The sequence below is a fragment of the Peromyscus eremicus genome, chromosome 23, assembly GCF_949786415.1.
Source record: "Peromyscus eremicus chromosome 23, PerEre_H2_v1, whole genome shotgun sequence".
NCBI lineage: Eukaryota > Metazoa > Chordata > Mammalia > Rodentia > Cricetidae > Peromyscus > Peromyscus eremicus.
Window position 1 is genome coordinate 32,674,527 of NC_081438.1, and position 144,179 is coordinate 32,818,705.

The following is a 144,179-nucleotide window of genomic DNA, read 5'->3' on the forward strand; positions in this document are numbered from 1 at the left end:
ACAGCAGTATCATGTTACAAACACCCTGAATTTCAGATCCACTTCCAACATCTAAGAGTAGTATTGGGATGATCTGATTGATCCCCACTACCACATCCCATACTTTCTGATCTGCCCTAGTAAACACACTACCTCTGCTCTTGTTCAGATCCACATCATGTATATGACTTTCCCCAGCAAAAGATAGCCTAGATGCAGCATACTCTCAAGGCACTATGAGCCTGCCTTACACAGCTTACTGTCCAGAATTCTGTAACCTTGGTGCACATTACTTTGACCTGTTTGTGTTTACATCTTGTTTGGCTTCCTAGTTGACAGAACATTTTAAAATATTGTCTTATTCTGCCATCATCTTAACCTGCAGCCTGTCCATGTGAGTATAGTTACAAAAGCCCAGACAACTAAAATTAGCTCTCTTGGGACTATTATGAATGCATGGTCTACCTTCAAGATTTTACTTAATCTGGATTACATAGCATGATAATTTTAGTTTTGGTGAGACCTGGGATTATATATATATAATATATTGTAACATATATTATATATATATATTTATATAAAATCTCATAGAAACAGGATATTCAAGGTAGAAAATCCAGTGCATTAAATTCATAGAAATGTTGCACATGAGTCCTCTTCATCAATAATTACAATTCCTCTCTGGTGGTCGAGGACAAGAAACTACCAGTTTTCTTTGTCTTTCATATTATCCACTAAGGATATAATTAGAATCCTAATATTTTAATCAACACATCCTTTGGATTTTATTTCTACTATGTCAAAACCAGTCAAAGGAATGTTTTTCAGGAAGCAACATATGTATATATTGTGAGACTGCTGAATCTCAACATATTCCTATTGGTGAAGGAGGAGGTTGTAAGGGAATAGGAAACCAGATTTCCTCTGGTGATACTTCCATTTTCTATATATGAAAGGGAGAGAGGTTGAGTCATTCTTCTTTCAAAGGGAAGTAGTCAGGCATGCCCTCATGTAACCTTATGTACTCTGCTTGGGACAGAGAAGAGAAAGAGCCTGGAGTTAACACAGGTATTTTTGAAACTCCGAGTTTCATCAGGAATTCATTGTAAAACTATTTAGAAGTGAGAGAGGACTTTAAACCAAGATAAACAGGTTATTGACCATAGTATTTCCCAACTTTTGATGCAGGAATAAGATTGTTCTGATGCCAATGTTATTCATCATATTTCCAATTAATTTTTCTTTCAGCTTATATTTGGGTCATTTGAACTATCCTGAATGACCATGTCCAGTTCTGTCATTTCTGTCAGACAGTCCCCATGGGTGCATTTGTCATTGGATATTGTCTCCTTGATGCTTACATCTATTTGCTCCTCATGGTGATGATGGTCTTCACACTTGACCAAAGAGGTCATTTCAGAGTCTATCCAAATTGAGAGGAGAGAGATGGACAGGAAAAAAGCGTGTATGGCTCTTGCAAATATGACTACAGTCACCCTGCTTTTCTCTGTAAACACTACCTTGAAAATTCACCTGTTGCAAGCATTACTATCAAATGTGATTATAATTTACAGTGACCCCAATTCTCTAAAGGGTTTAATAGTTACTTTATCATATGTTTTTTTGACATAGAAAGTCTGGGTCTTGAAGTCACGATGACATGCTCCTGTACATCTTGATTGGCTCAGGTATGTTCATTTCATTAGAGTTTCACACTGTCATGCAGTATGTGCATTTTGTGGCTCACAGTCTCCATGAGATGACTCTCCATCAAGTACAGATTCAGCTTCCCAGATGTAGGGAAGGAATGTCTCCCCATGGCAGCTAAATTCTCTGTCTCTCTTTTAACTCTAGCTGTGTGACATTCTGCTGTATTATGAAAGCATTCAAGACATTATTTTACATATTAGTATGTTTTACCAAACTGCATTGGAGAGAATTTTTGTAATTCTCTGCACAAAATTCAATGCAGAATCATGTGTCAGTGTCTCTTCTGAGTTGGGTGTCATTTGTTGGGTGTAGATTAAACATATCTACAGAGAGTAGATGTATTTAAGTAAATATCTAGTCTGATTACAAATATTTAAAAAAATTCCTCATAGTGATATCTTCAGTGAAATTTGAAAATCCCAGATTCCCAAAATATTTCTCATAGCAGATATAGGAGAACTAAACCCTCACATATCAACATGCTGGTGAACACGACTACAGTTGTTTTCAGTTTAGTTACCTTTTGGACACCAACACACAAGTTTTGTACACTAAACTCTGACTCTAATCCTTAAATAAATATGAGAAGATAGCTCTTCAAGGAAGCATAAATATGCCTTAGTCAACATTCATGGATTATTTGAGGTTGTTATTTTATGAATGCTATATGTCCGCATTGACTGACATTCTAGAAACAGGGATTATTTGAGGGTATTTTATCAATGCTATATTTCCACACTGACTGAGGTTCTAGACATATAAGGATAGTTCTATTCTCTGATGTAATCATTTGTTTACTATCATACCTATTTGGGTTTTAGTTTCATTTTAAAGACATTTAGGAATTTTTCTTAATTGTGCGTATCTGTTAGGTGTCACTCTGTCCTGAATATCATTGGAACTTGCATTATTATTTATCATTACCCTCTTTAAACATATATTCAGTTTAAAAATCATGCTGGTGACAGAGTGGGTTTTGATTGGAATTTGATCCAAATTATGATATTCTCTATCTCTCATTCTCTTTTATTTTTGTTTTTCAAGAAACGATTTTTCTGTGTAGTGTCACTTCCAGATTTTGAATAAAGTCTTAGACTAAAGACCTAAATGGAAAATTTTCTCCAAGTGCTCCATGGGGTAAACATGTAATTTTGTCTGAGCATAAGATAATATGACCCATAAGACCCTTATAGAAGTGGGTTCATTCTTATCTAAGAGCACTGAACTGCACATAAATGAAAATGTTTCTGAATGGAATGCCCTTTGGTGGCTTATTCAGAACCTTCCAAATAAACAATGGAACAGACTTTAAAGCATCTGAAGTTTTTTTATTGCAGGTCAATGTAACTGATTATTTTCCAATATGTTTCTTCATAGTGACTTATTTCATGTTAAAAATACAGTGTATGTTTAGAAAAATTTCTGTTGCTGTCAAAATGCTTGACAAGGCGATTAGTTCAACAACCAGCTTAGGAAATACTAGTGCATGACCACTTGACCTTTGATTTTAATTCTTTCAAAATCTTAACAGGAGGTGGGAATAGGGGGTGAGCTGGGGGGAAGGGGAGGGGGGCGGGAGGGGGGAGAACAAGGGAATCCGTGGCTGATATGTAGAACTGAATTGTATTGTAAAATAAAAGAAAAAAATCTTAACAATTTCAACTTAGAGAAGGTAGGAATTATTTTTCTCATGTTTCGAGATGCAGTTATCATGGAATGAATATGCAGGAGCCAGAGAAAGAAGAGTCACAGGCTTCTACAACCATGAAGCGTGGAGCAAGTATGATGTTGCTTACAACTATTTTTGTATCTTTTAATGTCAAGTGGATGTCTATGTGGAGATGTGTTCTCATGAGTTTAAGCACTCAAGAGTTCAGAAGAGAATTCTGGAACTCTTATAGGTTGTATTTTATGAGTCATTAGATGTGGGTAATGAGAAGAAAAAAAACTCAGGTCCTCTGTGTGAGCAGTAGATGCTCTTAACTGCTGTATCCTTCTCTTTACTTCTTCCCTGCCAGTTTCTTTTTCATTTGATGTGGGACAACAGCCAGTAAAATGATTCCACCTGCTATTGCAGTGTATCTTCCCACATCTAGTCCCCTAATATAGAAACTACCTCACAGAAATGCCTAAAGATTTGATTTTATTTTGATCATAAATCTTGTCAAGGTTACTCTAAGTTTAAGCATCACATGCTGATCACTTCAGTAAAAAGAAAGCACACAAGCAACAGCTATCTTGAGTCACAACATGACCTTCTACATGATTCAGTGAGCTAATTTGCTCCCACTTGGTTGTATCTCTTAATATTTCCACAACTGTTCAGTAGAGTCATTGTCCTAGGGACAGTCTTTCAACTCATGTACAACTATCTGGCATTACTTATTGATAAATAGCATGGAAACATAATATGTATTTTAGATATAAACACTTGTCCCTTGACTGTTCAATATTGTTGAATCCATAGTAATATGAGCATTTGTTAATATATATGTAATTCTCAGGTTCCTTGCCCGAAGTGCAGGGCTGTGGTCCAGGATTCAAAAATCCCCTGAAAATGGGAAGCTTGTTTGTTGCTTTGACTACACTCTTTGTCTAGACAATGAGATCTCCTATGTGCCAGTGTAGTGTAATTCCCACTGGAAACATTTCTATCATTTAAGACTTGGACCTTTGTTTCTGTAGTTTCCTGATTGTCAGTTGTTTTTTGATTCTCCCAAGGTGTCAGAAAGGTTGAGTTTGATGGCCAGTGTCTATGTTTTTGATGTCCTATAAGGAGCAACCAGCAGAAACCATATTTACAATTTTTTTTCTGAATTTACATTACCTTTTCAAAATTGAGCTCTTGCATTACACAATGATACTAGGGTCAAATAATGTTTATTCAACATAGTTCAATAACTCGTAACTACATAAAGAGAAAAGATATCACTAAATGCAGAGGCAGTGTGAGTAAAGACAGAGGAACAGAATAAGCTTGCCCCATTTATGTTCCAATAAAAAGAGTGGCTGTATCTATCAGCAATAAATAACAGTAGACCATTTGCAATTTTTCACTGTAGGTGCTGTATTCTTACAGTCTGAATCAATGAAGGGGCATTGAATTACACTCTAGAGAGGTTGGAAGTGGCTTGGAAAAACTACATCAAAGCATATTTGGGGTTCTGTTCCCACTGTGGCTCTCTACTGTCTTGGCCAACACTCTTACTGTAGTTCTGGCTTTCAAGATCACTTGTCCTGGGCTTATGAGGAGGTGACTCATGATAACAGGGGCCCTTAATTTCATTTTTGGCATCTGCACAGTTATCCAGCTTGTGCTCTGTGGAGTTTGGCTGAGCTCCTCTGCTCTCATTATTGACACAGATGTTCATGTTCTGACTATGACCACACCATCAGTGTATGCAACAAGGGCTCAGTTGTTACTTTCCACTGGGACCTGGAATACATTTGCTCCATGACACTTGGGAGCTAACGTACAACCTTCAAGTCCAGGAAACTGTCAAACACATTCAATGCAGCCAAGTTCCTGACATTCTACTCGCTGTTGTTCTTGAGTGTGGGATTCACCTTCCTCCTTTCCTACCACAGCACCAACAAGAAAGTCACAGTTGGGCTGAGTTCTGTCATGATTCATAGGAGAGCTGGCTCTGTCCTTTGCCTGAGGGGAGCAGTTTCAGTGGCCCGGACCTACCGGTTCAGATACCACACATACCTCACATGCTGGGCCTTAGGTTGGCTCTCCCTAATATCTACCCCATCTAGGACCTACTGTAGTGTGTAAAAGGACTGGTCCTGTGGAACAATAACTGTAGGATCTTCATGACGTGGGGCAACAGCATGATATCCTAGAGGAGTTTCTATGATGGTCCAATGATGATAGGCCTTGAACTAAACCAATGATTCACTGTAATGAATATTTGTAGTATTGGACTGATTAGATGAAAGGGTATATTACATGACATACTAAAGGTTCCAATGCCACTAGAATGAATGAAGGGGTGTTGGAAAGACAGAGGAATGAGTTATTTTTTAATTTTTTGTTTTGTTTTTACATATTTTTTTTGGTTCTTTTGGGGCAATATGCTGCACTGGTGAGGTGCTGATATGGGGAAACTGGGAGGTGATCAAGGTTGGGGTACATGATGTGAAATTACCAAAGTGTCAATAAAGAATTATGTAAAACAAAACAAAACCATAAAACCGAAAGAATTGGATTAAAGAAATAAGCTTATATTCTTTGTTAAAATTTACTAAAAACCCACCATGGAAAACATATTTGGATATATAATCTCCCTGGAAAGAAATTCCAGTCTCTGCATAAAATTTATGAAAAAAGCAATGTTTAAATTTATTTTGATAGTAAAAATAAATGCAATAATTTTGATAAGACATTAGTGGATATAATTTTGGCATATTTAGTCTCTTAGAGATTTTTGTGATTGAGGCTTGTTTTTCAAAATAATGGTGTTGAGGTATGGGGCATCATTAGCAACTAGTTTGAGTTCTCTACTGGTACTTTGTATCACTAATCATGCAAGTTTCACCCTTACCAAATGCTCTTTCAATCTCTCTCATTTCTATTTCTATCTCTATCTCTTTCTCTTTGTGTGTGTAGATGCCTATGTCTAATCATAGATGTTATTTTTATTTGAATTACTTTTTACAGGATTACATCTCCATAGTAAACTACAGTTATTTCAGAATCCAAAGTACAAAACTAAATATATGTTTTTATATATAACTTCACAAGTTAGGTATATCTTTATTCTAATAGAATCCAATATACATTAGCAGTAGACATATAAAGAAGGTTTGATTTGACCTATAATATAACAATTGTTATTGACTTGTATTAATTACTTGTCTGTTCACTGAGAAAAATTACCAGACACATACAAAACAAGATAAAGGAAGAAAGGAGTATTTTACCTTGTGTATCTCAGAAGAATAAGTACAATGTTGCCATGGAGACATGTTTGAAGCTTGGGATGAGTTACAGGGAGAGAGACATCAGCTACCCCTCACATGACAGAAGACAAGGACGTTGAGACTGAAGGCCAAAGACAATAGGTGGTACAACCTTCAATGTTCTGATGCAATGAAATATTGTCACCAGTCAGGATCAAATTCTTTTTTTTTTTTTTTTTTAATTTTTATTTTGCAATACAATTCAGTTCTACATATCAGCCACAGATTCCCTTGTTCTCCCCCCTCCGGCCACCCTCACCTTCCCCCCAGCCCGCCCCCCATTCCAATCTCCTCCAGGGCAAAGCCTTCCCCACAGACTGAGATCAACCTGGTGGACTCAGTCCAGGTAGGTCCAGTCCCCTCCTCCCAGGCCGAGCCAAGGGACCCTGCGTAGGCCCCAGGTTTCAAACAGCCGACTCATGTAATGAGCACAGGACCCAGTGCCACTGCCTGGATGCCTCCCAAACAGATCAGGCCAATCAACTGTCTCACCCACTCAGAGGGCCTGATCCAGTTGGTGACCCCTCAGCCATTGGTTCATAGTTCATGTGTTTCCGTTCGTTTGGCTATTTGTCTCTGTGCTTTATCCAACCTTGGTCTCAACAATTCTCGCTCATATAAACCCTCCTCATTCTCGCTAATTGGACTCTCAGAGATCCACCCGGGGCCTAGTCATGGATCTCTACATCCAGATCCCTCAGTAGTTGGATGAGGTTTCTAGCACGACAATTACGGTGTTTGGCCATCCCATCACCAGAGTAGGTCAGTTTGGACTGTCTCTTGACCATTGCCAGCAGTCTGTTGTGGGGGTATCTTTGTGGATTTCTGTGGGCCTCTCTAGCACTTTGCTTCTTCCTATTCTCATGTGGTCTTCATTTACCATGGTCTCCTATTCCTTGTTCTCCCTCTCTGTTGTTGATCCAGCTGGGATCTCCCGCTCACCCAAGCTCTCTTTCCCTCGACCCTCGCCCTTCACTAGCCCCACTCATGTCCAGGCTGTTCTTGTAGATCTCATTCCATTTCTCTGTCATTGGGCGATCCCTGTGTCTTTCTTGGGGTCCTGTTTTCCAGGTAGCCTCCCTGGTGATGTGAGTAGCAGTCCAGTCATCCTTGTTCCACATCTAGTATCCTGCTATGAGTGAGTACATACCATGTTTGTCTTTCTGAGTCTGGGATACCTCACTCAGGATGATTTTTTCTAGATCCATCCATTTGTCTGCAAACCTCATGATGTCATTGTTTTTCTCTGCTGAGTAGTATTCCATTGTGTATATGTACCACATTTTGTTTATCCATTCTTCAGTTGAAGGGCATCTAGGTTGTTTCCATGTTCTGGCTATTACAAACAATGCTGATATGAACATAGCTGAACAAGTGCTCTTGTGGTGTGGTTGAGCATTCCTTGGGTATATGCCCAAGAGTGGTATAGCTGGATCTTGGGGGAGATGGATTCCCAATTTTCTAAGAAAGCGCCATATTGATTTCCAAAGTGGTTGTACAAGCTTGCATTCCCACCAGCAGTGGAGGAGAGTTCCCCTAGCTCCACATCCTCTCCAGCATAAGGTGTCTTCAGTGTTTTTGATCTTAGCCATTCTGACAGGCATAAGGTGGTATCTCAGAGTTGTTTTGATTTGCATTTCCCTGATGATTAGGGATGTTGAGCAATTCCTTAAATGTCTTTCAGCCATTTGAGTTTCCTCTGTTGAGAATTCTCTGTTTAGCTCTATAGCCCATTTCTTAATTGGACTGTTGGGCATTTTGATGTCTAATTTCTTGAGTTCCTTATATATTCTGGATATCAGTCCTCTGTCAGATGTGGGGTTGGTGAAGATCTTTTCCCATTCTGTAGGCTGTCGCTTTGCCTTGTTGACCACATCCTTTGCCCTACAAAAGCTTCTCAGTTTCAAGAGGTCCCATTGATTGATTGTTTCTCTCAGTGTCTGTGCTACTGGTGTTCTACTTAGGAAGTGGTCTCCTATGCCAATGCGTTCAAGACTGCTTCCTACTTTCTCTTCTAGCAGGTTCAGAGTAGCTGGATTTATGTTGAGGTCCTTGATCCACTTGGACTTAAGTTTTGTGCACGGTGATAGATATGGATCTATTTGCAGCCTTCTACATGTTGATATCCAGTTTTGCCAGCACCATTTGTTGAAGATACTTTCTTTTTTCCATTGTGCACTTTTGGCTTCTTTGTCAAAAATTATTTGTTCATAGGTGTGCGGATTAATGTCAGGGTCTTCAATTCGATTCCATTGGTCCACATGTTGGTTTTTATGCCAGTACCAAGCTGTTTTTATTACTGTAGCTCTATAGTAGAGCTTGAAGTCAGGGATCATGATGCCTCCAGAGGTTGTGTTATTGTACAGGATTCTTTTGGCTATCCTGGGTTTTTTGTTTTTCCATATGAAGTTGAGTATTATTCTTTCCAGGTCTGTGAAGAATTGTGTTGGTATTTTGATGGGGATTGCATTGAATCTGTAGATTGCTTTTGGTAAGATTGCCATTTTTACTATGTTAGTCCTGCCTATCCAAGAGCATGGGAGATCTTTCCATTTTCTGACATCTTCTTCAATTTCTTTTTTCAGGGACTTAAAGTTCTTGTCATATAGGTCCTTCACTTGCTTGGTTAGTGTTACCCCAAGGTATTTTATGTCATTTGTGGCTATAGTAAAGGGTGATGTATCTCTGATTTCCTTCTCCGCTTCTTTGTCCATTGTATATAGGAGGGCTACTGATTTTTTTGAGTTGATCTTGTATCCTGCTATGTTGCTGAAGGTGTTTATAAGCCTTATCAGTTCCTTGGTGGAATCTTTGGGGTTGCTCAAGTATACTATCATGTCATCTGCAAATAGGGAAAGCTTGACTTCCTCCTTTCCAATTTGTATCCCCTTAATCTCCTTATGTTGTCTTATTGCTCTGGCTAGAACTTCAAGTACTGTATTGAATAAGTATGGGGAGAGCGGACAGCCTTGCCTCGTTCCTGATTTTAGTGGAATTGCTTTGAGTTTCTCTCCATTTAATTTGATGTTGGCTGTTGGCTTGCTGTAAATTGCCTTTATTATGTTTAGGTATGTTCCCTGTATTCCTGATCGCTCCAAGACCTTTATCATGAAGGGGTGTTGGATTTTGTCAAATGCCTTTTCAGCATCTAGTGAGATGATCATGTGGTTTTTTTCTTTGAGTTTGTTTATATGGTGTATCACATTGACAGACTTTCGTATGTTGAACCATCCTTGCATCCCTGGAATGGATCCTACTTGATCATGGTGGATAATTGTTTTGATGTGTTCTTGGAGTCTGTTTGCCAGTATTTTATTGAGTATTTTTGCATCAATGTTCATGAGGGAGATCGGTCTGTAGTTCTCTTTCTTTGTTGTATCCTTGTTTGGTTTAGGAATCAGGGTAATTGTAGCCTCATAGAAGGAGTTTGGTAATGTTCCTTCTGTTTCTATTGTGTGGAACAATTTAGAGAGTATTGGTATTAACTCTTCTTTGAAGATCTGGTAGAATTCTGCACTGAAACCATCTGGTCCTGGGCTTTTTTTGGTTGGGAGACTTTTAATGACTGTTTCTATTTCATTAGGGGTTATTGGACTATTTAAATAGTTTATCTGGTCTTGACTTAATTTAGGTATGTGGTACCTATCCAGAAAATTATCCATTTCTTTTAGGTTTTCCAGTTTTGTGGAATAGAGGTTTTTGAAGTATGGCCTGATGATTCTCTGGATTTCCTCAATGTCTGTTGTTATGTCCCCCTTTTCATTTCTGATTTTGTTGATTTGGATGCTCTCTCTCTGTCTTTTGGTTAGTTTGGATAAGGGCTTGTCTATCTTGTTGATTTTCTCAAAGAACCAACTCTTTGTTTCATTAATTTTTTGTATTGTTCTCTTTGTTTCTATTTTATTGATTTCAGCTCTCACTTTGATAATTTCCTGGCATCTATTTTTCCTGGGAGACTTTGCTTCTTCCTGTTCTAGAACTTTCAGGTGTGCTGTTAAGTCACTAGTGTGAGATTTCTCCAGCTTATTTATGTGGGCATTTAGTGCTATGAATTTCCCTCTTAGTACTGCTTTCATAGTGTCACATAGGTTTGGATATGTGGTGTCTTCATTTTCGTTGATCTCTAGGAAGTCTTTAATTTCTTTCTTTATTTCTTCCTTAACCCATTGGTGATTCAGTTGGGTATTATTCAGTTTCCATGAGATTGTAGGTTTTCTGTAGTTTTTGTTGTTGTTGAAATCCAACTTTAGACCATGGTGGTCTGATAGAACACAGGAGGTTATTCCAATTGTTTTGTATCTGTTTAGATTTGTTTTGTGGCCAAGTATGTGGTCGATTTTAGAGAAGGTTCCATGTGGTGCTGAGAAGAAGGTATATTCTTTTTTGTTAGGATGGAATGTTCTGTAGATGTCGATTAAGTCCATTTGAGTCATGACATCAATTAAGTCCTTTATTTCTCTGTTAAGCTTCGATTTGGGAGATCTGTCCAGTGATGAAAGTGGGGTGTTGAGGTCTCCCACTATTAATGTGTGGGGTTTTATATGTGATTTAAGCTTTAATAATGTTTCTTTTACATATGTGGGTGCCCTTGTGTTTGGGGCACAAATGTTCAGAATTGAGACTTCATTTTGGTGGATCTTTCCTGTGATGAGTATGTAATGCCCTTCTTGATCTCTTTCGATTGATTTTAGTTTGAAGTCTATTTTGCTGGATATCAGGATGGCTACACCCGCTTGTTTCTTAAGACCGTTTGATTGGAAAGTCTTTTCCCAGCCTTTTATTTTTAGGTAGTGTCTATCTTTGAATTTGAGATGTGTTTCTTGTATGCAGCAGAAAGATGGGTCCTGCTTTCGTATCCATTCTGTAAGCCTATGTCTTTTTATAGGTGAGTTAAGTCCATTGATATTGAGGGATATTAATGTCCAGTGATTGTTCATTCCTGTTATTTTTTGGTGGTGATGTGTGTGTACTTTTCTTTGTTGGGGTTTACTGCTGTGGCTTTATCTATTGCCTGTGTTTTCGAGGGTGTATCTGACTTCCTTAGGTTGGAATTTTCCTTCTAGTGCTTTCTGTAGGGCTGGGTTTGTGGATAAATATTGTTTAAATCTGGCTTTGTCATGGAATGTCTTGTTCACTCCATCTATGATGTTTGAAAGTTTTGCTGGGTATATTAGTCTAGGCTGACACCCATGGTCTCTTAGTGTCTGCATTACATCTGTCCAGGTCCTTCTGGCTTTCAAAGTCTCCATTGAGAAATCGGGTGTTATTCTGATAGGTTTGCCTTTATATGTCACTTGGCCTTTTTCCTTTGCTGCTCTTAATATTCTTTCTTTATTCTGTACATTTAATTGTTTAATTATTATGTGGCGAGGGGACTTTTTTTGGGGGTCTAGTCTGTTTGGTGTTCTATAGGCTTCTTGTATCTTCATAGGCATTTCCTTCTTTAAGTTGGGAAAGTTTTCTTCTATGATCTTGTTGAATATATTTTCTGCGCCCTTGAGTTGGTATTCTTCTCCTTCTTCTACCCCTATTATTCGTAGGTTTGGTCTTTTCATGGTGTCCCAAATTTCTTGGACATTTTGGTTCATGACTTTGTTGGCTTTAGTGTTTTCTTTGACTGATGAATCTATTTCTTCTATTGTATCTTCAATGCTAGAGATCCTCTCTTCCATCTCTTGCATTCTGTTGATTATACTTGCATCTGAAGTTCCCAATCGTTTTCTCAGATTTTCTATTTCCAGCATTCCCTCTGTTTGTGTCTTCTTCATTTTTTCTATTTCCCTTTTCACGTCTTGGACTGTTTCCTTCATTTGTTTCATTGATTTTTCTTGATTTTCTTTCAGTACTTTATTGTTCTCTTCCAGGACTTTATTGATTTCTTCTAATTTGTTTGCCCTTTCCTCTAGTAGTTTACAACGTTCTTCACATTTTTTTGTCTTTTCCTCTACACGAGCCTCTAGCTTCTTCATGATGACATTCATAAGGCTATTTTCTTCTGCTTCTTCCAATTTCTGATGTTCAGGTCTAGGTGTTGGAAGAGGGCTAGGGCCTGGTGATGGTGTATTGCTATTCATTTTGTTGTATGTGTTTCTGCCTTGACGTCTGCCCATCTCCTTGTGGCTCGTTCTTGGCCTTATCCACACACTTGGTTCAGACAGAGCTGACAGATTCAGGAAGTCTCTCTCTCTTGTCCAGATGGGAGCTCTCTTGTCCAAATTGGAAGTCTGGGGCAGGATGGGAGCTCTTGTCCAGAAGGGAAGTCCGGGGGAGGATGGGAGCTCTTCTCTCTCTCTCTCTCTCTCTCTCTCTCTCTCTCTCTCTCTCCTCCAGATGGGAAGTCCGGGGCAAGATGGGAGCTGGGGGCCGGCCTCTAAGTCTCAGGAAGAGGCTTGGGGCTCGGGCGGATGGACGTGGGGGCAGGGCGTGGAGACTGCAGGGTCTGCCAGGGGTCTTGGAGAAGGGGATCCTTCCTGGTGGGGCTAGAAGGGAACCTGCCCGGTGGCCAGAACCTGGGGCCAAGTTGGACAGGTCTTCCCCGGAGTTGCTGGTGCCCAGGGATGGGGTCGGGGGCAAGTTAGGCAGGATCAAATTCTTAAAAGTTCCACAGACTTTCAAATATCAACACAACCTGGGGATCATGAAAGGCTGATTTATAAGATGGTCATATGTTGTCTTAAGTGAGACTGTAGGGAGGAAAGCATTCTGATAGAGAGCTACCTGTCCCCTTTATATGTGCCTGAAAAACTGTGCATGCCTTTATGTTTTGACATTTAAGGTGGCTCATTCTTGCTAAGTCAGTTACCTTGGAGGCATCTTCAGAGAACACAACTTGTTCTGTTGGCTGCACATTTCCCAATAGTTGTGACAGTTTTTCCTGCCTAATTTATCATAAGCTGTATGAAATGGCATTTTTGCATTTTATACCATTTAATTGAGTTATTGGTATTCTTGATTACAATAATATTCTACTTTGTATTTTTTTTGCTTAATGTTTACTTTCACAGCCTTTGATATTCTTATGACATGCCTATGAACTACAGAAAACAATTTTGTAGTGGTGTGAACTCTGCTCCTTTTGTTATGACTGTGAAGTGTATTCAAACTTAGGTTCTTCTGAACTGAAATCACATAATTACATTATTTCCAACAATGACCTTTCCTTTGGTTCTTAGTTACACATCCTCAGATGTGAATCCACACACTGACATAAATAAGAAATCACAAAAATAAAGGACTCAGTACAGCATGTGGGAGGAAAAGAGAGAGTAAGAGGAGAACATTAGTTATCTGAAGGTGGAAATGGGAAAATGGGTTGGAGTGGTTCTAATTACAGATGGGGATAGAAGTAAATACAGAAGTGAGGGGAGGAAGAGTGAAATGACAGGATGTCTGAAAAGTTTATAGGGAACCATACTATTTATCATCTAAATATATAAAACACCTCTAATGCATGTAAGTCAAGGTATAAATATACATAGATAGTTCATTTGAAAATTTGCCCTCTGGACTGACAATGCTCTTCTGAATAAGCACAGGCCAACTAAGGAAACCTTAACACCTTCCAATAAAGCACTCTGTTGAGTGGTTGGTCAGGAATGTCCAAGAGACTCTGAAAACAGCCACATTTAAGTCCCCATTGCTAGAAACACCATGAAATTTGGAAATATGTCACAGAGTCCTATGAGTTTGAGCCAATCTGAAAATCTCATCCCTGAGGACTAGCTTTCAGAGTAAGAGAAGCCACCATGTAAGTTCTCAAGGGAGAAACTATGAATAAGGAATACTGGGAGCTGGAGAAATAGTCTCCCCTAGGGAAGAGTGTACCACTTTGAAGAAAGGACTAGAAATATGTGGTAGGAGGTTGGTATAATGGGCAGAATGGTATTCTGAGCCTATGTGGATGATAATTGATAGCATCTAAGCTTATTGGGATGTATTCTGAGGAAACCCATCATTAGGTAATTTAAAAAACCTAATGATAAGTCAGAGCCTGACTAACACAAGATCTTTGTTATGCATCACAATTTCTAAGATGTCTCTCACCTCCATGACCATTTTGTTTCGATTTTCACAGTGCTCTCCACATTATAAGGGAAATATAAGGGGTTTCAATTTTTGTTCTAACAATGACATAAAACTGTAAGCTAAACAAAAGTATGACAAAACACAGTATCAGATCTATATTCCTTAGTACAAACTCAAAGTATCAGACACACACACATACATACACACACACTCACTCATATACTCACACACACTCACACACACAAGACAAAATAAGAATAAAAAAGTGTGTCAGTCATACAGTAGGAATTGCATGGGTCTTTCTGAGTTACACAGGTAACTATTTCCAGAAAATGGTTGAACCAATCTACCTATCTATAGAAATAATTAAAATTTCTGGTAATTGCAATAAAGAGTAAAAAATGAGTGTTTAAAACATGATAATTCTATTCTTCCACAACTGTGGCACACAGAAATTCAAGCTTAAGTTTTCTCTGGCTTAATTATCCTCTGAGCTTCTGAAAAATAATAACTTTTGTTTTCTGAGAGCCAGGTAGTAGAAGTTTCAGCATCCCTTGTTTCCATGTTCAACATCTTGGCCGTGCCATAGGAGGTTCATTCTAACCATATCAGATGCATCCATAAAGACCTTATCCACACTGATCACCTTAGTGAACAACTCATTTCCAAACTGGACTCACAAGGTATCAGGTCTTAGAAGTTTAATAAAAGTTTTGGAAAGACCAAAGTCTACAGTCACTTATAAATTTCCTCAAGATAAAGGAAATGCAAGTAATTGTGATAATCAGTAAATGTCTCTATTTTATTCAGAAGGAAAACCTTTTCAGTCTATACATAAGAAATGTATATTGGACATGTGTGGCAGTGCAATGGTTAAGACCAACCTGATATATGTACCTATGCCACTTAGATTACATAATCAAGTAGAAGAGAGGCTTTCTTTACATCACAGAACCTGTGTGATTCTATGGCTGAGATGTTAGGCATACATATTCATGTGAAATCCTTCAAAATTTAAATTTACAGCCAAGGCACTTTACCTTCTTCAGGTTAACTTCATTAAAAATCTTGTAAACTAATACATGGTTGTTAGACTATATGAGCTCTAATGGCTTTTTGAGAATGGAAGGCTTTCTTTAAATACTTCATGTTCAAAGGAAAGCATTAATAGATGGTGAAGCTCTTTGTGTGTAGGGCAGGATCAGGATTTTATTTTATTTTATTTATTTATTTATTTATTTATTTATTTATTTATTTATTTATTTATTTATTTTTGGTTTTTCGAGACAGGGTTTCTCTGTGTAGTTTTGCGCCTTTCCTGGAACTCACTTTGGAGACCAGGCTGGCCTCGAACTCACAGAGATCCGCCTGCCTCTGCCTCCCGAGTGCTGGGATTAAAGGCGTGCACCACCACTGCCAGGCTCAGGATCAGGATTTTATATTGAATGAGTGATACACCATTGAGAAGAACACACAATAGCAGAGTAGTTCAGAGTTCAGAATATAAATGGGAAACCTAATCTAAGCATTATGTAGTTGGCATTGTCCTAAAATTTTCTTTGTGTCCCCATAAGAATACAGCGCCCTTTATCAGAAGGAAGAAGCATAGAAAACTATGCCCACATTCCCAAAAAGTGGATTATGGACGGATGTTTGTCTTTGTTTAGGTTGTTGGTTACAAATTGTTATTGTAATTGTAAAATTAGTCCATATTTTTCTAAAAGACAAAAAGGGGATATGATATGGAAATATAGGATATAGATATGACAGGATAAAAGGGTGGGTTGTTGAACCTACTTTTAAAGAGCAACTTGTTTAAAATGTTTTACATTGGTATAGATTTTAGTTTATTGATACAAATTTAAAGTATATTTTATTATTCTATATGTATATTTCTACTCTTGTTTAAGGTATTATATGTATACAACTCATTTAAAATTGTAATATATCATTAAGAAATATAGGTTAATCATTAATCATCTATGATAATCAAACTTATAGTCATGTTAGTTTAGTTTTCTAGGTATACATAGATATATTTCAAATAGATAGATAATCTTCAAACACTTCAAAGACCTACAGAATATGGCATTTAAAATGTTTTAAATACTTAGACTTTCTGGACAGTGAGACATGTCTGCTCCTGGTAGCACTGATTTACTTCAGAGAGAGAGATGGGCGTCAAAGACACTCCATATGAAGTTTATCTTCTTCTTGGCAAAAATAGCCATTTGGGCAAGAAGCTGTTCTTGCCTGGACTGCTTGGCAAAATGTTGTGTTGACTGGACATGCAGGACTCTTAGAAAGGTAACCACTGAACTTTGCAAGGTGAGGTGATCCTTCAGGTTCCTGCTTTGCAGAGGAGACTACCAGACATTCTAGAGGACACAGATAGAAGTGGCTGAGAGACTCTAGGCCTGTATGGTGCAGAATGGATGCCCCAATGTTGCAGAGGAACTTTGGATGACTTTCCAGGCAGACAGCTATCTATGTCATTTTTTGGAAGAGATTTTTGGAAGTTGCTCATAATGCTCTTTCTGTTTATATTATACACTTCTGAGGTCTTTGATGTAGTTGAAGACTAGATAGTTATAATTTTCCTTAGTTACGATAAAAGACAATTTAGATATGAAACCTTAGACTCACAACTGTAGGATAAATAGAATATTTTCTTTGAATTTGCCAAATATAAATAGACTCGATATTTTAACTGTAATTTTTGCTTGATAACTGTTCTGTTATATATAATTTTACTATGTTAAATTTAAAACTTTCCTTTTTAATGAAACAGAAAAGGGGAAATGTTGTGGGATAATGCTTTTGTACACTGGTTTAACAAAATGCTAATTGGCCAGTAGCCAGTCAGGAAGTATAGTAGGGATAAGCAGACAAGGAGAATTCTGGGAAGAGGAAGGCTGAGTCAGGAGATGCCAGTGTGCTGTCCAGGGAGCAGCATGTAATGGCATACAGGTAAAGTCATGGAACACATGGTGACATATAGATGAACAGAAATGGGCTGAGTTTAAGTGTAAGAGCTAGCCAGTGGTAGGCCTGAGCTAATGGCCAAGCAGTTTTAATTAATATAAGCCTCTGTGTGTTTACTTGGGTCTGAGTGGCTGTGGACTGGGTGGGACACAGGAAAACTTTCAGCTATAGCATTGTTATTAATTCACTGATTCGGGGTTGATGAATTATTCCTGTCATTTTCCCAGGAATGAGACAGAAAGTATTTTAGGTTGTAGAGAGACATTGATGGGATATTGGTTTGTAGACCTGAATGACTCATCTAGAAAGAGTTTTAAGAGTCCTCCAGTCTATTGATAATTTAGATTGGCATAGGAAATCATCGGTTTTAGAGAGCATGGTGTCCTACTGATTTCAATGGACCATTTCTGGCTTAACATTTTCTGGATGTTTTCCTTTTACCTCCTATGGTTTCCTCTTTTGGAAAACATTTGCATCATCCCAAGTCACTTTTGCATATAAACTATTATGGAAGATGATTTTGTGAAAGTGTACTCTAGAGGAGTCATCCCTGGAGTTTTGCTGACTGTTGTCATATGTATAATCATAAGGCCCGAGGATAAAGAAGATCTCCAAAGATATTTTGAAGCTTGTTTTTATCTTGAATACAGAGTGACATATAGGAGTAGTCAGTGAAGACCGTTCTGGAATTCTCCATAGAGCAGAAGAGGCCTGACAAAAAGATAAGTGATTAGAGTACTGACTTCACTCAGCAAGGATATTACAAAAGCTTATGCTCACAAACTCAGTAGCTGTGTATCCAGCTGATGGCTACTTTCAAATCCATGTCCCCATGCTTACAATGTGGCAGACACTTCTGTATGATAATGTTCTCTTGGATTTCTATCTTCTGGCTCTTGCAGACTCTTGTTCTGGAAGAAGAGTCCAGAACTTTAGAAGCTTCTCAGTGCTCTTTGAAAAAACAATGGAATCGATACAGTGATGGAAATGTGGTGATTGCTGCATTTGTTCCTCTTTTTAATTGCTTTTTCAAGAAAAAAATGATTGATTTTAACATTAAAAAAATATATAACACCACACAGTAAGTGCTTTTAAGAAATTCATTCGTTTTTAGAATTCAGTTTCCATTGTCCTCAAGGAAGTTTGGATGCTCATCAATGTGCCTTTTATTTCCCTTCCATGCTTACTACTCTTGCTGTCACATAATTCTTTTTCAGGTAGGTTTTCTGTTCACCCATTTCCTTCTTTCTAGGACAGAAGGAGACTTTGTATTTATTAATGTTCTTTAACATTTGATTCTCCAATTCTCTCTAACTTGCTCTGCTTTGCCTTTAGCTGTCAGGGGTGGAATATTGTCATGGATTTCTCTGCAGAAGGAACGTTAAATTCAAAGTTGACACATTGCTTTGGGTAATTTTCAAATGTCAATGACTGTAGTGACTCCAGAGTTCCTTATGTGATATACAATGACAGTAACTGTGTGTGCTGGCTGCTTCAGAATGGAGAGGAGGAATGTGAGATTTTGGAGTTGAGGTATAGATGACTGATAATATTTTTCTTTAGTTTTGATTAGAAATCTTTAAGATTCTGTTTATTTACCTTCATTTTCCTCATTTGACACTTGTTTCTAAGTATTTGCAAACTGATTCAGATATGTTCAGGAAAACGCATTGATGTTGATGGTGGCCACTGAGGTTTGTTTCCTAGTTAGTTTTATGCCTGTAGGATTAGAGGGCATTGGCAGATATTTGATAGTATTGTGTGGGCTCTGCTGGAGAAAAATGCCTCTGTCGGATTCATTGTGAAAAATTTAAGATTTATTCTAATCCATGCAGACATTTCTGTAGCTGTAGGATCTAAGTATTAAGATCTGAAATGATGAAAGATGGTGTGTGTTCAATTTAGAACACAACCCTGTAAAATAGAAATGCAGAAGCAAGTTCAAAGCGGAGAGATTAAGTGAGTGAAGATAACTTTGGGTCTTTGTGGTGTGAGTGGGTTTTTGCTAAAACCTGAGTGAAGTGCTAAGTCACCAGCTGAAGAAAGTAGAGCAGGGAAAATGATCAAGTGATCAGTTAGAAAACTTGGTAGAGTCTATGTATGCCTTCACAACTTAGGATGAAATGGGCACAGTCAATGTGTCCATAGAAATCCAATTATAGTTGCTTGCCTGTGTGATTACATTCAGGAAGTGGGTTTATTTTGTCTTTTTTCCTCTTCAGTTTATTTTCCTCTCATTTTGATAGGCATGTTCATTCAGATCAGCATAACAAAAGGTCATTAAATGTGTGTCCAGTGATAGATACTTTCCATTACAATCATTTTTGTGGCTTAATCTCTTATTAGGTCACCTTTCATGTAATAATTAAAAAGATGATAAGCAAACAATTTTTATTTTCTTTTAGTGCACATGAAAATTTATCAAGTGTTATCAAAATTGTTTTTGAGGCTTCTCAAACTATAAAGAAGGAATAAAATACTATATGATCAAGTTATTCCACTTCTGGCTCCATCCCTAACTTCACATCCTTCCATGGACATTTTTTCATGTTGTGAATAAAATCTCATCACGTAGATGTAATTTTAAAATATATTTAAAAATATACATTTATCTCTATTCACATAACTAGACACACTTTTATGCAAAATTTGAATTATTTCATTATGATGAGATCATTATATGCTCTCGTCTAGCTCTTCAGGTACCATGGTTAGGTTATTTTGTGTTGAAATTATTTATCATATGGATTAGCATAGATACTTTAGCTTCTTTCAGAGGTTATCGGAACATCTTATGTGTTTACACAGCTCTCTCGTAACTTTTTGAGCTGACCAAAGGAGTGATGTAGAAAGGGCAACAGTTAGGCTGCTTCAGAGTAGGGTCCTTCTAAGGGAGTCAAATAAAAGTAAACAGATGACAAAGACTGTGAACATAAGACAGACATTTACTGACAGCATTCATGCTAGGAGTGTGTTTTGTTAGTGTGGTCATATCTGCAACACACAAACTCAGACTGCTGGGACTACTATAATTCCTAGTGAGAGTGTAGTTAGAAATATAATTGGGGCAGTTTCCCCTTATTATAGAATGAGAATAGGCAAGAAAACCATCTAAAATACATGGCAGTGTTTGTCATGCATGGTAGAAGACTAAGGATTTTGGTTACTGTTGTAAGGACAGTAGTTTGGTGGAAACACTTGAGATATTTTGCGTTGACCTGTGTAAGTTCAGAATCAGCTACTGTCTCTCCTATGTTACAAAGTTGTGGGAAACACTAAGAGGTAAATTTTGAGCAAATATGTTTAGCATCATTGTTAACATGAGTTTTGCTTGGTAAGATGATATGTGAATCTCTGCCAGTCTAGATCAAGTTCCAGGGCCTTTCATGTACTATTGTCCCTCAGTGAGCATCATAAGTCAAGAGTTTTGCTTGCCCATGCTGTGATTTCTTTTGGAAGCACTGAAGGAATTGTCTCTGTGTTTTGACTCTTCTCACTGCAGACTTGACACAGTGAAAAATTCAACTTAAATTATATCCAGTTTTTTAAATAATTGTTAATCTTATTCCACTGAGATTTTATTATTACTTTTAAGTCTCATACTGTGTGCACCTTAACTCACTTACAATTTCATACCTTGTAAATGTTGTAGATTTTCCCAATTTTGGAAACATTCATATGTCATAATCTTCATATATAAATCCTTCTTTTAACAAAACAATTTCAAACTTTACATCATTCTAGCATTTTATTTTTATTAATACCATAAGACTTAATAGGCCTAACACATTAAATTACAATCTATATTGAGAATATTTATTCAAGAGTGTCTCCTCTTTTTAAGTTCTCAATGATACCACAATTCAAATTAATACATGTTAACACTAGAGAACCAATGAAATTATTCTGATTAATTACAAAAATTGGTAAGGTATTTTTTGAGCAGAGTGTGGATGACCCAGAAAAAGACACATTGAAAATTCTTTTCTAAGTATGTATGAAGATAATTTTGCATCACATAGATAAATAGACCTTCCCACCTTTAAAAAATATGAGATGGTCACTACTTTTTAAAAGATGTAATAACATTTAACTAGTCCTGTTGTAGTTACTTAATCCAACAGATTTGAAGGTATGAAGATGGCTATGCTTTAGCTTGAAATATATGTCAAAAACACTGTGTTATTTCTTTAAACAACCATTTGTTCATTTATTTGTTTTTAATGAGTCTGTAGTGGTCAGTAATATCCTTAAAAACAGCTAGTATCCCCTTATGAGTGAGTACATACCTTGTTTGTACTTCTGAGTCTGGGTTACCACACTCAGGATGATATTTTCTAGTTCTATACATTTGCTTGCCAATTTCATGATGTCATTGTTTTTCTCTGCTGAGTAGTACTCCATTATGTATATGTACCACATTTTCTTAATCCATTCTTCAGTTGAAGGGCATCTAGGTTGTTTCCAGGTTCTGGATATTATGAATAATGCTGCTATGAACATAGTTGAGCATGTGTCCTTGTGGTAAGATTGAGCATTCCTTTAGTATATGGCCAAGAGTGGAATAGCTGAGTCTTGAGGAAGACTGATTCCCATTTTTCTGAGAAACCACCATACTGATTTCCAAAGGGGCTGTATAAGTTTACACTTCCACCAACAATGGAGGAGTGTTCCCCTTGCTCCACATCCTCTCCAACATAAGCTGTCATCAATGTTTTTTTTTTCTTAGCCATTCTGACAGGTGTAAGTGGTATCTCAGAGTTGTTTTGATTTACATTTCTCTGATGACAGAAGATGTTGAACAGTTCCTGAAATGTCTTTTGACCATTTGAGATTTTTCTGTTAAGAGTTCTCTGTTTAGCTCTGTAGCCCATTTTTAATTGGATTACTTATTATTTTGATGTTTAGTTTCTTGATTTCTTTATATATTTTGGATATCAGCCCTCTGTCAGATGTAGGGTTGGTGAAGATCTTTTCTCATTCTGTAGGCTGTCCTTTTGTCTTATTTACTGTGTCTTTTGCCTTACAAGAGTTTCTCAGTTTTGTTTGGTCATATTTATTAATTATTGCTTTCAGTGTCTTTGCTACTGGTGTTGTATTTAGGAAGTAGACTTCTGAGCCAATGTGTTCAAGACTACTTCCTACTTTCTCTTCTGTCAGGTTCAGTGTAACGATTTATATTGAGATCTTTGATCCACTTGGAATTGAGTTTTGTGCATGGTGACATATATGAATCTATTTGCAATCTTCTACATGTTTGCATTCAGTTATTAATATGCTTTCTTTTTTCCGTTGTACAGTTTCAGGTGTTCATAGGTGTGTGGGTTAATGTCAGGGTTTTCAGTTTGTTTCCATTTGTCCATATGTCAGTTTTTATGCTAGTACCAAGATGTTTTTATTAGTATAACTCTATAGTAGAGCTTGATGTCAGGGATGGTGATGCCTCCAGAGTTGGCTTTATTTTATAGGATTGTTTTAGCTATCCTGTGTAGCATGAATCTTAAAAAGTTCTTATTAATAAAATCAAACCTGAGCCAGGTATTGGGGTGTACACTGGAAGATCAGAGAGACAGAACAAGCCACAGCTAACCTCACCTGGCCAACTTCTCAGCTGGTCTTGTTTCCTCAGACTGGAAACCTCTGTGTCCTCGTATCCGAATGGCTCTCAGCTGAACTGTGCTGCTAGAAGCCTGAAAGCTTAACCAGCCAAATGCTAACCAGCCAAATGCTTCTTGTTTCTGGTCTTCACGCCTTATATATCTTTCCTTTCTACCATCACTCCCTGGGATTAAAGGCTCGCTTTCTGGGATTAAAGGTGTGTGTCACCATGCCTGGCCATAACCAATGTGGCCTTGAACTCACAGAGATCCAGAGGGATTTCTACCTCTGGAGTGCTAGGATTAAAGGTGTGAGTGCCACCATTTTCTAGCCTTTGTATCTAGTGGCTGTCTCTTCTCTGACCCCAGATAAATTTATTAGGGTACACAATATTTTGGGGAATACAATACCACCACAATCCTGGTTTTTTTTTTTTTTTATATGAATTTGAGTATAGTTCTTTCCTGCTCTGTGAAGAATTGTGTTGGGATTTTTGATAGGGATTGCATTGAATCTGTGGATTGCTTTTGGTAAGATTGCCATTTTTACTATGTTAATCCTGCCTATCCATGAGCGTGGGAGATCTTTCCATTTTCTGATATCTTCTTTAATTTCTTTCTTCAGAGACTTAAAGTTCTTGTCATACATGACTTTCACTTGCTTAGTTAGATTTACCCCAATGTATTTTATATTATTTGTGCCTACTATAAAGGGTGATATTTCTCTGATTTCTTTCTCATCCCATTTATCATTTGTATATAGGAGGGCTACTGATTTTTTTGAGTTAATCTTGTATCTTGCCACATTACTGAAGATGTTTATAAGCTATAGGAGTTCCCTATATTTTTGGGGTCACTTATGTATACTATCATATCATCTGCAAATAGTGAAAGTTTTACTTCTTCCTTTCTAATTTTTATCCCCTTGATCTCCTTTTGTTGTCTTATTGCTCTAGCTAGAAATTCAAGTATTATATTGAGTATATATTGAGAGAGTGCACAGCCTTGTCTTGTTCCTGATTTTAGTGGATCACTTTGAATTTCTCTCCTTTTAATTTGATGTTGGCTGCTGACTTGCTATAAATTGCCTTCATTATGTTTAGGTATGTTTCTTGTATTCCTGATCTCTCCAAGACCTTTACCATGAGAGGGTATTGAATTTTTCAATGGCTTTTGCAGCATCTAATGAGATGATCATGTGTTTTTTTTCTTTCAGTTTGTGTATATGGTGTATTACATTGACAGATTTTCATATGTTGAACCATCCTTCATGTCTGGGATGAAGCCTACTTGGTCATGGTGGATAACTTTTGATGTATTCTTGGATTTGGTTTGCCCTCTGCATTGTGAGACAGTTGTGTAGCTTGATCTGCTTAGGAGGCCCCTGGCAATAGGATCAGAATCCATCCCTGTTGCATGAGCATGCTTTTTGGAGCCCACTATCTGTGATGGGACACCTTGCATAGCCTTTAGGCAGGGGGAGTGGCTTGAACCTGACTCTACTAAATGTACCTCCCCATGGGAGGCCTTACCTTCTTGTAGGAGGGAGTAGGGGTGTCTTGGGAGGGAGAGGTTGAGGGGCAGGAGGAGAGAAGAGGGGGATCTTTGAGTGGTATGTAAAATGAATTAAAAAATTTTCTTAATAAAAATGTTTGAAAAATCATTAAAAACAGTAACATGATTTATGTCTACATATACATTATTATATGCATATATTAGATTTAAAAGCACAGATACAAATTAATCTTTCTCTTAAAAAATAATTTTATAATATACAATACATCACAACTACAGCTTCCTTTAGCTCCACTCTTCTCACTCACTAGTAGAAAGAAATTTATCTCAGGAGGTAGAAACAGAGTCAGAGACACTTCACTCCCAGTGTTAAGATTCCAACAAAACTCCAAGATAACAACAACAGCATATATGTGGAGGGCCTAGCACAGACCCATGCAGGCTACCTGGTTTGCTCCTTCAGTCTCTCTAAGCCCCTATGAGTCCTGCTTTTTGATTGTCCTCTTGGGTCTGGCTCTTTGATTCCCTTAGTTCTCCTGCTGTCCTCAACACCTCTGGCTCCTACAGTCCTTCCTCCTCCTCTTCTGCTGGGTGCCCTGAGATTAGCCTAATGTTTGTGCATCTCTTTATCTGTTCCTATCAACTGCTAGAGGAAAGAAAGTTCAATATACAGTATGAGAAAAATCTTCTGGTTTAGGAGTAATGTTCTCTTATAGCTAATTCATAACCATAAGCTATGGGGACAATTTTGGAGAGCCAGAATAGGTTCTCAAAATGAAAGATTTCATTGGATGATAATTTCCCTAAAGTGTCAAAACACTAGTGGGTCTGCCATGTGGATCTCCTTATTCGAAGATATCACCAGTGCTATCTGTTCAACTCAGCTTTTCTCCCAGTGATTGTAGACCTACTCAAGACTTTTAGGTAAGGAAACTATTGCTTAATATGTGCTGCACATTCAAATTATAACCATTCCTGGGCTTACATAAAATTATTTGTTAGTATAAATATGACATTAAAATTATAAAAGCAGTTGCATCAAACTGGTAACGCAGTATGGAATGGGTCCACTTTAACAATATTTACAAAACTTCTATGCAGGTTCAAGTTGAAGAATTACCAGTGTTCTTTGGCCTTCATCTTTGCCATTGAAGAGATCAACAGGAACCCTCATCTTTTGCCCAACACATCTCTAGGATTTGATCTCTATTATGTTGATCAATATGAATGGGATTTTCTCAGGGAAGCTTTTCTTTGGCTCACAGGAATGGGAATCAAAATTCCTAATTACACATGTAGAAGGGAGAACAAAGCTGCTGCTCTACTTACAGGAACATCACAAGAAACAACTAGCCATATTGGGAGACTGCTAAATCTCTACAAATATCCACAGGTGAGGGATGTGGCCATGAGGGAGCAAGTAAACAGTACTGAAATGTAAATATTTTAGGTGTTATCTCATGTAAAGGAGAGAGGCTCATTGCTTGTCTAAGAGAAGTCAGGCATTTGGTTATGTAGTCTCATATACTTTGCCTTTAGATGGAGAAAGTGAAGAGGTTGGAGCCCACAGAGCCTATTTAGATAACTCTGTGTCTTGTCAGGAACTCTCAATATGTCTTGAGGAATGAGATAGGATTTTAAAATATCATGAAGACAAGTTAGTCCCTACTGAACCCAAGTGCTTCTTCAGGTGTAAGATTGTGTTCTATATCAATGTTTTCATTTTTGTTTCTGATTTTAAATTCCCTTCAGCTTAGTTTTGGGCCGTTTGACACCATCCTGAGTGACGGAGGCCAGTTTTCTTCTCTCTACCAGACAGCTTCAAAGGACACATCTCTGTCACTTGGCATTGTCTCTTTGATGCTTCATTTCAGCTGGACCTGGGTGGGGTTGTTCCTCATGGATAACCATAAAGGAATTCAGATTCTATCAGATTTTATGAAAGAGTTTCAAAGGAATAATATGTGTGTAGCTTTTGTGAAAATGATGTCAAAAAGTTTGATTTACTTTGAATATGCACACAAAGAAACTTCTCGGTTGCTCTTGATATCACCTGCAAATGTGGTTATCATTTATGATGATATGGAATTTGTGTATGGCATAATGCTATATGCAATATATTTCTTAAACACATGGAAAGTTTTGGTCATGAATTCACAATTGTATGTTGGTACCATTATAGAACCTCTGATTTATGGTTCATTTCATGGCACTCTTTTTTTTGGAAACCATCATGATGAGATTTCTCTTTTTAGAGAATTTATCCATACATATACTCCTTCCAAATACCCAGAAGACCATTGTCTTAATATTTTGTGGAATACTTTCTTTAATTGCTCTTTATCTTTACCTGACTGTAAAATATCAGGTCATTGTCTATTCAATGCTTCTTTGGAATTATTTCCTTCAAATCTGTGGAAAATGGACATGACTGAAGAGGCTTACAACATATATAATTCTGTGTATGCTGTGGCTCACAGTCTCCATGAGATGACTGTCAAACAAGTACAAATTCAGTCTTATAGGAATGAAGAGTGGAATGCCCACCCCTGGAAGGTAATTTCTCTTCCTGTGTATTTTAACAATAGCACTGTGACATACTGAGCCTTAGTAAAAACACTCAATACAATATTGTACTTTGTGGCAGATTTTACCAAAAAGGACATGAAAGAGTCAATGCAGGTTCTTGTCTAAATATCATTGCAGACAGATGTCATTGTCCACACTGAATGGATGGCAATAACACAGTTAAAATGTGTGTATGTCAATATCCACTTTGTGATAAAAATAACCTCAGAATCTTTTCTAGGTAACAGGATCATGTTAATTTGATACCCCATTATCCCTAAATACATTTCTGAACAGAAATATGAAAAGTAGATCCTAAATAGTCAAATGCTACTAGACCCTTAAGGTTAAAATACTGAAGCAATAGCTATGTTACCTAACTGACCTTTTTATTACACTTTGGAGATCAACATCAAATTTTGCAAACTGAGAATTGAACTTTTTCTTTAGTGGTTCACATTTATCAATTTTGGATATTTGACACAGTCAGCATTTTTGAGTAATCCTGGTGTTTTGTTTTTATTTGTTTATTTTTTTTGTGTGTGAGCATGTGTGTGTGTGTGTGTGTGTGTGTGTGTGTGTGTGTGTGTGTGCCTGCCTGTGTGTGTGACTGTATGTGCCAGTGCTTTCTTTTAACACTCACTGACAGTCTAGAAATATTATACTTGTGTCATTTTGGAAGCTTTCATCATTAAAATAATAATAGCTTGTTGTAACTTGCATTTCACCTCAGGGATTAAAGTCAATTAGAGATTCTGTTTTATTTGGTTTAGTAGAACTTTTAGGGGACTATATTCATCATAAATTTTTACATTTCTTTTAGCTTCTCCCTTTTCTCAAGCAAATCAATTTCATAAATAGTGTTGGACACCATGTGGTTTTGGATTCACAAATGAAATTAGAGGAAACGTATGATATTCTCAATGTCTGGAATTTTCCAACTGGTCTCAGACAAAGTATGAAAGTTGGAACATTTTCTCCAAAAGCTCCGCAGAGTCAACAACTGTTTCTGTCTGATCATATGATACAATGGGCCACAGGATTTACAGAGGTGGGTTGAATTTTATGTCATTGCATTGATCACTATGTAAATTGTTTCCCAATGTAATGATTTCTGGTTCTTTACATGGGACTCATCAATATATACAAAACAACTGTCAATAAGAGGAATTTCTGTTGCCTTAATCTTGGCGATGGGATTGTTTATTTTTCCATACATTTCTCTAATGGTAAACATTTCAAGTGATAAATTAATTTCCTTTTTATTAAGTTTCATCCCTGTGCTGAATCAACACTGAGGAGAGGATTAATTTAACTCAGAGTAAGAAAAATCACTGCATGATCATTTGCCCTTTTGCTTTCCAGACATAGGAAAGGCATTGGAGTATGGAGTATTGGTGGCCTTGGAGTTCAGCTCTGCAAGGCCACCACCTGGGTTCAGGTGAGAAGCAATAGTGAGGCCAAGGGAATTTAGGATATTTCTAATCTCAGCGGTAAAGAAAAAATTCACACAAATGATGTCCAGTCATGTCCCTTTTTTGTTCTGCCTCAAGTTTCAAATGTTTCCAGTTTATAAGCACATAAAACAGCAATTCTTTGGCAATAACAAGATTACAAGGCTTTTTTTTCTCAGGGCCATAAAGTCGAGAAGAGTCATACAAAGCATTACCTGTCAGCTTTTTTATGGCTGTTGGTGGGTACGGCTGTAAAAAATGTTCTGGCTACCTCTTAAAGGGGAAGAGGTCATAAAGAAAAAACTAAACCAAAAGAAATCAAAGAAGGGAAAAGGGAATTCATGTACTATTCTACATTTCTTTTTTCTTTTTTAATAAATATTTTTATTTTATAATTAATTTAATTTTACATATCAGCCATGGATTCCCTTGTCCTCCCTCCTCCCACCCCCTAGCCTTCCCCCTCTATTCACTCCTCATTCCCACCTCCTCCAAGGCAAGGTCTCCCCTGGGGATTCAGCCCAGCCTGGTAGATTCAGTTGAGGCATATCAAGTCCCCTCCTCTCTGCACCAAGGCTGAGCAAAGTATCTCAGCATAGGCCCTAGGTTCCAAAAAGCCAGCTCATGCACCAAGGTCAGGTCCTGGTCTCACTGCCTAGGGGCCTCCTAAACAGTTCAAGTTTATCAACTGTTTCACTTATCCAGAGGACCTGGTCCAGTTCCATGGGGGCTCCTCAGCTATTGGTTCACAGTTCATGTGTTTCTGCTGGTTTGGCTCTTTGTCCCTGTGCTTTTTCCAATCATGGTCTCCATAAGACAAAACAACAGCCTACAGAATGGGAAAAGATCTTCACCAACCCCACGTCTGACAGAGGGCTGATATTCAGAATATATAAAGAACTCAAGAAATTAGACATCAAATATCCAACAGTCCAATTAAAAAGTGGGCTATAGAGATAAACAGAGAATTCTCAACAGAAGTAGGTCAAATGGCTGAAAGACTTTTAAGGAATTTCTCAACATCCTTAATCATCAAGGAAATGCAAATGAAAACAATTCTGAGATAACATCTTACACCTGTCAGAATGGCTAAGGTCAAAAACACTAAAGACAGCTTATGTTAGAGAGGATGTAGAGCAAGGGGAACACTCCTACACTGTTGGTGGGAATGCAAACTGGTACAGTCACTTTGGAAATCAATATGGTGCTTTCTTAGAAAATTGGGAATCAAGCTCTCTCAAGACCCAGCTATACCACTCTTGGGCATATTCCCAAGGAAAGCACAATCATACAACAAGGATACATGCTCATCTATGTTCATAGCAGCATTATTTGTAATAGCCAGAACCTGGAAAAAAACCTAGATGCCCTTCAAGTGAAGAATGGATAAATAAGATGTGGTACATATACACAGTGGAGTAGTATTCAGCAGAGAAAAACAATGACATCATGAGGTTTGCAGGCAAATGAATGGAACTAGAAAATATCATCCTGAGTGAGGTAACCCAGACTCAGAAAGACAAACATGGTATGTACTCATAAGTGGATACTAGATGTAAAGCAAAGGTTAACCAGATTGCAACTCACAACTCCAGGGAGGCTACCTAGTAAAGAGGATCCTAAGAAAGACACAGGGATTGCTCAGCAACAGAGAAATGGATGAGATCTACATGTGCAAACTGGGGGTGAGGGGAGTAATGGAGGGCAAGGGTTGGGGGAAAGAGCTTAGGGGAGTGGGAGGTCCCAGCTGGATCAGGAACAGTGTAGGAGAACAAGGAAAGAGAGACCATGATAAATGAAGACCCCATGGGAAAAGGAAGAAGCAGAGTGCTAAAGAAGTCCCCAGAAATCCACAAGGATACCTCAACTATAGACTACTGGCAATGGTCGAGAGTGCCTGAACTGACCTACTCTGGTGATCGGATGGCCAAACACCCTAACTGTCATGATGGAACTCATGAACTTCCTGGTGGAAGCAGATGCAGAGATCCACGGTCAGGCCCCAGGTGTAGCTCCAGGAGTCCAACCAGTGAGAGAGATGAGGGATTATATGAGCAAGAGATATAGAGTACATTTCTTTTTTTTAATTAAGAAAATTGTTATTCATTTTACATACCAACCACAGATCCTCCTCTCTTTTCTCTTCCAAACCCTACCAGACTTTCCTCCCAACCCACCTCCCATTCCCTCCTGTGACAAGTTGAGACCTTCTGTGGGAGTCATTAGAGCCTGGTACATTCAGTTGAGGCAGGACTAAGCCCATCCCCCTGAGTGAAGGTTGTGTAAGATGTCTCACCACAGGTATCAGGCTCCAAAAAGCCAGCTCATGTACCTGGGATGGATCCTGATCCTACTGCCAGGGGGCCACTTAAGCAAATGTAGCTACACAACTATATTGCTTATGCAGAGGACCTAGTCCAGTCCCATGGAGGCTCCACAACTGTTGGTCTAAAGTTAATGAGTTCCCACTAGTTTGGTTTAATTGTCTCTGTAGGTTTCCCTATCATGATCTTGATGCCCCTTGCTCATAGAATCCCTCTTTCCTCTCTCTGACTGGACTCCCAGAGCTGGTGCTTGGCTGTGGATCTCTGTATCTGCTGCCATCAGTTACTGCAGAAAGGCTCTATGATGACAGTTAGGGTATTCACCAATCTGATTAACAGGGTAGTCCAGTTCAGACACCCTGCCTACTTTTGCTAATAGTCTAAGCTGGGGTCATCCTTGTGGATTTCTGGGAAATTCCCTAGCATCCAGTTTCTTCCTATCCCCATGATGTCTCCCTTTATCATGGTGCCTCTTTAATTGCTCTCCCACTATGTCCCTGTTCCAGCTCGAACCTCCTGTTCCCTTATGTCCTAATCCCCTATCCCCTACCCTCTACTATCCCCCTCACCCTCAGTTTACTTATGGAGATCTCGTCTATTTCCCTTTCCCAGGGCAATCCATAAATTCCTCTTAGGATTCTCCTTGTTAGCTAGCTTATCTTGAGCTGTGGGTTGTAGTCTGGTATCTTTGCTTTATATTTTGTAACCACTTATGAGTGAGTACATACCTTGTTTGTCTTTCAGAGTCTGGGTTACCTCACTCAGGATGATATTTTCTAGTTCCATTCATTTGCCTGCAAACCTCACAATGTCAGTTTTTTTCCTGCTGAGTAGTACTCCATTGTGTATATGTGCCACAGTTTCTTTATCCATGCTTTGGTTGAAGGGCATCTAGGTTTTTTCCAGGTTCTGGCTATTACAAATAATGCTGCTATGAACATAGATGAGCATGTGTCCTTATGGTGTGATTGAGCATTCCTTGGGAATATGCCCAAGAGTGGTATAGCTGGGTCTTGAGGAAGATTGATTCCTAAATTTCTGAGAAACCACCATATTGATTTCCAAAGTGGCTATACCAGTTTGCACTCCCACCAACAGTGTAGGAGTGTTCCCCTTGCTCCACATCCTCTCCAGCATAAGCTGTCATCAATGTTTTTGATCTTAGCCATTCTGACAGGTGTAAGTGGTATCTCAGAGCTGTTTTGATTTACATTTCTCTGATGACAGAAGATGTTGAGCACATCCTTCAATGTCTTTTGGACATTTGAGTTTTTTCTGTTAAGAGTTCTCTGTTTAGCTCTGTAGCCCATTTTAAAATTGGATTATTTGGTATTTTGATATATAGTTTCTTGAATTCTTTATGTATTTTTGAGATCATCACTATGTCAGATGTGGGGTTGGTGAAGATCTTTTCTCATTCTGTAGGCTGTTCTTTTGTCTTATTTACCATGTCCTTTGCCTTACACAAGCTTCTGAGTTTCAAGAGGTCCCATTTATTAATTGTTGTTCTCAGTGTCTGTGCTACTGGTGTTATATTTAGGAAGTAGTCTTCTGTGCCAATGCATTCAAGACTACTTTCTACTTTCTCTTCTATCAAGTTCAGTGTAACTGGATTTATGTTGAGGTCTTTGATCCACTTGGACTTGAGTTTTGTGCATGGTGACAGATATGGATCTATTTGCAGCCTTCTACACGTTGATACCCAGTTATGCCAGTACCATTTGTTGAAGATGCTTTCTTTTTTTCATTGTACAGTTTTGCCTTCTTTGTCAAAAATCAGGTGTTCATGAGTGTGTGGATTAATAATAGGGTCTTCAATTTGATTCCTTTCATATGCATTTCAGTTTTTATGTCAATACACAGCTGTTCTTATTACTGTAGCTCTATAGAAGAGCTTGTTGTCAGGGATGATGATGCCTCCAGAAGCTGCCTATTGTTCAAGATTGTTTTAGCTATCCTGGGATTTTGTTTTTCCATAAGAAGTTGAGTATTTTTCTTTCTATGTCTATGGAAAATTGTGTTGGGATTTTGATGGGTATTCCATTGAATTTGTAGACTTTTCTTTTGATAAGATTGAAATTTTTCTATGCTAGTTCTACCTATCCATGAGCATGGGAGATCTTTCCATTTTTTGATATCTTCTTCAATTTCCTTTTTCAAAGGCTTAAAATTCTTTTTCATACAGGTCTTTCACTTGTTAGAGTTACACTAAGGTACTTTTATTATTTGTGGCTGTTGTAAAGGGTGATGTTTCTCTGATTTCTTTCTCAGTCCTTTATCATTTATATACAGGAGAGATACCAATTTTTTTGAGTTAATCTTGTATCTTGCAACAATTCTGAAGGTGTATTTCAGTTGTAGGTGTTCCCTGGTAGAATATTTGGGGTGACTTATGTATATTATCATATTATCTGCAAATAGGAAAAGTCTGACTCCTTCCTTTCTAATTTGTATCCCCTTGATCTCCTTTTGTTGTCATATTGCTCTAGCTAGAACTTCAAGTACTATATTGAATAGATATGGGGAGAATGAACAGACTTGTCTTGTTCCTGATTTTAGTGGAATCGCTTTGTGTTTCTCTCCATTTACTTTGATGTTGGCTGTTGGCTTGCTGTAAATTGCCTTTATTATGTTTAGGTATATTCCTTGTATTCCTGATCTCTCCAAGACCTTTATCCTGAAGGGATGTTGATTTTGTTGAAGGCTCCTTTAAGCATCTAATAAGATGATCATGTGGTTTTTTTTTCCTTTCAGTTTGTTTATATTGTGGATTACATTGACAGATTTTCATATGTTGAACCATCCTTGCATCTCTGGGATGAAGTCTATTTGGTCATGGTGGAGATTTTTTTGATGTGTTCTTAGATTAGATTTGCCAGTATTTTTTTTAATTTAAATGTGTTTTTTTATTTTTTGATATTGTAAGATATTACTATATTAAATATGAAATCACTTTCCACAGCTATTAATTGTAGCCCACCCACACAAATATTCTTTATTCAACAATAGTACACATTAAAATTTTAATTTAGAACCCTCATACACACATTCACACAACACACACTTAATAGCAACTTAATAATAATTAGTATATGTTTAAAAAAGCCAAGAGACGAAGAAAGACTTGCATCATACAAGAAAGGTATGTTAGCTTTTGGATACATTGTCAGAGGACCTTTTGTGTCTGCCAATCTTTTCATGTATTTATACCTGTCTAAATACCGTATCCAAATTTGTATTTTACCAAACCAGAGGCAATATGTATATATTGTATATGCTATTTTCCTTTTGATATAGAATTATTTTTCTTCTCGAGTAGAGGTTGCTAATAGCACATGAGGGAGGGAGCTGACCTTGAGGTTCTTAGTGCAGAGTACTAACCAGAACTCCTAAGAGTGAAGAGTTGTTTTGACCCATTTTCCTCTTCACTGCAATATAAATTTTGGATATTAATCTATATCCATGTGAATTAGATATATTTATGAGTTCATGCACTGTTTTGTAAACTGCCACATAGACTTGGACAGGCACACATAGAAATTGTGTGTGTGTGTGTGTGTGTGTGTGTGTGTGTGTGTGTGTGTGTATGTGTATGTGTATGTCTGTGCATACCTATGTATGGGTATGCTTGTGTATAACTTATTTTCAAATACTTAGATTTTCTTGTGTAGTCTCCCATTATATAACTGCTCTCCTGTTTCCCTCTCTCTCTCTCTCTCTCTCTCTCTCTCTCTCTCTCTCTCTCTCTCTCTTTCTTCCTCTCTGTGTAACTTTTTTCTTTTTAATTTTTTTTGTTAATTAAATTTTGTCATTTATCTTACATACCAATTGCAGTTTCTCCTTCCTCCTTTCCTCCCACCCCCACCAAGCCTTCCTTCTACCCCACCCCCATTCCTTCATTCTCTCAGTTTGTGTCTTTTTCATTGTCTCTGTTTCATTCTTCAGATCTTGAACTGTTTTCTTCACCTGTTTAATTGCTTTTTCTTGGCTTTCTTTAAGGGCTTTATTGATTTCTTCCATTTTTTCATCTTTTCCTCAATTTCTTTAAGGGAATTTTTCATTGCCTCTTTAAAGGCCTCTATCATCTTCTTAAAATCAATTTTAAGGTCGATTTCTTCTGCTTCTTCTGCATGGGAATGTTCAGTTCTTGCTGATGTAGAACCACTAGGTTCTGGTGGTACCATATTGGTCTTTTTGTTGTTGACTGTATTTTTGCACCGGTGTCTATCTATCTCTTCCTCCACTTGGTGCAATTGGTGTCTGTGTCTGAGGGAGCCTCTCTTGGTCTGATGGATACACTTATTCCAATGGGAGCTCTTCGTCTAATCAGGGCTCTTGGTCCAATTGGTGCTGATGGACTCTGTGTCTCAGGGAGTAACTCTTAGTCCAATCAGTGCTGGTTGGGTTGGGTGGAGTTGGGGCTTGTGAGTTCCAGGATCTGGTGGTGGTGGTGGTGGTATTCTGACCTGTCTGGAGGAGACCTGTTCTGCTGGCCTGAAACTGGGACTGCAATGGGTGGTGGTGTGGGAGTAAAGGGTTGTGCCTCTCGTCCCAAAGCCTAGAGGATGGGGTATTTGGATGAGAACAAAGACTCACCTCTTAGTCCAATCAGCAGTGGCAGCCTCTGTCTCATTGAGCAGCTGCAGTCTTGGAGGGTTGATTTGTGTCTTCTTCATTGCATCTTTTTTTCTTTTTTCAGGTCTTGAACTTTTACCTTCACCTGTTTAATTGCTTTTTCTTGTTTTTCTTGGCTTTCTTTAAGGGATTTATTGATTTATTCCAAATCTTGTTTTTTCCTCATTTTCTTTAAGGAAATTTTTTATTTCCATTCAAAGGCCTCTATCATCTTCATAAAGTTATTTTTAAGATTCCTTGTTTCTGCTTCTTTTATGTTGTGATGTTCAGGTCTTGATGTTGTAGAATTGCTACTTCTGGGGGTACCATATTGTTCTTTATGTTGTTGCATGTATTTTTGCACTGGCATCTACCCATCTTCCTCCAACAGGTGCAAGAGGTTATTGTGTCTGTGGGAGCTTCCTTTGGTCTAATCTGTCCTTGCTGTGTTTGTGTCTCAGAGGGCCACTCTTGGTCCAATCAGAGCTCTTGGTCTAATTAGAGCTCTCGGTCCAGTCAGAGCTGGTGGATTCTGTGTCTCAGGGAGCCATTGTGGTCACAGGGGAATGGGTGAGTTTGTGGTAGGGAGTGGGTCTTGTAGATAGCAGGGTCCATTGTGGGGTGTTGGTGGGGAGACCTGCCCACAGGGTTCTTCCCTGCTGGCCTGCAACCGGGGCAGCAATGAGTGGGGGACACAGATTGTGCCCCATGGCCTAAGTAATAGAGGCAGGACACTCTGGGTGGGAGAAGAGTCATTCATCTCTTGGTCCAATCAGAGCTGGTGGAGTCTGTGTCTCAGGAAGCCACTGAGGGCTCAGGCAGGTGGGTGGGTTTGGGGTAGCTAGTGGGCTTTTTAGATTGCAGGGTCCAATGGGAGGTGATGTTAAGGAAGCCTGCCTGCAGAATTCTTCTTATTCTACATTTCCTAAGTGTGACTAAATATATATACTAAAAGTTTGTGATCAATAAAATGTTAAAAAAAAAGGCAAAATTCAGCAGAAGCCTTTCTTTTCTAGTGCACCTGGAATGACACTGTGTCAATGTATCTGTGGTAACACATGTAAACCATGGGGGAAGCATACAGCGTTTAATTTACACCAGCATATTAGCCACATGTTAACTGTTAATAATGAAACTTTCAATTCTAAAAAATAGATCTTTTACCCTAAATGGTTGGAACAAAGAGAGGACCTTTAACTATTTTGTACAAAATCTAGGGCCTGGCACCTCCAAGCCACTCTGGCCATCAGTGGTGTTCATTCCCAAGATGACAGTGTGAGAAAATTACTTCTCTGCAGAGCTGGTCAATCAATTAACAACATCTACCTGTTAATCATACAGATCCCAGGTCTAAAACATAAGCAATTAGCCTCCTAAGCTAAATCTTGCATCAATAAACCCAGCTGAAAGTGATAATAGCCTTCTGAGGTCAAAGCAGGGATAGCTGAATTGCACTTCCATTATTTGCAGGCAGGGTGCTTTCAGGGCACTCTGTTGTTTTTAATCTCAAAGGGACTTTGGTTCAACAAATGCTGAAATTCTGTCTTTGAGTCTATCTGTGAAAGTCCCATTTGTGATCTTTTTGCATAAACACCTCCTCTGGCCAAATTGTCCTGCTATAAAGTTAATTATAGAGAACAGACTTCTAGGTATTTATCAGACTGTTTAACAAAGATTTGATTGTGCAACTTATTTTTCTCACCAGTATTACACAGTGTGGGTAGAAGTCATCCTTCTATTAGTAAAAGGAATCATTGTTTCTGACAAAAGAGGAGAACACTGCTAAGGTTGTGGGACAAGTTCCAAAGCTGCTACAGAGAGTGAAAGGCATGGCATCACACAAGAGATTTACAGTAATAAGCAGCCATCTATTCAAAAGACAGTAATCCTCATTGCCTTACCTATGAATTTGTCCTCAATCAGATATGCATATTTCTGGTGGGTTGATCTTCTAAATATCAGCTGTAGATTACATAATCTTGATGGGACATAATGTTGATGGGACTCCATCAACAGAGGGCACATTTCCTTTGATTAATTAAATGTCTTGCTGCTGAAAAAGGAGTTAGTTCATCAAAAAAAAAAAATCAAAAACATACACCAAACAAAAGAAACCAAAGATCATAGACTTAATAAGGTCTCGTGTGGCAGGTGCAGGTGCATCAAGATTCAGTCAATCATGGCTGCAAGAACTTGAGAAAGTTATTCACAATGCTTCTTCAGTCAGGAAGTACATAGAGGTTAATACTTCTCTTCATATTTCTTCTTGTTTTTCACTCTGTCCGGGACAATAGTCAATGAAATGGTGCTACCTACTTTTACAGTATGTCTTACCCCTCTTCAAGTACCCTAATGTACATCATCTGTCACACAAAGGCCCAAAGACTTGTTTGCATTTTGATTCTGAATCCTTTTAGGCTTATATGCAAAGAGATATTACATATCATCATTATAAAAAATTGCTCCACCCAGCCATTAGAAAGCACACAGTAGGGAGACTTTATGACATTCTAGTTGCCCTTTCAGATGTGTTCAATGATTCGACTTCCTATTATTTTGCCCTGCCACTTAATACTCCGAAAACTGTTCAGAGATTTGTTGTCATTGGATCATTGTTTTAACACATTGAACTTCATTGGGTATATAATTTCAAAGTTTAAGCATCAAAACCATAATATGCTGTTATAAATATAAAAACTTTCCATCTCATTATTTATTATTGAAAAGTACTCTATTACCTTAACCCTCTCCCCTCCTAAATATTTTCTCTCATGTATTTAATTCCCAGCTTCCTCGCTCTGCGTGCAGTGAGAGCTGTGGTCCTGGATTCAGGAAATCCCCCCAGGAAGGCAAGGCTGCCTGCTGCTATGATTGCACTCCTTGTCCAGATAATGAGATTTCCAATGAGACAGGTAAGTGTCAGTCTAACTGGGGTATTTCCCACCTCTTCACAGTGTTCTGCAATGTCTAAGCAGACGGAAACTTTCTGTGAATGAACAGCAGAGATAAGCACTATTATTTCATTTAAAAGTCATAATGTTTCGGTTCATTGTATCATCATTTCAAAGTTTCAGTCTGGCCATTGAAATTCATAATCGATCAATGTTTGTTGTCTCTAGGCATTGGTCTCTGTAGAAAAACCACTTTATCTATCCCAGAGTAGTCTGCTCATTTTGTCATAGCATTTAACACACACGGTACAAATGTCAACTTTCCTTGTTTTTGAAAATGCGTTTATTCATAATTTACACAAATTTTATGGTTGTGTCCTTACCATCCTTACTTTCATAATTTCAGTCATGGCTCTGGATTTATCAAAGATGATCAAAAATGTATTTGAACTACTCTTTGTTATAGTTATAAATATTTTAAGTAAGGTTTTTCATGTTCTTTTCTCTCTGAATGTCTTGCCTGCATGCATGTATGTGAACCACAGGCTTGCTTGGAACACATGGAAGGTAGCATAGGGCATCAGATCACCTGTCCATGGAGTCACAGATGGCATTGTCTTACCATGTAGGTGCTTGTGACAGAATATGGGCCCTTCTGGAGAGCAACAGGTGCCCTGTACCAAACAACATTTTTTTTCAGTACTCTATCCTTGATATCTTGCATAAATAACTTTCAACATTCCCTTAATTATTATCATTTCTTCCTTGTTTACCTACATCTTCATATGCATACAGGAAACATCATGGTACAAAATATATAAGGAGAGTTTGATCAGCATATAACATAGGTTTTAAATTCCTAAAATAGTTGTGGAGCAGAAAATATATGTTAGTGTAGTATATCACAAAAATTATCATGAGAATGTTCCATTGAACAAAATATTTTTTAAATTAATAATTGTCTATGTAGTATGAAATTAAATCTAGATTTGTAACACTTCTTTTCATTTGATTAACTTAAGCCCTAAAGTACTGGTAATACTCATTTATTATTGCATACAAATGACTCTATCTTTATAATGTGTTAATAGAAGCATTACTGAACATAAAATAGGTAAATTATAGAATACTGACTTGTGACAACAGTTGAAATGGCATCATCACTCCCATTAATGGTAATGTTGAGATTAAGCCAGGCAGAGGTGCACACTCCTGTACTCAGAGCAACTCAGGACTGAATGAAGTGCAAGGATCTGTTTTTCACAGAAGATCTGGGCACAATAGCAGAATCCTATGTTGAAATACATCCAAGGAACAGAAAATAGGTATGAGGTGACTGAAAATAGTGAATGTGAGAAGCACACACAGACACAAGGTTGAATATGGAGAGAAAACCAGATAAGATTTCCAATCATTATGGTTTCAGTCTAATTAGATTCTTTATTTATTAATTTGAATATTTTGAATCTATAATCATTTCCCCAAACAATCAGGGATTTAAATATTATTTCATGAAAATGTAAATTTTCTAATTTTAGAGTGTTTTTGAAGTGCCTATTTTCAAAATGTGTATGTTAAGACTATACTATATAGACTGTCAAAGACTTATTGTGCATATAGATGCTTTGTGTGCATTGGTGGCATGGTAGGTTCAGGCACAGGGTCCATGTATACATTGGAGGAAGACTGAAACCTCAACCTCAAACCCTGAGTGGTTGCAGTTCAAGAAGACACTTCAAGACAGTTTGAGAAAGAAGACACTAAAACATAGCTGTTAAATGGTTCAGAATAGAGAATCTTACACTTCAAATCATGTAGAATAAACTGTACTTATCTTTGAAAATTACATATTTAGTCTCTGTGGAATACTTGGCATATTTTATATACCCTGTGCTCTTTACCAAATAAAACACAGGGTTATGGCAGTGATGGATTCATGCTGTTAGAAACCAATAGCCAGTAAATCCATGGGAAACTGAAGAGGAGTGCCTTGAGAGAGAGGGTTGTGTGAAGGCACACAATGAAAGATACCCTTGAGAGCTTGTGTGGAGGTTCTAGCAGGGGAGTGCAGCTACTTGTATACATATGACTGAGGATTTGTCCTTCATTCGGGGAAGGTCCTCCTCTTTGAACAAGTGTTCACCTTCAGGAAGGATGTACATGGAGTGGTGAGGAAGGAAGGGGACACCTTCCTAGCCAGTCACATCATATGAATCAAGCCTGGCCCTCAATGGGGTGACAGATGTTGCAGCCAAACCAGCCTCTAACCATCATTGCAAGGAGCCTGCTTGAGAACTCGGATGGTGTTAGTAGTCCCAAGTAGACACAGCACCCTAAGCAGGTATGGATGACATCTTGAGAAGTTTATCAGTTAGTGAATGTTCAATAAGGCCTGCCAGTGAAGTCCAATAGAAGTTTACTAACATTACAGTGAAGGCCAGCATTATCATTAGAGGATATAAAAATAAATAAATATAAAACTATACATGAGGTCTGTCATCTTTCAATACCGAAATTTTAATGTTTTCACCTTTTAAAAAAAATCAATTTGAAAATGGTCAAATATTATGTAGATTATGAGGCATATGGCTGAACCATTTTAGGATATAAAAGTATTCTTTCAGCTTAGTGCTCTATGAAGCTTATTTATTCATCCAAGCTTATGAAGCTTTGGATGGATAAATATGGTAATAATATTTTCTCAATAACCTCATATTCTGTTTGTATAGGGTTATCAATTACTTTTGCAGAAAAGGTAACTAAACATATAAAATTCACCTATGATTCAGTATATCTTAATATACAGTTATGTCTAATACAAAAAGTATGTGTTGGTCTTTACACTGGAATATCCCTAACATGTCTGTTTCAACAACAGCAGTATGTGTAGCTATGTAGAAGGTACACAACTCCTCTGCTTTGTGACAGAATAATACAGATGCAGACATGTTTATCAGTTAGTTTCTTTTTTTGATGCTCTGACCAATTACTTGACAAATTGGCTCCCAGTTTGAGAGTACTGTCCTCATATCAGCAAGAGTAGAAGCTGCTGGGCATATTGGTACTGTAGTCAAGAAGCAGGGAGAGAGATGAATACCCTGAGCTCCACTTATTTTTTTTGTTTTGGTTTTTTTGTTTTGTTTTTTTTCAGTCTGGGACTCTAGGCCATGGAATGGTGCCCATACTCTCTCAGTGGGTTTAACCCCTTCCACCAGAGTGAGACTCCTCAAACTGAAATGCCCTCACAGACTCAACTTAATATGTGTCTCCTCAGAAATTCTAAGTTCCATCAAAATTAACCATTGCAATCTGTCTCTCTTCCTTCAAAATAATTAACAAATCTACTCTATGAGAGTGTAAGTTCACTGAACAAGAAGGGACTTATTCTCATTTTGGGATATCATGAATATGAATATGTGTGTGTAATCAGATTATGGTGCCTATAGTAAATACTTGAAATAAAAAAAGATAATCTTGGTACCTGCAAAATCGTGAATTCAATAACATGTTTAAATAATTTCAATAAATATAAAATTGAATAAGTCAGTTTGGAAAACATTGAATTTTTCAACCAAATGAAATGATGATATAAATACATTGATACTTCTGTATTGTTAATTTTAGATGAAACTTACAAATTATCATTGGGAAATTATCAAAAAATTACTCCATCACACACTAAGACTAGTAAAAATGTTTATATTATCAGGCAGTGGGGGCACATATCTTAATCCAAGCATTGTAGAAGCTCTGGCAGACATATCTATGAATGAATTTGAGGCCAGCTTTTTCTACAGAGTGAGTTTCTGAACTGCCAGCACTACAGAGATACCCTGTGTAAAAAAAAAACAACAAAAAAAATCACTTTTATGCCTATCTGTTAAATAAATCTTTTCTCCATGCAAATGACTAAACACTAAACAGTTTCAGAAACGGAAGTTTTCATGCTATCAGGAATCTAATAATTCTCATTTCTGCATGAACCGTCAGAAAATGAACAAAGTGGAGAATCCAATAAACTCCATGAAAATAGATAAATTTGGGCCAATGACTGAGAAAAATATAATACAAAGAAATTAGAAAAAAAATCTTGATAGTGAACTCACATTACCAATTCCTACTTGATGGATTTCACAAGGAGGGAGTCTTATGAATAAGTTAGGTTTACATAATTTAAGTTAATAATTTATGACTATATAAAAAGGTGTAGATTGCCATGAAAAAACAAACATTTTTACATACAATGATGAAGTGAATAGAATTGTTCACTTCAAATCCCAATAAAGACAATGGGTAGAATCAATTTGAGGTTATTGATTTGAGATCATTTAGGAATTTTCACTATTGAAGACTAATTTACTTGAGTCTTAAACAATGAAGAGAAGAGATGTAGGTATCATGCCAGACAACTGGTGCTGGGAAGGGGCTTGGGATATAAGGGGAGCTTGAGCACAGCCTCAACATAACTTTTATTTATGACCAGATGTAGATAATTGTGTGAAGTGTCCTGATGGACACTATGCAAACACACAACAGAACCACTGCATCAAGAAAGCCGTGACATTTCTGTCCTATGAAGACCCCTTGGGAATGGCACTCTCCTGCATGGCCCTGGGCTGCTTTCTACTGACAGCGGGGGTTCTTGGTGTCTTTGTGAAGCACCACAACACGCCCATTGTGAAGGCCAACAATCAGGCTCTCACTTATATCCTGCTCATCACTCTGAACTTCTGTTTTCTCTGTCCATTGTTCTTCATTGGCCATCCCAACACAGTCACCTGTATCCTGCAGCAGAGCACATTTGCGGTTCTGTTCACTGTGGCTCTCTCCACAGTCTTGGCCAAAACTCTTACTGTGGTTCTGGCTTTCAAGGTCACAGTTCCAGGGAGACTGATAAGGTGGATAATGATATCAAGGGCTCCTAACCTCATCATTCCCGTCTGCACCCTCATCCAGCTTGTGCTCTGTGGAGTTTGACTGAGCACCTCTCCTCCCTTTATTGACTCAGATGCTCACTCTGAACATGGACACATAATTATTATATGCAACAAGGGCTCCACTGTTGCCTTCCATTCTGTCCTGGCTTACCTCTGCTCCATGGCACTTGGGAGCTACACTTTGGCTTACCTGTCCAGGAACCTGCCTGACACATTCAATGAAGCCAAGTTCTTGACATTTAGCATGTTGATGTTCTTTAGTGTGTGGATCACATTCCTTCCTGTGTATCATAGCACCAAGGGAAAGGTCATGGTGGCCATGGAAATCTTTGCTATCTTGGCTTCCAGTGCAGGCCTCCTGGGCTGCATCTTTGCCCCCAAATGCTACATTATTTTGTTAAGACCAGATAGGAACTCACTGCATTTCATCAAGAACAAAGCACTTTCTAAGAGAAAATTCCAACCTATAGCTTAATCCACATGTTTCTTAATTACATATAAGTCTTTAAGACAGTTTAGCACCATCCCAACAGTCAGATATAATGTAGCAATTTCAGATTTTTTGTTTATTGGTTTCCTGTGTTGATGAAGTCAGTATTTATTCTCTCATCTTCCAATATGGCTTACTTTTTTCTCTGCATTAGAAACTTGATTTCCATAATATTAATTCTATTTGTCTTCTAGTATTAAAGAGAAAGGATATGAGTTGTATATTATTCTTTACCTCTTCAAAATTTCATAACTTTGCCTGTGAAATAACATATACTTCCATATGTATCTGAATGATTCTGATGTTTTTGATATGTTCCACGAATACATCCTGCTTTCATTTCATGTATGCTTTCACTCTGAATAAAAACACATTTTAAATAGTGAATCAGATCTTGACATGATGGAAATATTTGGCCAACTGTTTGCTTAATGAGGTGCATGCTACAGGAGAATGCAAGACAATTTATATCTTTATATCATAACCCAAGGTCAGATATCAGAAAACTGGATACTCCCGTTAACAGATAATTACAGGAAGCTTCTGTTAAATCTGTGAAGAATGTCAATGTCCAGCTGTATCCAGGTCATCAGAACCTGTACTCAGTTGTCTCTCTGACCTTCAATATTCAAATAATGGTTTTTGTACTCCCCTCTTCACAATTCTTCCTTCACTTTTGATATTTTTTTCTGTATTCTTCCAATTGAAATTGTGCATTGTGTGAATCCTGCATATTTGTAAATACACTTTTCTAAGAATTCATGAAACTATTCTCTGAGAACAACAGGTTTTCATCCTTTTCTAGGGTACTGCATTTTGCATAAATATGTAAGTCTGTAATGTATGCTTTATATATTGTCATCTCTAACCCTCTTTTAATAGTCCTCAAGCTGTAAACTTGCAAGAATAATGTAGGGGATATGTTATTTTAAATTGTATAATTATATTAATAAGAAGCTAGATTCTATCTTTGAGAATTGGTTCATTTGTTTTTGTATGTATATATGTATATGTATGCATGTATGTATGTATGTATGTATGTATTTATTTGTTTATTTATTTATTTATTTATTTATTTATTTATTTATTTATTTATACTTTTTAATGTATTAGATCCTGACTATAGTTTCCCCTCCCTTCTCTCCTCCCAAGTCTCTACCCCAACTTCCGCTATCCCCTAGATCCATTCTACCCACATTTTTCTTTAGAAAAGAATAGGCCCAACCCAGGGAAACCAACCAAACATGGCATATCAATTTGCAATAAGACTAGCCAACTCCTATCACATTAAGGCTGGATGAGGCAACCAGTAGGAGGAAAAGGGTCCCAAAAGCAGGCAAAAAATAAAATGAAAAAAGGATTTTTAAAATGTCATAAAAACACATATTTGAAAATCAGTAAGACCAGTTTGGTAAATAATGAAAAATCAAAATTATGAGACAAAAATCTCTCAATATATTACTGATTTTATTTTATTTTATTTTTTATTGAAAATAGATTTTGTTTTCACCCTGTATTTTCTGATCATGTTTTTCCCACCTCCAGCTCTTTGCTGTTCCTCCCCACCTCCCTATCACCTTAATCCACACCTCCATCATTAGAAAACAGCCATATAAAATAAATAATTAAATATAGAACAAACAATGCAGAATAGGGTGAACAAACAAAGAAACAATCAAAGAAAGAACAGAAAATAAAAAGGTAAATCACCTTTGATATCATTTTGTGTTACCATCAATTCTTTGGCATGGGGCTTGTCCTGGTGTGTTTGTTTATCCAGTGAGACACCATTGGAAAAAACTAATTTTACCTTTAATTTCCTAGGCAATTCTGAATCTCTTCAATGATCACTTAAGAAGTTGGAACATTCTTCCTAAAGCAAATGAGTTATGAGGAAGTGATCAAAAGTGAAGTGGGAATTTTTAAAAAAATAAGCTCGTGTTCTTACTTGCCAATTTAATAAACACCTGGTAATGGAATGCACAGCAGGACAATTAATCTGCTAGGAATAAGATTGAATTGAAATTAAAATTTATGAAAACATGCAATGTCAAACTTTTTCTTCTTCTAACAACAAATGCAACTACCATGGTGACAGCATCAGGTACAACAGAGATATTTTCATCTTCAGGTCTCCTGGGGGGAAGGTGGGGGGCGGGAGGGGGGAGAACAAGGGAATCCGTGGCTGATATGTAGAACTGAATTGTATTGCAAAATAAAAAAAAAATTGTCACTTGGAAAAACCAAAAAAAAAAAAAACCCAAAAAACTAAGGTGCTTCTTGTATAAGCATCTTTCCAGTTCACATATTGCCATTCTCTTATAGAATGCAACATACACATCAGTACACATACAAATATTGTGTGTACTTATGCACAATAATTGTTATTTCTTTGTATTAGTTACTTCTCTCTTTCCTGAGAAATTATTACCTGAAATGAAAACTGCAATGGAATATAGGCTTATTTTACTTCATAAGGACATCACATTGTTATTGAAGGGCAGAAACAGCTGGATTAATATGAGCTGTAGGCAGTGAGAGCTTGAGGTATCACCTTTTCATGTATTAGAGGACAAGGGAGCTGAGACTGAATGCCATAGCCTGAATAAGGCAGAACCTACAAATGTCTTCTTCTACCAGATAGACTCAGAGTCTTAAAAGTCCAACAGCCTCCATATCACCAAAATCTGGGTATCACAAAGGACTAAATTAGAGCAAGAACAGCAGTATCTTGTTAGAAACACCCAGAATTTCAGATCCACATTCAACATCTAAGAGTAGTACTGGGATGATCTGGTCTCCATGAGCACATCCCATATTTCACATCTGCATGTGTAGACGCATTACCTCTGCTCATTTCAGCTACACACCATGTATATGGCTTTCCTCAGCAGAAGATATCCTAGATGCAGTATACTCTCAAGGTCAATTTATAGAGACTCTGAGCCAGCCTTACCCTACTTGTTTTCCAGAATTCTGAAACCTATATACAAGTGACCTTGAACCCTTTATTTTTGCATCTTGTTTTGCTTCCGAAATGACAGAAAATTTAAAATATAGTCGTATTTTGCCACCATCTGAAAGTGTAGTTTTGTCTATATGGTATGGTTACAAATACCGGGAGATTGTGTTTTTTAAAGGACTTTTTTTGATTCATAGGCAGAAAGTTGTGGTGTACCCACACATGGAATAGACAAGTAAAGCAAGCTCTCTAGGGGCTACTATGAATGCATGGTCTCACTTCAGAATTTTACCTAATGTGTGTTATACATCATGATGATTCTAGTTCTGGTGAGGCCAGGGATGATATTATACTTTTTAAAAATAGAAACAGAATATTCAAGGGTAGGAAATATAGTCCATTAAATTAATAGAAATTTTGCACATGAGTCCTCTTTCTCAATGTTGATGATTACTCTCTGGTGGTTCAGGACAAGAAGCTATTGGTTTTCTTTGGCCTTTATATTATCTACTAAGGTTGTCAATAGAACCCTAATATTTTAATCAACACATCTCTTGCATTATAACCTTACTGTCAAAAACATCCAAGGGAAAGTTTTTCGGGAAGCAACATATGCAAATATTGGGAGAGTGCTGAATTTCTACAAATTCCTATAGGTGAAGGAGGAGGTTGGGAGGGAATAGGAAATCAGATTTCCACTGGAGAAATGTGGAGTCATTTTTCTCTGAAAGGGAAGTAGTCAGAAATTTTCTGATGTCACATCATATGCTCTGCTTGGGATAGAGAAGAGAAAGAGGCTGGAGTTAACATAGGTATTTTTGAAACTCTGAGTTTCATCAGGAATTCACTATAAAATTATTCAGAAGTGAGAATGGACTTTTTCAACATTTTTTATTAGTATTTTCAACTTTTGGAACACAAATAATATTGTTTTGATGCAAATGTTATTCATCATATTTTCAATTAGTTTCTATTTCAGCTTATATTTGGGTCATTTGAACTATCATGAATGACCATTTCCAGTTCTGTCATTTCTGTCAGATAGTCCACATGGATGCATTTGTCATGTGCTATTGTCTCTTTGATGCTTAAATTCATCTGCACTCATGTGGATGGTCCACACACATGACCATAAAGGTCATTTCAGATTCTATCCAAATTGAGAGGAGAGATGGACAGGAAGAAATTATGTACCAGTGACATGCTCCTGCACATTCTAATTTACTCATGTTTTTTAATTCCATGGGAGTTTAATTTTTCATACCACCATGCAGAGATTTCTTGTTTTATGCAGAAAATTATCCTTCCCAATATCCAGAAGACATTTATCTTGATATTTTGTGGCAAATACTCTTCAACTGCTCATTTAATGGACCTGATTATGAAACTTTGGGTAACTGTCTACCAAATGCCCCCTTGGACAAGTTGCCTGGTAAACTTTCAAATTTTTTTTCATGACCAAACTGAGTTATTGTGTATACACGTCTGTGCATTTTGTGTCTCACAGTCTCCATGAGGTGACTCTCCATCAAGTACAGATACAACTTCCCAGGTATAGATAGGGAAGGGAATTTCTACCCATGGCAGCTACATTATGATGTATCATCAAAGGCTTTAAATACTATTGTACATATTTGTATGTTTTACTAAACAGCATAAGAGAATTTTTGTAATTCTTTGCACAAAAATCAATGCAGAACAATGTATCAGTGTCTCTTCTGAGTTGGTTGTCATTAGCACAGAGTAGATGTATTTAAGTAAATATATAGTTTGTGTTGCAAATTTTCAAAAATTTCTCATATTGTTATCTTCAATGAAGTATGAAAATCCCAAATTCCCCAAATATTTCTCACAGCAGATATAGGAGGACTAAATTCTCACATGTCAACATGCTGGTGAACATGACTACAGTTGTTTTCATGGAACTGATCAGTTTAATTACCTTCTGGACACCAACACACAAGTTTTGTACACTAAACTCTGACTGTAGTCCTTAAATAAATATGAGAAGCTAGCTCTTCAATGAGCCTAAATATTCCAAGTCAACATTTACGGATTATTTGAGGTTGTTTTTTATCAATGCTATATTTACACACTGACATTCTGGAAAGAGATTGAGGATGTTTTTGTCAATGCTGTATTTTCACACTGACTGAGAATCTAGAAATATAAAGATAGTCCTATTCTCCAATGTAATAATTCATTTACTATCATTCATATTTAGGTTCTATTTTCATTTTAAAGACATTCAGAGACTTTTCTTAATTGTGCTTCTGTTAGATGTCACTGTCTCCTGAATATTATAGGAACTTGCATTGTTATTTTTTCCCACTTTAAACATATATTGAATTTAAAAATCATATTGGCAACAATGTTGGTTTTGATTGGAATTTGATACAAATTAAATTATTCTATCTTCATGTCCCATTCTCTCTCTGTTTTATTTTTGCTTTTCAAGAAACAATTTCTCTGGATAGTGTCACTTCCAGATTTTGAAGAAAGCCTTAGACTAAAGGCCTAAATGGAAATTTTTCTCCAAGTGTTTCACAGGGTAAAAATGTAATTTTGTCTGAGCATAAGATACAATGACTCACAGGACTTATAGAGAGGGCTTTATTCTTATCTAAAAACTCTGAACTGTACATAAATAAAAATATGTTTCTGAATGGAATATCCTTTGGTGGCTCATCAGAAACTTGAAAATACACAAAAGAACTGCCTTTACAGGATTTTAAATTGCTTTTTAATGTAATTGTAATCAATGTAACTGATTAATTTCCAATATGTCTCTTTGTGGTGATTTATTTCATGTTAAAAATACAGTGTATGTTTAGAAAAATTTCTGTTGCTGACAAGGGGATTAGTTCAACAACAGCTTAGGAAATACCAGTGCATGACCACTTGACCTTTGCTTTTAGTTTAAAAAAAATTAACAATAAATATATAGGATATAGATATAATAAGATAAAAGGGTAGATTATTGAACCTACTTTTAAAGAACAGCAACTTGTTTAAAATGTTTTACATTGGTATAGATTTTAGTCTATTGATACAAGTTTAAACTTAATTTTGTTATACTGTATATATATTTCTATTCTCATTTGAGGTATTATGTTTATGTAACTCATTTAGATTGTAGTGATAATTAAAAATACAGATTAATAATTAGTCTTCTATGATAGTCAAACTTGTACCATGTTAGTTAAGTTTTCTAGCTATACATAGACATATTTCAGATAGACAGGTAATCTTCAAACACTTCAAAGACCTACAAAATATGGCACTTAAAATATTTTAAAAATTTAGGCTTTCTGGACAATGAGACATGTCTGCTCCTGGCAACACCAATTTACTTCAGAGAGGAAAATGGACATTAAAGACATTCCATATGGAGTTTATCTTCACCTTGACAAAAATAGCCATTTGGGCAAGAAACTGTTCTTGCCTGGACTGCTTGATCGACTAGACATACAAGACCCATAAAAAGGTGACCACTAAACTTTGCTTGACAAAATCGTCCTTTGGGTTCCTGCTTTACAGAGAAAACTGCCAGACATTCTACAAAACACAAAGAAAAGTGACTGAGAGACTCTAGGCCTGTGGGCTAAAGACAGATGCTCCAACTTTACAAGAAAACTTTAGATAACTGTCCAGGCTGCCAACTGTCTCTACCCTACAAGACTCTTACATCCTTCTCCCATTTCTCAGGTAATATTATATCCTTCTGAGGTCTTTGATGTAGTTAAAGACTAGTTACAATTTTCCTTAGTTATAATAAAAATAAGTTAGATATAAAACCTTAGACTCAGAAATATAAGATATATAGGATATCTTCTTTAATTTTGCCAAATAAATTAGTTATTATAAATAGACTAGATATTATAACTGTAATTCTTGCTTGATAATTGTTTTGTTATCTGTAATTTTACTATGTAAAAATTAAAACCTTCCTTTTAAAAAAAAATGGGAAAGTGGTGTGGATATCGTTCTGTATAAATAAAACACTGATTGGCCAGTAGCCAGGCAGGAAGTATAGACAGGACAAGGAAACAGGAAAATTCTTGGAAGTGGAAGGCTGAGTCAGAGAGACACTGCCAGCCACCGCCATGACAAGCAGCATGTGAAGATGCCGGTAAGCCACGAGCCATGTGGCAAGGTATAGATTTATAGAAATGGATTAATTTAAGATTAATCTGGGGTTTGGTGGGACCCAGAGAGAAAACTCTCCAGCTACAAATTTCAACTTAGAAAAGGTGGGTTTTATTTTTCTCATGGTTTGACATGCAGTTATCATGGTGGATGAATATACAGGAACCTGAGAGAGTGAGTCACATGCTTTCACAACCATGAAGCTTTGAGCAAGTAATGCCATTGCTCACAACTATTGTTGTATTTTTAAAAGTCAAGTGTATGTCTATGTGGAGATGTGTTCTCGTGAGCACAAGCACTCATAGAGTTCAGAATACAATGTTGGAACCCTTATAAGTTGTATTTCATGAGCCATTGGATGGCGGGTAATGAGAAAAAAACTCAGGTTCTCTGTGTGAGCAGGAGATGCTCTTAACTGCTGTATCCTTCTCTATACTTTTCCCCTGCCCAGTTCTTTGATATGGGACATGAGCTAGTAAGATGATTCATCCTGTTATTGCAGTGTATCTTCCCACATCTAGTCCCCTAATATAGAAACTACCTCACAGAAATTTCTAAGAATTTGATTTCATGTTGCTTCTCAATTTTGTCAAGGTGACTATAGATATTAAGCATCACAATGGTTAAACAGCTGATCACTTCAATAGAAGGAAGCACACAGGCAACATCTATCTTGAGTCACAACATGCCCTTATATATATGATCTCCCTGAGCTAATTTACTGCTACTTGGCTCTATCTTTACCATTTCCACAATTGTGCATTAGAGTCATCATTCTAGGGACAGTGTTTCAACACATGGACAACTCTATGGCATACCTTATTTATAAGTAGCATGGACACATAGTCTGCATGTATAGGTATAAAAATTTGTCCCTTGACTATTCAGTATTGTTGAATTCATAATACTGTGCATTTGTTAATATATTCATATAATTGTCAGGTTACTTGCCCTGTGTGCAGTGCTGTTATCCATTATTCAAAAATGCCCTGGAAATTTGGAAACATGCTTCCTCATTTGATTTTAGTCTTTGTCTTGACAATGAGATGTTGATGAAGGAGAATAATGTAATTCTCAGTGGGAAGTTTCTCATCTCTTTGTAGTCTTCTACAGTATGTTAGCAGAGTTTAAGACTGGGAGAGAATGGTGTTAACAAGCTTTTCTCTTCATTCAGAAGTTTAATTATGCATTTTGACAAGATTTCACATATGCTAACAAAGATGGCCCTTCCACTGCCATAGGGAGTAAGGCAAAGCAAAGGCCCTGAAAACCAAGAAGGCTATGCAGAGGGTCATCCACAGCCACAAAAAGAAAAATATCTTAACCTCAAGTACTTTAGGAGGTCAAATACACTGCAACTCCAGATGCAGCACAAATATTCTTGCAAGAGTAGAGCCAGGAGAAACCAATTTGACCTCTATATCATCATTATGTTCCCTCTGTTCAACTGGTCAGGTAAAAATGTGACAAAGCACATGGTTTATATCAAGTCTAGCAAACCCCACTTCTAAACAGCTATAAAGAAACTATAAGACGCCGGGCGGTGGTGGCGCACGCCTTTAATCCCAGCACTTGGGAGGCAGAGCCAGGCGGATCTCTGTGAGTTCGAGGCCAGCCTGGTCTACCAAGTGAGTTCCAGGAAAGGCACAAAGCTACACAGAGAAACCCTGTCTCAAAAAACCAAAAAAAAAAAAAAAGGTATAAATATTAAAAAAAAGAAACTATAAGACAATGATGTGACCAAAATGAGCAACATGATACAGCCTGATGGAATGAAAAGGTGTGTTTATGACTGCCTCTAGAATATGATTTTCTAGATATTGTCAGAAAATTGGGATCCAAAATATGTATATCAGCTAATTTTAAGCAAAAAATTCCCCATAAAAGATTTATAATTCCAGGTCATTGTATTTTTGGTGGTGCCACTAAATAGATTCTATGATTATTGCTTGGCTAAAGAGCAAAGTTCCAGTTCTTATAACTTTGTAAAAGAGACTGTAGATGAAATTCTAAATGGTCTTATTAAATAAAAATAAAACACAGAGCCAAATATAGGGGTGAAAAACCTTAGAGATCAGGGAAATAGGAATAGCTATCAGCCAACCTTATCTCACCAGCTCTGCAGATTCCAAATGCCATGACTTCCTGTCTACCCAGGCTTTTATTGCCTTGCTGTTCTGCCCTCTCATTGTCTATCTTAGCCCAGCTATCTCACTTCCTCTTCCTATGCAGCTCTGTCATTTTCTGTCTGTCTGCACAAACCTCCATGTCTCTGTGGTTGGTACTGGGATTAAAGGAATGTGTCACCACACTTGGCTCTGTTCCCTAGTATGGCCTTGAACACACAGAGACCCTGTCTGCTAAGTGATCAGATTAAGGGCATGTGCTATCACTGCCTGACTTCTAGGTTTACTTAAAATGGCTTCCTGTTTCCTCTGATCTCCAGGCAAACTTCATTAAAGCACAAATAAAATATCACCACATTTCCCCGATTTTGTCTAATAAAAATAAAAAAAAATTAAAGAAAGTTATAACTAATATAAGAAAAACTATATACAATAAGTACAATAACTATATACAGTATATACAATCAATAAATATATCAACAATGTTTAGTCCATTTGCATTGACAAATTTAGAGAAAATATTTTATTATCTATTCTATTTTGGTGTGTCCAAAATGTACCTAATCGTTTATTAAATTATTATTCAAACTTCTTATAAATGAAACACATAATTGTGAAATAATATTGTGATTACTAACTAAAATGGCAGTTAACCCTCTCACTAGAGTTAACCCTTTCACTAGAGTGAAAAAGCCAGTTGTACATGTGTCACAACATCTCTGGACACTGAAGAGGGGAATCCTGATTTCTAGGCTATGTTGTGCAAAATATAGAAACGTTTACATTGAAATTCATTCAGAAAACATAAAATAGGCAAAAGTTATAATTGTCATCAGAGTGGCTTCATTCGGCAAATGATGAATACAAATGTGGATACACACAGACAAATATTAGGCATAGCTCAGGGAATCTTTGGAAGACAGGGAGGAAGGAGCCAGAGGGGTCAAGGACATTATAGGGACCCAGAGAGGTTTCCTCTTGAGAACCTACTTAGGGTCCAAAAATCTGAGCTTGCTTTTTTCAATATGGCTGCATAAGGGGATGATTTGACCATGGATGTGGTTACCAGGTATTTGGAAGGGTCTACACTTGGCTGTGCGGTATGCTTTGATCTAGCAAGGGGGAGGCCTTTTTACCCACCCCTTGGCATTGTTATAAAAAGCCCCTTTGAAGAGACAGAATGGATTGATCCAGGTATTCCCAAAACTATTCTGTGTTTCTGTCTTTCTCCTCTTCAATATCTTTCCATCTAATGTTTTCTTATCCCTCGCTCTTCCTCATAGGAACCCTTTAAAAGGTGGGAGCTGTCTTACCACAGGACACCACAGGAAAAAAAAAAATCAAATATCCTGGGCTTATAGGGACTCACAGAGACAGACCTGACAGTCAAGGAGCCTGCATGGGTCTAGCGGAGCCTGCATGGGTCTAGCCAAGGCCCTTTGCATATATGTTGTGGTTGAGTAGCTTTTTCTTCTTGTGGGACTCCAAATAGTGGGAGCAGGGTCTGTCCCTGACTATTGCCTGTTGTCTTCCTCCTACTTGTTTGCCTAATCAGTTGTTAATAAAATGGGTGGTGCTTGGCTTACTGAAGCTTGATATATCATGTCTGTTTGATGCCATTTTCTGAAGGGAAAGGAGCAGGAGGAGTGGATGGAGGAGAGGTAGGGGAGGAACTTGGAGTGGGGGTTGGTGGGGGAACTGTGTTTGGGATGTAATAAATAAGAGAAGAATAGAGGAAAAAAATCTAATTTGGGCTGAGTTCTGAAGTGATTTACTGAGACGTTTTATCTATTTATTATAGAGCAGTCTAAATTATGGACAACTAAAAACAAAAGAATTGATAATATTTCAAAATAAATTTTTTATATATTTATTTTATTTTATTTATTTGTTTTTTTTTGTTTGTTTTTCGAGACAGGGTTTCTCTGTGTAGTTTTGATGCCTTTCCTGGATCTCGCTCTGTAGACCAGGCTGGCCTCGAACTCACAAAGATCCGCCTGCCTCTGCCTCCCGAGTGCTGGGATTAAAGGCATGCGCCACCACTGCCCGGCTCCAAAATAAATTTTCATTCACTGTTAATATTTATTGAAAACCGATTTTGGAAAACACATCTGGATATACTATCTCCCTGAATGGAAATTTTACTATCTGCTTAAATTTTATGAAACAACACAATGTTAAAATGTAGTTTACTAGTAAAAATAAATACAGTAATTTTGGTAATACATTAGTGGATAGTGGTAATGGATACATTACCCCAATCTTGGTTCAGCTACAAACCATTCATATGGCTTTCCTCAGCAAAGGACATCTGAGATGCAATATTATTTCAGGGCCTTCTTACAAGACTGTGGACATACCTCATACCCCTGGTCAGTGAATTATGAAACCCTGATGGAAGCTTCCTGGAACCCCTCATTATGACAACTCTTTTCTTTCTCTTGGAACACAGAACCAGTGCTAAGATCCTGACATATCCTGCCATCACCATCATCTTAAACTGTACCCTGGTGCATGGGTCAAAGCAATAATAATTTCTTTGTGATAATCCATGGGAACATGTCTACATTAGATCACTCTCTAGAATGGCTCTATATGATCAGCATTCTCAGTCAAATATATTTCAATTGTCATTTTCTCATTTTGAGTCTTCTATAGGTGCTGTTTTACTCCATGGTGACCCTAAATATTTTCACTGTGCAGAACACAAGTTTTCTGCTTAATGACGTTAAACTCTTTGGCAGTTACAGGAGCTTTGTCACAAACTGTGCCTGCAGCTTTAACTCATCAGGTTTGATCCAAGATCAAGTAATTCCTCATTTCTTCTTTTATTACTCTTTGTGAATTTTGTTCAGTTTGGATATGTCTTCAGAGATTCACCCAGCATTTTGCACATCATGATTCGATAAACTGAAAATAATCCTTCTCAAAAACAGATGATAAAATGTTAACTTCATATTTCCCTATTGCTGTGATATCTTTTTCTGCCCTGTCGATCATGAGCTACATGCAATGGTATTGTTCATATTTTATAATATTTAATTGAGGGGTTGGTATATCTGATTTCAGTAATATTATTCTGTTTTTATAGTTTTTGTTTTAATGTTTCTTTTTCCAGCCTATGATATTCTGATGACATGTCTCTGACCAGTTGAAATTAATTTTGAAAGTGTCTGGACTTTGGGTCTTTTGTCATGACCATGACAGGGTTCAAACTGAGTGTCTTCTGTATTCAAATCACAGACTGTACTACTTCCTTCAACAGCATTTCCTTTGGGTCTTAGCTCCACATTCAGATGAGAATACATGACTCAAAGTAATTGAGAAACAAGAAAATAGAAAGGAACCATGATCGGAAAAATAGAGAGGGGAAAAAAAGTACACCAGTTTTCTCAAGGGGGAAAGGACAAAGTGGGATGCGGTGACTGTAGGGAGGCAGGTAAATACGAAGTGGGAGGAAGGAGGGCCTAGTGACAGTTTGGATCAGTGACACTGTCGGAAGGAATCAAACCATTACATATTTATACAAAATAGCTACAATGCATGCAAGCCAATGTATAAATATGCATAAACAGTTCATATGGATATTTCCCATCTGACTGAACGTTGCTCTGAAGAGTAACAAACCACCTAACAAAAACAGTAACACCCGACATGAGAAGCATTGCTGAGTTGTTGTTCAGTGTTCTCCAAGAGATTTCCAAAATATCAGAATTTAAGGCCCTGCTGCCTCTAAGCACACGTGCTTTGGAAATAATGGCCAGAGACCCCTAAGTTAAAACTATTCTGAAAATATCCTTCCTGAAGTCTTGCATCACTGTAAGAGAAGTTGTTCTGCAAAGTTCAAAGGGATAAATGATGAGTAAAGAATTCTGATAGCAACAGAAATAGTTTCCCTTAGGAAAGGCACACAGCTTTAAAGAAAGAACTGAAAACAGGACACATTTAAAATGGAAGGAGGTATAGATAATGGGGCAGAAGTGTACTCCAAGGATGTGTAGAAGGATAGAAAATAAGAAGGAGAATCAATAGAATCTAAGATCCTATTGAAATGTCCTAAGTGAACTCATTACTTTGTAAGGTAATTAAAAAAGTAATGTTAAGTCAGATACAGACTAAATCAAGTTGTTTTTTCTGAATCACTGTTTCTAAGACCTCTCTCATCTCAATGTCTATTTTGTTTAAATTTCCACTTTTCTATCCACACTGTTATAAAAACGTAAGGTGTTTTGATTCCTCTAATACTGACGTATGAACTGTAAATTAAGCATAGGCATGGCAGATTATAGAAAGGGATCTAAGTCCTAGTGCTAATATTAATCCCCAAATATCAGGCACTAAAATACGAAATGAGAATAAAAATATGTCAGTTATACAGAAAAATTGTATGGCTCATTTTTTAATTACACAGGAGACTATTTGCTATAAAACATTTGTACTATTCCACCATCTACACACTTAGTGTCTTTTTCTGTAATGCGACAATACTGAACCAAAAATGAGTGTTTAAAAACATGAAAAATATATCCTATCACAAATCTGGAACACATAAATTCAACCTGAAGGTTTCCCTGAACCTGGTTATACTCTAACCTCTGAAAAAGGGGACTCACTTTTCTGAGAGTCAGATTGTAAAATCTCAGCAGTCCTGTCTTCCATGTTCTTCATCTTGGCCATTGATCTTTCCAACCACATTGGTTCCAACAACAATGACCTTATCCACACTCATAACCTCATAATATAGCCCATTTTCAATCAGGAGTCACAGTTATCAGGGCTTAGAGTCTTAACAGAGCCATCTGGGAGACACAAGTCTAAAGTCACTTATAACCTTTGTCAAGATAAAGAAACTGCAGGTCCCTGTGACAGTCAGTAGATGTCACTGTTTCTTTCAGACCTTGCTTCTTTTTATTTATTTTATTTTATTTTTTATTTTGCAATACAATTCAGTTCTGCATATCACCACGGATTCCCTTGTTCTCCCCACTCCCACAGCAGGTGAATATTAGAGCTGCATGGCAAGTGTTCAGGTCAAATGCTAGCTGCTGTGTTCAACTTTTTCCACATTTGGTCTGTAAACTAGTACAATGTAACAAACGTGAAGCTAGGGCTGTGAAGTTAGTTATATGTGATCTTGTGAAATTGTTCAGACTTTAAGTTTACAATCATGGCACTTTCTGCTTTTCAGATTAATAGCATTTAAAGTATTCTGAATGAACGTTTTATACATGATGGGTGGAGTATATGAGCTCTTATTTACTTACTTATGGAAAATGGAAGGGGTTCTTTCAATACTTCATATTCAAAGAAAAGAAAACATAGTGGCTGAATCTTTTCTTTATGACTCAACATTGAAAAGACACACAATAGAAGAGTAGGTGAGAGTTCAAAAAGTAAACAGAATACCTAATCTCATCATTGATTGAGCCATTGATTTGGAATTCATGAATTCAGCCTATCAGTCTGCCAAGACTGAGACAGAAAACATGTTGCAGTGTGGGGAGACATGGAAGGAATATTGGTATGCAGACACGCAAGATTTGTAGAAAAAGTCCTTTTAGACTTCTCCATGCCATTCGCAAGTTAGTTTGGCACAGGCAATAATCAGTTTTAAAAAGCAGGGTGTCTTACTGATTTCCACAGGGCCATGTCTGGTTGGGACATTTTCCAGGATGTTTTCTGTCTCATCTCCCTTGACATCCTCCCTTGCATCATCCTGAGTCACTGTCTTGTGTAACTTTTGTGATAGAGAGCTTTTGACAAGTCTATTCAAGAGGAGTCATCCCTGGGGTCTTGATGTTCTGTCCTCTTAGATGAAGTCATGGGGCCTGTGGTTAAAGAAGATCCCAAATGTATTTCGAAGTTTGTTTTTATCTTTAATGGAGGGTCTCAGATGGGAAGTCTCAGGGAAGAGAGATTTCCAAAATTCTCCACAGAAAGTAGAAGAGGCCTGTCAAAAATACATGTGATTACAATAATGACTTCAGTCACCAGGAATATTACAAACTCTTGTGTCCACAAAAATATGAGCTCTATATGTAGCTGTTAAACACATTGGGATCTGTGTCCCCCATGCTTACACTGTGGTAGACGCTTCTGCTTTTTGATGCTCTCTCGAATTTTTATTTTCGTGCTCTTGCAGACTCTTGTTCCTTTGTCCTCCTTGGATGATTTTTTGTGCAAGTTAAAAGCACTAAGTTCTTTGCATAGTGATGGAAAGGTGATGATTGCTGCACTTGTTCCTCTTTTCCATTATTATCTCAGGAAAACAGATGATCTTAAAGGTGAAGATATGCGTGATCTCTGGTAAGTGCTTTTACAGAATTCAGACTTCAGTGTCCTCAAGTAAGTTTGGATTCACGTGAATTTAATGCTAATTTCCCATCCTGGCATTCCCTCTCTCGTATTCACAAATCTCTTTTTCAGGTGTGTTGTCCTGTTCCCTTTTCTTCTCTCAAAGAAAGAAGGGTTTGTTTTAATTCTTGTTATTTTACACATGATACTCTGTATCCATCTATGTTCCTCTGCCCTGCTTTTAGCTGATCGGGGTAGGACATGTTCACGGTTTTCTCTGCGGACGGAATATTTTTAAAAAGCTTACACACTGCTTTGGGCAATTTTCAAAGTCTAGTTGTTCTCCTTTGAGAAGAAATGATGCCCTTTACTGCAGTGACTACAGAGTCTTTGTGTGATGGTAGAGTGACAGGGACTGCCTGTGCTAGCTGCTGCTGTTTTGCAAGTCAGAATATGAGAATCTGGAGTTGGGACCTCTGCTGTGAAAATGCTTTCAAAATGACTTACAGTTTTCATCTATAATTTTGATTAGTAATCTTTTAGACTCTGTCAATTTTGCACAATTTGCTCCATTTCATTCCAGTGTTTCTGATTGTTAACAGTTGGTATGGATGTGTTCTGGAGATCCTATAGATGTTGAGGGCGACCTCTGAGTGTTGTTTCTTAGTTAGTTTTAAGGCTGTGGGGCATTGGCAGACAAATGGGTAAAATTATGTGGACTCTGCTGGAGAGAAACGTCTATGTAGGATTCTTTGTGAGGGATATGAGATTTATTTATTCCATGCAGACATTTCTGTAGCTGTAGAATCCATGTATTAAGAAATAAAATGGAGGAAGATGGCTTGCATTCAATTTAGAACAAAACTCTGTAAAATGGAAATGCAGAAGCACTGTCCAGGTATAAGGTCAGCAGATAGACAGTTAGGTGTGAAGAGAAATTTTGGTCCTTGTGATGCAATTGTGTTTTTGCTGAAACTTGAATGCAGTGCTAAGTCATCAGCCCTGGGAATATACAGCAGGATAAATGATCAGAGAGGAAAATTTGGTAGATGTAAGTATGTTTTGACAGCCTAGTCTGAAATAGACAGAACAAATATGGTGAGAGAAATCCATTCACAGGAGCGTGCCTATCTGACTATGTGTGGAGAGTGGGTTTCTTCTGTTTTTTCCCCTCTTACTTGATTCTCCTCACATTTTGATAGAATGCACACAGGCAAGTTCTTTCCTGTAATCATAAAATGTACATGGAATGTACAATAATGTTTTTGTGGCTTCATCTCTAATTTTATTTTATTTTGTGAGGTCCTAATTTAAAAGATGATAAGGAAACACTATATATATTCATATATAGCATTGTAAATACACACACACATATATATTCCAAGATAATAAATATGTATTTATTACTATATATACATATATTACTAAAAATAATATTTCTTTTCAGATTAATGCATATTAATGCCTATGAGAAGTATGGCTAATTTCCTGGTCAGGTACTTTTTTTTTTTTAATTTTGCAATACAATTCAGTTCTACATATCAGCCACGGATTCCCTTGTTCTCCCCCCTCCCACCCCCTTCACCTTCCCCCCAGCCCACCCCCCATTCCCACCTCCTCCAAGTCAAAGCCTCCCTCAAGGACTGAGATCAACCTGTTGGACTCAATCCAGGCAGGTCCAGACCCCTCCTCCCTGCCGAGCCAAACGACCCTGCATAGGCCCCAGGTTTCAAACAGCCAACTCATGCACTGAGCACAGGACCCGGTCCCACTGCCTGGATGCCTCCCAAACAGATCAAGCCAATCAACTGTCTCACCCACTCAGAGGGCCTGATCCAGTTGGGGACCCCTCAGCCATTGGTTCATAGTTCATGTGTTTCCATTCGTTTGGCTATTTGTCCCTGTGCTTTATCCAACCTTGGTCTCAACAATTCTCGCTCATATAAACCCTCCTCATTCTCGCTAATTGGACTCCCAGAGCTCCACCCGGGGCCTAGCCATGGATCTCTGCATCCAGATCCCTCAGTCATTGGATGGGGTTTCTAGCACGACAATTAGGGTGTTTGGCCATCCCATCACCAGAGTAGGTCAGTTCAGGCTGTCTCTCGAGCATTGCCAGCAGTCTGTTGTGGGGGTATCTTTGTGAATTTCTGTGGGCCTCTCTAGCACTTTGCTTTTTCCTATTCTCATGTGGTCTTCATTTACCATGGTCTCCTATTCCTTATTCTCCCTCCTTTTAAAGTCACTTTGTAAATGGACAATAATATCCCCCATAAGATACTACAAACAGATAATCTCTCTACTCGTCTGTAAGCATCATTTTTTCATATTTACTTAAAGGTGAAGTTGACAAGACGAGTCAAAGTAGCATTTGAACAATACAATTACAAGTTTATATATTGTTTTCAGAAACTCAAACAAATGCATGCTTCCTCCCATCCCCTTGAGCCCTCCTCATTACTTAGCTTCTATGGGTTTGTGGATTGTAGCATAGTTCTCATTTATAGCTAATATCCACTTATAAGTGAGTATATACTGTGTTTGTCTTTCTGGGTCCAGGTTGCCTCACTCAGTATGATCTTTTCTAGTTCCATCCATTTGCCAGCATATTTCATGATGTTATTGTTTTTAACAGCTGAGTAGTACTCCATTGTATTAAAGTACCAAAATGTCTTTATACATTCTTTGGTTGAAAGGCATCAAGGTTGTTGCCAGTTCATGGCTTCTAAGAATAAAGCTGCTATGAATATAGTTGAACAAGTGTCCTTCTAGTATAGTGCAACATCCTTTAGGTGTACTTGCAAGAGTGGTATAGCTGGGTGCTTGAGGTAGATCTATTCCCAATTTTCCAGTAAACCATCATTTAGATTTCCAAAGTGGTTGTACAAGATTGTACTCCCAGTATCATTGGAGGAGTATTCCCCTAGCTCTACATTCTTACTAGCATGAGCCGGCACTTGGATTTTTGATCTTAGCCATTCTGACATGTGTAAGATGGAAGACCAGAAGACCAGTGTTCTTTTTATTTGCATTTTCCTGATGGCTGAGGATGTTGGCCATTTGAGATTCCTCTGTGGAGAATCTCTGTTTAGGTTTCTATACCGTTTTTGAATTGGATTATTTGAATTTTTGATACTTAGTTTCTTCATATGTTTTGGATATCAGCCCTCTGTCAGATGTGGAGTTGGTGAAGATAATTTCCCATTCTGTAGGCTGCCATTTTTTTCTTTTGACAGTGTCCTGTGCCTTACAGAAGGTTTTCAATTTCATAGAGAATATACTCCTTGATAATTTGGATTTCATAATGTTTCTAATTAGATGCTTTCTTCCTAATAAATATATTTCATGTTAAAGGAAATAATACTTGCTTTGTGGTTATCCTAATAATTCTCACAGGGTTATGTTCATTTCAAACACTTTTTATACTTATTATTGAAAATAAAAATATGAATTTCAAGATTTCTCAAAAGATTTCCATTCTTATCTTGATCATTCATTTTTCTCATGTATAGCCATGGTCTAATTATTGATATAACCACCTCAAGTTTTCTACTCCATTTCCCTTCATTAATAATATGAACTGCATGTGATTTGGTTTCCCCTGAAATATCAATGGATTAACCACCCATTAATTTTTCCAGTGTTTCATATTATCCTTTTAACTGAGTTTCTAACAATTCTATCTTCTTGGATTTTCAGTGGAAAAGATGTGAAACAGCAAACATTCAATAATCCATAGCAGGCATTTCTGTTCTTTGTCTCTTCCTGCTGATGTATCTTTGAATCTTGAAACATTATCATTGAAACAATCAATACTTTTTTTTAGTTTTGCATTTATGTGATAATCATTGATGTTGAAAATTTTTGAAAGTAGCTGCTGGCTATATGTGTTTTTCTTTTGTACAGGATCTGTTCATGCCATTACCCATTTGTTGGTTAGATGTTTTGTTTCCTTGATTTATAACTAACTTCTTTCAGTTAATTAAAACTTTAGATATTAGATCAACACCTAGAGAACAAATGGAAGATGTTTTCTCCCATTATATGGTGTTCTGATAACAATTTTCTTTGCTCTACAGAGTATTTTTTTTCATTTTGTTGTAGTTGTACCTTCATTTTGTGTGGCTTCATTTTTTGATACCCAAAGCTAGTTTGTGTAACATTGACATTCTCTCCAGTAAGAACTTGCCTACACCAATGTCTTGACAATTATTAAGTGTGTGATCTTCTATCAATTTCTGTGTTTCATGTTTCAATCTAAGGATTGTGATTCACTTTGAATTGATTCCTATACAAGGGGAGGACAATGATCCAATTTCTTTCCACTTCATGTTGATACTTAGCCTGAAAACAGAATTAGTTGTATAGGCTGTTTGTCCTCAATTTCTCATTATCCTCCTTGGTTATAAATAAAAAACTTGGCTGTTCCTTTTGTGTTTAAAGCAAATTACATCTATCTAGAAGTATAATAGTTATCATCAAGAAATCTAACCATAAGTATTTGAAAGGCTGTTGGCAAAGGGAAATCCTTATTTTCTATTGGGGCATGAAAATGTTTAGAGATATTATGGAGATCATGTTGGAGGCTCATCAAACTTTTAAAATAGAAATAACATGACATATGACCTAATTATTCCACTTCTGGGCTCATCTATAGGAAACACTACATGCTCTCTTGGTCATTTTCTATTATTGAGAATAAGGTTGTTAACATTTTTTAGTTGTTTTGTTTTGTAATTTTAAAATATGTTTTGATTTTTTTCAGTATATATTTATATTTGTTTCAATATGTTTTCATAACTAGGTACACAATTCTACAAAATATCCATTTTTTCATGAAGAGAGAATTGTATTTCTTTTCCTTGCTCTTCAAATGCATGGGTTTGTGTGTGTGTGTGTGTGTGTGTGTGTGTGTGTGTGTGTGTTTTGAATTTTTGTATAATGTGATGTAGCATGAATACTTTATGTTACTGGAAACAACTTTCAAATTTTATGAATATGTTATTTTTATATTTACATAATATCTTTTTTATTTTCATTCTATACATTAAGGTTTATTTTATCTCTGTTGCCAGTGTAGTTATTATTGTGTGCATTACTACTCAACGGATATGTTTTTTTTAAACTTTACACATGTATAAATGTACTCCTCTGAGTACATTATGTAGAGGATCAAGGTAAATACCATAATTAGATATTTCAAAGCCACATATCTTGGTATATATTCTAGAATCCAGAAGGAGTAGGTTCTAATGCCAGTGAAGGAGTGGATTAGGTAGTGGCATGATAGCAAGCAGCAAAGAACAAAAGCTTCCTTCTCCCATGTCCTTATGTAGGTGCCCATCAAAATTAGCTGTGCATTAAAAGTGTTTCTTCCTGACTAAAGATCAAGATTAAGGAAGTGTCTAAAATACCTGGATTAAAAGGATGTTTCCCTACCTCTAAGATCCAGATTATATGTCATCAAGTAGATAACCAAGAATAATGATCACAAGTCTATCCCTTGCCAAAGGGACACATAATCATACCTAATTTTGTTGTGATTAATTTCCAAATGAAAAGACCACGAGGCATAGGAGGTTTAACAACTAAATTTACTGTCTATTGTGAGAATATTCTTTCATTGGGGAAGCCTCAAGTAATGTCTATCCCTTCTCTTTAAGTTCTCAATGACGCCAAGTTTCATTCTTGTCAAAGTTCACCATAGGGAACCCATGAATTCATGAGGCTTACAGAAAATAAGTAAGGTCTTTCTGATGACAATGTGGGTGACCTAGGTTTAGTCACTGAAAATTCTTTACTCAGTATATATTAAGATAATTTATCATTACATAGATAGATAGATATCCCCCTCCCACCTTTTAAAAATATTGTCAAGTCATGTTCTCATTTTTTAAAGTCCTATTAATATTTAACATGTTCTGCTGTTGTCATTTTAGTTTACCAGAATTGAAGGTAGATTCTGCTTCTTGTTGTTTTACTTACTAGACAGGACAAAATGCCTGTGTTGGATCTTCAAACACATATTTATTTATTTATTTTTAAATGAGGCTTCATTGGTGGGAAATGTCCTTATAATCATTAAAATGTTTATTTCTTTATATGCATTCATACATACATACATCATATCTATATATATATATCACATTTACAAGCACAAATATATCTTATTCATATATAAATGATGGCTATATTCCAATATGACTAAAATATCCTGGTTTAGGAACAATAATATCTTAAAGGTTATCAATAACCTTAAGTGATATGCGCTATATTGTAGAACCAGAGTTGGGATAAGCATCAAGGAGATATAATTTTGACCAGAACTGTATGATTCCATAAGTCTTGGACTTAAAAGTAGACATTAAATTTATATGTAAAACCTCAGGTTAATTGTTCCAAAGAAGTGTTCAGAAACATAGTCATTTCTATTTATTTTATCTATGTGGTCATGTTGATTAAATACATATTTGTATTTAAGATTTTTTTACCTTTAATATTACTATGAACAAAATAAATGAAGGCCAAATCAACAATTGTAGTTCACAAGAGCATTTACCTATAATCATTTTGTTATTAAGTACATGATATGAACAACAAACCATAATTTCAAAGGAACTGTCTATACATAAGTAATGCAAAAGACAAATGCTAATAAATGAAAATCTTATGATTATTGCTTGTTGGCATTAGAGTTTTATCTTTTTCATTGTGAAAGGGAAACTTAACATAAGGATCCTTAGTAAATATTTTGTAAGTTTGTGTAGAAACAAAGAAGATATTCAGAGAACAAAGGAGCAAAGGACATTTTAGAGAAAAAGTAGTGTGGACTTACCAGTCCGAATCAGCAGTGACACCTAGTTGAGGCCACTCTAGTAGCGCTTTCCTGGCTGCACCTTGTCTCTCAGTTGGCAATTCATTCTTTGCGTCTTTGTTGGGATCTGTGGATTTCTATTAGTTTATCTTTGGAAGCCAGCAATTATATCATGCAAAGTCTATTGCTGTTAAAACAAAACACTAAAAGTTACAAAATAAACACCATAGAAGTCCAAAATTTTCTCCATGGTTGTATATAAAATGGGTGTAGTGGTCCTATTGGACTCAATGAGACCATAAAGCATAATGGTGGCCACTATTTTGACTTGTCCCAAGTGGTGACATTAACCAAGATGGTGGTGAAGTCACATGGCATGTGCTTTCTTTATGATATCATTAGCAAAGTTAGCAGTCAAGTCACATGATGGTTCTATCTTGATGAGAATCCTCAAGTCATGTGTGCAATAAACTTGGTCATATTTTCTGTTCAAGTTGAAATCAGCTGCAGGGTAATGAAATTACATCTGTCATCCGGTATTTGAGGTTGTTGTATAATTGACTTTGTGTGGGTGGTAAGAACATAGTGAAGGGAGAGCAAAAGAGGCAGTCAGATTAGGGAAAATACTAAAACTGAGCACACACACAAACAAAACCCCCAGAGGATTCAAGTCAAACCTGTAGGCTGTTAAACCATTGGGAGCTAACTGAGTCATTCTACTCTTCATTGTATGGCTCTCAGAAAGGAGAGAGAAATGGCAATGGAAGAGAGGAAAGGAATTCAAAGGGATGTGCTTGGGTGTGGGATACCCCCAATCTCCTCCCAGGTTTAGATCCAAATGTTGCTTTGGGGTTGATGCATGTGACACAGGTAGACATCACCATAAGCATCATTGGTCCTCCATCAGAACAACTGAAGGGCTACAGTCTCTCCATCTATGTACAGACATAGTGAGTGTGGTATGGAGGACTTGGGGGTTTTATAGGACAGAACAGGGGAGCTTTAAAGGATGGAAGCTTAACATCTTCTGGTTATTTCACTACAGCATCAAAGAAGTAGGGGAGTTTGTTTGTGTTTGTCCTTACCAGAGATTCCAAGGTTGTTATCAGCTCAGGTCAACATTCTTGTCCAGAAATTTTAGATCCATCTGAGGCTTTTAGGTTTAAGCCATCACTTACTATATACACGGGTATTCAACTTATAACCATTACCGTGATGACACAAAATATTACTTGTAGATATATAATATTGAAGGTATAAAAGCCCTTGCATCATACTGTTCAATATGATATGATTCCCCTTCATAAACATTGACAATCCTTCTCTGCAGGTTCAAGTGGAGGAGCTACCAGTTTTCTTTGGCCTTCATATTTGCTGTTGAGGAGATCAATAAGAATACTCACATTTTACCCAACACATCTCTAGGATTTGATCTCTATCATGTCCCAAGCAATCAATGGCATATTCTCCAGGAAGCTTTTACTTGCCTCACAGGAGCTAAAATAATCATTCCGAATTACACATGTAGAGGACAGAAGAAGGCTGCTGCTTTACTTACAGGAACATCATGGGCAACCTCTGCACATATTGGGAGACTGCTCAATCTCTACAAATATCCACAGGTGAGGGACTTGGCTGTGAAGAAAAAAGAAACCAGTATTATACTGCAGACATTTCAGATGTTTTCAAATGTAAAGAAATGATGCTGTGTCATTCATCTTTCAGTGTATAAATCAGGCATTTGGTTATGTAGCCTCATATACTTTGCTTGAGATTAAAAAAATATGGTGGAGCCTATACTGGTTGATAAGAAAAACATATTCTGTCTTTGAGTAATTCTATAAAGTTCTTCAAAAACAACTCTGGTGATGGGATGACCAAACACCCTAATTGTCATGCTAGAAACCTCATCCAACTACTGAGGGATCTGGATGCAGAGATCCATGACTAGGCCCCGGGTGGATCTCTGAGAGTCCAATTAGCGAGAAAGAGGAGGGTTTGTATGAGCGAGAATTGTTGAGACCAAGGTTGGATAAAGCACAGGGACAAATAGCCAAACGAACAGAAACACATGAACTATAAACCAATGGCTGAGGCGTCACCAACTGGATCAGGCCCTCTGAGTGGGTGAGACATTTGATTGGCCTGATCTGTTTGGGAGGCATCCAGGCAGTGGGACTGGGTCCTGTGCTCATTGCATGAGTTTGAAACCTGGGGCCTATGCAGGGTCTCTTGGCTCGGCCTGGGAGGAGGGGACTGGACCTACCTGGACTGAGTCTACCAGGTTGATCTCAGTCTGCGGGGAAGGCTTTGCCCTGGAGGAGATGGGAATGGGGGGCGGGCTGGGGGGGGAAGGTGAGGGGGGTCGGAGGGGGGAGAACAAGGGAATCCGTGGCTGATATTTAGAACTGAATTGTATTGCAAAATAAAAATTAAAAAAAGAAAAGTTAGTCTATACCAATCCAAAGTGTCACCTCAGGTCTTAAATTGTGTTCTATGTCAATGTTTTCACTCTTGTTTCCTATTTGAAATTTCCTTCAGATTAATTTTGGGCCTTTTGACACTATGCTAAGTGACAGAGTCCAGTTCACTTCTCTCTACCAGACAGCACCCAAGGACACATCTCTGTCACAAGGCATTGCCATTTTGATGGTTCATTTCAGCTGGACCTGGGTGGGACTGGTTCTCATAGATGACCACAATGGGGCTGAGATTCTCTCAGACCTGAGAGGAGAGATGGACAGGAACAGAGTGTGCATAGCTTTTGTAGAAATGATTCAGGACAACTTGATTTCCTCCAATGACTTTTCCAGAACAACTTACCTGAAGATCCTGAAATCATCTGCGAATGTGGTTTTCATTTATGGTGACACCGAATCTTCACATGGTATAATCATAAATACAGGGATACGTTTAATGAATGGGAAAGTTTGGATCATGAGGTCACAATGGGATTCAACTACTGATTTTGAGTATTTCATATTTGATTCATTCCATGGGAGTCTCATTTTTGCACACCACCGTGCTGAGATTTCTGATTTTAGGAAGTTTGTCCAGACATACAACCCTTCCAAATACCCAGAAGATGGTTATCTTGCTGTTTTGTGGAACACATACTTCAATTGTCCTTTTTCTGGACCTGATTGTAAAATTTTGAGTAGCTGTCTACCCAATGTTTCCTTGGAAATGTTGCCTAAAAATGTTTGGGAAATGGATATGACTGAAGAGAGTTACAATGTATATAATTCTGTATATGCTGTGGCTCACAGTCTCCATGAGATGACACTCAAACAAGTACAAATTCAGCCCCATGGAAATAGGGAGATACGTAACTTCCCTTGGGAGGTAATTTCTCTGCCTGTATATTTTATCAATGTTTGTATACCTGTATATTTTATCAACGTTTTAGCCCAATGACATACTGAGGTTTTACAAAAGCACACATTACATGATTGTACACTGTGGCAGGTTTTACAAAAACCACCTGAGAGACTGTATGTAATTCCACATATAGAAGTGATTGCAGACACGTGTCGTTGTTCATGAGAATGGGTGGCAATAACAAGGTTTAAATGTATGTCGTTATATACTTTGTGTTACATTTGACCTCAGAATCTTCTCATGATATAATACTCAATTGAAACCTCATTATCTCTAAATACATTATAGAACAGAAATAGGAGAACTATATCCTTAATGGTCAAATGCTATTAGATCCTTATGGTTAAAATTCTGAAGCTATGGTTATCTTTCCTAACTGATTATTTTCATTACATTTTGGACATAAACACCCCAGTTTTCAAACTGAAACTTTGACTAGATTACTTAAATATTTGGATGCAGCTAGCACTTGAAGACGGTGGATATTTGCTTGAATTCACATTCATCAATTAAATCTATTTGTTTATTTGCTTGTTATTGTGTGTTTGTGTGTGTCAATTCTTTCTTTTGAAACTAACTTGTGGTGATATTTTATTTGTGCTCTAACAAATAAAGTTCATCTGGGGATCAAAGGAAAAAGTCAGCCACTATGTTAAGCATAGAGGTCAGGCAGTGGTAGCACACGCCTTTAATCCTAGCATTTGGGAGGCAGAGATTCATCCGGATCTCTGTAAGTTCAAGGTCACACTGGGAACAGAGCCGGGGTGGTGGTACATGCCTTTAATCCCAGCACTAGTTAACCATGGAGGTCTGTAGGTCTGTACAGACAGACAGGAACTGAAAGAGCTGGGTGGAGAGAGGAAGTAAGATGGCAGGGCACAGAAAGGTATATAGGTGTGAGGATACAGGAAGTATCTCTTTTGGGCTGAGGATTTCCTAGTGGTAAAAACTTGTGGCTGACTTATTCTGTTTCTCTGATCTCTCAGCTTTCGCCCTAATAACTGGCTCCAGGTTGGTTTTTTTTTTTTTTTTTTAAATAAGACCATTTAGCAATTTGTGTTACACTAACTGTCTAGAAACATTGTGACAATATTCATATTTGGTCTTCATCCATTAAAAGGTTGATAACTTGTTATAGCTAGCAAATAATGGCAGGGATTTAGGACAATAAGGTGCATTGCTTCATTGGGTTCTGTTGAACCTTTCTGGGAACAAATTCATCATCAAATTGTGCATCTCTTTTAGCTTCACCCTTTTCTCAAGAATGTCCATTTAAAAAATGGTGCTGGAAACCTTGTGGTTTTGGATTCACAGAGGAAATTAGATGCAGAATATGATATTCTCAACTTCTGGAATTTTCCAGATGGTCTCAGACAAAAGATGAAAGTTGGAACATTTTCTCCAAAAGCTCCACAGGGACAAGAGCTATGTTTGTCTGACCATATGATACAGTGGGCTATAGGATTTACAGAGGTGGGCTGGATCTTATCTCATTGTTTTGATCTTTATGTCAATAGACATTTGTTTGTGGATGTAATGATTGTTGGTTCCTTACTCAGTGCCCATATGTACTAACATAACTACTGTTTTATGAGAACGTATTTGTTAACTTATACCGAATAATGGGCTTGTTTATTTATCCATGCTGTTTTCTATGGTCACCTTTTTCCAGTAATAAGTACAGTGTCTATTTATTAAGATTACATTCCTATCATGAAACCACCTGACAAGAGTACTAGTTTGACTGCCAAATTTGGAAATATCAATGCATGGTCATTTTGCTTTAGGGCACCTGGTAATGCACAGTAGCATGGATGACACATGTGAATGGTTTAATTACATGTTTTGCTGCTGAAAAAAAGGAAGCAATTTGTCACACAACCAAAAAGAAAAAAAGAAAAGAAAAAAGAAAAAGAAAAACCTGGTAGACATAACTTAAGAACATAGACTTTATTGGGTCACATTTGGCATGAGCAGTTCATAATGATTCAGGCAATCATGTTGGCAAGGATCTGAGAAAGTGAGTCATGATATATCTTCAGTCAGAAAGTAGACTGATGTGAACACTGCTCTTCACATCCCTTTTTGTTTTTCTTTCAGTCCTTAGCAATAACAACCAATGAAATAGTGCACATACTTATAGAATATGTAATCTCTCACAGAAAGTCACAAAGACGAATTCATATGTTTATTTCAAATCCTGTCAAGCTGACAAATGTTAGCTAAGCATAACCATTGAGAAACAAAGCTGCTCACTCCAGCTGTCAGGAAGTATACAATAGGATCAGTATGTCATTATACTTGCCCATTTAGACACATACTCCATGACCTAACTTCTTATTTTGCCCTGTCTCTTATATTTTCACAATTGTTCAGATTTCTGTTGTCTTTAGATCATTGTTTAAACACATTGATCTTCTTAGATATACTATATTGAAATTAGAAGCAATGCATCAAAACAAAAATCTTCAAATAATAAATGTAAATCCTCCCATATCATTGTTCTATATTGAAAAATATCATTTTTATTATTTTAAAACTATACACTCCTGAGTATTTTCTCTTCTATATTTAATTCTCAGCTTCCCCGCTCTGTGTGCAGTGAGAGCTGTGTTCCTGGATTCAGAAAATCCTCTCAGGAGGGGAAAGCTGCCTGCTGCTATGATTGTACTCGCTGTCCAGACAATGAGATTGCCAATGAGACAGGTAAGTGTCAGTCTGACTGGGGTATTTCCCACCTCTCCACAGTGTTCTGCAAGTTCTGTGAAGGAAAAGTAGAGATAAGTAGATAATTCCTGTGATTCTTTCAGTTAGAAGTAAAAATTTTTTCGTTCATTTTTTCAGCAATTTGGATGGTGCTCTGGACATTGGAACTCATACTTGATGTATGTTATTGATCTACTACAGCCATTGTTTCCTTCGGAGATAAGCTTTCCCCATCACAGAATAGTCTGCTTTATTTCACCATGGCATTTAACACACACACACACACACACACACACACACACACACACACACTATAAATTGCTGACTTTTATTTCAAACCATACTTAGTTCATAGTTAACACACATTGAAGGGTTGATTTCTTATGGCCCTTAGTTGGATAATTTCAGTCATGATTCTGGGTTCATCAGGAGTGATCAGAAAGGTCATATTTGATTTACCCATGTACATATTTAAAATTTTTTATTTTACATTTTTTAATTTTGTTTTATATGTGAGTGTTTTGCCTGCATGCGTGTATGTGCACATGTACTTGCTTAGTGCACATCAGAGTTAGAAGAGGGCATCATATCTTCTGGAGGTGGAGGCACAGTTAGCATTGACATCCATGTGGGTGCTTGCAACTGAAACTAGGTCCTCCTTAGGAGTAATAGTATCCTGAACCACAGAACCATTTATCTAACTTTATCTTTTTGATTTCCAGTATAAATAACATTCCAAATTCCCTTAATGAGTATCTTTTCTTCCCTGTTTTCCTCCATCCCCATGTGAGTACTAGAAACATCAAGCTATGTAACTTCCATGGCGAGGGATATCCTTCAATAACATAGGTATTAAAGATCTTATACATGTTGTGAACAAATATATATCCATTGGGGAGGTATGTCAAAATCTTATTATGAGAATCTTACATTGAACACAATTTTTTTAAATCAATAGATGCTATGTGTCATAATTTGAATGTAGATTTGTATCTCTTCTGTTTTAATTTGATTAATATAAGCCAAAGAATGTGATAAGTACTCATTAACTTGTTTTATACAAATGACTCTATTTTCTATAAAAAGTTAATGGAATCATTATTAAACATAGAAATGGTAAATTATGAAAGAATGTCTTGTGACAACTAGTTGAAATGATACTTTACCACTTCCATTAATGACAGTGTTGTAAATATGCAAGGCATAGATGTACACCCTTGTTCTTAGAACAAGACAGGACACTGAATTTGACAGATCCTCTTTTCCAGTCAAAGGTGGACATAGTAGAGGAACCTTATGTCAAAATATATCCAAGGAACAGAAAATAGGCATGAGACAATTGAAACAGTGAAAGTGAGGAGCACACACAGACACAATGTTGAATATGGAGAGAAAATAAAAGAGGATTCCTCAACCTTAACATTTATGTCTAATGAGATTATTCGTGTATCAGTAGTAATGTTTTGAGCAACATAATGGTTTTCCTGAACATTCAGATGTTTTAACTTTGCTTCATATAGATAGAAACTTTCAATTTTTTTGGTTTCTTTAATTTGCCTAATTTCAAACTGCATATTGATACTGGCTATACATACCATCGAAAATTTAATGTGTATATAGGTGCTTTGAGTACATTTGTGCCATAGTAAGTTCATGCACATGGTAATTATATTCATTGGAGGAAACTAGAAACATCAGTATCAAATTCCCAATCCCACATGGTTGCAGATTAAGTGGACACTTTGAAATATTTTTAGTAAGAAAGAAAAAGCTAAAACATAAATGCTAAATATTTCAAAACAGTGAATGCTATAACTTAAACCACATTGAATGAGGTGGGTGTATATTTAAAAAATGTGTTTAAATCTCTATAAAATATTTATCATGACTTATTTACTCTGTGCTTTCACTAAAGAATATAAGAGGTTGTGCATATGAAGCATTCATGCTCTGTTAGAAACCAATAGGTGTAAACACATGGGATACAGTAGAGACAGAGTGCCTTGATAGTGAAAGGGTAGCAAGAAGGCACATCTGGAATAAACATCAAATAAAATGCTGATAATGGAATAAAAGATTTTGTAGGCAATATCGAAATGATGAATTCAATAGATTTTTAATTAGAATTTTCAACCAAAATTAAATTTCAAATTCCACTTTGCAAAACTATGTACATTTTATGAGAAATACAAAATAGAAATATTTAATGAAAATATGGGATAAATACATTGATATTTACATATTTTGAATTCATCATGAAACTCACAAATTATTGTGGTGATATATTGTGTATCAAATGAAGCTTGCCTGAGGATCAGATGACAGAGCCAGCCACTAGATTAAACATAGAGGCCAGGTAGTGGTGGCACATACCTTCAATCCTAGCACTCGCAAGGCAGAAATCTGTCTGGATCTCTGTGAGTTAAAAGCCACCCTGGATTACATGAGATTGATTCAATCTAGGAGAGGAACAGAGCCGGGCGGTAGTAGTCACACATCTTTAGTCCCAGCACTTGAGATCTCATGCATGTTGCTACCAGTATTTGGAAAGCACACATACCTTTAATCCCAGCACTAGGAATTAAGTAATATGGCTGGACAGAGAAAGGTATATAAGGTGTGAGGAGACAGGAACTAAGTGCCTTTCCACCTAGGTCCTTTTGACTGAGGACACAGAGGAAAACAGTCAGAAGATTCATGGAGTGGCGAGGTGAGACATGGCAGTGGCTTGTTCCTTTGTCTCTCTGATCTTTCAGCATTTACCACAATATCTGGCTCTGGATTTTTTTTATTATAAGACCCTTTAGAAATTCAAGCAACAAATTATAAGTAGTAAAGTATCAAAAATTATTCCATGGCATACTAAAATTAAAACAAGTATTTTATATCTATCTATTAAATAGATATTTTCTCCCTGGAAATGATTAAACAGTTTCTCAAAGGGAGTTTTTCCATCTTTCAGGAATCTAATAATTCTCATTCCCACAAGTACTGTCAGAGAAAGGAACACAATGAAGAATTAAATCAATTCTATAGGAATAGTTAACCTGAATCTGATGACTGAGAACAACATTACAAGAAAGAAATTTCAAAGCACATACTCCTTATACTGAACTCACATGACAAAGTCACACAAGGTAATTCAGAAGGAGGTGATCCTATGATCAAGTTAGGTTTATGCAATTTAATTAAACAATTTATGACAATATAAATGAATAGAAACATAAATTATTACTTAATTGAAATTATATTTAAGTATAACAATGAAAAGTATAGACTTGTTCACATTATGTCCAACAAAGAAGATAGGCAGTATTGATCTGGAATGATTGATTAGAGAGCATTTAGTAATTACCACTATTGAGCACTGATTTACTTGAGTCTGGAACAACAGAGGAAATGTGGGCAAATGCCAGACAAAAGGTGCTATGAATTGGCTTGAGACAAAAGGGGAAACTGAACAGAGACTCATAATAATTTTAATTCCTGGGTAGATGTGGATCATTGTGTGAGGTGTCCAGAAAGTCATTATGCAAATGCACAACAGAACCACTGTCTCCAGAAAGCAGTGACCTTTCTGTCCTATGAAGACCCTTTGGGGATTGCACTCATCTGCTTGGCTCTGGGCTTCTCTGCACTAACAGCTGGTGTTCTTGGTGTCTTTGTGAAGTACCACCACACTCCCATTGTCAAGGCCAACAATCAGGCTCTCTCTTACATCCTGCTCATCACTCTGATGTTCAGTTTTCTCTGTCCATTGTTATACATTGGCCATCCCAACACAGCCACCTGTATCCTGCAGCAGAGCACATTTGCAGTCCTGTTCACAGTGGCTCTCTCCACAGTCTTGGCCAAAACTATTACTGTGGTTCTGGCTTTCAAGGTCACAGTTCCAGGGAGACTGATAAGGTGGATAATGATGTCAAGGGCTCCTAACCTCATCATTCCCGTCTGCACCCTCATCCAGCTTGTGCTCTGTGGAGTTTGACTGAGTACCTCTCCTCCCTATGTTGACTCAGATGCTCACTCTGAACATGGACACATAATTATTATATGCAACAAGGGCTCCAGTGTTGCCTTCCATTCTGTCCTGGCTTACCTCTGCTCCATGGCACTTGGGAGCTACACTTTGGCTTACCTGTCCAGGAACCTGCCTGACACATTCAATGAAGCCAAGTTCATCACTTTCAGCATGTTGGTGTTCTTCAGTGTGTGGGTCACCTTCCTCCCTGTCTACCACAGCACCAAGGGGAAACTCATGGTGGCCGTGGAAGTCTTCTCTATCCTGGCTTCCAGTGCAGGTCTCCTAGGTTGCATCTTTTTCCCCAAGTGCTATATTATTTTGTTAAGACCACATAGGAATGTGCTTTCTCATGTCAGGAACAAAGCATATTCTAGAGAAAAAGTCAATCTTACAGCTTAGTCTGTGTTCTCTTAATTACATGGAATTCTTCAAGCCTTTTGAGCACTAATACAATTGTCAGAGATAATATAGAAATTTAAGATTATATATATGTATATATATATTTCATTCATTGATGAAAGTCATCTTTATTCTCTCATCTTCTATTATTTACACATTTGTTTATATTAGAAGCTGACTTCTAATTTAGAAGCCTTCAAGCCTATTTAGTACCAATCCAGTTGTCAGAGATCATATAGCAATTAAAGATTTTCTATTTATTGGTTTCATTTATTGGTGAAATACATCCTGATTCTCCCATCTTCTAATATTTTTGCACATTCCTCTAAATTAGTATGCTTATTTCAATAAAAATCCATTATCTCTCTCAATTAATATCAAAGAAAAAATGAATAGGATATGTGTGTATTCTTCACCTCTTCAACATTGTACAACTTTACCATCATAGTCTCAAAAATTTTCATACATATCCAAGTGTTTTTGATGCACTTGATATATTTCCTGGATTCATCATACTTACATTTTATGTATGCTTTTGCTGTGAACAAAGGCACATTTAAAAAAATGAATATGATTTTGACATGAATATATTACTCTGTCAAATATTTGTGTAATGAGATGCATATTAGGATTGTGCAAAGACAAATTTATTTCTTAATTATAACCCAAGCTCAGATATCAGTTAATCAGATACATACCCAAACAGTCAGTTACATGAAGCTTCTGTTAAATCTGTGGTTTGAAAAGCCCTTCTGTAACCACTTCTGTACAACATGTGCTCATATCTATCTTCAACTAGAGATATCCAAACTGTTTGTGTCCTCAGTCATCTACAATTCTTCAATTTTGATAAATTGTTCTATATTTTTTCAACTGAAACTGTTTATTGTATAACTTCTGCATATTTATGAGTACTCATTTCTCCATATTGTATCAACATTCATAAAAATATGAAATTTTTAGGAACAGCATTTCTGACTCTTCTAATTTCTTGTGTAATGTACATTTGCATAAATTTCTAAGACATTATGTGCTGTGTGCCTTGTATCATGTCATTTGTCTGTAATAAGTCATTTTCTAGTTCACAAGCTGTAAACTTTTAAGAATAAGGTAGAGGATAAATTATGTCAATCATTATAGTAAAATTGAAAACAAGCCAGATTCTAATTTTGAGAATAGGTTCATCAGGGTAACTCTTAAAATACATTTTTGTACAATACTTTGTGATCATGGTTTGTCCTCCCTCATCTCCTCCCAGATCCTCCTTAATAGCCCACCCACCCAACTTAATGACTTCTTTTTCTCTCTATTTAGAAAACAAACAGGAAGGAAATCCAAAAAGAACAAAACAAAACAAACAAAAAACAACAACAAAACAAGGCAAAGTATGTAGAATACATGGAAATGTAGACACACACATACACACACAAACATACACACACACACACACACACACACACACACACACGCGCAAACATAAATTCACACACAGATGTATATACAGGCTGCAACATAAGCTATTGTAATAGCAGATCTTGGGGGAGTAACCAAGTTACATCTACTTTGACTTTAGGTCCACTCCATGAAATGAAAAATATATCTGATACTGTTTTCATGTGTCAAAGCATCTGAAACAAGATAGCTCAAGGGCCTAGGGTAAAACCAAATACTACAGTTCTATTAAAGGAACACAGCAATAAAATGAATACTCATGACATTCTACAATGTATCAGTGTCTTCTTCAACTGTTGTAAAAGTAGCTTTCTTCTGCAGCAGATGAGAGCCAATATAGAGACCCACATCCAGATGTTATGCTGAGAGTGATAGGCAGTGGAATTCTCTGCCCTAAATTGCATGCCTCCATCTAATCCCTCCCCTCAGGACACAGGGAACACTGTGGTAGGTGAGGCACAAGGAGTGTTGGGCACAGAAAGTATAGAGGACACCAAGAGAACAAGACGTCTAAATGAACAAGGTAGATGCACATTTGAACTCACAGAGACTGAGGCAACATGCACAGGGCCTGCAGCAGTCTGTACCAGATGAGTTCCCAGAGCTGAAATGGGAAGCATTCATATTCCTCCATTCCTAACCCAGTAGCTATTTCCAATTGCTAGCCAATTGCAAATTAAAGTCTAGTTGTCTCTAAGAGTCTCGTGAAGGCAACAAAAACTTCTTTTAAGTATAGGCTGCAAATGTAGCACTAGATTGCCAAGCGAAAGCAAACTCAGTGGTGTTGTTGTAGTATCATAAGTCTTGTCAGGCTTTTCATTTTTACTCTTTTATTTTATATTACATATTTTGTGTATGTATTATGGCTTTTAGATAAGTGGTTTTCTGAAATTCCTGAGAGTGTGAACAACTGGGTCTCTGTGTCTATATCTGTTTCTTATGTGCTTTCTTGGACAATTTTCCTCTTGTGTGGTAGTTTTGAACTATTTTAGTATGGTATTTTTAGTTTCATATGCTACTATATTATTTTTTATTTTATAAGTATTGCTTAGAAGCCTGACTGTTTTCTTTTTTTTTTCATTTTTTAAAGAGATTTTTCTACTCACCCTACATAACACCCACAGATCCCACCTCCTCTCTCCTCTTACCCCCCAGCCCTCCCTCACAAACCACCTCCCATCCCCACATCCTCCAAATCAAGGTCTCCCATGGGGAGTCAGCAGAGCCTGGAACGCGGAACCTAGGTAGGTCCAAGCCCCCAGAGTAGACCAGTCCAGGCATCCCCTTGATCACTGCCAGTGGTCCAAGGTGGAGTCATCCCTGTGGATTCCTGAGAGCTTCCCTGGCATCCAGGCTCTTCCCACTCCCATGATGTTTTCATCTATCACAGTATCTCCTGCCCTGCTCTCCCACTCCATCCCCGCTCCTGCTCGACCCTCCCATTTCCCTATGTTCTTACCCCCCATTCCTTGCCCTCCACAACCCCACCCCCTACCCCAAGCCTGCTCATGCAGATCCCATCCACTTCTAGTTCACTAGGCTATCCATGTGTTGCTTCCAAGGTCCCTCCCTGTCAGCTAGCCTCTCTGAAGCTGTTGTCTGCAGTCTGGCCATCCCTTGCCCTACATCTAGTATCCACTTATGAGTGAGTACATACTATGTTTGTCCTTCTGAATCTGTGTTACCTCACTCAGGATGATATTTTCTAGTTCCATCCATTTGCCTGCAAAATTAATAATATCATTGTTATTTACTGCTGAGTAGTACTCCATTGTGTGTATGTGCCACATTTTCTTTATCTATTCTTCAGTTGAGGGGCATCTAGGTTGTTTCCAGGTTTTTGCTGTTACAAATAATGCTGATATGAACATAGTTGAGCAAGTGTCCTTGTGATTAAGATTGAGCATTCCTTGGGTATATGCCCAAGAGTGGTATGGCTGGGTATTGAGGAAGATTGATTCCCAATTTTCTGCGAAACCGCCATACTGATTTCCAGAGTGACTGTACAAGTTTGCATTCCCACCAACAGTAGAGGAGTGTTCCCCTTGCTCCACATCCTCTCCAACATAAGCTGTCTTCAGTGTTTATCTTAGCCATTCTGATAGGTGTAAGATGCTTTCTCAGAGTCGATTTGATTTGCATTTCCCTGATGACTAAGGATGTTGAGCAATTTCTTAAATGTCTTTCAGCCAATTGAGTTTCTTCTGTTGAGAATTCTCTGTTAAGCTCTATAGCTCATTTTTTAAATTCGATTGTTCAGTATTTTGAAGTATAGCTTTTTGAGGTTTTATGTATATATTTTGGAGATAAGCCCTCCGTCAGATGTGGGGTTGATGAAGGTATTTTCCCATTCTGTCTTATTGACCATGTACTTTGCCCTAAAAAAGTTTCTCAGTTTCAGGAGGTCCCATTTATTAATTGTTGCTCTCAGTGTCTGTGCTACTTGTGTTATATTTAGGAAGTGGTCTCCTGTGCCAATGAGTTCAAGACTACTCCCTACTTTCTCTTCTATCAAGTTCAGTGTAACTGGATGTATGTTGAGGTCTTTGATCCACTTGGACTTGAGTTTTGTGCATGGTGACAGATATGGATCTATTTTCAATCTTCTGCATGTTAACATCCATTTATGCCAGCACCATTTGTTGAAGATGCTTTCTTTTTTTCCATGGTACAGTTTTGGCTTCTTTGTCAAAAATCATATATTCATAGGTGTGCGGATCAATGTCAGGGTCTTCAATTCCATTCCATTGGTCCACATCAGTTTTTATAGCAGTACCAAGATGTTTTTATTACTGTAGCTCTATAGTAGAGCTTGAAGTCAGGGATTGTGGTTCTTCCAGAGTTTGTTTTATTGTACAATATTCTTTTGGCTATCCTGGGTTTTTTGTTTTTCCATATGAAGTTGAGTATTATTCTTTCCAGGTCTGTGAAGAATTGTGTTGGGATTTTGATGGGGATTGCATTGAATCTGTAGATTGCTTTTGGTAAGATTGTCATTTTTAATATGTTAATTCTACCTATCCATAGCATGGGAGATCTTTCCATTTTCTGATATCTTCTTTGATTTCTTTCTTCAGAGACTTAAAGTTATTCTCATATAGGTCTTTCACTTGCTTAGTTAGAGTTACCCCAAGGTATTTTATATTATTTGTGGCTATTGTAAAGGGTGATGTTTCTCTGATTTCTTTCTCAGCCCATTTATCATTTGTATAATAGGAGGACTACTGATATTTTTTTTTTCGAGTTAATCTTGTACCCTGCAAACTTACTGAAGGAGTTTATCAGCTATAGGAATTCCCTGGTAGATTTTTTGGGGTCACCTATGTATACTATTATATTGCCTGCAAATAGTGAAAGCTTGACTTCTTCCTTTCCAATTTGTATCCCCTTGATCTCCTTATGTTGTCTTATTGCTCTAGCTAGAACTTCAAGTACTATGTTGAATAAGTATGGGGAGAGTGGACAGCCTTGCCTTGTTCCTGATTTTAGTGGAATTGCTTTGAGTTTCTCTCCATTAAATTTGATGTTGGCTGTCTGTCTGCTGTAAATTGCCTTTATTATGTTTAGGTATGTTCCTTGTATTCCTGATCTCTGTAGAACCTTTATCATGAAGGGGTGTTAGATGTTGTCAAATGCCTTTTCAGCATCTAATGAGATGATCATGTATTTTTTTTTCTTTCAGTTTGTTTCTATGGTGTATTACACTGACAGATTTTCATATGTTGAACCATCCTTGCAACCCTGGGATGAAGCCTACTTGATCATGGTGGATAATTTTTTTGATGTGTTCCTGCATTTGGTTAGCCAGTATTTTATTGAGTATTTTTTCATCAATGTTTATAAGGGAGATTGGTCTGTAATTCTCTTTCTTTGTTGCATCTTTGTGTGGTTTGGGTATCAGGGTAACTGTAGCCTCATAAAAGAAGTTTGATAATGTTCCTTCTGTTTCTACTGTATGGAATAATTTGAAGAGTATTGGTATTAGCTCTTCTTAAAATCTGGTAGAATTCTGCTTTGAAACCACCTTGTCCTGGGTTTTTTTTTTTTTGTGACTTTTAATGACTGTTTCTATTTCCTTAGGGGTTATTGGTCTGTTTAAATAGTTTATCTGTTCTTGATTTAACTTTGGTATGTGGTACCTATCCAGAAAATTGTCCATTTCTTTTAGATTTTTCAATTTTGTGGAGTACAGGTAAGTATGACCTGATGATTCTCTGCATTTCCTCGTTGTCTGTTGTTATGTCTCCCTTTTTATATCTGATTTTGTTAATTTGGATATTCTCTCTCTGCCTTTTGGCTAGTTTGGATAAGGGTTTGTCTATCTTGTTGATTTTCTCAAAAAAAAAAAACAACTCTTTGTTTCATTGATTTTTTTGTATTGTTCTCTTTGTTTCTATGTTTTGATTTCATCCCTCAATTTGATTATTTACTGGCATCTGTTTCTCCTGGGTGAGTTTGCTTCTTTTTGTTCTAGAACTTTCACGTGTGCTGTTCAGTCACTAATGTGAGATTTCTCCAACTTCTTTATGTGGGCATTTAGTGCTATGAAGACTGTTCCTCTTAGCTCTGCTTTCATAGTGTCCCATAAATTTCAGTACGTTGTACATTTGCTTTCATTTTCATTAAATTCTAGGAAATCTTTAATTTCTTTCTTTATTTCTTCCTTGACCCATTGGTGATTCAATTGGACATTATTCAGTTTCCATGAGATTGTACGCTTTCTGTAATTTTTATTGTTGTTGAAATCTAACTTTAAGCCATGGTGGTCCGATAAGATACAGGAGGTTATTTCAATTTTTTTGTATCTGTTGAGTTTGCTTTGTGACCAAGCATGTGGTCAATTTTAGAGAAGGTTCCATGGGGTGTTGAGAAGAAGGTATATTCTCTTGTGTTAGGGTCGACTATTCTATAGATGTCTATTAAGTCCATTTGAGTCATAATGTCTGTTAGTTCCCTTCTTTCTCTGTTAAGTTTCTGTCTGGCAGACCTGTCCATTGGTGAGAGTGGGGTGTTGAAGTCTTCCACTACTAGTGTATGGGGTTTGATGTGCAATTTAAGCTTTAGTAATGTTTCTTTTACGAATATAGGTGCCCTTGTATTTGGGGCATAAATATTCAGAAGTGAGACTTCATCTTGTCAGATTTTCCCTGTGATAAATATGTAATGTTCTTCCTGATCTCTTTTGATGGATTTTAGTTTGAAGTCTATTTTATTAGATAGTAGGATAACTACACCAGCTTGTTTCTTAAATTCATTTGATTGGAAAGTCTTTTCCCAGCCTTTTATTCTGAGGCAGTGTCTGTCTTTGAAGTTGAGGGGTGTTTTTTTTTTTTTTTTTTTGTGCAGCAGAAAGATGGATTTTGTTTTCCTCTCCATTCTGTTAGTCTGTGTCTTTTTATAGGTGAATTGAGACCATTGATATTAATAAATAGTAATGACCAGTGATTGTTAATTCCTGTTATTTTTTGGTGGTAGTGTTGTATGTTTCCCTTCTTGGTAATTGTTGGTGTGGGACTATCTATTGCTTGTGTTTTTGTGGGTGTATCTTACTTCCTTAGGTTGGATTTTTCCTTCTAGTGCTTTCTGTAGGGCTGGATTTGTGGAAAGATATTGTTTAAATCTGGTTTTATCATGGAATATTTTGTTTACTCCATCTTTGTTGATTTAAAGTTTTGCTGGGTATAATAGTCTGGGCTGGCATCCATGGTCTCTTAGAGTCTGCATAACATCTGTCCAGGACCTTCTGGCTTTTAGAATCTCCATTGAGAAGTCAGGTGTTATTCTTGTGGGTCTGCCTTTATATGTTACTTGGCCTTTTTCCTTTCCAGCTCTTTATATTTTTTCTTTATTCTGTATGTTTAGTGGTTTGATTATTATGTGGTGAGGAGACTTTTTTTTGCATCTCATCTATTTGGTGTTCTGTAACCTTGTATCTTCATGGGCATTTCCTTCTTTAGGTTGGGAAAGTTTTTTTCTATGATTTTGTTGAATATATTTTCTGTGCCTTTGAGTTGATATTCTTCTCCCTCTTCTATCCCTAATATTCTTAGGTTTGGTCTTTTCATGGTGTCCCAACTTACCTGGACGTTTTGTGTTATAACTTTTTTGGCTTTAGTGTTTTCTTTGACTGATGAATCTGTTTCCTCTATTGCATCTTCAACACTAGAGAGTCTCTCTTTCATCTCTTGTATTCTGTTGGTTATGCTTGCATCTGTAGTTTCTGTTTGTTTACTCAGATTTTCCATTTCCAGCCTTCCTTCAGTTTGTGTCTTTTTTATTTTATCTATTTCAATTTTCAAACCTTGGATTGTTTCATTCACCTGTTTAATTGCTTTTTCTTGGCTATCTTTAAGGGATTTATTGATTTCTTCCAAATTTTTGTTTGTCTTTTCTTTGAATTCTTTAAGGGTAGTTTTCATTTCCTCTTTAAAAGCCTCTATCATCTTTTTAAGGTCATTATTAAGGTCTATTTCTTCTGCTTCTTCTGCTTTGCAATGTTCAGGTCTTGCTGATGTAGCACCACTAGGTTCTGTTGATGCCATATTGGTCTTTATGTTGTTGACTGTATTTTTGCATGGGCGTCTACCCATCTCTTTCTCCACTTGATTCAAACGGTGTCTGTGTCTGAGCGAGCCTCTCTTGGTCTGATAGATACTTGGTCCAGTGGGAGCTCTTTGTCTAATCAGTGCTGATGGACTCTTTGTCTTAGGGAGCTGCTCTTAGTCCAATTGGCACTTGTGGGCTCTGTCTCAGGGAGTAGCTGCAATGTAGGCATGTGGGTGGGTTGGTAGGTGTGGGGCTTGTGGGTTCCAAGGCTGGTGGGGGATGGTGGTAGTCTGACTTGTCTGCAGGAGGCCTGCCTATTGGCTTGAGACTGGGTCTGCAATGGGTGGTCATGTGGGGGCACAGGGTTGTTCTCCTGGACCCTACCTAGACAAAGACTCACTTCTTAGTCCAGTTGGGTCCTGGCAGGCTCTGTCTCAGGGAACAGTTGCAGTCTTGGAGGGTGGGTGATATTTGGGGGAGGTGGAGGCTTGTGGGTTACAGAATCTGATGAGGGATGGTGATAGTCTGACCTGTCTGCAGGAGGTCTGCCTGTGTACTGGCCTGTAACTGGGACTGCAATGGGTGGTCGTGTGGGGGTGCAGGGTTGTGTCCCTGGGCCCAAAGCCTAGGGCCTGGGATGTTTGGGTATGAGGATAAAGACTCATCTCTTAGTGCAATTGGGTGCTGGTGGGCTCTGTCTCAGTGAACAGTTGCAGTCTTGTAGGGTAGGTGGGGTTTGAGGGAGGTGGGGCTTTTGGGTTACTCGGTCTGATGGGGAATGATGGTAGAACAGGAGAATCTTTCTGATGAAGAGAGAAGATAGCTAAGAGTTAAATTGGCCTAATGGCATAGTATATTTCCAAGAGGATAAAATTTTATAAGTATTCCTAAATATTTGTTTTTGTTATCTTTTACAACTATATAAGCAAATGGTCTTTTTGTAGTTCCAATTTAATTAAAATTTAAGACTTGCTTTATGGTTGGAGTGGGGCTCTCTCCTTCTCTAAACCTGAGCATGTTTGTTAAAGGAAAATCCAAAATCTCTGTCCCTTGTCAGAAGATCCATACAATATGAAACAGAAGAAAACCAAATTTTAGGGACTTTTTTTTATTGCCAATAATCTCATAATCCTTTGGTTTTATTTTAACTATTTAAAAATTTTCATAGACATAAATATTAGTTATAAATTTATGACTATTCTATATATGACATTTAAAATGTTTAAGTTTTCAGCAGTGAACCATTACTAGTCATAACAGCAAACTTGATGTCTCTAGTAGAATACGGGACCCCATAATGACAATTGAATAAGGATTGTGGTAATACCATTACAGGGACAGGCACCATCCAAAGATCAGTATCAGGCAACAAACTGCTCAGAACAACTCTAAAGTTTCTTGCTTAGAGTGTCCAACCTCATAGGATACTTTAGCTAGGATTTCAGATAAGCTCTGCGCTTTCCCATTACATAAAAACTGGACAATGAAAGTTGGAGCTGATTTTCTCAGGACTTGGACAAAATTTCAGTTTTTCCATGGTATCATTGCCCCCAGACAATAGGGAGTAATTTGGGGGGTACAACACCCACATTCCTAAGAGGTGGGGAGAATGGTATTTGGTCATTTGGTGAGGTATGGATGATTGTCATCATTTATGGGGATTGTTTACTAATTATTACTGGTATTGGCAAGGGAGAAAATTATACAAATGGTATTACATTCATGGATCTGTTTTAAAAAAGAACAAAGAGAGGAGGATCTAGGAATGACAAAAGAAAAGGGTAGATTATTGAATCTACTATAAACTAAGGGACAACTATTGATCTCAAATATTTTACATTTGTTAGGATTTTTGTATGTTGACACAACTTTAAGGTAATTTTGGTTGCAACACACTGTATGTATGTTTCTTTTCTTGTTTGGGGCTTTTTGGATGTTGATAAAAATTTAAGGTTATTTTTCTTACAACATAGTGTATGTATGTTTCTATTTTTGTTTGAATTATTGTGCCTATGCAGTTCATTTTGAAATGTAGGGTGAAGTTCTAGATTTTAGAATGCTATTATTATATACTATATAGGATTATCAGAAAACATATATTAGTGGTTAGTCATTTATAACAATCAAAATTGTAGATATGTTAGGTGTGCTTTTCAGAACATATAGAGATACATATTAGATATATATGGTCTTCAATCCTTTCAAAGACCTACAGAATATGGCATTTGAAATGCTTTGTTAACTTAGGGCTTTTCATAACAATGAGATACATTGTTGTCAGCACCAACTTTCTTCAGAGATGATGGGCATTGAAGAAACTCCCTATGGAGTTTGCTTTCAATGTGGCAAGGCTAGCCATTTGGGCAAGAAGCTGCTCTTGCCTGGACTGATTGACAGTATGTTGTATAAACTGGACACACAGGACACACAGGAAAATGACCACTGAACTTTGCCAAAACAAGGTTTGGGTGGTCCTTTAGGGTTCCTGCTTCACAGAAGAAACTGCCAGATATTCTGCAGGACACAGAGGAAAGTGACTGACAAGCTTTGCCAATATAGGCAGGATAATATTTTAAGTTTCCTACTTCATTGAAAAGTCTGAAAAACACTATGGGCCTGTAGGATAAAGATGGATGCCCCAACATTGCAGAGGAACATTGGGTGACTGTCCAGGCAGCCAAATGCCTCTGTCATTTATAGAGATTTGGAAGTCGTTTACAATTTACTTTTTGTTTACTTAAATAATATTATATCCTTCTGGGGCCTTTGGTGGAGTTGAAGACTAAATAGTTATAGTTGCAGTTTTCTTTAGATGATATAAAGTAAATTAGATATAGAATTTTGGATTTACTAAGTTAGGATAGATTATGGAGTATTTTCTTTAAATTTAGCAGACACAATTGAATTGGAATTCTGTACATTGTGAATGTAATCTTTACATGATAATTTTTCTTATTGTATATAGTCTTACTATGTTAAAGTTAAAAGCTTTCATTTTTGTTTAGGGGAAAAAACGGGGAAAAGGTTGGGGAACATTTTTTTAAACTGTTGCATTTTTCCTACTGCTTTTGTTAACAATTCAAAGAGGAGTTTGAATAAATAAAATTAACCTGTGAGCAGGAGGCTGAGTCAGCAAGTAGCTGACAGGAAGTGGTAAGGAAGAACCCCATGTAGCATTTTTTTTTCTTGTGTGTGTGTGTGGGGGGGCGTGCTAAGAGAAGGATGCTGTATTCTTTGGAGGACACCTCCAAAGGGAGAAGATTAGCTACATGCTATTCAGCTTTTCTGAGTGAGAAAAATTCTACCTAAACTGTTGAATTGTGAGTTCTTCGGATTTGGATAAAGATTTTTTAGAAGATTTGAAAGAGTCAGTGCCCCAGGGAAGAGAGTGGCCCTTGTCCTGAACCACTGCTGGTAGCAGGAGAGTAGCAATCTCTGACTCTGATAGCTGATGCTTAAGGGGCCGCCACTGTAGATAATAGAAAGTAGATAACAGCAGATAAATGCAAGCATGCAAAAGATTCATATACACAAAATTAAAAATAAAAAGTATTTTGAAAATACAGCTTTTGTGAGTCATCATCTGTTCCGATGTGGGGGTTTGATGCTGCAGCTGCCTTTGGCCCATTCATGCTGTGCAAGTAACCTTTTAAACAAATTCCTGTAGCAACCTCATAAACTCATGTCTCTCCAAGGTGGACTTGGGAGGTCTACATTGATCTGTCAATTGTCCTACTGAGGTCAAAGGGTATTTGCTCCCTTTTTTGCCGGAAAACTTGAATTGCATCATGTGTTAACCAAATGGTTACCCTGGTCTTGGTGTCTCTTCACAGCAATAGAAACCTTAACTAAAACAGATACACATACATATATAAATACATGTTCACATATGTGCTCACTCATGAATTCATGTATAGATTACTCAAGGTCCGGGGATTTCACTACGTCTGGCCTGGGATATCTGAGGGGGGAAAAAAAAATCTATGTACACTATGTTCTTATGTCTGTTAACTTTATTCCTCTAGGACAAAATTCTATCAATACAGCTACAGCTCCATCAGGCATTTAGGGCAGTAATAACTCTAGATGCACCAAGCTCCTTATCTGTCTACTTTATTTCTTCCTGCTAACAACTAAGCTCTTATGCTTCCAGCCTCATCTTTGTCCTCTGTTTCTTCATTCTCCATCTCTACTCTACTCCTGGCTCCAGAGTTCTGCCTTACCATCTACATTACCTCTATGTTCTTCTCTTCTTCCTGGTCATGCCATTCTGTCTGCTCTACAAAAAATGCCTGTCTTTCTTTCCCTGGCCAGGAGGTTCTCTGCCTCCTCAGGAATGTTGCTCTACCTTCCACCTTGATATGTAAAAACCTCTTTTGTTCTCAGTCAATTGCTCTGGAGAGCCACTAGGCCTCAAGGCAAGAGAATGGTCTGAGCTTCATTAGCACAAGTAACAAAGCTATGCATGTCCTGCCAGTTTGTCTTTGCCTACATAACCTTATCCAAGTACTAGCTCTAGCAGGGAAGTTATTTACCTAGAAGTTCAACAGGTCTAAGGAGCTGAATTGTTTGCCAATTGGTATGGGCACACAAGAATTTCATAGCAGAAGACAGTTGAAATATTAAAGGCTGGATAACATCAAATATTCATAATAAATGGCTTGCCTTTTGGCAGACCCTTGGCTGGTCAAAGTATAGCTTTAATATACAGCTGAATCTCTATAATATATTCTTATGGCTTGCCACGTTCATGTATATTATTTAATATATATATACACACACACACACACACACACACACACACACACACACACACACACATTTTTAGATATAAATATTGTCAACTACAAGAATTTATCCATTAAGGTTTCATGTGGGCAGAATATAGCATAAATTTCAGAGCTTTAATTACCTCCACCTACCATTTCATTATAAACTTTTAGGTTAACATTTGATGGTCCCGGTACTAGAGTTAATGTGTAATAAAACTTTCTAACCTTGAGTTTGAATGTTACTAAGGAACTCACCAGAATTAGCAAATAAGCAAACATTAGCCATGTGGTTAACTTGCAGGGCAAGATCCACATGCTCCCCTCTTGAATCGTAAACAGTGACTGTGAGGTTACTCAGAGGTGGAGGATAGCCCGCCAGCACAGCCCCTGACAAGACTCTCTGACCTGTCTTATCCCTCAGTCTGAAAATTGTGCAGAGCTTCCCAAGTGCAGCTTTTGTGTTGGAGAGATGGTTCAGCAGCTAAGAGCATTTGCTGCTCTTGCAGAAGACCCAGCTTTTGTTCTCAGCATCCAAATAACTGCTCACAATGGTCTACACTCCCAGTCCCTGGGAATGTAATGGCTTCTCTTTAACTTACATGGGCATCAAGCATGCATGGGATACACATCCGTACATGCATGTAAAACTTTCATATGTGCAAAATTAAAAATAAATATTTTGAAGATAAAGCTTTTGTGAGTCATTATGTGTTCAGGTGTGTGTGTGGTTTTGATGCTGCAGCGGCCTTTGAGCCATTCATGCTCCTGAAAGTAATCTTTCAAACACATTCCTGTAATAACTTCATAACCTTATGTCTCTCCAATGTGGACTTTGGAGGAATAGCTACACTGATCTGTCAATTATTTCCTACCGAGGTCACAGGTTATTTGCTCCCATCTTTCCCAGAAAAGTAGAGTAGAAACATGTATTTCTCAAATAAACTCACGAGAGAATGAGCTACATAAAGCATCTTTTCTCTGTCCTGTTTCTTCCTAGACACTGGACAGCAAAATGGCAGCTTTCTGTATGAAAATGATCAGTCACAAGGCACTTAGTTTTTATGTTGGTAATACAAAAATCCCTGTGACAATACTCTCTGGAAAGGCAGGCCTGAGTCTAAGTAATCAATATCTCACAGATATTAATGGTTTTTAATTATTTCCCTCATTAGGAGTTCTAGGTCCCTCAAACCTTCCTACTGCAAAGTGACAAACAAATGATAAGATTAATGACAGAAAATAAACCAAGAGAAATAGCTTACTATAACCATTTATAGGCTGCTCCTGATTGTGCACAGCACTAGCTCATAAATAAGAGTTGAGAACATTTGGCTGAAAATTTAAGTGAGTTAAATAGTTTAGTTTACAGCAGAAATGTGTTCAACTGTGGGGGTATGTATTTCCATTGGATTATATCTTTTGGTTTTTTGATAGGGAAAAAAGACACAAGAATTATCCCAATTCTAAGGCCACAGAGGAGAGGTGTCCAGCCAATTACTCACAGGTGGAGGAGCACCAAGATCTTATCAGTACACCATGCTTCTGTGGAATTTTGGAATCAGGTCTATTGCTCTTCCTTCAGCAAATCTTTTCTGACTTTTCCTTATAGATGTGGACATGAGTTCTTCTTTGGAGTCCAGGTGTGAATCCATGAAGCTAATTTGCAGTACTTATGTGCTAGGAAAGGGGGTAGAGCAGTCAGTAAAATGACGAACTGTGTATCTATCATGGGTGTTGAGAATATGAGTGTCCTCTTCAGTTGACAATAGTTGATAGTTCACAATAACATCCATTTTGACTTTTTCATAATTAATTTTATGTAGGAAATTAATAAATAACTAAATCAATATTCTTGGTAAGACCAGAGGTCATGGATGTTTACTGGAAATACAATAGAATGGGTGAAATTAAATTTCCTTTAATATTTCATGGCTATCTTCTTTGCAAAACACATTAAGCCTTTCCACAGTAGCTCCATCTATAAATCTGTTTTATAAAGAATATTTTTATTCATTTTATATACCAATCACAGATCCCCCTCTTCCTACCTCCCACCCCTCCAACCTCACCCACAACCCACCTCCCATCCCCTCCTATAAGAAGCTAAGGTCTCCTATGGGGAGTCTGCAGAGCCTGGTACATTCAGTAGAAGCAGGTCCAAGCCTCTCCTCCAGCCTCAAGGCTGTGCGAGGTCTGCATAAGCAAGACAATTGTGTAGCTTGATCTGCTTAAGGGACCCCCTAGCAGTAGGATCAAGATCCATCCCTGGCCCATCTACAAATCTTTATACATGTGGTATTCCTTTATCTGGGTTCTTTTTGTACCATAGGCGATGAACTAGATTTTATAACCACTTTGTCAAAAAAAAAAAAAATCACTTCATCCCTTCACAAACTAAAAATTACCATGCATTTCTTTTTTTCTTTTCTTTTTTTTCAGATTTTTTGGGTCAGAGTTTCTCTGTGTGCAGCCTTGGCTTTCCTTGACCTCACTCTGTAGACCAGGGTGGTCTTGAACTCACAGTAATCTACTTGCTTCTGTCTCCAAAGTGATAAGAATAAAGGTGTGCACCACCACTGTCTGGCTCCATGCACTTCTTGTGTTGTCTTTTTCTCCACCGTTAATGGTTTCTATACATATTCTCCTTACACAGTGTTATTATTAAGGGAATAGTCTGGGCATTTCTCACTATGATATTCCCAGTCCCTGTGTCAGTTATATGAATTAAAGATATGACAACAGGCACCAAACTGTGTTAGTGTCACCTCAGCACTTCCTTTTGGAGTAGTTTGACCAAGAGAAACCCAGGCTCTATCTTTCCACTCCATCTACCACATGCCTCTGTCTGTGTGCAGAATGTGATGGTCTATCTGTAATCTGTGCACTTGAATCTGACTGCACCTATTGCTTATGTATGTGTCCCAACAAAGCACTTAGCTCTGCATTTATTAGACATCATAGACCACATTGATGACAAAAGAATAATGTCAGATTCTTTAGAGAAAACTCGAGCAGAGTTTACAGAGAAAGAACTAATTTATTGACCCAAACAAACCCTGAAACACCCAGAAAACAAGAAAATCATTGTAAAAACAAATATACACTAGTAAGCAATATCTATGTGTTGATTGCATCATTAATTGTGGATATTTGTTTATAGGGTGGCTTCTAACTTGTTAGCTGCTTTCAGCAAATGATTAGCACAATCCACACATACAGACAGGCATCATTCTGAGTCAGAATTATAGGGAATTCATAATTTAAGATTAAAGCTGTGCATTAGTTTAGGTTCTAAAAGCTGGTTGTATGGGAATCCAAGGTACGTAAAGTTAGTTGTTATGTTGTTCTCTTATAGGCATGCTAAATAGACAGGGTGAGTACAGGTTAGGGGATCAAGGTAAGTCTTAAGTGATCTCAAGGTATATAATTAACATGGCTGTCAGAGCCATCAAAAGTTCATTTCTTATAACATTGTAAGATACCTAGAACTGTATCAATAAACAGTCCTAATCAGATTGAACATCCAAATAGATTGCTGAAGTTGAGTTGGAGGTGTTTTTAAGTCATAAATGAGTTTATAATCGTTCTAAAAATGGTATGCTCTATATGGATGACCTAACTGATGGCTTCACTGATGCTGAATTCACAGGAAGAAAAAAAAAAACCAACAACCTTAGAAATATTACTTTATGGTGATTTCTACTGTCTCCTGTGAACTCACACCATACTCCTAAAGGGACAACCTCGACAAGTGATTTTTTAAGAATCACACAGTAGGGGCTGTGGAACAACTGCATAGTTAAGAGTTCTTGCAGCTCTTTAACAGAGCCCAGTCAGGATCCCAGTTTACAACTCCCTGTAACACCAGTTGCAGTGAATCTAGCATTCCCTTCTGACTTCCATATGCACAAAGCTTCTGTGTAGTGCACAGACATAAACTCAAGCAAAATACTTGTACATATAAAATAAAATTAAATCTTTTTTTAAACAAAATAAGGCTATGTTTGTGAGCATCATTCCTTTTGTCTTCTTTCTTACCGTCACACTTTCCACAGTAATACACAGACTGTACACCAACTGTAGTTGCAGGAATGAGGCATCTTGAAGTTCTGCCTTGGAAAATAGTAACGCACATACACTCCTATTGGACCTTCAGTGAATTCATAGTCTGTGGGATATTGATCTACACAAAAAATGTTATCAGCAAACCTAAAGATTACCAAATATCACTCACTCACTCACTCACTCACTATTACCATTTTTAACCTACAAGCCTCTGGTGGTATATGCACACTGGCTAGTGGTAGGAGGATTCTTCATGGTACAACATAATCACTAGTTCATCTGCTTGCTTGCTTGCTTGCTTGCTTCTTTAAGTGTTGTTATTTTGTAGATGGTGGTGATGATGGTTTTACAAATTTGCATACGTCCTGTTGTATCTGGAAGACACTGTTTCCCAGGAGTCACCATCATTTGTGGCTCTTACAATCTTTCTGCCTCCTTTTCTTTATAGATCCCTGAACCACGAGGGTTGCTATATTGAGACATACTATTTAGAACTGAATGTTCCAAGGTCTCTCACACACTGCATATTGTCCAGTGGTTGGTGTGTGTTTTCTTTTCCATTTACTGCATTAACATGTGTCTCTGATGAGAGCTGAGTGCTCTCATCAAGGCCTAACACTGATGTATGGGTATAGAAATATGTCATTAGAGGTTGTGGTAATTTGAAGGTAGTTAGCCTCCATAAGTTCATGGGAAATGGCACTATTGAGAGTTTGGCTTTGTTGGAGTAGGTATGGCCTTGTTGGAGGAAGTGTGTCACAGTGGAGGCTGGCTTTGAGGTCTCATACATGCTCAAACCATGTTTAGTATCTCAGTTTACTTCTTACTGCCTGTGCAAGACTCTCTGCAACCTCTCCAGCACCATGTCTGCCTGCATTCCATCATGTTGCCCTATGACAATAATTGACTAAATCCTCGAAAATGTAAGCCACCCCAATTAAATGTTTTTCATTTGTAAAAGTTGCCATGGTAATGGTGTCTCTTCACAGCAATAGAAACCTCAATTCTATTGCTATGCAATCTATGCTCTTGTAATTTTATTGCTATGTTCCATTAGAAGAACAATAGCATCTTTTTTTTCTCTAGACCATGACCCATCTAGTCTCAGGTTATTTTTCACTTTAGCAATGTCAGGTATGGGTTCCATCTCATTGAGTAGGCCTTATCCATTCAGAAACTGGTCATTTACTCTAATAATACTTGTGCCATTATTGCACCAGTATATCTTGCAGGAAGGTCACTGATGTAGGTTGTGGGGTTTGTAGCTGGAATATATTGATGATTGCTTTTCTTCTCTGATAGCCCTTTGAATACATTCAGGTACTGAGAATTCTAGTCATTATGGTTGAAGCTACTATCTGGGTAACAACTTGACTTCTTTATGTTTGATGACAAATATAAGTCTTTTATTCTGCAGTAGGACCTTATCATCAGGTTGTGGAGAGTAACCAATAGCCTTGGAAATACATGGTAACATTTAGGGGTTCCAGTTGGGCCCCTTTGTTCAATAATCAACAAGGTGTAACTCCAGACATTGAAGGTTTTACTTGGTGGCACATGATGTCTACTGGGGGCATTTTCTCCTTTATTATTTGTTGATTCTATTCAACTTCCTTTCATACTTGTATATATTTTAAGAAGCTTTTAAAGTAGTAGGTTCCAAATGGCTTTTATTGTTATTTATTCCTCACAATATTCCCTCCTTTATCCTTCTCTTCCACTCACTCTTTATTTAATCCTCCTGTTTCAGATTCTACATACTCTCTCTCCATAGCAATACATTCCATTTTACTTTCTTTGGAAGACTCTCTCCTCCCTAATACTCCCCTTATAGGTATCTAACTTCTGAAGTTATTCCAATTGTAGCACATATATCAAAAGATTAAAAGGTAACACCCCCATAGCATGTTTCTCTTTGTTTTGTTTTGTTTCTCTTTTGTTTTCTCAAATGTTTCTATTTGTTTTGCAGAGGGGCTAGTTTCTATGCTCAGGATAATTTTTTTCCTAGCTCCAGCCCTTGTCCTATACATTTCCTTTTTCTAAGTTGTTGAATACTATTTAATTGTATAAACAAAGCATATTTTCATTATCCATTCATCAGTGATGAACATCTATGGTGTGTCCAAATTCTGCCTATTTTGAATAGAGTAACAATTAACATGGATTAACAACTATCTCTATAGTAGGATGTAGAGTTCTTTGGGCATATGCTGACTGGTGGTACAGCAGGGTCTTGATGTATATCAATTGGCAGCTTCCTTGGGAATCATCAAATGGTTTCCATAGTGGCTATACATGTTTGCATTCACGTTAGTGGTGAATATGTGGTCCCATTTCCTTGTATCCTCATCAGCATATGCTGACGTTAGTTTTATTGTTTTAATGATCTTTGGCATTCTGATTGGTAGAACATGAAATCTTAAAGTTGTTTTGAGTATCATTTCATCCTATGACTATGGATGTTGACCATTTCCTTAAGTGTTTCTCACCTACTTGTGTTTCATTTTTTTTAAGAACTCTGTGCTTGCTGGGTAGTGGTGACACATTCCTTTAATTCCAGTACTTGAGAATTTGAGACAACTGGGGCTACATAGAGAAATCCTGTATTGAAAAAAAGAAAACAACTCCATGCTTATTTCTATATGCCATATTAAATTGGGTTACTTTTCTATATTTTCAGGTTTTTAAATTATATAACTTAGGAGGCCGGCCCCCAGCTCCCATCTTGCCCCGGACTTCCCTTCTGAAGCACAGGTGAGTGCCCTAGCTTGCCCCCGACCCCATCCCTGGGCACCAGCCACTCCGGGGAAGACCTGCCCAACTTGGCCCCAGGTTCTGGTCACAGGGCAGGTTCCCTTCTAGCCCCACCGGGAAGGATCCCCTTCTCCAAGACCCCTGGCAGACCCTGCAGTCTCCACGCCCTGCCCCCACCCCCATCCGCCTGAGCCCCAAGCCTCTTCCTGAGACTTAGAGGCCGGCCCCCAGCTCCCAGCTCCCATTTTGCCCCAGACTTCCCTTCTGAAGCACAGGTGAGTCCCCTAACTTGCCCCCAAACCCATCCCTGGGCACCAGCCACTCGGGAAGACCTGTCCAACTTAGCCCCAGGTTCTGGTCACCGGGCAAGTTCCCTTGTAGCCCCACCGGGAAGGATCCCCTTCTCCAAGACCCCTGGCAGACCCTGCAGTCTCCACGCCTTGCCCCCACGCCCATCCACCCGAGCCCCAAGCCTCTTCTTGAGACTTAGAGGCTGGCCCCCAGCTCCCATCTTGCCTCGGATTTCCCATCTGGAGGAGAGAGAGAGAGAGAGAGAGGAAGAGAGAGAGAGAGAGGAGAGCACCCATCCTCCCCCGGACTTCCCTTCTGAACAAGAGCTCCCATCCTGCCCCGGACTTCCAATTTGGACAAGAGAGCTCCCATCTGGACAAGAGAGAGAGACTTCCTGAATCTGTCAGCTCTGTCTGAACCAAGTGTGTGGATAAGGCAAGGAACGAACCACAAGGAGATGGGCAGACGTCAAGGCAGAAACACATACAACAAAATGAATAGCAATACACCATCACCAGGCCCTAGCCCTCCTCCAACACCTAGACCTGAACATCAGAAATTGGAAGAAGCAGAAGAAAATAGCCTTATGAATGTCATCATGAAGAAGCTAGAGGCTCGTGTAGAGGAAAAGACAAAAAAATGTGAAGAACGCTGTAAACAACTAGAGGAAAGGGCAAACAAATTAGAAGAAATCAAAAAAGTCCTGGAAGAGAACAATAAAATACTGAAAGAAAATCAAGAAAAATCAATGAAACAAATGAAGGAAACAGTCCAAGACCTGAAAAGGGAAATAGAAAAAATGAAGAAGACACAAACAGAGGGAATGCTGGAAATAGAAAATCTGAGAAAACGATTGGGAACTTCAGATGCAAGTATAATCAACAGAATGCAAGAGATGGAAGAGAGAATCTCTAGCGTTGAAGACACAATAGAAGAAATAGATTCATCAGTCAAAGAAAACACTAAAGTCAACAAAGTCATGAGCCAAAATGTCCAAGAAATTTGGGACACCATGAAAAGACCAAACCCACGAATAATAGGGGTAGAAGAAGGAGAAGAATACCAACTCAAGGGCACAGAAAATATATTCAACAAGATCATAGAAGAAAACTTTCCCAACTTAAAGAAGGAAATGCCTATGAAGATACAGGAAGCCTATAGAACACCAAACAGACTAGACCCCCCAAAAAAGTCCCCTTGCCACATAATAATTAAACAATTAAACATACAGAATAAAGAAAGAATATTAAGAGCAGCAAAGGAAAAAGGCCAAGTGACATATAAAGGCAAACCTATCAGAATAACACCCGATTTCTCAATGGAGACTTTGAAAGCCAGAAGGACCTGGACAGATGTAATGCAGACACTAAGAGACCATGGATGTCAGCCTAGACTAATATACCCAGCAAAACTTTCAATCATCATAGATGGAGTGAACAAGACATTCCATGACAAAGCCAGATTTAAACAATATTTATCCACAAACCCAGCCCTACAGAAAGCACTAGAAGGAAAATTCCAACCTAAGGAAGTCAGATACACCCTCGAAAACACAGGCAATAGATAAAGCCACAGCAGTAAACCCCAACGAAGAAAAGTACACACACATCACCACCAAAAAAATAACAGGAATGAACAATCACTGGACATTAATATCCCTCAATATCAATGGACTTAATTCACCTATAAAAAGACATAGGCTTACAGAATGGATACAAAAGCAGGACCCATCTTTCTGCTGCATACAAGAAACACATCTCAAATTCAAAGATAGACACTACCTAAAAATAAAAGGCTGGGAAAAGACTTTCCAATCAAACGGTCTTAAGAAACAAGCGGGTGTAGCCATCCTGATATCCAGCAAAATAGACTTCAAACTAAAATCAATCAAAAGAGATCAAGAAGGGCATTACATACTCATCACAGGAAAGATCCACCAAGATGAAGTCTCAATTCTGAACATTTATGCTCCAAACACAAGGGTACCCACATATGTAAAAGAAACATTATTAAAGCTTAAATCACATATAAAACCCCACACATTAATAGTGGGAGACCTCAACACCCCACTTTCACCACTGGACAGATCCCCCAAATCGAAACTTAATAGAGAAATAAAGGACTTAACTGATGTCATGACTCAAATGGACTTAATGGACATCTACAGAACATTCCATCCTAACAAAAAAGAATATACCTTCTTCTCAGCACCTCATGGAACCTTCTCTAAAATCGACCACATACTTGGTCACAAAACAAATCTAAACAGATACAAAACAATTGGAATAACCTCCTGTGTTCTATCAGACCACCATGGTCTAAAGTTGGATTTCAACAACAACAAAAACTACAGAAAACCTACAATCTCATGGAAACTGAACAATACCCAACTGAATCACCAATGGGTTAAGGAAGAAATAAACAAAGAAATTAAAGACTTCCTAGAGATCAACGAAAATGAAGACACCACATATCCAAACCTATGGGACACTATGAAAGCAGTACTAAGAGGGAAATTCATAGCACTAAACGCCCACATAAATAAGTTGGAGAAATCTCACACTAGTGACTTAACAGCACACCTGAAAGTTCTAGAACAGGAAGAAGCAAAGTCTCCCAGGAAAAATAGATGCCAGGAAATTATCAAAGTGAGAGTTGAAATCAATAAAATAGAAACAAAGAGAACAATACAAAAAATTAATGAAACAAAGAGTTGGTTCTTTGAGAAAATCAACAAGATAGACAAGCCCTTATCCAAACTAACAAAAAGACAGAGAGAGAGCATCCAAATCAACAAAATCAGAAATGAAAAGGGGGACATAACAACAGACATTGAGGAAATCCAGAGAATCATCAGGTCATACTTCAAAAACCTCTATTCCACAAAACTGGAAAACCTAAAAGAAATTGATAATTTTCTGGATAGTTACCACATACCTAAATTAAATCAAGACCAGATAAACTATTTAAATAGTCCAATAACCCCTAACGAAATAGAAACAGTCATTAAAAGTCTCCCAACCAAAAAAAGCCCAGGACCAGATGGTTTCAGTGCAGAATTCTACCAGATCTTCAAAGAAGAGTTAATACCAATACTCTCTAAATTGTTCCATACAATAGAAACAGAAGGAACATTACCAAACTCCTTCTATGAGGCTACAATTACCCTGATTTCCAAACCAAACAAGGATACAACAAAGAAAGAGAACTACAGACCGATCTCCCTCATGAACATTGATGCAAAAATACTCAATAAAATACTGGCAAACAGACTCCAAGAACACATCAAAACAATTATCCACCATGATCAAGTAGGATTCATTCCAGGGATGCAAGGATGGTTCAACATACGAAAGTCTGTCAATGTGATACACCATATAAACAAACTCAAAGAAAAAAACCACATGATCATCTCACTAGATGCTGAAAAGGCATTTGACAAAATCCAACACCCCTTCATGATAAAGGTCTTGGAGCGATCAGGAATACAGGGAACATACCTAAACATAATAAAGGCAATTTACAGCAAGCCAACAGCCAACATCAAATTAAATGGAGAGAAACTCAAAGCAATTCCACTAAAATCAGGAACGAGGCAAGGCTGTCTGCTCTCCCCATACTTATTCAATATAGTACTTGAAGTTCTAGCCAGAGCAATAAGACAACATAAGGAGATTAAGGGGATACAAATTGGAAAGGAAGAAGTCAAGCTTTCCCTATTTGCAGATGACATGATAGTATACTTGAGCAACCCCAAAGATTCCACCAAGGAACTGATACAACTTATAAACACCTTCAGCAACATAGCAGGATACAAGATCAACTCAAAAAAATCAGTAGCCCTCCTATATACAATGGACAAAAAAGCGGAGAAGGAAATCAGAGATACATCACCCTTTACTATAGCCACAAATGACATAAAATACCTTGGGGTAACACTAACCAAGCAAGTGAAGGACCTATATGACAAGAACTTTAAGTCCCTGAAAAAAGAAATTGAAGAAGATGTCAGAAAATGGAAAGATCTCCCATGCTCATGGATAGGCAGAACTAACATAGTAAAAATGGCAATCTTACCAAAAGCAATCTACAGATTCAATGCAATCCCCATCAAAATACCAACACAATTCTTCACAGACCTGGAAAGAATAATACTCAACTTCATATGGAAAAACAAAAAACCCAGGATAGCCAAAAGAATCCTGTACAATAAAACAACCTCTGGAGGCATCACGATCCCTGACTTCAAGCTCTACTATAGAGCTACAGTAATAAAAACAGCTTGGTACTGGCATAAAAACCGACATGTGGACCAATGGAATCGAATTGAAGACCCTGACATTAATCCGCACACCTATGAACAAATAATTTTTGACAAAGAAGCCAAAAGTGCACAATGGAAAAAAGAAAGCATCTTCAACAAATGGTGCTGGCAAAACTGGATATCAACATGTAGAAGGCTGCAAATAGATCCATATCTATCACCGTGCACAAAACTCAAGTCCAAGTGGATCAAGGACCTCAACATAAATCCAGCTACTCTGAACCTGCTAGAAGAGAAAGTAGGAAGTAGTCTTGAACGCATTGGCATAGGAGAACACTTTCTAAATAGAACACCAGTACCACAGACACTGAGAGAAACAATCAATCAATGGGACCTCTTGAAACTGAGAAGCTTTTGTAGGGCAAAGGATACGGTCAACAAAGCAAAGCGACAGCCTACAGAATGGGAAAAGATCTTCACCAATCCCACATCTGACAGAGGACTGATATCCAGAATATATAAGGAACTCAAGAAATTAGACATCAAAATGCCCAACAGTCCAATTAAGAAATGGGCTATAGAACTAAACAGAGAATTCTCAACAGAGGAAACTCAAATGGCTGAAAGACATTTAAGGAATTGCTCAACATCCCTAATCATCAGGGAAATGCAAATCAAAACAACTCTGAGATACCACCTTACGCCTGTCAGAATGGCTAAGATCAAAAACACTGAAGACACCTTATGCTGGAGAGGATGTGGAGCTAGGGGAACTCTCCTCCACTGCTGGTGGGAATGCAAGCTTGTACAACCACTTTGGAAATCAATATGGCGATTTCTTAGAAAATTGGGAATCCATCTCCCCCAAGATCCAGCTATACCACTCTTGGGCATATACCCAAGGAATGCTCAACCACACCACAAGAGCACTTGTTCAGCTATGTTCATATCAGCATTGTTTGTAATAGCCAGAACATGGAAACAACCTAGATGCCCTTCAACTGAAGAATGGATAAACAAAATGTGGTACATATACACAATGGAATACTACTCAGCAGAGAAAAACAATGACATCATGAGGTTTGCAGACAAATGGATGGATCTAGAAAAAAATCATCCTGAGTGAGGTATCCCAGACTCAGAAAGACAAACATGGTATGTACTCACTCATAACAGGATACTAGATGTGGAACAAGGATGACTGGACTGCTACTCACAACACCAGGCAGGCTACCTGGAAAACAGGACCCCAAGAAAGACACAGGGATCACCCAATGACAGAGAAATGGAATGAGATCTACATGAACAGCCTGGACATGAGTGGGGGTAGTGAAGGGCGAGGGTTGAGGTAAAGAGAGCTTGGGTGAGTGGGAGATCCCAGCTGGATCAACAACAGAGAGGGAGAACAAGGAATAGGAGACCATGGTAAATGAAGACCACATGAGAATAGGAAGAAACAAAGTGCTAGAGAGGCCCACAGAAATCCACAAAGATACCCCCACAACAGACTGCTGGCAATGGTCGAGAGACAGTCCGAACTGACCTACTCTGGTGATGGGATGGCCAAACACCCTAATTGTCGTGCTAGAAACCTCATCCAACTACTGAGGGATCTGGATGCAGAGATCCATGATTAGGCCCCAGGTGGATCTCTGGGAGTCCAATTAGCGAGAATGAGGAGGGTTTATATGAAAGAGAATTGTTGAGACCAAGGTCGGATAAAGCACAGAGACAAATAGCCAAACAAACGGAAACACATGAAATATGAACCAATGGCTGAGGGGTCACCAACTGGATCAGGCCCTCTGAGTGGGTGAGACAGTTGATTGGCCTGATCTGTTTGGGAGGCATCCAGGCAGTGGCACCGGGTCCTGTGCTCATTGCATGAGTCGGCTGTTTGAAACCTGGGGCCTATGCAGGGTCCCTTGGCTAGGCCTGGGAGGAGGGGACTGGACCTACCTGGACTGAGTCCAGCAGGTTGATCTCAGTCTGTGGGGAAGGCTTTGCCCTGGAGATTGGAATGGGGGGCAGGCTAGGGGGAATGTGAGGGGGGCGGGAGGGGGGAGAACAAGGGAATCTGTGGCTGATATGTAGAACTTAATTGTATTGCAAAATAAAAATTAAAAAAAAAAGATTCATGCTACAGTCAGATCAAAAAAAATTATATAACTTAAAAATTAGTATTATATATATACTAGCATTATGTATATAAACTTATATAACTAGTATTCTAGATACTAACCCTCTATCATTTGTATAATTGATAAAAATCTTTTCCTATTCTATAGAGTGCATATTTGTCTTCGTGATTATGTCCTTTGTGTAAACTTTTCAGCTTCATAGGCTTTATTTATTTATCTCTGCCCATAGTGCTTGTGCTATTGATGAGCTGTTCATTAGTACCTTTAAAGCCAATGAATTCAAGTCTATTTCCCACTTTCTCTTTTATCATATTAAATATATCTGACCTTATACTGTGGTCCTTGCTCCATTTTGATTGGAGTTGTATACAGAGTGCTCAGTATGAATCTATTTGCATTGTTCTATATGCAGTCATCCATGTAACCAGCACCATTGCTGAAGATTATCTCTTTCCTCCAGTGTGTCTTTTTTATTTTTTTATTTTTGTCAAAAATCCGGTGTCTATAGGTGTGAAGACTCATGTCTAAGTCTTTAGTTCAATTCCACTGGTCAATATGTTTGTTTTTATGCCAATATCATGCTGTTCTTAATACTATAGCTCTTTATTATTATTTGAAATCTGGGATGGTGTTATCTCTATTAGTGCTTTTAGTATTCAGACTTGTTTTAGTTATCCCGCTTTTTTCTTGAAGACCCAGGGTCAGTTCCCAGTACTCATATGATAAGCACATATTTTGGAACTGTAGTTTCAGGGAATCTGAGGCCCTTTTCTGTTTTCCTCATGTTTCAGATATGCACATGGTACACAGATATACATGCAGGCAAAACACCCATTTAAGCTTAAAGAAGACCCTTGACTGACATTTGTTTATCCTTAATAATCTATAGAGATTTTATGCACGTTTTTAGACTGCTTCATTGTAGTGAGAGAGTGGATATTACAGTATCAGTACAGAATTACAGAGATTATAGTTTTCTCTACACATAATTTTTCCTGTCTTAAATTTTCAGTGACTATTGATGAAAGAATAGATTCTTACTGTATTTACTATAATTCTAAATGCAAATATGGGAGTTGTGTTTCTTGTTGAGGTTTGATATTTGCCCTGTAACTCTGGCACAAATCTTTCACCTTATTGGGCAGGACTGCATCAATCTCACGCTGAAGTTTCTTTTGGACACCAGGGTGAGTTGCCAGTAAATACGTAATAAAAGAAAGAGTACTGCTTGTTGTTTCATAGCCAGCAAAATAAATGTAGTTGATTGGGCCATGGAAATTAGGCATTTTATGTCAATGACCAAGGCTGGTGCCTACATAGAGTCTTCACCTGCTTTGTTTTACCATCTTTGGTACAGGAAGGTATGCTTCCCTATATCTACAATCGTGTATTGCCTGCAAGATATGCTAGGACAATGGTGGTACAACACTTGGGAGAGTAACCAACTAATAACTAATTTGACATAAGACCTACTCCATGAGATGGAACCAAGACTTGGTGTAGCTGGAGTTTTCTCCAGTCCCGCTCAGACCCCCATAGTTCCACAGCCCCCCTATAAAATAATCACTCAGAAGCTCATATTAATTAAAATTGCGTGGCCATTAGCTCAGGCTAACTACTGACTAGCTCTTACATCTTAAATGAACCCATTTCTATTCATCTATAAGTTGCCACTTGGCTTGTGGCTTACTGGTACTTTACATGTTGCTTGTTATGGCAGTGTCTGGCAGCGTCTCCCTGCCTTAGCCTTCCACTTCCCAGAATTCTCCTCTCTCCTTGTTCCGCCCATACTTCCTGCCTGGCTACTGGCCAATAAGCACTTTATTTATCAATCAATCATCCACAGCAACTTGACACTGCTTAAGTGACCTGACTAGATAGCCTGGAGACCAAGGGCAAAACTAAATAATACTGATGTAAAAAAAGAAAAAGAAATGTGGAGATAAAATTGCTGTGGATAGCGCTCTGTATGCTGTGAATGTGTTGCTCTGATTGGTTAATAAATTATTCTGAAATACTAAACACAGTCACAGTGAGTAAAAGAATCAAGAGGAAATATATTATAAACACTGTGGTTTATCTTCTTTAATGCACTATGTTGTTATGAAAGGAAAAACAAGTTTCCACAGTCTCTTAAGCTAATGATCACACTCCAATGCATGAACCACAGTGAAAGTTGGTATCTGAATACTGTTTTTCCTGATTGGATGCTATGGCAGATTTGGAGGTAGAGGTTTTGATTCAGTGGCCCTGCATGAGGCTGAGAATCAGCATTTGACTGTTGTAGCTAACCCACACATCACTGAAGACTCTTGGAGTCTGAAAGCCATGCTCATAACAGACCTTCAGATTTTTAGAAGTTTAATTCAAATATAAATATTTCATTTCTTCCTTTCTCTCCTCCATCCTACCCCTCTCATACCAAACCTCCACTAACTCTCAAATTTAGGGCTTCTTATTCAACTATTTTTATTACATATAAAAATAAGCAAATAATCATATAAATGTAACTGGATGAGTCTGCTCAGTTTTGCCTACTTGCACTTGTTTCTGGGTTGGCCATTTAGTATTGGATAAACAATCAGGGACTCATCTCTGTGGAAGACTAATTATCTCTCAGCTGTTCTGAACTACCTGGAGCTCTTCTTTTAAGGATGGGTTCTCATGAAATTTTACCCATCTATGTTGGAAAGTCAGATGTTGTTGGGACAATTCACGTCTCAGGCAGTCATGTTGATATTTCATGGTTGTGATTTCCCTATTATTGATATAAGGTACAATACCTTGATATTTTCTATATGCATATACTCCATGATTTTAGAAAACTTTTTAGGCTGCTTCATATAACATAGCATGCCTGTCTTTTGGCATTTTAGTAGGAAACCTTCTCTGCTTGAATGACACCTTTACATTTTAAGAACAATGCCCCCACCTCTTCCTTTTAGACCCCAAGGCATTCTTAGTTACCATTATGGGACTCTATGTCTTTGGAATTCTGGGAGTTCATCATCAGCTGAAGAAAATTCGCTTGGTGCTGAAAGTAGACAGAAATTTTAAAGGCAGAAGTTATGTTGTGAGGCCAAAAATGCATGTGGAATGAAACAAACTTGAATAAGTGAGCTCAAGGACAGAAATCAAAGGATTGTCTCATACTTAACAACTCAGCATCAAGCATGCAACAAAACCTGATAAAACCACATGTGATATGCAAGAATAAATGAGGATATTGGGTGGTATGGGAGAGAATTTAGTGTGTGTGTGTGTGTGTGTGTGTGTGTGTGTGTGTGATGAGGAAATTTTTACTTTGTATGCTGACTAAAAATAAATTTAAAATTTTAATAGATTTGAAAAATAGCCTACATAGCTACGGAGACAAACAATGGATAGATAAAGCCAAATGTTAAAAGCTTTCTGGTGTTTTTCACAAAGGGATCCTGGGGGATGTTAAGGGAATCCACCTTCACTCCAAATGAAATGCTAGAGAATGCTACTCCCTCTCTTAAAATAAATATACTATCCTTCTCAAAATAAAAGTAGAAATGTGAAATAGATGACATTAAATTAAATTTTATTCAAGAGATGGAGGAATGATTCCATTTATGTAAATGTATAAATATAAAGCATGAGATTAATGGAAAAAAACACGAGAAATCACATGATAATCTCATATCTATCAAAAAAGCACAAAATATGTGACAATGATGGATAAGCACATGTGATATGAAAATTTGAAGGGGGATAGAAGAACCAGATCATACAGGAGTGAAAGCAAGATGGAGGAGATAATTAGTTGTGTATGAATATGCTACAAGGAATCTTTTTACTTTGTATGCTAATTAAAATATTTTTAAGATCTTAATAAAGATAAAAATGGACTATATACCTGTAGAGAAAAACAATGGGTTGAAAAAGCCAAATGTTAAAGGCTTTCTGGTTTTTCACAAAGGGATCCTGGGGGTGGTTGAGGGAATCCACCTTCACTTCAAATGAGATACCAGTGATCACACCCATGCTATAGGCCCCAAAGATCCTGAGTAGAGAAACAAGAGTTGGTAAGTGACCCACACAGGCCCTGCCTCAAGCTCATGAAGCATGAATACTTCCCAAACTCTCAGAAACTGTGTTGTGCTTGGGGGAAGTCATCTCTGTGTAATAAAAGAACTAAGGATGTTTCTGGTTAAAATACAAAAATGGATTCAGTAAGTTTTTGGTACACTAGAGCTATGTGATAATTTATGTTCATCATGCTCCGAATAGCCTGAGCTTACCACTTTAGTGTCATCATAAGATAACAGGGTTTTACTACCTACCCCATTTCCAGAACCTTCTTTCTTTTGAGTTTGATGGAAATATGGGAGAAAATGTTTTCTTTTTGATATTTTTCTAAGTACCTCGGCAAAAACTCTGGTTTTAGATTGTTCAATGCCACAACACTCTTGGCCAAACCAACTACCTCAGTATGTACCACATAATTCTCCTCCCACAGTTCCCAAACTCCACAACTATAGCTATCCTAAGATTATGTTCTTTCTAAGATTTATAATTTGTCTTCTAGAATATACAAGATGACAAGAGCTAAGCTAAATTTGTCCCATGTGCACAGTTGGGGGAGGGGAGACTGTTTCTTCCAAGGAAATCTGGGAGTTGCCCCTTCTCAAATATTTCACAGCACGGGACCATCACTTTCCTCCTTTACACTGGCTCTGGAATAGTTCAACACAGGGGACATTAGCTACCTGCAGGCATGAGGAGATCTCCAGATGGGGCACAAAGCCCCCAGACAATGCATGCAGCACTACTCACTCTTTCATGGTAACAGTGTTGCCTTTCTCTGCATCTGACTCCTGTTTCACCAGCGCATCTCCATACTGTTGGATGATGGGGAACATCTAAGCACAAAACACAACACATTCTGCTGTTAAATGTAGGGTTCTGAGTCCCAACATAGCAAGCCTTTGAAATTATGAAAGGCCAGTCACATTTTCAAATGCAGCATAGAGCCCTTGATAGGCACTTTCTTGCCCGGCTCCTCAAATTTGAGTTTCCTAACTTTATCTTCTCCACATATGCTCTCCTCCTCAGATGGAGCCCAAGTAAGGAAAGACTTCCAGTCTTCCTCTGCAAACTGTGTTCTTTAATATCTTTATCTTGATGATTCATTCACTCCATTTTCCACTGTCAGGATTTATCCTTAGGAGATACGGACCCAAAAATATTTTGGGGGACAGAGAGGTGATGGCAAGTCAATTTTCTGTAACTATTTCCATGCCAGTGAGGGACATAGTCTTTGCCTAAGAGGACCATGATTATCTTATACTAAAATTAAAAATCTATTTCTTGGAGAGGAGGCCTTGGATTCTCAAGAATACAAGTTGGTGGGAATACCTGTATCATAGCGAGTTTAGTCTGTTCAATGATAAAAATATTTCACTAATCTTGGAATGTAGGCTGGTAATAGAGTCCTTCCTAGGTTGTATAATATCATGGACTGGTGTGCTTCAATGTAAATATATAAATATAAAAATATATTCCTATGTCAAAATGATATTGTTATTGATGACGGGAATTGGGAAGCCATGTGGAAACCTAGTGCAGTGGAAATTCCCTGGAATCTGTGAGGTTGACCCTATTGAAGACTCCTAGTAAGGGGGATTTAGAGCCTGGACTGTTCATCTTTTGTAACCAGACAAGGCTTACAGTATTGGAACTGGGAATATCAACCCAACCACAAAATCTTTGACCTACAATCATGCCTGCAAGATGTGCTGGGGTAAAGGTGGCAGAGAACTTGTGGGAATGGCCAACTGATGAGTAGCCTAATTTGAGGCTCAAGCCAGGAGACTGAGCCCATGCCTGACCCTCCATAGGTGGCCAGAAGCCAGAGGCTGGCTAGCCTAGAGACCTAGGATAGAACCAAACATGACTAGCCAAAAAGAAAATTCAATGAAATGATTCCTCCTGATATTCTACTGTCTTCATAGACCAGAGCCTAGCACAAACATCATCAGAGAGGTTTCATCCAGCAACTGATAAGAGCACATGCAGAGAACCACAAACAAACATTAGGCAGAAGAGGGGTGAGTTACAGGAGTCTAAGGGATCAAGGACATTACAAGAACACAGATCATTGTATCAATGAACCAGGGATCATATGGCCTCACAGAGATTGAAGAGACAATCATGGAACCCCTATGGGTCTGAGCTAGGTCCTCTGCGTAAGTGTTGTAACCTGCTAGCACCTTACCATTGGGATATGGAAATTAAGCAATAGCCTTGGCAATAGCTTGTGATGCTTAGGAGTATTCAGTGGTCCTCTTTAGCCAATGACTCAATGAGGTGTAGTCATCGAAGATTTTACTTGATGGCATAAAATGTCTTGTTGGGGCATTTTCTCCTTATTTGGTGCCTCTATTTAAATTCCTGTCACATACATATATATTTCAAGAAGCTTTTATAGAAATAGGTTTTCAAACGTCCCTGATTACTAGTTGTCAGCCTCTACGTTCCCCCCTTTCCCCCTATTTTCCATTGTTCTTCCTATGTAATCCTCCTGTTCTAGTCTGCCCTGTATCTCTTCATAACAATATGTTATATTTCTCCTTCCTCAGAATATCTTTTCTTCCACCCTGCTCTCTTAGTAGGTACCTAACCTCTGAAGCTATTCAGATTGTAGCACTCATTTCAAAGACTTAACAGCTGACATCCTTATATAAGACAAAAATATTTGTCTTTTGTGGTCTATTTTTCTTGACTCAGGATGATTTTTTTTTAGTTCTCTCTATTTACCTGCTAATTTCATTTTTTTTTTTTTTTTGGTTTTTTCGAGACAGGGTTTCTCTGTGTAGCTTTGCGCCTTTCCTGGATCTCGCTCTGTAGACCAGGCTGGCGTCGAACTCACAGAGATCTGCCTGCCTCTGCTAATTTCATTTTTTAAACTGATATTTCACTCTGTAAAAATATCATATTTTCATTATCCACTCACCAGCTGATGAACATCTAGGGTATTTCCAATCTGCTATAGGTTAGCAATGAACATAGATAAGCAAGTATCTCTGTAGTATAATGTAGAGTCCTTTTGGTGTAAGCTTACTGGTGGTATAGCATAGCTTGATCTTAGAGTATATTGATTGGCAGTTTCATCAGGGACCCCCACACTGATTTTCATAGTCACACAAATTAGCACTCCCATTAGCAATGAATAAATGTTCCTCTTTCCTCACATCCTCACCAGCATGTGCTGTTATTTGTTTTATTGATCTTTGTCATTGTGACTGGTGTAACATGAAATCTCAAAATAGTTGAATTTGCATTTCCCTGATGTTTAAAGATGTCATACATTTCACCAGGTGTTTCTCAGCTATTTGTGTTTCATCTTTTGAGAACTTTCTGCTTAATTCTATACCAAATTTTAAAATTGGGTTGTTTGTTTTCTTAATTTTCATTTCTTCTAAGATTTATGTATATCCTAGATACTAACCTAACACCAGATATATAATTTATAAAGATAATTTCCCAATATATAGAATGTCTCTTTGTAGGGCTACTGGTGTCCTTTGCCATACAGAATATTTTGAGCTTCATGAGGTCTTATGTTTTAATCATTGGTCTTAGTGCTTGTGCTATTAATATATTAATTAGAAAATACTTCCAGTGCCAATGTGTTCAAGTCTATTTGACACATTCTCTTTTATCAGATCTGTGTCTGGCCTTATGTTGAGGTCTTTGGTCCACTTTTAAGTGGAGTTTTTTTGCAGGGTATTTAACATGAATCTATTTGAATTCTTCTACATGCAGTCAAGCAGTTCGATCAGCACCACTGATGAAGATGCTTTCTCTCCTCCAGTATGAATTCTTTGCCTTTTTTTTTTTGTAAGAAATCAGACATTAACAGGAGTATGGACTTATGTGTAAGTCTTCAACTGGTCAATGTGTCTGTTTTATGACAATCCTAGCATTTTTATTACTGTAAGTCTTAATGTAGAGTCCTTTTGGTGTAAGCTTACTGGTGGTATAGCATAGCTTGATCTTAGAGTATATTGATTGGCAGTTTCATCAGGGACCCCCACACTGATTTCCATAGTCACACAAATTAGCACTCCCATTAGCAATGAATAAATGTTCCTCTTTCCTCACATCTGGGACGGTGGTACTGTCAGTAGTTCTTTTATTGTTATGGTTTTAATTATTGTGTGTAGGTGTGTTAGTTTGAATGTATCTGGCCCCCACAATCTCTTAGGGAGTGGCAATATAGGAGCTGTGGTTTTGTTGGAGGAAGTGTGTTACTTTGGGGGGCGGGCTTTGAGGTATCCTATGCTGAAGCTATGCCCAGTGTCTCAGACCACTTCCTGTTGCTTGTGGGTCAAGATGCAGGATTCTCAGCTCTTTCTCCAGCACATGTCTGCCTGCATGTCACCCACAATGAAGATGATGGACTAAACTACTGAAACTATAAGCCATCCTAAATAAATGTTTTCCTTAATAGGGGTTGCCATGGTCATGGTATCTTTTCCACAGACCTTAACTAAGACACTGTGTATCAGTATATGTGTCTGTCTTTCTGTATGAAGCTGAATATATAGATGTACATATATTCAAATTTTTGTGCAGGCTTGTGTTCGATGTGTTTTGTTGGGTATTTCATTGACTTTGTAGATGGCTTTTGGTAGCAGGGCAGTTTTTACTATAATCATCCTACTGATCAGAGCACATGGGAGAATGTTACACCAGAATGTTATATCTTCTGGTGTAATTGTCAATGTCTTTCTTCAATGTCTTAAAGTTTTAGTTTTCAAAAATACAAATCATTCACTTGTCTGGTTAGAATTATCACAAGAAATTGATTAAAGAAGAAAAGTTTTATCTTAGTAGTCACATCTTGCAGTCATTTCAGGAGAATTAAAAAACATTCAAATCCTATTTATAATGCAAAGGAATTAAAAAACATTAAGGATATTTCTTAAATCAGAGAAGACTTTGAAAATATCATACAGTTCTTAGAAAACCCAAAACGCTGTATTCTTGCATCATTTTAACGTTTTAATATCTGTGCATTTCACCTTTCCTGAAGTAATTCATTTTTAATAAAGGAAATCCCATCAGATCTCTTATTTTGACTTCTATAAATCAGACTATTTTTAGTTATTTTACTCAGACAAAAGCTATAGAACTGCAAAGATATTTCAGTGGGAAAGGAACCTGACACCCAGTCTGACCAGCTGAGTTTGACCTGTGTGACCCATGTTGTGATAGGAGAGAAATGACTCATCAAAGTTGTCTTCTTACCTTCATCCCCATGCAGTGACATGAGATGGAGCCCACAAAGGCACACAATAAAAATTCTACATATAATAAAATTTTAAAAAGAAAGAGATGAATTGTATATACCATAACAAACAAGAAAAAATTTAAAAATAACTGGAAATAATAAAATATTTTTCAAGTTCATGAGGCTTCATGAATTTATTCAACTTCAAGGGACACAGGAAAAGAGAGGACCACTAGTTTTGGACTTGTAAATCACCTCAGTTCACAAGATGTCATCTTTAACCATCACTTAAATTAAGGTCTTCTTTGATAAGTGCATGGAAATACTGAATTCACTATCCATACAGTAAACAAATATCCATAATTTTTCAGGACTTGGTGTGGTATATCAAATAAAGCTTACCTGAGGATCAGAGGACAGAGCCAGGCACTAGATTAAACATAGAGGCCAGGCAGTGGTGGCACATAGCTTTAATCCTAGCACTCAGGAGGCAGAGATCTGTCTGTATTTCTGTGAGTTCAAAACTACACTGGACTACATAAGGTTGATTCAGTCTAGGAGAGAAACAGAACCAGGCAGTGTTGGTATATACCTTTAATCTCAGTACTTTGGAGTCACAGGCCTTTAATCTCAGCACTTGAGATCTAATGCCTTTGGTACCAGTATTTGGGAAGCATACAGGCCATTAATCCCAGCACTAGGAAGGAAGTGAAATGGCTAGGTGGAGAAAGGCATATAAAGTGTGAGGAGACAGGAACCAGAGCACCTTTTCAGCTGAGGACTCAGAGGCATTCAGTCTGAGGATTCATGGAGACAGGATCTCTACTCCTTTTGGGCCTGAGGATTTGGTAGTGGTGAGAAGTTTGTCTAGTGGCTTGTTCCTTTGTCTCTCTGATCTTTCAGCATTTACCCCAAAATCTGGCTCCAGGTTTTTATTATAAGTCTATTTAGGATTCGTGCAACACATTGGTAAGAGCAATTTGTGGAGACATGTCAGTATGGTACCACCAACCCAAGGATTTTCTGTGAGTTCTAACCAACTCAATTTATGCAATTTCTTATTTCAAGAACATAATGCTTTATTTTGATCAATCTCAAGGCATATTCCCGGGCAGCTGGACCTTGTCAAGCTGTCTGAATTAGGACTTCACTGTGCTTGGTATGATGATGCATTGAGTGGGGGGCAAATCAATAGGTCAAGTGTGCACAAAATCATTCTAAGGGAAACCAGACCAGGCACCCCAAGAGGTATTTTGATGCAAACTGTCTTTAGAGGCAGCACAAGCTCAGTGAAGGTGGATCTATTGAGAGCTAGAGTTCAATGGATTATATTTGAATGAAAATGGCTCCCATAGGCTCAAATGTTTGAATATCTGTTCTCCATTTGGTTGAACTCTTTAAGAAGGATTATGAGGTACAGCCCTGTTGAATGAGTTGTGTTAGTGGGAGTAGGCTTTGAAGTTCCAAAAGATTTAGTCATTACCAGTGTCCTCCCTATCTCCTGCTTATGGATCTAGATAGGAGCTCTCAGCTGTTCTGTCTCCATGGCTTTTTTTCTCCACCACAAACTTTAACACTCTGAAACTTTAAACCCAATTAAATGCTTTCTTTTAGATATTGTCTTGGTCATGTTTTTTTTTTTTTTTTTCAGTAATAAAAAAGTAACTAAGAAGAAAGGTGCAACCAGGCAGTGGGCTATTGCTGTGACAGGCCTGCCTATTTTGTTTTTGAAAGACCCTAGCCCTTCAGGCTTACACCCCAAGCCTCAGAAAAAGAGAAACTTCAAGTACCAGGAAATGAGAAACTAAAAATCTAGTTCCAAGGACCACTTGACTCAGCCACTACTCAATCACCCCTGTAACAATATAACAATGTAAAAAGATTTCTGTTAAGAGATGTGCTCAATTGTGACTGGGATAGTTGCAGGTGTTTCAGGAAGGACCACCGTGACCTGTGTGTAAACTCCACTCCAGCCCTGATACACCCTTGAGGTTTCAGGAAAAATGTACCTGTTGATGTGACTGTACCCACTCTGTGATCAGACCATGATCTTGTGAAATGAAATTGTATGGGAATTGTAATCTTGTGGCTTTTGTGGGTTTTTCCTTTAAAAGCACCTATGTGTCTGCAGTAAGATGCGACTCTTGCTCTTCTATATAGAAGCTTAATAAATCCTCGTGCTGTTGCATCAACTGGACTGGAGTCTGGGTTCTTGGGGCACCCATTTGAGACCCTAAACTTTGGGGTCCAACAATTGGAGGTCCCACTGAGATTGGGGTGCCCTCCAGACCCCCACTCTGCCAGTTGGAGGTAAAAACGAGCTCGATCTATGTTTTATGTTATTATGTCTTGTCCTTTGTCTGGTTGGTTTGGCATTTGTATTCTGTGCCTGCAGAAGTGTGCAGGACTTGTGTGTGGGAATTGTGTGGGAGAGCAGACGTGCTCAAGAGTCCCTGGGTCCCCACTCTGGAAGTCTCCTCCAGAGTGATCTGAAGGAGAAGAGTCTCTCCTTCCTTGGGGGAGTGAGGCTGTTTGCGGCCACTCCCATTTGAATTTGTGTTTTCGGTTTGTGCTTGTGGAGCCAAATCAACTACTGCGTGGACTGTGTCTGTCCATTCATGTTTTGTGTTATGTTTTTTTTTTTTCCATTTTTTTTTTAAAATTTTTTTTATTTTGCAATACAATTCAGTTCTACATATCAGCCACGAATTCCCTTGTTCTTCCCCCTCCGGCCCCCCTCATCTTCCCCCCAGCCCACCCCCCCATTCCCACCTCCTCCAGGGCAAAGCCTCCCCCAGGGACTGAGATCAACCTGGTAGACTCAGTCCAGGCAGGTCCAGTCCCCTCCTCCCAGGCCAAGCCAAGCGATCCTGCATAGGCCCCAGGTTTCAAACAGCTGACTCATGCAATGAGCACAGGACCCGGTCCCACTGCCTGGATGCCTCCCAAACAGATCAAGCCAAGCAATTATCTCACCCATTCAGAGGGCCTGATCCAGTTGGTGACCCCTCAGCCATTGGTTCATAGTTCATGTGTTTCTGTTCGTTTGGCTATTTGTCCCTGTGCTTTATCCAACCTTGGTCTCAACAATTCTGTCTAATTCCCTCTACCTCACTTCCCCTTTATCTGCACCCCCCCCCCCCCCCCCCTTCAGGCCGCCGCCGCTAGCCAATTCCCCACCACCACCACCACCACCACTGTGCGCCATCTGAGCGCTGCGCTCCTGCGGGCGAGGCACACACTGAGCGTGGGCCCGAGCTCCGGTTCATCTGTGCCAGGGCCCCAGCTGCTGCAGCGGCTACGGTGGGACTTCCGCCCAGTGCCGGCTATGGCGGGACTTCTGCTGGCAGGCAGGATTCGCCCTTGTTCCCCGTGCTGCCGCCGGACTCATGCTCCCTCTGGCCTGGTGGGCAGGATTCACGTGCTCCCGCTGGTGCTGCTCCCTGTGCTGAAAAATCCCTGGTCCTTCCAGAGGACTGGGAGACTAATGATGAAGTCACCCCCCTCATGCAGATCCGCCTGCCGGCGCAGAAAAAAAAAATCCTCCAAAACGGCTCCGGAGGCGAACTCTCCCAGCCGAGACCACTCTCCCTGCCCGGATCCCTTCCTTCCCCCAAGCAGTGGCCTCGGCTCCCACCGTGATGGGGCGGGGGAGGGTAGAGACACTGGCTAGGCAGCCTGTAAGCATCGGGGCAGAGCTGGCCCGGAGCCAGCTGGAGCTTTGAGGAGCTCAGAATGTGGGGGATGGTGGAGAACTAACTGAGACCACTTGAGACCCTAAATTTTGGAGTCCAACAGTTTTCAGAGGAATATTAATGACTTTGGGTTTTTAAACTAGAAGCTAGGTTAAATCTATAACCAGGATTTAATGGCCTATCCTCGTAGCAGCTAGGAAGACATTTTAGAGAGCCATATGGAGGTTGATGGCCCAGATACAATGATATTTCTTTACCATTATGATGCCAGCTCTCTGAAATCGTAGTTCCAGTTAAACATGTATTTTATAAATTGTCTTGAGCATTGTGTTTTGTGACAGCAGTAGGAAAGCAACTAATACACATGAGCTTGATGCAATCTTCTTGTACTACCATGGAAACAAAGTACTTCTGAAAGACCCTAGCCCTTCAGGCTTACACCCCCAAGCCTCAGAAAAAGAGAAACTTCAAGCACCAGGAAATGAGAAACTAAAAATCTAGTTCCAAGGGCCACCTGACTCAGCCACTACTCAATCACCCCTGTAACAATATAACAATGTAAAAAGATTTCTGTTAAGAGATGTGCTCAACTGTGGCTGGGATAGTTGCAGGTGTTCCAGGAAGGACCACCGTGACCTGTGTGTAAACTCCACTCCTGCCCTGATACCTCCCCTTGAGGTTTACGTAACTGTACCCCCTCTGTGATCACCCTGTGATCAGGCCATGAAATTGTAATCTTGTGGGGTTTGTGGGTTTTTCCTTTAAAAGCCCTTATGGGGCTGCAATAAGATGCGACTCTTGCTCTTGGGAGCAGAGTTTGCCCTTCTGTACAGAAGCCAATAAATTCCTCGTGCTGTTGCATCAACTGGGCTGGAGTCTGGGTTCTTGGGGCGCCCACTTGAGACCCTAAACTTTGGGGTCCAACACTTCTACACAAGAAGGTAACTGGAAATGTATGGCTGTGAAAATTGTACCACTTAGATGCCATTATTGCTTTTTTTTGGTTTTGTGTTGCTATAGTATACCTGAGACAGGATTACTCCTAAAACTAAATTATTTGTTTTTTCTCCTTCTCCTTTCCTTCCTTCCTTCCTCCCATTTTTATTTCTATCTTTTTTCCTTCTTCTTCCCTTCCTTTCTCCTCCTCCTCTCCTTTCTGTGCCATGATGACACCCAAGTGAAATGCAAATGAAGCATACTATTAGCATCTACCAGGTGATGCCCTAGCTGGTGTCCCCATCCCATATATTCCCTTTCACTCTCTGGAATAAAATTTGGCTGTCTCCGTGAAGCTGACTCTCAAGGTTCTTTCCATACCACTCTAGCCATATAAGCACTTCTGACCACTTCTGCTCCCTTTGTCTCTGTAGCCTGGTGGCCAATGGACTGTGAGAAAAAGGGAGACACCCTCACAGCTGGCACCCACCAAACAGGAACTTATGGAATGCACAGAATTTGTGAGTACAGCCCTTCCAGCACTGGCAGCGGGTAGCTTCAGCTTGCCTGACTATCCTGGTTCCAGGATCATCATCTCTCTTCCTCTCTTTGTTTTACTTTTGTTTGGCACCTTTGCTAGGGATTGGATACATGCCCTACATTGAGGATTATGCTCCTTTCAAAAACCAAAGGTATCTAATAAATAGCCCATTACCAGATGTAAGATACACTTAGATTGTTCACCAGAGTTGTCCTTAAGAAGACCCAAAAATACAGGAGACTGCCATTGCTCTTGGTTACTAATCAGAACATGAGGGTAAGGTCCTACTGCAGAAGACAGTAAACACATTGGTTATAGGCCTTGTCAACAGTGTACTGACCAGGAAACTTTCTCCTTAATGACAATCTTTTATAGTGCTGGATGGTGCTTGGGAAGATTCATTGAGGGGAAAGTCTTTCTTACTCAGCAGTGAATCCCATGAACTCCTATAATGACCATCATGGCAAGATAGGAGTGTATATATGAAAAAATGGTATGGATTTTATGGGGGTAGCCCACCACTTTCTGCTTGGATTTAACTCCATTCCATGGGAGGAAACACATGCTTAGTACTGTATCTCTGGTCAAGGACCCAAGGTTGTAGAGCTCACAGGCCCAAGAATGAACTGATTATTCTGACGAATAGTCTTAATATCCAACTGCCTTCTAAATTTGCATCATTTAACCAATAGATTAATGTATCCCTCAGATCTAATCAAAGAAATTTCTCTGTGAAGTGGATAGTGGTAAACAAAGAAACTTAAAACCCATCAAAGTGCCAAGAATAATTGTCAGTGGAATGCTCTACCACAAATGAGAATTAAAGATTCAATAATGGAAACAATATTGACAAAATTAATGAGAAATCTTTTATCAGCATTGAAATGAAACATTTTGTTTTGTCTGTGGGGAAATGGGCAAATTTTGATATTAGAGAATATAAAGATTGCTAAATAATCATTTTCCTTCCATACACAATAACTGAGACTCTATCAAGACAATGAAAAATAAATGAAGACTCTAGCATGAAGTGTGGTAGATTAAACTCATAGTCATCTAGGTTTTCTTCAGGAGTAAATTAAAATCCAGGTATTTAGAATGCACTCTTTGAAGAACATATCAGAATTTGAGATAAAATCAACCTTCGTTTATGGCTCCATTTCTTAAAATAATCTTCAGGAAAACAGGGTTTTCTGGAGTATGAATCACTTTCTTACCTAATTTCAAGGGAATCTGAAATAGTTAAATAAGTACATTGGTAAGTGTATCAATTTCACAGAAGACTGGTAGAACTAATATGTTAAGAAAAACAGTGGCTTTTTCATGTGTTGTCACTTGGCTGTGACCCAGCATTCAGAAGTAAGAGAGAGGAGTAACACCAGATTAAGACTTACTTAGCTACATAGCATATTTTGTACCATCCTGAATAATACAGATTGCTTTCTAGAAATAAATATATCTTTATAAGTGAAAAAATGACTTTTTAACACTGTGATAGTCTGAAAGAAAACGGCCCTCAAAGGCAGTGGTACTATTAGGAAGTTTGGCCTTGTTGGAATAGGTGTGGTGTTATAGGAAGTATGTCACTATGGAGGTAGGCCTTCAGGTGTCATGTGCTCAACTCATGCCCAGTGTCTCAGGCTACTTCCTCTTGCCTTTGGATCAAGATAAAAAATTTCCCAGCACCGTTTCTGCCTTGAGGCCACTGTGCTCCCTGTCATGATGATAATGGACTAAACATCTGAAATTGTATTTTCCAGAGAGAACAGGGAAGATGCACATATAAACTTACAAAGATGTGACAGCATGCACATCATGTGACACGTGCAAACTCAAACCGAAATGGAGTGCTTGTATGGATATGAACATTGTCTCACCCTTGGCTGAGGAGCTTTGATGTTTGATAGTTGCTGTGAAAGGCAGTCTGTATTTTCTATTAAGTCTGTGACCTCTATTAGTCAGCCAGATTTCAGACCAGGCCACACCCGTAAGAGCAGTCATCTAACACAAACTGGACTTGATTAACTTAAAAATTAGAGAGAAAAACGGAGAGAGAACTAATTGAGTGTGAGGTGCAGTGGGGATGTATCTGGGATAAATTGTGGTGATAGGGTGAATGTGATCAAAATGTATTATATGAATTCTCCAAGAATTAATAACAATGTTTAAAGAAATGCATAAAGAAATGAATCTATGAAAAAATTTTGTTTGTTTTTAATACTTAGAAGTGTTTAAAATGTTTAATGTATTTATTAAAGGATTTAATATAAAAATGTGCTCCAAGGCACCATTTTAATTTTTGGATAAATTAGGTGATTTAGAAAGTGAGGGATGCTTTAATGAATAAAGGAAAAATAATAATAATGAAGTACATGTGGGTAGTTCATGGGTTTTGGGGTTGGAGAGCAGTGGCAGCCTGAATATATCATATCTAGAAGACAGGAGTAAATTGCATCAAGAAAATCTAGTGAAGGTTCTTGACTTGGGGGAGACTTGATTGATATGAACTTGAAGGATAAGAAATAAAGATGAATAAAGAAGGGAAGAAATACACAGATTTATAAGAATTTGAGTGGATGCCTGCTAGTCTAGACCCGAGTTTCTAAAATGTGAGAACAAATAGGTAACATGGCCAAACAAAGGAGTACTTCATACCCATGAATCATGATTTAATGCAGTGATTTTTGTCTGTGGCTATAAATTGGAACCACTGTGGATTATTTAAAGTGCCTCTGGTGGGTGAATGATTTGGGATATTGTAAGATGACACAGGGATGGATCATAAGGTGATCTTAACACTGAGAAGAGGGGTGTTTCTGACTCTTTTACCTGCTCATGGGACCCTTTTCCTCCTACTGGGTTGTCTCACCCAGGCTTGATATGAGCATTTATGCCCAGTCTCATTGCATATTGTTATGCCATGTTTGGTTGATATCCCTGGGAGGCCTGCTCTTTTCTGACAGGAAACAGAGAAGCAGTGGATCTGAGATGTAAGGGAAGGTGGGGACTACTGGGAGGAGGGGAGGAAGCAGAGAGCAGGATGTGGTCAGGATGTATTTTATGAGAGAAGAATAAATAAAAAGTAAATCATAGTTTCCATGTATGGTATATACAAGTATGAAAATGCTATAAAAATTCTATATTTTAAAATTCATATATACTTGTAACAAGAAAAATACTCAAATTCAATGATACTATATGTAATCATAAAAGGAATATCTTCATTGACCCTACATGAGCTTAACGTTTATACTTAGGCACAGATTAACTGTTTCAGAACTCAAGGGCCCTAGGGCTCAAGCATGGCTTCATATAGATCTTTTGACAGAGAAAACATTAATTAAAGATAAAACAGTGTATTCCATATATATTTCATATATATATGTGTTAATATATCCAAGTTTATGAAAATGCCTATGAATATAAAACAAAAACATGTCAAAAAGCATATGTTCTGCCTCACCTCTGTTTCTTCACAAGGATGCAGGGAAAAGTGCTGCAGGATTTTGACAATTGCAAGCTTCATGTTAATGAGAGCAAATCTCATGCCAATGCAGTTTCTAGGACCATATCCAAAAGGCAGGTATGTATAAGGATTGATTCTATCTTTATTCTCCTTGCTGAACCTGATGTCACGATGGAATAAGAACATAAATAATGAAACATGAAGTGCACAAGACCGACATTTTTACAGTTTTCACCTACAGTCCTCAGCCAGAATCATACAGGGCACTTCAGTGGGTTCACTATTGCAATCAGGGTGAGTTAACTCACTATGAGATTTGGAAGTTAAAGTTCTTTCTACAGCTTTACATTAAAGGAGCTCCTGAAGTTAATAGGATAATGTGTGGTTAATGCTCATTCAAATTAAATGTTTCTTTAAAGTTTAAAATATTAAGAATGCCATCTGTTCCCAGTGTGTAAACATCACAAAGTAAAAGTGAAGGACAAGGAAGAAATTGCCCTTGAGTTATGTATTTGCTCATTGGGGAAGGAGGAGATGTATGTTACAGATGAACTGTTTCTATTCCATTCTCTCTTCAACATCCTCTTGTTTCTTCCTGGCCTTGTTTCAGTCTACTCATCCTGATAGTTTTCAGATTTTTCCTGCTCTTCCTCTCCAGCCTCCCATGTCTCTCATTAAGCCCTTTTCACACAATCTTTGACTGTCTCTCCCTCCTCCAGGAGTTATCAGCTGAAGTGGTTTGCAAGGACACATGCTGCTTCTCTACTCTATTATCACTGAATTTTTTCTCCATCTCCTCCATTAGGGGAAAAACTACTGAAAGTACAGACCTATGTCCAATTACAATTTGATTTCTCAAATAATTATTTAAATAAATATGCTGATTCTGGAAATGTTCTAGAGGACTAATAGCCATCTACTCTCTGAGCGTTATTAAGTATTAGGGAAGACTGAGAAATAATTTTAAGCTATTTTATAGAACAGCATTGAGTCCAGTGAAAATTGTATTAGTACATGTGTGCAAGCTGAACTTGATAGAATCCTGTTGAGAAAGATTTTACACACACAAATACAAACACACACACACACACACACACCCACACACCCACACACACAGATGAGAAACATTAGCATTCTCCTGTAGACATCTTATAGACTGCATTTGATTATAACCTCAGTGTGGAGCATTTACCCACCAACCCCACAGTTCCCCAGAGTTTTCTTGAGTGTGAGCAGCAGGAAATATTAGATTGTGGAGATAAATAGATATAAAATAAAGGATAGCCTTGAGAGGGCCCGGAACCTTTTCCAACAGGCCCCGACTGTCTCTGCCCCAAGGTATTTATAGAGATACCAAGGGGTGGAGCAAAAGACCTCCTCCCTCAGCACAGCCAAGTGCAGACCATTTCAGACACCTGCACTCAGGCCCGTGACCCTAATCATCCTCTATGCGGACTTGCTGGGTAAAGCCACAAGGAACCTGAAAATGGGCTTCCACAGGTCCCCCTTTCTTAATATATAAAAAAATAACTCATTAATAGCTTACAGCAATCTCCATAGCTGTTACACCTCCCACTATGGGAATAGAGGATGATGAAGATGGCATTTCTCTTTTGGATTAGGTCCACAGGGACTACAGCAGTCTTTGCTGCCTCAAGCCCTTTCTAAACCAAAGACTTAATGCAATTGCAAACTTAAATAATCCCTTAGCTTCATCATTACCATTAACAGGTTAACATAAATAAATAGTCATAATTCTCCAAATCTTACAACTCAAAGCAACTCTTAACAGAACCATTTGAATTAGCATATATGGTGCTATATGTAGTTAACAATTTTCTCAGTCTTACAACTTTAACTCTTATTCATTTGAATTTTCTTGCTAACAGAACATAGGAAAAACTTCTGATGTATTCACATCAAACCTAAATATTTCCTTAACTCCACAAAACCAGGGTGCATTATTATCAATAGGTTAAATATAATTTCTGCAAACATACATTCAACCTTAATTCACTCAGAACTCCTCTTCTTTAAAATTTTTTAAACAATATCAAACCTAGTTAGAGGTACCCAAACTTACACAATTCCTATAAACCCATATTGAAATGCAATATTCTCAATCTAACCATTAACACTTTGAAAACTTAGCAAAATATCCAAAAGCAGTTTCTTAATAAAACTCTTTACACTTTAAAAGTAGTCTCTTAGTATACCCCATTTGCATTTCTTACTAACAAAGCATAACATTAATCCACTCAAATAACAAGAAAATATTTTTTTAATTAAATAGACTAAGGAATATTAACTCTCCCTTTCCTTTATAATATTTTTTTTAAGCAAAATATCAAGCCTGGTTAGAAAACCCAAACTTTTCCATTTAAACAGTACCATTTGCAACACAAAACCAGTTCCATAAGTAATTCCACTTTTACATAAACAGTTCCATAAAACAATTCATGAATCACCAGTTAATAAAGCATATATGCATACACAAAATTGCATCTTTAGTCTAGGTAGAAACAATAAATTTCTTCATTTAAACAGTTCCATTTTTAACCCAATTCCAGAAAACAGTTCCTAGGTCATTACTATAAGTAAACTCAAAATTGTCCCATTGCAATGAAATCTATTGTTCATTTCATAAAGTCCCAAATTTCAAATGATAAATTCTTGTACTAGCCTTCCAAATATGAAGAAATCCATAAACAAAATCTTTTTGTAGTTTTATCTCATTATTTTAAGTTCAAAAAGTTCAAAAAGTAAATTCTGGTATCAAGCTTTCAATTTCAAATATGAAGAGACATTTTACAACCAAAACTTTTTGCAGTTAGCAATTTTAGTTAAAACAAGCGTATCTGCAACTTTCATTCTCAAGCTGGAGACCTTTTTAGTTACAGTAATATTTTAAACTGCACTGTTTTTGATGTTAGCTCAGGTTTTTCTGTGTTGCATTGATTTTTCCATGGATCTCAGCTGCAGATGCCTTGTTGCGCTGGTTCTGGCGCCCACCATTCTTAGCTTCTTAGTGGCTTCTGGAGCTTTTGAAACCATTCAGACTGCCTGCTCTGCAGTCTACTAGACACTACCTTCTGTGTCTCAGGTTCTTTCAACATATACATTAAGAATAGACTCACACTTAACATTTATACTTTTTTTACAAACTCACATATAACATATTTTGCCTTAAAAGCATTTAGAGACTCACATTCAACATTTATATTTTTTTTACAAACTCACATACAATGTATTAACATCTACTTATTGAATACTCCTTAAGGAAACTATAGATAAGTATTTTAGCAAATATATTTCTTATTTACTTCTTATTTTCATCTTTTACAACCAGAATCTTTACTGATTTACTTCTTATTTTTATTCAAACTTATATTTACAACTAGCATCTTTACTTCTTACAAGCTTATTACTACATATCTTAAGATTACCTTAGATACTTCTTGCAAGCTTATATTCTTAAAGGATCTCTATAGATCTATTTTACAAAATTATATAGGGCTACCATTAGCATATATCTAATTTAGCAAACACTCAAAGATTTCTTAACACAGAGATCTAACAAGACAGAATAATTTCTACAAACTCACATATCTTATTTTCATCTTTTTCTACTTCTTACTCTTAATTATCACTATCTCTATTAGAAAGATTCTCTTAACTAGACAGGCAGTACATACAACATTTCTAAAGTTTAGAGTTTATAGTCAGCTTTGCTATAAAACACTGGGATTTAGTGAGTGTTGTCATTATAGAGTTGTGATACTTGTTGCTAGGTGACTGTAACATTCTTGGGATGAAGCCACACACCAAAGTTGCTGAGTTCTCTCAGCCTTTCCAGAACCAGCAGAGATGCACTGTCAGCAGTAAACGGTTTTTAACTAGAGGCTGTCCCTTCACCCGGATTCATAATAGTTCCCCTAAGTGCTTCAATTTAGACAAATGTTTCTATTACAGCAGTACTTTTGGTTTGTTCTACTGAAAAACTTCACTTCATGCTGGGGGTAAAATTACCATATTTAGTTGCTGTAAAGCTCTTCGAAAAGTACTGTACAGCTATTAGGTGACATAAAATATTTTTCTAAAGGAGCTAGTAAAGCCAAAAGCAGCACAGCTCCGAACTCTAATTCCTCACTGTTTGCATTAACCAGTGACAAAACCTCAGAAACACTAATTGAGCCACTTTCATTCTGGTTACTTATAAGAATGTCATTGGAGCTGACTTTCCTTACTTCCATGCTCCTTACCAAATGCTGGTAATCACCGAGCTTCATTCTCCTTTTGTGAAAAACACAAACATGTCCTCGACCCCATATTAAAACAGGATCGGGACCCTCCCATAATCCTGAGCAGGGATCTTTCCATTTCACTTGAGCAAAAGTCGCTTGGATGCCACTGTTCCAAAATCTGTCTGAGGCAGACTGCTCATAGACATCCATATTCAAAAAGTTCAGAACAAAAAAGAGCATGATTTGATGCATTATGTGGTGATTGAGGGTAAATTTCTTCCTTTTTTATTTTTATATTTATTTATATATTTTTAAGTTGTATTTTAAGACTGCTATGAACTCTTTCTATAATACCTTGTTCCCTGAGGATTATAAGGAATACCTGTTTTATGTACGATTTCCCATTGGGTACAAAATTGTTGAAATGCCTTATTACTATATTCAGAACCATTATCAGTTTTAATAATTTTTAGTATACCCATATATGAAAAACACTTCAAGCAGTGCATAATTACATGTTTTGTAGATTCCCCAGGTTGTGCACTAGCCATTAAAAATCCTGAATAAGTGTCAACGGTCATATGTACTTACCTTAATTTGCCAAATTCTGCAATATGAGTAACATCCATTTGCCATAGATGATTAGGAAAAAGACCTCGAGAGTGTACCCCTAAGTGAGGGACAGGAAAATATTTTAGACATATCCCACATCATTTAACTATTTGACGAGCTGCTTCTTTGGTAAGATTGAATTGCTTTCTTAAGCTTTTGCTATTTTGATGAAGAGCATGTGACTGTTGAGCCATTTCCACTTGTGATAATGCTACTATCTTTAACTTATCAGCCCATTGCATTACTCTCAGCTAAAGGACCAGGAAGATTGGAGTGAGCTCTAATATGGCCCACAAAGCATGGCAGCTTTCTTTTGTGAATAGGGTCTTGAATTTGTTGAAACATTTTGACTTGATTGTTGTTAGTTCCAATATTTTCACCAAAACTGTTACTATTCAAAGGGGTCAAGAACATAGATGTTCTTTCATGAAACATATCCTTCATTAGCTTACTTTGAGAAAAAGCATTTTCTGGATTTAGTATTTTCACTTCATTAGTTTTAACTCCTGATGTTACTATTAGCAGCTGTAATATTTAGCATTGATTTCTTATAAGGAACTTTCAGGTGAAGCAACTCTTTTGTAAGATAGCTAGATTTTCTGAAGTTTGTTTCCAGTCTATAAAGCAGTCATTTCTTTTTGAATGCCTGTTTCCTTGTCTCTGTATTAGATTTGCAAAGGAATTACTCATTGCAGGCAGTTTGTTCAAAAGGCAAAGAACTTTTTTAATTTCAACATAAGTTTCTTCATATCTAAGACAATGTTCAGTGTATAAACTGCTTTCCCTTGTTTTAAGGATTTTAAAGTGGCTTGTTTGCTCTTATAGGTAGCTTTTTGTCTGATCTGAGTTCTCAAGAGGCAAGATTAAGCTTTCTAGCATTGCTTTGAGAAGAAACTTCATTCTGAGCTGAGAAGTTTTTGGACAGTATTGCCATCTTTAGCTGAACTACTACATTTCCCAGAATGCATTTATCTTCATTAGCTCACTGTTAAGAGCTAGCTTATGGACTCCATTTCCCATAGTTCTTTGGGTCCAGGAGGCAACCTCCAGTTATCTTTTACCAGACTTGCTTTAGAAGTTTTTGCTTTTGCAACAAGAGATTTGGACCAAGAGTTTTAAGTTTTCAATTATGGGACATTGAGAGATTTTTATTTTCTCCTCAGCTGGCTTTAACAGGTGTCTCTCCTTCATTTGACACTGGCTCCAAATCAGACCTGCACCTGCCTCCTTAGTGTGCATTGAGGCTGGCATTCCTGATAGCAACTTTACTCAGGGCTTGTGTTTGCCTTAGCCAGTCAGCAAAAAACATTTACAACAGCTTTTCCATAGCTCCTTCAGAGAGATTTTCTCCCACTGATTTTATTCTCATTTTGCTTGTTCCGTACTCCCCAGATGCAGAGCTTCAGGTATCTGTCTGCGGCTCTGTACCTCTGCTAGCTGCCTTTGGAGGTAGGGGCTTTTTTCTCCCCCCCCCCCCGAATCTACCTCAAATTCTAGCAGCTTATTCAGGTCATGCATTTTCTGGGGAGGATTATGTCCCTTCTCTTTCTTCAGAGTCTTTCTCCCAGACAGTTCCCAGTTTGGTCTCAATTTATCCCCTCTCCCCCAGAAAAATTTCCCAACGCCAGCCACAGTGACAGCTTTTTTGCTGAAGGTAGGGGCTTTTTGTCCGTTTGTTTTCAGGGTCTGTGTGGTGTGTGTACAGACTGAAAATCTCACAAGGGAGGTTTTTGCCATATCTAAGCTCGCATTAGGACAGGTGTTTTTTCCTCAGGCCTTTCGCCTGACCCAGTCCCCCAGTGGGTTGCATTTGCTTGTCTGGGTGCTCAAGGACAGAGCTTATGCCAGAGGCAATCACCCCTTAGGGCTACACTCCCTCATCTCACTGGGAGTCAGTTGAAACAAAGCTTTTCTCAAAAAGATGCTTTCTCTGATAGAAAAGAAAGCTTTACTACTGGATAGTTCTGTTTTGCCCTGGCTGGGCCCTTTCCCCAGACAGCATTCTGACTCAGCAGCACAACTGCTTCAGACACAGTTCAGCTTTACTGTTTTCCCAGAAAGGTCCTTACTCTGTTAGGAAAGCTTTTCTCAGATTTCTTTTTGCAGCTGTGGACCTATCAACCCAGGACTTGTAGGAAAGCAGACAACTGTGCTGTTCCCACTGGCTTTAGCTTTGTTTGTTCAATAGCAATCTTCCCCTGGGTCCTGCACCTTCCTGCCTCAGCTCTGTGCTCCAGGAACTTTGCAACTGCAGGAACCCTAGTATCCCCAAAATGCACTCCAACTCAGAGACGCTGGCCAGTCACCTCTGGGTTTTTGGTCTGAAGCAAGGATACAATGCTAATAGAGTTTGCATTGCTTCAGGGGATCTTTGTGTAGGAAGATTAGGAGCACCTTTTCATTCTGAAACACTCACTCAGAAACAAAACTCTTGATGCCTCAGCTCGGCTGTAACTGTAAAGCTTGGCATTTTTGCTTTTCTCAGGTAAAGTTTCCTGCCCTTTTTGGCTCTCTATAGCTCTTCACCCATACTCTCCCAAGCATTTCCCTCAAGGGTCTTTGACCATTTGCCTTTTACTAGCTTGAAGAAACAGAGCATAGAAGAGGTTTTTTTGGAACTTGTCCCTGCCTCCTGCATTGCAGGAAGGATTTTTAAAGCTTGAAAGAGAACTTAGGTTTTGCTGTCTTAAGAGGTTTGTTGTTTTCCCTTAGAACTAATCTCTGGTGATTCCCATACTAATATCTTCAGGTGATTCTAATTTTTGTCCTTCTGAGAGAGAAAGTTAAAGGCTTTAATTTTTAAGTTTTTTGAGAGAGCTTTTGAGAAAGATTAAAGCTTTTTAGAGAGTTTCCCCCAAATTTTCCAAGAAAAGCTTTTAGTTTAAGAGAAAGATTTTTTTCCCAAAACAGAAAGATCAACTTTTCCTAAAACTTCTGAACTTTAAGCTTTTTGGCTTTTTACACCTGCATTTTTGCCTCAGGGAGAAATCACTTTCTCCTGCTGCTTGGACTTAGCATTTCAGCTGTCCCCAGGTCAAAGCTTCCAAAGGAAACTTTTTCTTCCCCATAAGCTCAAAGAAGAGCTTTTTTACTACCTGTAGAGCTCAAAGAAAGATTTTTTCCCAGTTTGTGTTCATAGCCCCCAAAGTTAGAAAATTGAAGAGTTTTTCTGTCTAGTTGCCTTACTTATTTTTTTCTACATGATCTTACACTTCCAAGTTTTTCCTACACTATATTACTACACTATACCTTATACTTAATTTTCACAGATAGAAATTGAGAAAGGGATAGAAGATAGAAAATTTTGACAGAAGAAATTTTTGCACTGCAGCACTGGACATCTTCCAGTCTGCTTTCCTTTTCTCTCGAGGATAAAACCCCTGCCCCTCAATATATATAATATATATTTTCCATAACATTGGCATGCCACTTTCCACTGGCAGGGCTGACTCACACTTTCACCAAAAACTCTGTAATAAAAATATTATTTTCCTTTTTCTTTAGTCCCTACTACTTTGTCTTTAGTCCCTGTTCATTTGTCTTTAGTTCCCCCTTTTTTTCTTTAGTCTTTTTTTTCTTTTTTATTTAGTCTCTGCTCATGGCACCATTCTGTGGGACTTTTACCCACCAAACCCACAGTTCCCCAGAGTTTTCTTGAGTGTGAGCAGCAGGAAATATTAGAAGGATTTAGATTGTGGATATAAACAGATAGAAAATACAGGATAGCCTTGAGAGGGCCTGGAACCTTTTCCAACGGCCCCAACTGTCTCTGCCCCAGGGTATTTACAGAGACGCCAAGGGGTGGAGCAAAAGACCTCCTCCACCAGCACAGCCAAGTGCAGACCATTTCAGATACCTGCACTCAGGACTGTGGCCCTAATCACCCTCTATGCAGACCTGCTGGGTAAAGCCATGAGGAACCTGAAAACAGGCTCCCACACCTCAGTATTTTTAACTTTTTCATTCCTCTTCCCTGGTCTAGTAACTGATGCCACCTAGTCTATATTATCTGATTGAAAGCTGAAGCAAAATAAAAATGAACAATGGATAATGTCCAAGTTTGTAGCCACTGAACTAAAGGAGGTGGAAGTGGTGGCTATATAGAGGGACATAGAATTCACCTAACAAGAAAACAGGAGTTAGGTGACTCCATTCTACTCCTCTAATAAGTACTATACTTAGACCATTTGCCAACACCAGAGACACATGGCTAAGGTCTTGGGCATCAAGAAATTCATAATACAGGCTACTATATGTGTAAATTATTGGCCTCCTAATTCAACTGCATCTATAATAAAAATATTATTTTTACATGAGTAGCATGACATGGATTGGACAGGTTATTTATAGGAATATACAAGTATATCCACAGAGGTGTATGTGAGCACCTAAATGACACTTAAATAACAATTGGTGAAAAAAAAGGCCATGCACTTGAAGAAGTGTGGGGAGGGATCTAAAGGAGAATTTGGAGGAAAGAAAATGAATGAAGAAATGTTATTCCAAATAATAATCTCAAAACTTAAAAAATAAGATGAAATATGATCCTGTATTTTTATTAGTGGGGCAACAATGGCAACCTAGCAATTATTTCCATGTTGCATACAAATCCCACAGTCTGCTTATTTCCTTCCAGTCATAGAGTACCCTGATTCAGATTCAAAAAGGATGAAAATATCAACTTTCTGATCAGGAGATGCCTTGACTTTGGAGGAGTCACCCACTAGATGAGTGTGAGGGAGTTTCCTTCACAAAACAGACAGAAACAAGACTAAGAGGACTTGTATTAGCATTCATCCTAAGTGGCACAGCTTGACCCATCATAGAGGAGGCTTTCTAATCATGGTAATGGTACTTGCTCTCTTTGGCACAGACTTTACACACACACACACACACAAGCATGTGTCATAAAATAGCATTTATGGATTATAGAAAGTAATCAGCAATTATAAAAATAGGAGAAAACTGATGTTTCTCTAATTTCTAAATACTTACATATACTTTGAAATTTGTCCATGATGTTATAATATTAATGGAATTTTTATTAATGTTTTGTGGTAGTTTGAATAAAAATAGCCCCATAGGCTCATAGGGACTGACACTACAGGGATGTGCGGCCTTTTGTGGTAAGTTGTCACTGGTGGTGGGATTTGAGGTCTCAGGATCTCAAGCTGAGTCTAGTGTCTCAATATTCTCTCCCTGCTGCCTGCTGATCTGGATGTAGAACTCTCAGCTACTTCTCCAGCCACATGTCTGTCCACATGCTGCCATGCTTCCCTCCGTGATGATAATGGACTAAACCTCTGAACTGTAAGCCATCCTAAAGAAATGTTTTCCTTCATAAGAGTTGCTGTGGTAAAAGTATCTCTTCACAACAATAAAAATCCTGACTAAGATAGGTCTAAGACTCTAAAACAAAATTACAAAATATAGAACTGTCATTTTTTGGTCAATTAAAGTGTCTGTAGTTTTCACAATAATTATCAAATTGTACTATATATATTCTAAAATCTACATCTCAATAGTGTTAATGAAAATTTATTGACATGGAAACAGAGACAAGAGAAATACATGCCTGCAAGCTGACTTAAAATGTCATTGAAGATAACAGAAGGCCCGGAATGGTAATGAAGTGCTAAGAAGAGGCAAAGCAGCTGGACTTTTTGTCACAGGTCAGCTGTAATCCCAGCATGTGGGAAACAAGACCCACAGTCTTCATTAAATTAAAGATACTAGTAAAAGTGAAGCAAATTTTAATAGGCTTTTTGGAGAAAGGGACACCAGCATAAAGAAAAAGCAAAAATGGCTGCCATCACAATGTGGCACAAGACAGTGGATTTATTTATTTAAATATTTACTTATTTGGGTTTTTTTGTATTTTTCCATTGAGACAGAGCTTCTCCCTGTAACAGCTCTAGGTATCCTGAAACTTGCTTTGTAGACCTGGCCTTGAACTCACAGAGATCTGCCTGCCTCTGGTTCCCATGTGCTGGGATTAAAGGCATGGGCCCCCATCACCTGGCAAGTTAATGGATTTTAAAGTCCCTAATCATAAGAAGTTCCTGTCCTCTTTTACCCATGGGCTGACTCTTGACAAAGTCACAATGTTTGTGTTTTTCTTGCATAATCCCATTACAAATTCCCTATCTTATTGCTTCAGGATACCAATTTTATTTGATATATATTTGGGGACTTGAGAATGCCTCATTTTTGCTCCTGGGTCCAGTCATATAGCAGACTGCCTGAACCTTTTCAACACTCAGAATTCTGAAACCCGCATGTGTTAAACTCCCAGCTATGAAAGAAAGAGACCAACTCCAACTTTGATCTGTGAATCTTTGCATTAAATGCATCTCACACTGAAAACTCACCATAATGGTTTATTTCTCTATTGATCAAGACATAACTAATAATCTGATGTGCAGGATGTTTGATATGTGACCTCTGTAGGCTAAGACACACAGGTTAAGAGCTGCTGGTTTAGATGAACAGATCATAAATACCCTTAGATTTGTGTTTATCAGTTCAGTCCAAATCACCAAAAAAGATGACAAAATATTTAGTTTTCTCTGCAGAAGCTCATTAGTTACAATCAGATAGAGCATTTAGTAATAGCCTAAGAAAGGATAGAAAGATAATAATTTCCATTGAGACTAAACTAGAGAAGTTTCTTGTTTGAAGGACTTCAATTGAGAATCTAAATTGTGTATATTTAAGACGTGGATTAAAAAGCAACAAACAAACAAACAGGAAGAAGGCTGATGGGATGGCTCAGCAGATGAAGGCACTTGCTGCCAAGTCTGACAACCTGAGTTTGATCCTGGGATTCACATGGTGGTGGTATTCCCAGAGTCTGGACCCCCAAAGAGAAGAGATCCAATGCCAAAGCAAAGAGTCTTTTATTGAGATTAACTTGGGCCTTTCACTCTGTCTGCTATAGCATTGGAGCAAGAGAGAACCTGAGTAGCAATGCAGCAGGGTATTTATAGCGAGTAAAGCAAGGGGAGGATTGGGCGGTCTATGGGCTGCATAGGAACAAACTCAGGATTGGTGTACCTCCCAGCCAGACTTGCTGTCATTGGCTTAATTGGTCAGTTGCAGCGGCAGGAAAGTTATTAACTCTTACAGCGGTTGCTGTAGTTAAGATACACTGCTGTTGTATCTTTATCATGAGCCTGCTAGTTGTAACTTTCAATTGGTTTCTTTTACCATGTGGGGATTTCTGGTGGGGTTTCCCTAGTAACTAGAGCTAGGACCAAGGTCAGTGGCTCAAGGGCACATCTTGCTGAACCAGGGGCCTACAAATTGCTGAGTCTTTTCCACAATCTGTCATGGCTGCAGAATGGCCAAAGCAGGGTTTGGGCAAGGGCCTGGGTTCCTCATTTCCCCCTCTAGATGTTACTTAAGAGGACTCAATCATGGGTTCTCTCTGAGGGCCCCTCAGGGATGATACTGAGTCCTCAGCACCATCACCTGTACTGCATTTATCCATTCCTTAATAAAGGAAACTAATTTGTTCAGAACACAGGTGTGGGCCCTGGCCCCTCACTGTGAGTGGCTGCCACCTTGCTTGCTGACCTTGACCAGATGTCCTCCCTATTCAGATTCCCTGCTGGTTTCCTTCTCACCTAAAGATCAATTGGAGGTTCTTTGTTCCTATATCTTGCATTTGGTGTAAACAGCTTAGATGCAAGAATGTAGCGAATTTCTGCCCTCCAGGGATCCGCCATTGTGCTGTAAGCCTATATTTAAGGTTTCCTCCCTCTTTCAATAAACGGCATTTGGCATTCTGCTGTGGCAAATGACTCGCTGTCTCTTGTCCCTTATTTTTTAGTCCACAGCCCCTCGCTCGGACATGGTGAACAGATATCGGTAACGCGGGCGTTACTGCAACAAATGGAGGTTCCTACCGAGATCCGAGAAAGAAGGAACAAGCTGATGGACACTCTTGGAAGACTGGCCAGAATTTTAAAGAAAAAAGAAAAAGGTAAGAGTGAATTGTCATGGGTGCAAATAGGGCACCACTGTGGTTAGATAGGGCAAGACAGCTAAAGATTTTAAATAAAAAAGGAAATCTTCCCAACAGAGAAGAGGGAAGGAAAGGAAATTTCCAGTTAGAAAAGGGAGAAAAATTTTAATCAAGAAAAAAGGATTTTCCCGGTAAAAAGGGGGAAAATTTTGAAACTAGGCCTAAAGATTGGGGCTCTGTAGAAGAAGGATGAACAAAAGAGAGAAGCCTCTTCCCAGTGGTAGTGGAGGAAGAAAAGACTTTTTCCAATTGTAGAATTTTCAGCATAGCAGAAACTCACTGTTTCTGAGCTCTTTCTACAGTGCAGCATCTGAATTACAAAGAATCGGCAGGTAGGCCTCATTGCTGCTGGCTAAACAGCAAGGGAGCCCAGAGGTTAGAAGTTTTGCTGTCTGTTTGCTTATTTTGGTTTGAATATTTTTCATTTTTCCCTCAGAGTGGGAATAATTCAATATTTAGGATCCCTTTATGGGAAATATTTTTCTATTTTTCCCTTATGGTGGGAATAACTCATTGTTAGGTAGTCCCTTCATGGGAGTAGGAAGTTTAAACGTGAGTTTGTGTTTACAGGGTGCATGCCCAGCGGTGGAAGTATGTATTAGGTATGTTCTTGTCTATTGATCATTACTGAAAATTTGGCTCTGCAATTTAAGTTGCTTTCTAGAAATTCTTGGTTTAATTCTATAAAAATATAACACCTGAAATGGATTGGGTTGTTAGCTTATTAAATAATGTTGCTAAGATAAACCCATAAATAATAATCTCTTATTGATAAAGAGGTTACAAAATTATTTTTCCAGTAAATAAAATACAAGTAAATTGTTTGGTCCACATTGTTAATAATTGGCTATTTGTGCTAATGTGTTACTTGGAATTTATAAAAAAGGATTCTCTTTTTAAGATTTTATAAAAATACTCTAGAAGAGTATTACCTAAAGTTACCTCTTCAAATCCTATAGAGATTGTATTTAATGCTTTTATAATTGGCATATGTAAAAAGGACCATGGAAATAGAAGCTGATGATAGAATTGCTTAATTATTATTGTTTTCATATTTTAAATGCAAAATGGCGCCTATATGTAAAACTGGAGGCTTTAGAGGTACAAAAAAAAAAGAGGTGTTTTGACAAACAGTTATCAATGATAAACAGCCTAAATTAGAAATAAAATTACATGGGATTGAAATTGGAAGATTATTGGATTCTGGTGCTGGATATATCTATAATTTCAAAAGAATCCTGAGATCCCAATTGGCCCCTTAAAAATTCTACCTCTAACCTACAAGGTATTGGCACAGCTCAGACACCATTGCAGAGTAGGCTACTTTTAAATTGGAAGGATGAGGAAGGTCATGCAGGAACTTTTCAACTCTTTGTGCTACCTCACATTCCAGTGAACTTGTGGGGACGGGATGTGTTAGATGGTATGGGAGCAGTGCTTACTACACAGCCTGTACAACAGATGCTGAAGAGTCAGGGCTACTGCCTGGGCAGAGGCTTAGGGAAAATGTTGCAAGGAGACCCACTCCCTGTGGCAGACAAAAACTGTGTCACTAGAGGTCCTGGGAATACTAGAGGATTAGGGTCTTTTCTATAGGGGTCACTGCACAGCAGCCTTCGATTATACAACCAATAAAAATCACTTGGAAAAGTGATGACCCTGTATGGGTGAAACAGTGGCCCCTTACTAAAAAAAAAAATTGGAGGCTGCGAACACATTAGTTAAGGAACAGTTAGATGCTGGGCATATCATTCCTTCCACTTCACCTTGGAACTCACCTATATTTGTTATTAAAAAGAAGTCAGGAAAATGGAGGCTATTACAGGACCTTAGAGCTGTAAATAAAACCATGCTTCTCATGGGAGCAACACAGCCTGGCTTGCCTGCCCCTGTGGCAATTCCTAAACACTGGCATTTAATTGTGGTTGACTTGAGGGATTGTTTCTTCACCATTCCTTTGCATCCCGAGGACAGTCCTCTATTTGCTTTTAGTGTTCCCTCAGAAAATCTTCAGGAACCTTATCAGAGATATCAGTGGGTGGTATTGCCTCAAGGAATGGCCAATAGCCCTACTATATGTCAAATTTATGTGTCTTTGGCCATAGCTCCACTTTGAAAAGCTTTTCCAGATGTTTATATAATTCACTACATGGATGATATATTAATGGCTGCTAAAGATAAAACACTTGTTTTTTATGCCTTTTCTAAATTACAAGAGGTTCTTAGCCTGACTAATTTACAGATAGCCCCAGAAAAGGTACAGGTATCTTTTCCCTATCATTATTTAGGTCATGAATTGTTACGCACGGGCATATGTCCACAAAAGATTACTCTGTGTATTGATCAGCTACACACGCTTAATGTTTTCCAAACCTTTCTGGGGGATATTCAGTGGCTTTGGTCCACTTTAAAATTCCAACAGGTCAGCTTTGCCCTTTGTATGACGTCTTAAAGTGCAACCCTGGCCCTTTATCTCCCCATAAATTAACATCTGAAGGACGTATAGCCCTACAACGAGTGCAAGAGGCCCTGGAACAGGCTCACATGCAGTATATAGATCTTTCTTCTCCCTTATTGTATTTGATATTTTGTTTTACTCATTCACCTACTGGAGTGTTTTGGCAAACAGGTCCTATTCTATGGGTACATTCCCCAGCTTCTCCAGCAAAAACCATTACTCCTTATCCATAGGCTGTTGCTCAGATTATATTTAAGGGAATCAAGATCAGTGTTCAAACTTTTGGTAAGGAGCCAGATATTGTGGTGACCCCATACACCCAGTCTCAAATAGCATGATTGCAAGCTAATGATAATGATTGGACCATATTGACATGCTCCATGCAGGGTCGGTTTGATACTCACTACCCCTCTAATGATGTGTGTCAATTTTTTAAATTGCATCCTGTTATATTTCCTAAGATAGTACAGATGACTCCTATTCCTTAGGCCTGTGTGGTATTTACTGATGGCACTTCACGTGGTTTTGCTGTGGTGGTTTCTGGTAACATAGTGAAGAAAATGAAAGTCTAGGGCACTTCTGCCCAGATGGCAGAGGTACAGGCACTGTTGCTTGCTTTACAGATATTTTCTGATGAGAGTGTAAATATTTATACTGATAGTCAATATGTGGCACATGCCATTATGCCTTTGGAGACAGCAGCCTACATACTATCCATTTCTCCCATTCATGAATATTTATTGCAAGTGCAAGGACTTATATGGTCCCGCTCACATAACCTTTATGTGGGCCATATTAGAGCTCACACTCAACTGCCTGGACCTCTAAGTGAAGGTAATCAGAGGGCTGATGCCATTACTCGTATGGCTGTCACATTAGTTTGTTCTGCCTTTGATAAAGCTATTCAGTTGCATCAACGTTATCATCTTAATGCTGGATCTCTTTGTCATTATATGGACATAACTTGGGAACAAGCCATCCAGATAGTTAAATCATGTCCTATTTATGTTGAATTTTTACCTGTTCCTCATTTGGGAGTTAATCCCTGAGGACTTTTACCTAATCATGTGTGGCAGATGGACATCACACACGTGCCTTCCTTTGGAAAATTACAATATGTCCATGTGTCTATTGATACATATTCTCTAATTTTTGCTTCTGCTTATTCAGGGGAAAAGGTTAAGGATGTAAATAATCATTGTCTTCATGCTTTTGCTTACATGGGAGTGCCAAAATACTTAAAGACTGATAATGGTCCTGCCTACAGCAGTACGGGATTTTCAAAATTCTGCCAAGACTTTTCTATTGTTAATAAGACTGGTATTCCTTGTAATCCTCAAGGACAGGCTATAGTAAAATGCTGCCATCATACCTTAAAAACATATATTGCTAAAGTAAAAAGGGGGGAGCTAGGGGCTCATCTCTCCTCTCCATATTCTATTCTTTCCCTTGTTTTATATATTTTAAATTTTTTATTGGTGGATTCTGCTGGAGTATCCACTGCAGAGCATTGGAGGGCTCCTGTTGCAAATCATCCTCTGGTGTGATGGAAGGATCTTTCTACTGGCACTTGGAGGGGACCCGATCTGGTGTTGGTGTGGGCCTGGGGATCTGTTTGTGTCTTTCTGCAGGACAATGAAGTTCCTCTTTGGGTTCCTGAATGCTGTGTGAGCCCTGTGGCTGCTGCTGAATCCCAACATGGCAGAAACCTATTGGGCCTTTGTAAAAAACTCTCCCCTTCTGATGCCAATGGGGATTGAGAGCCCAATATGGCCAGCCTTGGCAAACATTATTGTAAGCCTAGGAACTGTAGCCATGTGGTTGGATTCTTCAGAGGGTAATGTATGGTAACTTTTTTCAAAAATGTTAAGAATGTGTCACCCAGACACCTTGGAGATTAAGGATAATTCTGAAGGTCAATGACCTTCATTTGTTAACAGTAGCATGCCAGCTAAGCCTTTTCACATTTTGCAACCCTCTTCAAGCTGGTGTAGTACCTACTTTTCAGGAATGGCTCTGTGCAACATTTATTGGCTTCCTGAAATTCATCTAGCCTTTTTGAAGATACCTTAAAATTTGTGAGCCTGAATGTAGCCATTAATGAGACCATTAGTTCTGTTCCTTGTTTGCTGTTTTTGTTTTTGTTTTCTTTATGGTTCTTAGTTGTTCTTTTGCAGAGCTGCCAGCCTAAATAGTGCTGGGATCAAGAAAAATGGGCCTTGGTGGTTTGTGTTCCTGGAGCTGCGTCCATGCCAGTGGACAGTTAGACACAGATGATGCTCATACGCTCCAGAAGAGAATCTGACATCGCTGCTGCCGTTGTTGCTGTTATAGCGGTGGTGGCCACTGCTGCTACTATTTCTGGGATGGCTATTTCATAATTGGGTACTACAGCTAGCACAATGGAGACCCTGGCAGCAAAAGTAGCTACCACAGTTAGTTAATCTTTCATCTTATTGGGCATGATAAATTTAATTCTACTTTTATACATTTAAATTGGCTTTGAAAGTTGTAAAAATTATTAAAACTCAAGTTCCATTTGCTTATGGGATACCACCTTACAAGGACTCCAATTTGCAGTAAAGCTCGTTTAAGAAGGGAATGGCTCAATTGCCTTTAGCCTCCTGGCTATGGGTGGGTTAGGACTTCTGTTGGTCTTTTCTGTGTCGCACAGATTGCAAGCCCAGCGCCACTTTGAGATCTTTGGCAGCAGTTACTCTACAGATCACATGGTTGAGTCTGTATGATAATGAGTATTCAGAGACAGGTAATGCTTAGGGGGCGGTCATCAACCTAAGACAGAGCACTTGTGTGGTCTGGGCAGGTGTCTCTATGACGGGTAAGGTGACCTGCTGACGTCCCACACAACCTAAGTCAGAAGCTCATTTTTTAGTAAAAAGGGGGGACCTGTGGGCCCTGGCCCCTCACTGTGAGTGGCTGCCACCTTGCTTGCCGACCTTGACCAGATGTCCTCCCTATTCAGATTCCCTGCTGGTTTCCTTCTCTCCTAATGATCAACCAGAGGTTATTTGTTCCTGTATCCTGCGTTTGTTGTAAACAGCTTAGATGCAAGAATGTAGCGAATTTCTGCCCTCCAGGGATCCGCCATTGTGCTGTAAGCCTGTATTTAAGGTTTCCTCCTTCTTTCAATAAACGACATTTGGCATTCTGCTGTGGCAAATGACTCGCTGACTCTTGTCCCTTATTTTTTAATCCACAGCCCCTCGCTCGGACATGGTGAACGAGTATCGGTAACTCCCGCAACACAGGGACCAAAGGTGAGTAAGAGTAACTAAATCAGTATGGGACCCAGCAAGGTGGAAATCAGAGTTTTCAACCACGGAGATGAATTGAACAGTGCCTCAAACCAGCTCTGTGTTCTTGTTCATTTTGCATTTTGCCAACCCCTCTCTGACCTTTGCCAGTGATTCTTTTATCATCCCTGAATAGTCAACATAGAAACAACATTCTTCTCCAAGAGCTGCACATAGCCCCTCTTGCTGTAAGAAGGTCCAACCACATTTGTTTTGTACCACCACTTCAGAAATAGAAGACAGCAAGGCTTGTAGGTGGGCAATAAAGTTTTCAAGCATTCCTATGTCTATATTGATGGCAGCTCACAGGTCAGTGTAATATTTCCCTAGTACCATTAAAGATGATATCCCAGACCCTGCAGCTGCCAGTCCAAGACTTAGGAGAACACCTAACATGAAGGCTGTCACGGGCTGTCTTTTTAGTCAAGCCTGGTTCCCCTCTAACTTTTGGGATGTCTTTTTCTTGATGATAGATTGTTTTGGAACCAAACATACCAATATGCAAAAGTCTTTGGTCTGACTCGATAACTGTCCATGGACACAGAGAGCAATCCCAGTGGAGCATGCCCACCAGCAGATCCTCTGGGAGAAGGAGATATCTGTGGGAAGCATCTGAATTTTCTAATAATACAGTGGCTAGGTAGAGGCAGGGACAGTTCCTAGGCAGAGTCCCATTTCCACAAGAGACAGTAGAGTGAGCCCGCCCTCTCCTTTCTGCTGTCAACAGCACTGAGAAGGTTGGACAGATTCAGCATAATTTCCCATAGTAGGGGGTCTTAGTGTCAAAGCATAACCAACAGGAATGGGTGATGTTTTGTTTAGAAGCATTTAGGGTTTGGTAGGGGCCTCTAGCAGTTTTAAGAGAGGGTCTGGCTCTGGTATGGTCTGAGCAGGCAGCATAGTGGGAGGGGAGGTGCACTGAGGGGTGTAACAATCTGATAGAGCTGGCATGGCATGGGACTAGTCAGTGTTCTCTCTGGGACAGGGGCCAGTTCAGGTGGGGCCAGCACTCAGTTGGGTCTTATCTTTTGGGGATCCTGCCCTCCTGGGGTGGGGTAGGAATTAAGGCTATCAACCAAAGAGTGACTAGAGCCCCTGCATCATATACAGACTCACATAGTCTAATGCCCCATATTTTACAGATATCCCAATCTTTTGCTTTTTCCTTGTATTCTGAAGGGTTTTTTTTACATTCACCTCCCTAAATAATCCTCCTATTCTAATCTACCCTCTGTCTCCCTACAATGTTATATTTCCCCTTCCTGGGGAGATCCTTTTTTCCATACTGCATAGTAGGTACATAACCTCTGAGGCTATTAAGATTATAGCACTCATTTCAAAGACTTAAGAGCTGACATTCCCCCCTTAAAAAAAACCCAAAAAACAAAAAACAAAAAAACAAAACAAAAATAATTGTCTATTGCGGTCTGTGTTTCTTCACTCAGGGTGATTTTTTTTGTTTCATCTATTTACCTGTAAATTTCATTTTTCTTAACTGTTATATGATATTTCACTGTGTAAAAATACCATATTTTTCTTATCCACTCATTATTTGATGAACATCTAGGGTATTTCCAATTTCTGATATTTTGAATAGGTTTGTAATGCACATACATGAGCAAGTATCTCTGTAATATGATGTAGAGTCCTTTTGGAATAAGCTCACTGGTGGTATAGCTGGATCTTAGAATATATCAATTGGCAGCTTCCTCCGGGACCACCACACCGATTTCCATAGTCACACAAATTAGCACTCCCATTAGCAGTGAATAAATGTTCCTCTTTCCTCACATCCTCACCAGCATGTGCTGCTATTTGGCTTATTGATATTTGTCATTGTGACTGGTGTAACATGAAATCTCAAAATTGTTGAATTTGCATTTCCCTGGTGTTGAAAAATGTCATACATTTCATCAGGTGTTTCTTAGCTATTTGTGTTTTATCTTTTGAGAACTTTCTGGTAACTTCTATACCAAATTTTAAAATTGGGTTGTTCGTTTTCTTAATTTTCATTTTTTAAGTTCTATATATCCTAGATAATAACCTACTACCAGATATGTATTTGATAAAGATATTATCTGAATATGTAGAGTGCCTCTTTATATGGGTACTGGTGTGCTTTGCCATACAGAGTATTTTGAGCTCCATGAGGTCCCATTTTTCAATCATTGGTCTGAGTTCTTGTGCTATTAAATTACTGATTAGAAATTATTTTCAGTGCTAATGAGTTCAAATCAATTCCCCATTTTCTATTTTATCAGATTCACTGTGTCTGGTCTTATGTTGGGGTCTTTGGTTCACTTTCAGTGGAGTTTTTGCAGGGTCTTAAACACAGATCTGCTTGCATTCTTCTACATGCAATCAAGCAGTTTGATGATCACCACTGATGAAAATGCTCTCTCTACTCCAGTGTGAATTCTTTCCTTTTGTTTAGAAATGAGATGTTCATAGAAGTGTGGACTTATGTCTAAGTCTTTAGTTCAATCCCATTGGTCAATGTGTCTGTTTTTATGACAATCATGTGTTTTTATTACTATAGATCTTTGTACAACTTAAATACTAGGATAGTGATAGATACCTAGTATCTAGTGATAGATACTTCTTTTATTATTCACAATGTTTTAGTTGTGTGTATGTGTGTTTGGATATAATTGGCTCCATAAGCTCACCGGGAGTGGCATTATTAGGAGGTGTGGTTTTGTTTATGGAAGTGTGTCACTGTCTCCTATGCCAAAGCTATGCCCAGTGTCTCAGACCACTTCCTGTTGCCTGTAGAACAAGATGTAGGATTCTCAGCTTTCTCCAGCACATGTCTGCCTGCATGCCACCCACTATGCTGATAATGGTCTAAACCTCTAAACGCGTAAACCATGCCAATTAAATGTTTTCCTGAATAATTTTGCCATAGTCATGGTGTCTTTTTAACAAACCCTAAGACACTATCTGTATATGTGTCTGTGTCTCCACATGAAGTTGAATGTTATTTTTTTGTTGTTTCATTTTTGCTAAGACTTGTGTTGAACATGTTTTGGTAGGTATTATACTGAATCCGTAGATGGCTTTAGGTAGCAGGAAAGTTTTCACAATAATAATCCTTCTGATCAGATAGCATTCCATCTTCTGGTTTAATTGTCAATGTCTTTCTTCAATGTTTTAAAGTTGTTTCGGTTTTCAAAATACAAATTATTCACTTATCTGGATAGAATTATCTAAAGATACTGATTAACAAAGAAAAAAGTTATCTTTGCAGTCATTATCTTGAAGTCATTTCAGAAGGAGTACTTAGAAAAATGTATTCAAATCCAATTTACAATGCAAAGGAATATGAAAGCCTTAAGAAGGCCATTTCTTGAATCAGAGAAGACTTTGAAAATATAAAAACAATTCTTGGTAAACCTAATGCCTTATCCTAATGCATTATTGTAGTGTTTTAATATCTGTGCACTTCATCTTTCCAGAAGTAACTCCTTTTTAAAAAGGAAAATTCCATCAGGTCTCTTATTTGGACTCTTATAAATGAGACTTTTCTTAATTATTTTACTTAGAAGTAAGGCTATAGAGCTGCAAAGATATTTCATTGGGTTAAAGAACCTGACACCCAGACTGACAAGCTGAATTGACCTGTGCAGCCAAAATAGGGACAAGAATGAAGTGACTCATGAAAGTTGTCCTTTTACCTCCATCTCCATGCAATGACATGAGATGGAGACCACATAGGCACACAGATAAAATTTTCAAATATAATAAAGTTTTATAAAGAATGAGATGAATTGTATATACTATAACAAACAAGAAAACAACTTAAGAATCACTGAAAATAATAGAATATTTTTTCAAGTTCATGCAGATTTATGAATTCAGTCAATCTCAAGGAGCAGAGAAAAAAGAGGACCACCAGTTTCAGTCTCATAAATCTCCTCAGTTCACAAGATGTTATCTTTAACTATCACCAAATTAAGGTCTTCTTTGATGAGTGCATGGAAATAATGAATTCACTACCAATACAATAAAAGAATATACATAATTATTCAGGCATTGATAAGGGATTTCTGTGGAGATATGTCATTGTGGTACCCCAAGGATTTTCCTTGAGGCCTTAAAAACTCACTTTATATGATTTATTTCAAGAACACAACACTCTATTTTGATCAATCACAAGACATATTCCTGGGCGGCAGGACCTAGTGCAGCTTTCTGAATTAGGATTTCACTGTACTATGTACTATGATGCATTGAGGGGGACAGAACAGTAGGGCAAGTGTGTACAACACTATTCTAAAAGAAACCAGACCAGGCACCCCAAGAGGTATTTTGATACAAACTATCTGTAGAGGAAGCACAAGCTCAGTGAAGTCGGATCTATGGAGATCTAGAGTTCAGTGGATTAATCATTTGAGTGAAAATGGTTCCCATAGGCACAAA

General features: G+C 38.1%; 2 pseudogenes; both read left to right on the plus strand.

The window, feature by feature from the left end:
* Window positions 1–3,389: 3,389 nt before the first annotated feature.
* LOC131897922 (vomeronasal type-2 receptor 116-like) lies at window positions 3,390–44,042 on the plus strand (annotated as a pseudogene).
* Window positions 44,043–55,967: 11,925 nt separating this feature from the next.
* Window positions 55,968–116,135, plus strand: LOC131897923 (vomeronasal type-2 receptor 116-like; annotated as a pseudogene).
* Window positions 116,136–144,179: the final 28,044 nt, after the last annotated feature.